The sequence below is a fragment of the Meriones unguiculatus genome, chromosome 1 (assembly GCF_030254825.1).
Source record: "Meriones unguiculatus strain TT.TT164.6M chromosome 1, Bangor_MerUng_6.1, whole genome shotgun sequence".
NCBI lineage: Eukaryota > Metazoa > Chordata > Mammalia > Rodentia > Muridae > Meriones > Meriones unguiculatus.
In genome coordinates, this window is record NC_083349.1 from 72,993,593 (window position 1) to 73,128,062 (window position 134,470).

General features: G+C 51.4%; 3 protein-coding genes across 8 annotated transcripts in view; 1 reads left to right on the plus strand and 2 right to left on the minus strand.

The window, feature by feature from the left end:
- Window positions 1-21,341, minus strand: part of Hspa12a (heat shock protein family A (Hsp70) member 12A) — a 134,807-nt gene extending 113,466 nt beyond the window's left edge. The window contains exons 1-3 of one of the 2 annotated variants that reach the window (XM_060391749.1): window positions 21,202-21,330; window positions 10,758-10,828; window positions 10,533-10,620 (exon numbers count right to left, since the gene is read on the minus strand). In XM_060391749.1, coding sequence (XP_060247732.1) covers window positions 10,533-10,620 — 88 coding nt within the window. In that variant the 5' untranslated portion in view covers window positions 10,758-10,828; window positions 21,202-21,330. Of the gene's footprint in view, window positions 1-10,532; window positions 10,621-10,757; window positions 10,829-21,201 lie in introns of both variants that reach the window. The other variant, XM_060391747.1, reaches the window with a different exon arrangement.
- Window positions 20,309-43,378, plus strand: Eno4 (enolase 4). Of its 3 annotated transcripts, none has more exons than XM_021643404.2 (14): window positions 20,309-21,367; window positions 23,079-23,207; window positions 24,129-24,319; window positions 28,825-28,967; window positions 30,856-31,025; window positions 31,103-31,234; window positions 32,260-32,313; window positions 33,588-33,641; window positions 34,460-34,627; window positions 36,788-36,913; window positions 38,187-38,379; window positions 40,657-40,724; window positions 41,196-41,313; window positions 42,724-43,378. In XM_021643404.2, the coding sequence occupies exons 1-14, from the start codon at window positions 21,203-21,205 to the stop codon at window positions 42,849-42,851; spliced, it is 1,839 nt and encodes a 612-aa protein (XP_021499079.1). In that variant the 5' UTR covers window positions 20,309-21,202; the 3' UTR covers window positions 42,852-43,378. The 3 variants fall into 3 exon arrangements, with proteins under 3 accessions (XP_021499079.1, XP_060247734.1, XP_021499081.1); XM_021643406.2 differs by lacking the exon at window positions 20,309-21,367 and adding an exon at window positions 21,441-22,000; XM_060391751.1 differs by lacking the exons at window positions 40,657-40,724; window positions 41,196-41,313.
- A 1,931-nt stretch (window positions 43,379-45,309) lies between these two features.
- Window positions 45,310-121,409, minus strand: Shtn1 (shootin 1). 3 transcript variants are annotated; one of them, XR_009594381.1, is made up of 18 exons: window positions 120,800-121,409; window positions 111,044-111,096; window positions 101,559-101,619; window positions 93,455-93,549; window positions 89,913-90,081; window positions 87,041-87,138; window positions 85,770-85,851; window positions 82,685-82,779; window positions 80,307-80,453; window positions 79,032-79,185; window positions 76,456-76,555; window positions 72,761-72,837; window positions 70,927-71,027; window positions 69,809-69,862; window positions 65,857-65,977; window positions 61,304-61,490; window positions 49,237-49,366; window positions 46,847-46,983 (listed from the first exon to the last, which is right to left on the minus strand). XR_009594381.1 is itself a non-coding variant. In XM_021643411.2 (17 exons), the coding sequence occupies exons 1-17, from the start codon at window positions 120,855-120,857 to the stop codon at window positions 46,761-46,763; spliced, it is 1,875 nt and encodes a 624-aa protein (XP_021499086.1). In that variant the 5' UTR covers window positions 120,858-121,363; the 3' UTR covers window positions 45,310-46,760. The 3 variants fall into 3 exon arrangements, 2 of the variants coding, with proteins under 2 accessions (XP_021499086.1, XP_060247737.1); XM_021643411.2 differs by lacking the exon at window positions 49,237-49,366 and having other exon boundaries at window positions 45,310-46,983; window positions 120,800-121,363; XM_060391754.1 differs by lacking the exons at window positions 49,237-49,366; window positions 101,559-101,619; window positions 111,044-111,096; window positions 120,800-121,409 and adding an exon at window positions 100,456-100,474 and having other exon boundaries at window positions 45,310-46,983.
- Between the last annotated feature and the right edge of the window lie 13,061 nt (window positions 121,410-134,470).

Here is a 134,470-nt window from a genome sequence, read left to right on the forward strand (position 1 = left end):
GTCTGCCTCTCTCCAGGGAGCTGGCAGGAACTGCTGTGGGGTCAGCGGTCTGTCTAGCCAAGGCCTCCTGGTGAAGCCGATGCCATGCCATCAAGCTTGGGGGTCCCACAGCAACCAAAGCTCCATTACATGTGTGCCCCACTTAACAGACAAGAAAACTGAGACCATGGCAAGGTGGCCAAGGTTAAGGTCATCCACACAGACAGTCAACAAGAATGTAACAGGGGGTACGAACCAAGGATGTATCACTGCAAGAGGAACAAAGAAAACAGCCACAGGATGCTATTGGTGACACTAAGGGAGAAAGCATGGGGACAAGTTGGAGGGCTTGGACTGGTGAGGGAGAGCTTCCTGGAACGGGCGTCAGTTCACCTAGAGCTACAGGATGACGGGTGCTGGCCTTGGGGGCAGGAGGAGGCACAACAGGCTGGACTCTGGGTAAAGGCCTTGGTGTCTATGGTTGAAAACACTGTTAAGTAAAAGCAAGAAGCCGACAGAGGGTTTTGGTGCCAGTTAGACACAGCAGAAGAGAGGATTAGTGAATGTGAGAACATAACAGGCCAGCAGGAAATATCCACACCGGAAGAAGAAAGCCAGAGAAGAGAGCACGATATCGGGAGCCTACGGAAAGACCTGAAGTGTGCAAATTCCCGAAAAAGGAAGTCGATGCGGAGGATCTTTATGGGGATCAAGCTTTGGCTTCTCACTTTTCCTTTATCTCATGACATGCATTAGCCAAAACCACAGCCGCTTGTTCCGCTGGACAGCAGTGAATGAGGTGCAGCCCGTGTTGGGCACACCCCAGCACGCCGCAGGGCCTCGCACTCAGCTGTGTGAGCTCGGTGACACCACACCGGCAGGGCACTCCTGGGGCCTTCTCAGACACCACTGCGCACGTGAGGAGACCAGCACAACACTGCCTTTGAGCCTGTTCCCACTAACGCCTGCTTGCTGATATCTAGGAGCGTTCTTCTCCTCCAGCAAGAGTGCGGCGGACTGTAAGTTTGTTTAGGAGGGCAGAGTCTTGGGGTGTGGGGGAGAAGTTCTGTGCAGCCAAAGCTGAGACATCATTTCCTAAAACCCATCACACGGGAAATGCCCACAAGTCACACTCTTTTCTCTTCCGCCTACTGAAGAGAAACCTTAAAAGCAGCTTTGCACATGGCCGCCCATTCCATTTATACAATCTGTCCAGACGTGTGTTCAAGTGTGCGCTTGTGTGTAGCCTGTGCACATCTGTGCGGGTGCTTTACACACATTCTAGAGGAAGCCAGTGTGGTCATCTATCACGCTCCACCTTATTACTGTGGGGTAGCACTTTTCACCTGGATGGTAGCCACCAAGTCCTGGCAAACCCCAGTGTCAGGGGGGTAGGAGGTACACGAGGCCTGCTCCCTGCCCACACCTGGGGGCCTGCGTGCGGCACACATTCTCACCTAGGAGTCGCCTCCTCAGCCCTGCAGCTGGCAGAGGAACCGGAGCCCCGGAAGTTTGCCCACACCCAGGCTGCTGCGGCTTTGCATGTCGCCATGCAGTTCAGGCTGACCTCGGGCTCACTGTAACCCAGGCTGGCCTCAGTACTTCCATCCTCCTGCTCCAGCGCTTCGAGCGGTGTGATCGCAGGTGTGCCCCACCACACCCGCCCAACACACTTTCTATTAGTGTCAGGTCTTTGTAGTCAGTCAGCAACAGCCACAACTAAGAATAAAGTAAATGTGGCCCAGATTGGTGGATTTCCCCTGCACGAGTCCAATATATGGGAATAAACAACATGGAGGGAGAGAAGCAGGTGACTGGTGCCCTCTTACACAAGTTGTGTGGACTGTCTGAGGTAATCTGGGTGTGTCAAGGCTCACTTTTCTTTGGAATATTCTACTCCCACCTAAACTGCCAGGTGGTGGTGCACACATTTAATCCCAGTGCTTAGGAGGCAGAGACAGGAAAATCTCTGAGTTCCAGGCCAGCCTGGTCTAGAGAGTGAATACAGGACAGCCAGGGCCACACAGAGAGACCCTGTATCAAAAGCAAACAAATAAACTCTTTTGAGTGTGTGCTACTGGCTGCTTGACACTGGCTGCTACAGAGGTCAGGACCAGAGAGCCACGGACAGGGCCGGGAGAGCTACAGCCCTAAGGCACGTCCGTGGCTCCTGTGTCCACAAAGGTTTTGTCTCTGATCCTTCAAGGGGGAGCCAGCCCCTGAGATGTGCAGGAAGTTGACTGAGCTCCAGAGCTGCCGAGCTCTGACCCTTGAGTGCTCACTGACAGCCGGCTCCCTCCTTGGACACATCTTGAACTCACTCCTTTCCAGCCATGCCCCACCTCGGGGTTCACATGCATCCCAGTGTCTAGTGAGTTTCTGCAGCCTCCACACACAACTAATGTCAGCCAAGTGCCAGGCTGACGGTGCCCCAAACAAGGTCCAATCAGTGTGTTCAAGGCCTTCTCCCGGGGCCTGAACTTTTAAGGGCACCCACGCTGCCGGCCCTCACAGCACCTGAATCGTTCCAGCCACCCATCGTTACTAAGGAAGCTCTCACTCTGGACCGCCTGCACTCCTGCGGCCATCATGTGCAGCTACGTCCAGGCACCACCTCGCTGTGTGAAGCAGCTCTGCCATTGGGTCCCAGCAGCCCTGGTCCCCAGAGGGATTCCTTTCTTTCTTTGGAATGATACTCCTTAAGAAGGAGAAGCCATAATGTTCACCGCTGCCTGGAGTCCTCCGTGCTGTTTGAGGGTGCTGTAGGTACTTTCCTCTTGCTGTGATGAAGAAGAAAGCGTTTAGATGGGCTTATGGCTCCAGGGAGCTTAGAGTTCATGATGGCAGAGGGAAGAGGAGGCAGCAGGGATGGCTGAAAGCACACATCCCAAGCCACAAGCAGCAGGCAGAGAGCATGCTGGGAATGGCATGTGTCTTTGAAACCTCAAAGGTGGCAACAAGTGACCCCTCCTCCAACAGGGCCACCCCTCCTATAATCCTTTCCAAACAGCCAAACCAACTCAGGGCCTCTGGGCGCCATTCTCATTTCAACCACCAGAGGGGACTATGGCTCAAGCTTCCCTTTGCATGGTGTGGGGAGGGGCCACGCCCAGGCACACACCTGCTCAGCGTCTTGGCCTCCTGATGGACTGTTTCTCTGATGGGGGAAGACCCCCGGATGGTGTTAAAACGGTCTGCACACTGGTCAAGGAGGCAGAAACCACCCAGTTACACAATGCCAACAGTTGTGTAAGGAGTGACATCTGTGCTATCTTCTCTTTTCTTTGTGTGTACCAAAGGTACTGGTCCGTGTTACCCTTGCCAGAAAAACCCAGATTATTAACCCTAGACCCCACTCCTCCCGCCGCCGCCGCCACCGCTGCTGCCTCCGCCCATTCCTCCTTTTCACCAAACCAGAGTTAGCTCTCGTTAATTTTCTTTAAATGACTAGAAGGAAAACACGGTCAGCCATTTCCCCACCAGGGACCTGGTAATGGAACTTTAGCCACTGTGCTTTAGGACTTCTTTCCCACTCTCCAGCGTTTCCACAGCTCTCCAACACGTGATCCCTGGAGCTGCTATGAATGTGACGCGATGCAAAGCCGCACGCTCACTCGGAACAGTAAGAGATAGTTTTGTAACTGTTTGTGACTGCGTGGTTCTTGAATGTGAAACTCTGTCGATGACATCATGCTACAATGCCAAGGAAAACACACCTATCCGTGCTCTGACAACCACTGGCTCTGCAGTGGGGTGCTCCAAGGGACGCCAAAGCTTGGGCACCTAAGAGCTTTTGTGTTCAGTGTAGCAGCGCATGCCTTTATTCCAAGCATTTGGGAGGCAGAGGTGGGCAGAGCTCTGAGGTTAAGGACAGGCTGGCCTATATATGAAGTTTCAGGCCTGCCAGGGCTGAGATCCACTTGGCAGAGGGTTTCTCTATGGGGGAGCAAACCCTCCTCACCAAGCCAGCTTGCTTTAGAGTTTCAGAGATAACATAGAGCAAAGTGCCTGCATGTGTAATGCCCAGCCCCAACACAGCTGGGGGTCAAGTTCGGGTCAAGCTACTCCTCACTTCTGCAGTGATCATTTCACCATCAAATGCTGCTCTGATGACCCAGGAATGGGGACCAGCCAGCCCCACAGAGAACCAATGACCTTGTCTCCTCAGACCCTGCTGTCCCACCTGCCCACAGAACAGGTTAATAGATGTTCCCTGAGTGAAGAGCAAAGCTGGAAACTTCAAGCTGACAGTCCACGGGATGTCATCAGTGCACCAGCCTGGGCATTCCTTTCCGCTCGTCCTGTTCAAGAAACAGGATGGGGCAGGGGTGCCCACGAAGCTGAGAAAAGCACCAGAGACGTCAGCTGGGATTACTCTCCCTTCTGTTTTAAAATCTCACAAGTAAGTGGCTTGTACACCCTGGGGGGAGGGTTAATTTGACCAAATCACCTATAGCCTCGCTACCACATGATAGCAGTTAACACAGTGCTTCCTTCTGGGCTTCATTTCACACACAAACGGTGCTGTAGTTAGTTATGTGGGTCATAACCCATATTAGCTAGAAGCTTAACTTGTGCCAGGCCCTGTGGCAGACGCCTCGCAGGCATCTGAACCTCCTAAGACCTCAGGAGTGAGGCACTTAGCCTACTCACATTTCTCAGGACAGAGATGGTGTTGGCAGCTGAGGAATAGTGTGACATCCTCAAGGTCAGAGTGGTGATGGCAGAGCCAGGTTTCAAATCTAGCCATGTGACCCCACAACCTGGTGGGGCTCCCCAGGTGTCTGCTGAACGAGCTGACTGCTCAGCTCCCCCCACCCCAGGGAAAACGAAGCCCTTGTCTGTCAGCTGGCCAGCTCACTGATGTCTTGGAAACACTCTGACTCTTGTCATTTCTGTCTTCATGAATCAAGAATTTTAAACATTAACGGTTGTTTATGTTCTCACAGCTATTGGTGGTATCTTCCTCCTTCCATCACACCTTCTATGCTCTCTTCCTACCCAAGCTTCTGTCTTCCACAGAGACACCCACAGGGCCCTCCCACCATTGGCAGGGGCCACCCTGAGCACCTGATACGACTGAGTCCAGATGAGGATGACAGACACCTCTTATGCTGGTACCAAAGCCACCACACCATTGCCACCAACACTGTCAGTGCTGGGCTCACAGCTGTTGTCGATACTTGGGGAGAAGAAGCAGACAGCTTTTGCGCACTGTATACTCGGGTCCCACTGGGTTGCAGGCAGACCTCTCTCAGTATCTAGGGGGATTAGCCCCAGGAACCCCACAGGCACCAACAAGTCAGGACACTGACATAAAATGGAATAGTCCTTGCACAGAGCTGACACATCTCCTGAATACTTTAAATCATCTCTAGATTCCTCACATTATGAGCACAAACGCCAGCATGCTGGGGCAGCTCCCACACAACTATGCTTAGGGACGATGACAAGAGCAGAGGTTGGGAACTCCTGATTTTCACTGATTTCTCACGCATACTTGGTTAAATCCGGAAGGTGGAATCTGAAGATTCAAAGGGCCAAATGCCCTCAAGATCATCCTCCACTCTAGAGCACCTCAGGGCTTTCCTCAGAGAGATTACTTAGTCCCTCAACCAGAGTCTTGAAAACCTCAGCTTACTTCCCTGAGTATGACATCGTGGCATTCCCTGGGCTGACAGTGGAAGCCATATCCGTACCGTTGGGGCTGGTAGCAGGCACTTTCACCTGTTGAGCCAGTTCACTGATCCCAGACCCATTTCTTAAAAAGCACCCAGTCTCTTCTGCTGCCCGGGGGGGGGAGGGGCTGGGACAGGTGGACACATGTTAAAGTTTTAAGGCTTTCACTCTGTGACTTACAGTCAGAGAGGCCTGAGGAGATCCTACCCAAATGAAGACGCAGGGCTGCTCCTTCAAGACGTCAGGAGTTCCAAGGACAGAGGACCGAGGTCTAGCTCAGTGGCAGAGTGATTGCCTACCATGCACAGGGCTTGAGTAAAACCTGTGTTTGGGGCTGAGGATAAGTTCAAGCTGGAAAGAGCAAAATACTAAGTCTCATACAGAACCTTGAGAGACAGCCTCGCATCCAAGCCATCACTGCAGTAGAGCATTAAAGAGCCATGCTTTGGGAAGCCATCTTTATACGGACATGAATTCTGACTTCTGTGAAAGAATGCCACATATTTGCAAGGGTTCATGAGCCATGACAGGCAGATATGCCATTCTGATAGAAGCACAGTTGACTGAGCTCTGCAGAGTGGTGAAGACGTAGGAGGAGCACCAGTGTGCTTCCATGTTTTTATCTGAGCCGCTGCACCGCTGGATTTCTCATGTCAGAGAGAAGCACAGAAGGGGCTGCAAGTCTTCGCGCACACAGCAGGCAGGTGAGCGGCACACGGAAGTGCTCCTTGCACCAGAGGCATTAGGAGGCAAGAGATAAGCAAGGAGACGTAGAAGGGTTTGCTGCCCCAAACTGGTTGTCGCTCAGCCTTCTCCACACTCCCAATCACTGTTGTCTCAAAGTCCAGCAGAGCCTTGGTGTGAAGGCCATCCTTCACCCAGGCCGTTATCAGCCTGGCCCCTCCCAGCCTGCACCATTTCAGGTTAATCCCTGCTGGTGACAAAACACTCTGACCCAGACACTTGAGGGAAGAAACGGTTTATTTCGTCTTATTGGCCAGCCCATCATTGAGAAAACTCAGGGCAGAAACACAAGCAGGCATTTGAATCCCAAATCCCGGAGAAATGCTGCTTGCTGGCTCAGTCAGGGTCATGCAAAAGGAACAGCAAGTGCCCAGGGAGTGCGGCCCTCCACAGTGGGATGGGCCCTCAGGGTTAGGGTGATACCATGCTCCCTGAGGCCCCACTGCCAGTGGGCCTTGAGGTGTAAACACAGAGGATTACCTGCAGACACTGCAGAGTTTGCAGGCGTGTCAAGGAACACGCAGGCCAGGATGCAGGCGGATGCAGACTTCAAAGGCAGCGAACCACACAGCGTGCTCACATGCTTCCAGACCTCAACGGATCCTCTCTCCCACCGCAAACACTCTTACATAGGTGCAGGGCATGTTGACATACATATGCATGTCTGTATACATATTGGCAGATGGTATATAGAACATGAATATGTGTGCACATATGTATGTGAAATATGCATATATTTACATGCATATATTAATGTGGGCATACACATAGGAGACAAGGAGAAAAATATACACATGCACATACATAAACGTTTAGCATAACTGAACTTTATTAAAGCACCTGCTGGGCCTCAGTCCTAGCTGAGTGTCCCCAGTTCCAAGGAGCTCACCAGTCAGTGAGGGTACAAGCTGAAAACCCCACGCTCCAGCCCATGAGCAGGGGGCAGGATGTCTTCTGGAGGTCTAAACGAGAGCAGCCAATGATGGACTTGACCCATGCTAACTCAGGTCTCAACTTCACTGCCTGGAAACCACGCTACATCCAGCACCCCCTGGAGCTGCAGAGCCTCTTTTACTAAACTAGCTACAACAGCGCCTTCTTCATGGTGTGACGCTTACAGAACACAACACTGGCAGCCCTTACCCTTTGGACTCCAGAAGGCACTCAGTAAAATGAGCTCTCATTATCACTGGTATCAGTGTTAGTTATTGTTATTGAGAAGAACATGGAGCTCAAGCGGGCACAAAGGCAGAAAGGCCAGTCTCACTTGGGAGGCTTCGGGAGGAGCTCTGTGGATGTGGTGTGGAGTTGAATCTTTCCTAGAAACAGATGTTTGTGAGAACAAAAGGCAGGGAGGGCAGGCAGTCCAACCGAGCAGAGTCTGCTCACGGGCATGAAACATCCAAACAGGGCCGGGGAATTGCCACATCCAGAGTCGAGGTTCAAGGTCAAAGAGGAAGGAGGGTCAGATGTGGAGAAGACGGTCAAGGGCTGAAGACTGTAACAGCGCACATTGGGTTTGCCTTTCAGAGAGCAAGTGTAATGAACACGATTCTGGCTCTCCAGGGCCCCACGGGCTGCCCAGGGCGGCAAACGCCACCTCTGCCAACCGCACCGTCCTGTCTCTGTCCATGCACTCCACTCGTTTGTTTTAGTTTTTGTAACTAATTAGCTGATTTTTTCCACTCTGACTTAGATGCTATAGAGGGTTTTCTTTCCCACTAATCCCTCCCGATGATGTGTAAACACCTATCTTCCTAGCACGAGCAGACTCTTAAGTGGCCACTTTTTTCTGCATTTACAAGAGCCACACAACAATCGCTGGGCCTCCGAGGAGGCTGGCTGCGATCAGAGCTGAGGGTGGAGAGTCAATGGAGGTGGGTGTGGGCGGGGAGGGCAGAGGGGCTCAGGACCGTGCTCAGAGAGAAAGTCACAGAAAGCCTGAGACATAAGCAGTCCCCGGAAAACTGAGTGGCACGATGCAGGTCACCTGAGAGGAGGAGAAAGAGACAAGTGTGCCATGACGGGGTGAGAGAGGTGGTGATGGAGGAGCACCCCAACCCTGGGCACGGCAAACAAAGAGAACTGCTGGAATAAGCCCCGGTTGGTTTCCTCACGCTTCGCCCTGAGCATGCCTAGCAGACAATCCTGCCCGCTTTCTTTGTTCACGTGCGCTGAGTACTTTCTGAGCCAGGCTCTGAAGAGGCCCAACTCAGCGAGGTCCAGTCTCTGACTAGAGGCTAGGAATCAGCTTGTCCCACAGAACGACATGTAACCTTCAGCCATGGAGGACTAGGGAAGACACAGGGCCTCAGCCCAGATGTGCTGATGTAAGCCGTCTGTTTAATCTTTGTAACCCTCTTCTGACAACAAACCATCAGGCCTGGAAGTCCGTTCTCCAGGCCCCAGTTCTCACCGTGCAATATGAGAGCGAGCAGGTGCAGCAGCCGGGAAGGAAGAGCTGAGGGACGTTGTAGACACCACCCCTCACACACCCCTTCCCGCCTCAGGCCTGTGGCTCTAGTCTGGACTTTTCATAAAGCATTGATTCTCCAGCTCAGTCTCCCTGTAATGTGGCCCTGCCCCCAAGTGTCCACGCATTATCCTGCCACTGTGCCACAGACCCAGGAATGTGCTTCAAGTGTGCATGTGTGTTCACGTGCCCTCCCGTGCTTCTGTGTTCAATTCATGAGCCGCTAGGGAAGGAGACACAGACTCAGACCTGGGACCCAGATGTCCCGCCCTGCTGAGGGGCCATCCGGAAGGGCAGTGGTTGCTGAAGTCAGGGGCGCTCAGCACCAGCGACAGTTAGCTTGTTTTCTTATGAAAACAAAACAGAACAACCAAGATCATCTTATCGACCCACAAGTTTACTTTAGGAGCAACTGAGAAATTCAGAAAGCATGCCCGGAAAGGTGGGGGCAGCATGGAGAGCAGCAGCTTCCTAATCTCCTCAGTCCCGTGCCTCTCAACCTGGCATTTGCTCTTAAAAAATCACACTGGCAAATAGCTAAGCAGGCACCTGCCATGTGCCAGAACAGTCCAGCCCACGGAAGCCGGCAAGGACTGTTGCCAGACTGTCTTCTTTCCAACATCTAAAGCAGTGCCCACCGCTGTTTCTCTCTAAGCAGTTTTCCTGGTAGCGATTTTTAACACTTGCGGAGCTTTCTGTGACAATTTTTGGTTTTGTTTTCTACTCATTATTGTTTACTATCCAGAGCATTTCTTTTCTTATTCTTTTCTCTGATTTTTAGGGAAGGGGGAAAATCCAGCATCTGGGCTCTGGGACCACTTGAAACCACTGGGCTGGGACTGCTAACGACCTCCCAGAGATAATCCAAATGGCTGAATTAGCAAAGCCCATTCTTGACCTTGACACAAGACAAGACAGGCAAAGGGGAAGGACTCAGGAGGGTAGAGAGAAAGAAAAGGATCATAGAGGCTCACTCAGATCTCGCCAGGCCCTCCCCCATTCAGCAAACACCTGGCCGAGTTGGAAAACATGACCGCCCAACCTTCCTCCCCGCAGCAATTGAAGCTGTCAGCTCCCGCTTGTCACCAGTTGCACTGGAAGCCTGGGGCAGCCACAAGAGCCCTAATTAGGCAGAAATGACACTTCTACAACTGACCTGCCAGGACCTTTGGCGGACCATTTAACATCATTAGTTAACATTTTTTAAAAAGTGTGAATGTAAATGAACAGCCAGTGGCTTTCAATGGAGTCTGTGGTGGCACCCCCTCCCCCTTTCTCCTTTTACATGAATAGCCCACTTGTTTTCTCTGGAATTGGAGGGAGGCATGAGGAAGGAGGGGCTTGAAGACCATCCTCACAAATGAGCCTGGAATGCCAGAGGGGCCATGTCTTCTTGCCTGCATATGGCACCAAATGCAGCCGGTCTCCAGGGCCACCAGCGTGGAGCTTGGAGACAGCACCGGCCCAGCAGGACCCACAGAAACCAGGCCACTCGCAGCTCTGACCAGTGAGCAGGGCCACACTCCCCATGAACACTGTCCTCAACCATCCTCTCTGTGCGATTCCCGGTGTGCCTGCTCCCTCTCAGGAGGGATGGGGTGGGGGAGCCATCCCTTCAGAGGCCAGGTCAATACTCACACAGGAGCTCATTCCCTACCTTCTGCCGTTATTTCCCGCCTCGACTCACACTTCGCTCTGTTCTTTCCTTTGCACCCACAGAATCCGTACACGCCGACACTCTCCATCTGCAGGAGGGGAAGAAAGTTTCACTGTGAACACTTTGTGTGCTGTGGCTCCTCAGCCACACACTCCCGCTGGCGGGCAGTCTGAGGAGAAGCTAGTTGGGAGGAGAGATGGCAGAGGGGCTTGGCTCTGGGCCTACCTTGGCACCCACTACCTCCTTGCTGTGTGGTCTTGCACGAGTGCTTAGTCCAGAGTCTCAGATGTTTTCATCTGTAAGACAGAAAACGCCTCACTGCATCACGGAAGAAACAATAGGATGGAAGGAAGTTCCGTGAACTTGGGGAACTTGTATCTAATGTCAGGGCTTATGGGCAGGATGAGCTGCCCAAGCCAGGAGTCACACCAGCTTCTTGTCCCTCTCTTTTCTTGGTGGACAAAGTCAAAATAAATTTTAAAAAAAGATTTATTATTTATGCAGTGTTCTGCCTGCATGTACACCTGTGTGCCAGAAGAGGCACCAGATTTCACGATAGATGGTGATGAGCCACCGTGTGGTTTCTGGGAATTGAACTCAGGACCTTTGGAAGACCAGCCAGTGCTCTTAACCTCTGAGCCATCTCTCCAGACCCCTACGTCAAAAACTTGTCCTGTTTCCCAAGGCACACTGCCGGCAACCAGTGTACTTCTTGGTCCCCAGGTCCCTTCTTGGCCTCCCCCACCCTGCTCAGTATTCTCAGAAGGGTACCCAGATGGAAAGCGGCTCCCACAGAGCCACGGGTAGCTCCGTCATTTATTCCCTCTTCCAGCCCCCAACACGGTATGGCCAGGAAGCAGACCTCATCTTCTTCTGTGTTCCAAGGAGCTCTGAGAACAGTGGTTCACAGGAGGTGTGTGGGTGATGAATGCGTGGTGGGATGCAGGATCCAGCTCCCTCGGGGAGGGGGGGAGGGGATGGGTGCTGTGTGCAGCGTGGGCAGGAGAGCCTGTCTCTTTGCTAAGGATGAGTAAAGTCAAGCAGGCAGTGTGCGGTAGAAGCAGAAAACGTTAGTGTGGGGGCACAAAGACAGAAGATACTTGGGCTGTTCTTAGTAATGATCGGGGGAGAGGGAGGCAGCAGTTACTGCTTTAAGCTAAATACCTCGGCATATTAAGCTCAGGGAGAAGAGCCAGCGAACAAGCCGCCGTGGCTGACGCCCTCTGAGCTCAGCCTGCAGGAGGGGTGGCTGGCCCTTCCCCATCACACGCCTGGGCCCAGCCCTGCTGCTGCTGTGGCACTCCTCTCCAGCTGTGGGGCTTATTGAAAGCCTCTAGCCCCCACCCCCACCCCAGCTTGGTCTGGCACATTTGCTGGAGGTGCCTCCTACTGTGGCCACAATGGACTGCACGGAGGTTTAGACCCCAACAGCCACAGCAGGGGCAGGGGGGGAGCGGCCATTGTCTTAAAGGGCCAGTGTCGCTGTGTGTCGCTATGGCCGCGTCCATAGCTCTGGGACTGCTAAGGAGATGAACCCCTTCTCTCCACTTCGTCTTTCTCTCTAATGATTTAACTTGATCTCGTTGGTTCCTTTCTGGAAAGGGAATTGCTCCATTGATCATATCAAGTAATTGCCTGTAAAACATTACACTGTAGCAAGCACAGCCGCTTCCCGGTCTGAAAATGTCACAGCAATTGAAAAGCTCTTAGCCCAGTTGAGGAACAATGAGGCCGAGGAGAAGGGCTCTGCATATAACCCAAGAGCCCCTGTGTTTGGAGATGGGACCCATCAGATTTCAGACAGAATTTCCCTCTTGTTGCCTCATGATTTCTGTATCCGAAACAAAACACAAACATCCTTAACCCTAAAATTAACTATAACCAGACAAGTTATTTTCCTAATGAATCAGGATATTCTTAGTCCAGGTGCAGCCCACGGTGGGAGGGAGGAGAGCCAAGAAGGTGGAAGGGGGAGAGCCTCACCCGCCCGTTTTGGGAAGGAAGAATGGCTGTTTCTGGCTTGTCACTTGGCGGCAGCAGTGACACGCTGTGGGCTTGGGACCACACACTTGAATTTTCACAAACAGCTTTATTAAATAAGCTTCACCATGCTGAGAAGCAGGAGTAATTCACCTTGGGGGAGGGGGAGAGCACGAACCTCCCAGCTAAACAGACAGGGAACTTGTTAGTGACCGGTCCCTTTCCTGCACAGGTGAGAGCCCACGCTTGCATGCTGCTGGACAGAAGTGCCCTTGTGAGGCGCCCGCGAACGAAGCATCCCCGGCTAGCCTTTCTCCACCCACCGCGGGCTCCTTTGCAGCCCATGAGCCAAGGCAGTAGGTATGGTCACTGCTGCACCATTGGTAAAAGGCAGAGCACCTGCCGGCGTTCTGACAAGAGTCTGGCACTCCACGCCACGAGAAGACCACTTACAAGTTCAATTCTGAAAAAGGCAGAGGACACTGCACACCAGAGCCCCGTGAAAGGTCACTGCCCGGCGCCTCACTGTAGACAGGGAAACAATCGTCGACCATGGAGAATGAGGTGGGAGGCCACTGGACGAACCTTAGCATTTATTTATATTTATATTTAAAAGGTATTTTAGAGGTGGGCGTGATGGTGCACCCCTTGAATCCCAGTACCAAAGAGGTTTGCAGGTGATCTCTGCGAGTTTGAGGACAGCCTGATTTACACAGCAAGTTCCAGGCCAGCTAGAGCTACATGGTGAGAGTCTATCTCAAAAACTGTTTAAACTGTTGTCAGCAAATGAGACAATTATATACAGATATAACTGATGATCAGCCTGGAACTAGATAAAATATGTTTGTGCTCAAGGTTCTGTCTGACTTGATGACTTTTATCTCTAACTCACCACGACTGAGCACGTTGAGCCTGTAACCTCTGTATCTCAACCTCTGTACTGTGAACCTCGGCCACCGACCGTGACCAGAAACCCGTGGTCAGGCCCTGTCAACTCAGCCAGCCTCCAGCCTCGCCCGGCCCCTGCTGAAGGTCTCGAGTTTTCACCCTGCTTGAGCCTCATTTGCAGCGGCCGGGGCAGGATCACTGGCCAAGGGAAGGAAGGCCGGAAAGGCCTGAAGAGTGCAAGAGGGCACGCTCGCTGGATGAGTGTGTGGGGACATGGATGGGGAAGTCACACATAGCTGCGCCATGCCCATTCCCTCCTCCCAGAAGTCGGGGAGCATGACTGGGCCTGGAGTCCCCTGTTCTGTCCTTTCCCTTTTCGTTTGGTTCAAACCTTGGGCCTTCCTCAGGTCCTGGAGTCACCAGTTATTTTAGAATACCCAACTGCAATGGCCACACTGCGGCAGTCTGGACAGTGTGACCGACTCTCTCGATGCCTTACGAATGCCTCCACAAGCTACAGATGACACAGGTGGCCTGAGGGCAAAGACCCGTGTCTACAGAGAACACACCTATAAATCAGATGTGGCACCTGAACCCTAACCCACACGGTTCAAGAAAGTGGGGCCTGGAGGAGCAGTAGCAAGGCTCTAGCTGGTGCCAGGACACCCACGCTTGTCTTAACATTAAGAAGTGGACAAGAGTGTGAAGAGTTTCAGGCTACCCCCACAGCATCCCTAAGAGAAGGAGAGCATGAACACATACACACATACACGGGGTGTGTGTTCCCCAAACAGAACTCTGCTTTTAAAATTCTCGAGACAGAAAACTTCTTTAGTAGGTGCAGGGTGTGGAGGATGGCTGACAGGGCCCCCCTAAAAACCCCCACCCTGTGAGGCTCATTTCACGTCTCCTTTCCGTGTTCTTCCTGTACTTCAGAGGCCAGACTGAGGCTGAGAACTTGGGAGAAACAACATTTCAGTCTCAGCCTCGCTCAGTTTCTCCTTGGAGGATTAGTGGAAACGGTCTTCCTGAGTCAACAGGCCTCCTACTTCATCATCCCGCAGCCTCGCTGCCACGTGACCCCACCTACTGTACTAAATTTGAAGAGGAAATTTCATCTAGTGCATTACCTCACTGGCAAAGTGCACTGGGCTCCACAATCATTCTCCTATGACTGGCATATTTGAAAAACATGATTAAATCACTACCGAGAAATAGGCCTCAACCAATTCCATTCACTGAAGTCCTAGAGTTCACTTCCCCAGTCACAATTCTGGGAGAAGAACTGTTCCACGTAGGTGGCTGCTAGTCTTTAAAATAATGAAAATACTAGAATTGTTGAGTGTGTGAAGGGGGCAATACAAACACAAGTCCAGCCAGGAAGATAAAGCCCAGCCTGGCACAGTCCCTCAGTGATAAACACAAAATCCCAAACTTGTGACAATTACCCCTCTCCTAGTGCGGGCACTAGCTCCAGGGAAGCGGAAACCCCCTTCAGCCAGGTTCTCAAGTTTAATTACAGAAGTCAAACAACATATTAGTTCTCTCTAGTGCAGTAACAAAACTGACAGGCTAGGAGATCCGGGGCTGGGAGAGAGGGCTCCAATCTCAGGCCCTCCCAACAGCCCTGGAGGAAATGCTCTTGGGTTTTTGCCTCTACTTGATGACACAGCTGGGAGGCCAGACACAGCTCAGGGCCTAAAAGCTCTTCACACCCCTGCCTCAGAGCCAAGTTCAGTTCCTCCCACCCTAGATCACAGCTGGTTACAACACCAGCTCCAGAGGACCTGAGGCCTTTTCCTGGCCTCCTCAGGCACCAGCACACATAACTACAAATAAACACAAAACAACAAAACAAACGCCCACCAACCTGGTTCTCTTAACTGGGAACCTTGCTCTTTCTTCTTTGCTGTCTATGTGAAAGACACACAGGATAACATTTTCATTGCTCAAAATAAAAGCAATTGCCTTATATTGCTACTTGTATCAAGAAAAGAACTGCAGATGAGAAAAATCTAGCTTAGTAGAACACTTTCTCTGTATTACTTGGCTTTATTAGACTTGTGCTTACGCCACAAAGTCCCTTCAGGTTGCATTTATGTCTATAAAGCTTTAAAGTTATAACCTATTTTAAAAATGGCAAAATAGGTTGCTTAAAGAACTTTGGCCTGATCTTTACCTCTTCTCTTTATGTTCTGAATTCGATGGATAATTGCCTTGCTTTTGGCTATACAGAAACTGCACGTCTATTTCCTGAAAAATACCAATTAAGCTGCCATCGCAGCTCCTCCAATGCTATCTGCTGGTCTTCAGTGTCAAAGGCCTGAGAACAAATGGCCGGAAGGCCGAGTCTGAAACAGCCTCTGACAGGGCGCCAACTCTGAGCAGTCACACTTTAGCTTCAGCTTAAGCTTTCTGCTTTGCCAGAAAGCGAGAGAGAAATAACACATCAACTTTATAATGCCACACAAATGCTAAAGGTCACGGCAAAAGTGATGCTTTTCCAGGAGACTAATCACTTTCAAAGGTCACTAACATTGTTTTAAAGGAAGGCCTCCCCTACCAGTCTATTCAGTCTGGATTTCTGTACAGAGCTAAAGAAAGGTTTTCAACAGAACAAACGCTGCACTTTGCCTTTGCGTCATTTCTTGGGCGCTAACATCAGTTTCTGTGTGTGTGGCAGGAGAGAGAGAGTTTGTGTGTGTGTGTGCTTATTCAGCCTCACAGTAACACTACGAAATTAAAAATACTGGTCAATGAGGAAGTGAACTCAAGGGGCATTGTGACGTGCACAAGGCCCCAGCTGAAGCCATGAGTTCCAAGACTCAACACTTCTGGCTTCCTTGGCTGCACGGCTTCCTTCAGTCATCCTGGGGGAGGCCTCAGTCATTCTCTTTCAGCTCTGACTCACCGCAGTGGTTATTAACTTTGGCTGTAATTTAATATTTTAAAAAGACTTCTGCATGAGTGTGATGTAAACATCCCGGGGAAGAACATGATAATTAGCATTTTCCAATAGCGTAGCAGTGACTTAAAGAAACTCCTTGCCTCTTTAGGGTGTCTGAATTCTGATTGTGCTTAGGTAGCTCCTGGGACAGTCACAATAGGAACTGGTCATGAGAGAACCACATGATACATCGTGAGTCTTCAGACACTTCAGTGTGGGCCACTCAACTGTCTGTGTCATGGAGGGGCACCAAGACCAGCCAGAGCCAGCAGGAGGGAACAGAACCTGTGACGATGGCAACGGGGTGTGACAGGGAAGGAAGGGGTTCTGGAGCCAGCACACCTGAGTTCAGGCTGCAGTGCTGCTCTCCAGCAACCCTGTGAACTCTGGCCAGTCACTTATCTTCTGGTTCGCAGACTCGAGAGGTCCAGTCCTGTGAAAGGACAAAGCCAAAGGCAGCTGCTGCTGGGAGTTTTGCTGTTGCTGCTACAGTGACAAGGACCACTGCCAGGGGCATCGGTAGATTAAAACAAACGTAAAAAGCTTTTTTTTTTTTTTTTAATCAATTAGCATTCGACTCTTGGGTATTTATATTTGCCATTAGTTTGGCAACTCTACTTCTCAGCCTCACCAACTAAGAGAGAAGGCAAGAGTTACTCTTTCCATTTCCATCAGGTCCATCCAGAGTTTCTACAAGTCTGTGATGAAAGGCACCTACAATCACGTGCATTAGTTCCCTGTGAAAATGGTTTTCAACACAGATAGCAAGAACAGGAAAGAAGAATTAACAAGCAGCCCCACTAACATCTGAACAATCACTTCTGAACATTAAAGTCCTGACAAATCTAAATAAATTCCAATCTAAATAAAAGTGTTGGATAGGGCTGAGAACAAAAAGGAACAAATGTCTTCACCCTCATCCATTTATGAAATGACTGACATGGGTTAGAGATGTCTTTTAGAAATGTGAACTGAAGACTATTTGATCGCTTCCACAATGGCTTTCACGCTGAAACAATTGGATGTGCCCTGGGTATGTTTCTCTTGAATCACAACTACAGAGTAGAAGGGGTCACGGAGGGAAACAGAGTCACTGGTTCCCAACCAAAATTGCCAGGAGGACCCTGAACTCTATGCAAGGAGCTCCCAATTCTAAGCATGCATCGAGCACACACAAGAGAGTAAAGGTGTGGCTGTTGTATATGCGGAGAATCTGGGTGAACCACAAAGGGCCATGGAAGCACCCAGGGTTCACAGCTACTGTGGCCTGCGGGCTGATGGGGCACACCACTGCTCTCGTTATCATTAAAAGGGTTAGAGGAGACCATCAGTCCAGACGCTGGAGGCAACTCCATCCCAGGGTGGGTGTTTTCCTTTCCACACTACCCCACCTCACACTCGGCATGCAGACCTCTGGCGTGAGCACTCTAGCACTGCAGCTCCCTTCTAAAGGGTGGGCACAGAGCCCCTCTCGCCATGTGTGCGCCAGGCCTGAGCCTCCCCTGCCCCCGTGCCTGCTCTCCTCCCCTGCTCCCGTGCCTGCTCTCCCCCCCACCCCAGCTCTCCTCCCCTGCCCCCGTGCCTGCTCTCCCCCCCCTGCTCCCGTGCCTGCTCTCCTCCCCCACCCCGTGCCTGCTCCCCTCCCCCACCCCGTGCCTGCTCTCCTCCCCTCCCCCGCCCCAGCCTCACACGCTCCTTTCATGCTCAGATGTTGGCATCCTGGACATTTAGTCTCAGTAGAAATGGAAACAGAATCATCAAGGTATAAAGACAAAGAGCACGTGAAGCTTGTGTACAATTTTCATGTCTGGGTATATTTTGCAGTAAAATCCTCAGTGTTCCTAAAATTGAGGAAAGTCAAATTGGGGCATTCAGGAAGTCTTTTAACTGGGCCACTCTGGTGGGCTGTAATGGCCTAGAGCACAGGGACTTTCCAGTGAGTTTCCCAGCTCTGATCCCACTGTTCCGATGACTCGTGTTCGGGGTGAAGCTGAGATGTCGTCTAACTTCAGTGCTCTGGAGTAGTTTCCAGAACAAGGCAAACAGTGAAGAAATGTTTGTCGAATGAATGGCAGAAGTTGGAAAGGGGCCACTTAGGCTTCTTTGCCCTCAAAGTTTCACTTTGGAGAAGATGAAGAGTCAAGAAAACACCTTAGTTGCTAATGACCCTTCTCTCTAACATACTCTAATTTTCAGTCATAAAGGTGACTCACCTAAAGAAAATGAGATGCTACTAATCTATGAAGAGAAAAGCTTGCTGTGACCCCCCTCCCCCACTGGAACAGCAGGATTCAATGCTGGAGCCCGCCCCGTCAGACCATCCTGCACTCAGGCACACACCTGACATGGCGCCAAGTTTCTAGCCTAGCCTTTTGGGACCTGGAGTTTCTGCTTGCTGCTCTAAGCTCATTTTGTGTGTTTCCTGTTATAGCTCCTGCCCTCCTCCTGTGTCCTCAATCTCTCCCTCTGTGGAGCTCAGCTCCTATTTCAAGAAGACTCTGTCCCCAATTCCCTCCGCCAACCCCTCCATTCTTTACATCGCTACACTGTGAAGACACCGTCTGTCTTCATCCTCCCCTTTTCTCTGGGAAACACGAACTTGAGCTAGTGCACACGATCCGCCAAGCCAGGCCCTAGATGTCTCCTTTACAACTCTAGAACACTACACTAACTAACCCCAAGTCTTCTCAGCCCTCCAGCCTCCATCCTATCACCTAGGCCTATCTAGCTTTCTTTACATTCTTTCTCCTCTATCTTTTCCCAGAGGCAAGTTTACCGTTCAACCTTTCTACATCATTCTCTACCTGGATTTACTGCTTTCTGTAGAACCAAACACACTTCAGCCCTGCCATGGAGCCAGCCAGCCACTTCTTTCTTGCCCATCCTATACTTTGAGAAACACCCCACTCTTGCACAATGGTATTCTGATCCTCTAACAATTTCTCTACAGGCTAAATATCCATCCCTGTTTCTCATTTCTGAGGCAGAGGACTTACTATTCACCTAACCCCAAAACAAGTGTCAGGTACGTGTTTACTTGTGGTGTATTATGTGCAGAATCCATTCACTCGTTCAATAACTATTTACTGTACATCTGATCTATTAGGGAGGATAGTGACGCTGCGGACGCAGTATTGAGTAAGACACACATGCTCTGTCCACATGCAACACAGAAGCCAGTGGGATAGCAAGGGAAGAAGCCATTGCACAGTGGTCCAGTCTCCCCTTAAAATAGTAAATGAGGGCTGAGGACACAGCTCCACTGGCAGAGGGCTTGCCTGGCATGCCTGAAGACCAAGGCTTTCTCCTTGGCATGAGGTCCCATGCCTGTAATCCCAGAACTCAGGAGGCAGAGGCAGAAGGACTGGGAGTTCAAGGTCATCCTCCATCACACAGCCAGTGTGAGGCCATCCTAGGGTATATAAAACCAAGTCTCACATTTAAAAAGGAAAAAAAAAAATTAAATGAGGTCTGGAGATAGAGCTCAGTGGCTGCACCCAGGTGTCAGCCCCAGAGACCCAAGCTGGGCACAGGAAGAATGAAAAGAGTCAAATGGGCCAGCCCAAGGGCTGAGATCTGTGGTTCAGGGTTCAATCAGGCAAGAAGTTCAGAAAAAAAGAACAGGCTGCAGGTGGTGAGAATGTAAAGCAAAGCTTTCCCTAACACACAGGACTCAAGCTACACATGCCAGAAGGGGAGAGGGAGGTGCCTTCCATGGGAGGTGGGTGGGCACGAGGAAGGGCACGGAAGAAAGAAAGCAATGGAACACTGTGGGCTCTTCTCACCCAAAGGTCCCTTAAAAACCCACTGTCAGCGGCTAGCTCTGCAGTGGACAGCAGGATGGGCGACTCTGCTCTACTTCCAACCCTGAGGACTTACAGCCAGGCGGGGGGGCGGGGGGGGGGGAGCGCCTGGGGAGTCCAGAGCGGCCAGGAGTGGATCTGGGTTACATAACAGTACTTACAGAATCAGGTATTTTATTCACCCACATCCACAGTACATCTACGGAAAACAACTGTTCCCAAATGTTTCTCTCTCTGGGGTATTTTAAGTCTGTCTGTTGGGCAGACTGAGCAGAGACACAGATGTCTCAAGCAACCGTTTTCGGGAAACATAAACAGGCCACAGAGAAACGAGAACACCCGGACCGTCTTGGCCCTCTACTGCCCCACCGAAGGATCTCGAGCGCAGTGAGTTCTGCCGCTGCTTTGACACCTGACTGTCACGCCACACAGGGCACCCTCTGCGAGACCAAGGCCTCAGCACCTTAGGTGCTGCTTCTGCGTCGTCCTACACCCGTCCTGGGTCTCTCTAAAACATCGGCATCCCTGCTGCCTCCTCTGGGTTTCCTCGCAGACGTCCCCGTCAGTAATCCCCGCCCCCGCCCGAGGGCGTGCAAAGCTGTTCCTGAGAGCATCAGCAGGCCAGCAGCAAGCGTGGGTTGGAATGGATGCGTTCTAGGGCCAGCGCGGCTCAGGAAGGGCACCCTGGGCTCTCGCATCCCTCTCCTCGTGACTGGAAGAGTCGGGGAGCGCCTGGTCACAGCTGGAAGTAGCGGGTACCGCGCCCCAACTTCTGCAAAATGAACTCAAACAATCGTTAAATGTTTCCCCGTCCGGAACACCGTCGGAGGAGCAGTGGCCATCGGAGCTGAGAGAGGAGGCCCAGGAAGCACCGAGGGAGGACGGAATGCGGACGGGACGAGGGTGGGACTCTAACGGAGAGCAGAGGTTCCTGCCAGTGAGGGCAGGAAGCCTCGCGAGATCTAGGGGTCCGGATCTCGTTGCGTTGCCTAGCGACACGAGGACGCTGGCGGGCCCCCTGGAGAAAGCCCGCTGCAGCCCTGAGTCTCACCATGGGGGAAGAAGGCGGCGGCCGCAGCTGTGGGATCCCCAGGGACCTGAAGAGGCTGAAGCAGCAGGCGATGGCGTACTACCAGGAGAACGACGTGCCGCGCAGGCTGGAAGAGCTGCTCAACACCACCTTCTACCTCCAGCCTGCAGACGTCTACGGGCACCTGGTAGGGACCTGCGCCGAGCGCCCTCCCCGTCCCGGCCCACGCTGCGGCAGCGCACTGCGTCTGCGCCGCGGTCGCGCCTGCGCGCTGTGGGATGGGAGGGTACCGCTCAGCCGGGCGCCTAGCGACGGCGCGGAGAGGATGCGGGCGGATACCAGTGGGGATGCTGGAGGGCCGCGGCGGACCGGGGCCGGGGGGACCGCTGAGGGGGCCCGGAGGAGGCGAAGCTTGAGGCCCTGGAGCTCGGGAGCCTGTCGCGGGTCTATACTATCCGAGGAGCCTGCCTGCCTTTGGTTTTCTAAAGCCTGACGCCCGCCGAGCTCACCTCGGCCGTGGGCAGGGACCCAGGTTGGACCGCGGAATGAACGCCGCCGGGGCTGTGACTTGGCCGCAGCCCAGCCCGGGGTCTCGTTCCACCGGCCTCCCCTGCCTCCAGAGTGCTCGGATTCCAAGCCTGAACGCCTGCGTTTGCAAACCTTACACCTTGCTTTGGCTAGGCCCTCAACTTCGCCAGCCTAAGCTGCCCACGTGACTAGACTAAGTGTCCTTGAGCTCTCCCAGGGCCAGGGCTGCCCGTCTGTTACCCGTTGGTTGATGAGCTACTGCTGTGTGTCAGAGTTGGCTTGGGGGAAGAAGGTACTTGGGGAACCACTCTTTGCTAGCGCAGTCTCTAGACACTCTACCAAGGTTAAAACGAAGCAAGAAACCACTTCCCCTTCTCTAACGGATTGAAGTGATTTACCCCAGGGGATACTTTGCACTATCTGTGGAATGGGTGACTGAAGGCTTAATAGGGGTTTCAGTCACCACCCTCTCCTGCTAAGGGAGCTGTTGTCTGGTCTCAATTTTAAAAGGACACCCAGCCCGAGCTCCGGGTACTTAGCGTTTCTCCCAGTCTGTGAGGCCCTGGGGCACTTGTTGGCGCAGCTCCCTGGGAACTCGCACACCTTAGTTAGGGACCGCCCTAGTTTGCTTTCTGTTGCTCTTTGACACCCTTCTGACCCAAAGCAACTTAGGGAGGAAAGGGTTTCCTTGGGTTAGGTTTCCGTGCCACAGTCCACCACTGAGGCAGAGCCTCCGGCAGAAGCCACGGAGAAATGCTGCTTACTGGTTTGCTCCCCGTGGCTGGCTCAGCCTGCTTCTTAATCCACCCTGGTCAACCCGCCTAGGGGTGGCGCCACCCATAGTGGGTTGTGCCCTCAGACATCCGTCTTGGATCCCTTCCAAATGATTTCTCTGCTACTTAAAGGAATTGTGATTACTAAGACTCCCAAGAGGATGCTTGGAGTTAGGTAGCACTGCATCGGCTGACGAAGGGTGTGACTGTCGATGTCCTTTGCTGTCACTGGGGAAAAGGCAGGTGCCTGCCTGGGGGTGGGATGAAAAAAACATCGCCCTACAGATCTCTTAAGTCTGAACGCATCACAGTGTTGTAGACACCAGTGGCTTCCATAACTTGGGCAGACGCATCAGGGAGTTGACTTGCCACAGGCCTGCTAAAGAGTGACGGCAGGCCTGGGGGTGAGGTGGTCTGTGCGTTCCCGATGACTGGTAAGAATCGAGCACTTGGCTCCTCATGCCAAGACTCGGCATGGCTGGCGTGTGGGGCTAACCAGATCCAGGTAGGACACGTGGGAGAGCTTTTTGTTGGACGTGCCTGGCCTTGTAGAGTCAATGTGATTCACTGCTTTTTGTTTCTGTGTATTCATTAAAGGCAAACTACTTTTCCAAGCTTGCAAAGCCTCCCTCCATCTGCAGAGTTGTGGGGAAAATCGTGCTGGATGGGCTGGGCTTCCCTACGCTGCAGGTGGATGTCTCCTGCACAGTTCAGAACTTTCCCAAGGTATGAGGCGCAGGGACCCTGTCCCTTAGTATGCCCTGCCCAGCTTTGTACATTAGCAAGAATCATCTAAATTGCAGACACAATGTTTTGAAATTCAGTATTTATGACATGTATATATACACACTGCTGTTTAGTCATAGGTATTCATAAAAGCTTGACTCAGACAATCAGCAAGGCTGCGTGCATGGCTTTGGTCAAAGACATGATGTGCCGACCGGAAAACAATCCCGGGGGAGAAAGGAGATGAGGCAAAAACACCTTTAATATTCTGATACTATGATGCAATGCAGTCTACAGACCTACGTTTGGGTTTACGTGTTTGAGATATGTAGAGTAACAATTTAAGTAAAGAAAAGTATTTAGATAATTCTGAAAGCTGGGTGTGATGGCATACTCCTGTAACTGCAACACTCTGAAGATGGAGGCCAGGAGGGTCAGTACCTCAAGGCTTTCTTCTGTTATCCATAGTGAGTTCAAGGCCAGCCTGGACTACATGAGACTGTAGCTCAGAAAAACAAAAGTTTTTAAAAGTTTAAATTTATTAAAAAATTAAAGTTAAAAATTGAAAATATTTAACAGTTTAATTTATGTTGTTAACTACTTGTTACAAGTAAAATTGTCACAGTCTCTGAGAGGAGAATAATTCTGATTAAATCTGTAGCTAATTTTTTGGAGAAGTAGTAATAGGGAAAGCTCTATGTGGGAATTGTTTTACCAGTGTTTTAACAAGAGAGTAACTTGAAATGTTTCATGAAGTCAGCTTTCTTCAGTGTTTCAACAGATATGCAAACATAGTGGGGAAATGTGTACTGTTTCCCCTTGAGGTTGGAGATAAATTTCCACTAATGTGAATTGCTCAAGTCAACACTCTGTCTTCCGGGAGAGGGGAGAAAGTGTGGGACATGTTTGTGTCTTTGCCAGTACATCTGCTCCGTGGTGATGCCTGTGCACTTTGAAGTCCCCGAGAATGCTTTGCCAGATGTGGCGGACGCAGAGGAGATGGAGAGGGCGCTGGCCGTGAGCACAGCTCTGCAGTGGGTCAATGAGTCTCTCACAGAGGAGCTGTGGGGTCTGGTCCCCTCCCACCAGGAAGAGGTGGACCACAGGCTCAGGTACAGCTTCACAACTGCTAGGTATCAATGCCGGCATGCTCTTTCAGCTGCCGTGGCCCCTGGGAGCAGCACTTCTTAGCCCCATTCTACCCGAGGTACTTAAGACTGCACACACATGAGCACGATTAGTAAAGCCAGGGCTCAGCACAGCTCTCCTCCTTAGTCACCCTACTTCGTATTCTGAGACAAGGATTCTGCCTTAAGCTGGAGCTCTCTGGTTCAGCTGGGCTGGCCAGTGAGCCCCTTCGTCTCTGCCTGCCCAGTGCTAAGGTTACAGGCGTGCACCACCATGCCTGGCCTTCCACGTGGGTGCTGGAGGCTGACCTTGGGCTCTGCATGCTTGCACGGCCAACCATGGCTATGCTATCTCCCCAACCCCGAGCTTTCTATCCACAGACATGAAATCGTTATACAGGTCAAACATTACTAAGAACAATCACTCTTTGGTACATAGTTCTACGGTTCATTAAAGACTAAAGCAGATTTACACACTGGGATGTGTTTTTTTATATTTAGAATTGAATCTTGGCTGAATACTTGATACTGCAAGACACAGACAACCTTTAACTTTTTTCAGAGTTGATCAACATTTTTATTTATACATTCATTTTGTGTGCATGAGTAGGTGTGTGTGTGTGTGTGTGTGTGTGTGTGTGTGACTGCACCACATGCTGCAGCTGCTCTTGTGGTCAGAAGACAGCTTGCTGGAGTGAGTTCTTTCCTTCCTCCGTGCTGAGTTCCAGGCTGACACCGGCTGTCAGGCTTGGAGCAGGCTTTTCCTGCTGGGCCAGGTTGCCATCCCCAGGGTCAATCAATATTTGCTTTTATGATAGTCACAGCCGAGAGTGCTGCTCCGCAGAAGTGCACAGAATACTCTGCTCAAACACCGGAACCCTGTTTGTAACAGTATCAGAAATTGTTGGAAATTCTGTCCTAATCCTAAACCAAAATTCATTTAACTACATTTTTTTTACCTTTAAAATCTTTTAAAGATTTACTTATTTCCGTTTATGTGTATGAGCTTTCTGCCTGCATGTATGTGTGTGTGCATATATGTGTGTGTGCATGTATGTGTGTGTGCATATATGTGTGTGTGCTGCGTGTGTGTGTGGTGCTAAAGGAACCTGAAAAGGGCATAGGCTTTCCTGGGGTTGGAGCTCCCTGCTGCTGCTATGGTTCCTATGTGCGGTGACCCCAACCACAAAATTATTTTCAGTGCTATGTCATAACTGTGACTTTGCTGCTGTTACGGATCACGCCTGTTTTCCAACAGTCGCACGTGACCTCTGTGAAAGTGTTGTCCGACCCTCTGCGGTTCTTCACGAGAGCGGCACCCTCTCTCAGCTGCTGGATCGTCTCCTCAGCCCCCTCATCTGGCAACTTTTTATTAAACTCAAGTCAACAACTCAAGTAGTAATTTTAAAAATCAAACGTTCTAATGGTGCAACCCAGAGACACTAATTCACTATTTATCTGCTGGGGAAGATGATAGAAGTTTTTGTTTTACCTAATTAAACCATGATGTTTCTGTCAGATCAAGAATCTTTTAAATGCAATAAAACAGTACAATTTCAAACACACCGCAGTCTGAAATTGGAGATGCTTCAGGCTGCAGTCCTTGGTGGTGTGTGGCAGTGCAGAGTACACATATGTGTTCAGACTGCAGCCCATGGTGCGGCACAGGGAGCCGGCAGTGCTTTGCACACTTCCCCTTCACCATGTGTGTGACGTGGGATTGGTTCTCAGCCGCGGCCTGTTCAGAAACTGCTGTTAGCAAATCGCTTGCAGTCTTTGGCATTCGTTTACACAACCCTGCACTGTTGTGGCCCACAAGTTCGGAGGCTGCGCTGGACTCTATAGAGTTGGGGGGACAGTTTAAGCAGGAAATTAAAGCCATCGGAAAGAGTTTTTCTCCTGAAGGTCCTGGTCCTGCCCTCCTCCAGTGTGAGGTCCTGAGGGCCACACGTCTCTTCTATACAGAGCTCCCTCGATTCATCAAAGAACTTTGTCAGGGTAAAGATTGGTTCACAAGTCCAGAGACTCCTTTCCCCAATGTGAGGCCATCTCTGAGCTCTTCAGACCTGTCCCAGGGACACGGTGGCCGTTGCTTTCATCTTGCCCTCCAGCTACAACCAAGTCTTAGACTGTTAGGCCAGATTACACTTTTTTTTTTTTTTTCCCCAGATTACACTTTTTTAACTCTTAAAATCAGAGAGCCAAGTAGGGCTGAGGAAGTGTCCTTCACTGCCACGCTAAGTAAAGGGGTCAGAACCACCTCTCTGTGCAGTGTAAGCCTCCACCCCCAGACAGGCAACGGCAGCTGCAGCCTCTCACGCTTAATTGCTCAGCCATGAGCGAAGCCATGGGTTTTTTGCTCCAGAGTTGGATAATGAACTTGGGGCAGCTGGCCATTGAAAAGCATTTTTTTTTCTTTTGGTCTTCTTGAATTTAAGTGAGACATCCTTACTTTTGATTTTTTGGTCACAGCTTCTACTTTATTGCATCCTTTCTTCTCCTGGACTTTCCCCCCTTAAACCTCCTGTCTGGACTGATTCATGTTCTTCTGTTGTGTACTTGAGCATATTTTGGATATATGCCTAGGAGTGGTATAGCTGGATCCTGAGGAAGCGCTATTCCTAATTGTCTGAGAAAGCGCCAGATTGATTTCCAAAGTGGCTATACAAGTTTACATTCCCACCAGCAATGGAGAAGGGTTCCCCTTTCTCCACATCCTCTCCAGCATGTGTTGTCACTTGAGTTCTTGATCTTAGCCATTCTGATAGGTATAGGGTGAAATCTCAGGGTCATTTTGATTTGCATTTAGTTGATGACTAAGGACATTGAGCATATCTTTAAGTGTTTCTCTGCCATTTGATATTCCTCTATTGAGAATTCTCTGTTTAGCTCTGTACCCCATTTTTAAATTGGATTACTTGATTTGCTGCTGTTTAACTTCTTGAGTTCTTTATATAGTCAGGATATTAGCCCTCTGTTACATATAGGGTTGGTGAAGATCCTTTCCCAATCCGCAGACTATCATTTTGTTCTGACGACAGTGTTCTTTGTCTTACAGAAGCTTTTCAGTTTCATGGGGTCCCATTTGTTGTTGATCTTAGAGCCTGTGCTGTTGGTGTTCTGTTCAGGAAGTTGTCTCCTGTGCCAATGAGATCAAGGCTCTTCCCCACTTTCTCTTGTAACAGGTTTAGTGTGTCTGGTTTTATATTGAGGTCTTTGATCCACTTGGACTTTAGTTTTGTCCTGGTCCAGCCTCACAGACTACACCTGTCTAGTCCCAAATGGTTCTGCAGAACCCGGACAGTGACCGACACAACTGCTCCTCCCAGCCTCCTTGGTTCACCTAACAATGACACCCCAAAGTCAGCAGGAAACAGCCAGAGAGAACAACACCACTTACCCAGCACTCAGCAATCCAATAAGACAGGACGGTGGGAATGAAGGGACTCTGAGCCGCTCTGTCTCCTGTCTGTCCCTTAGCCCTGCCCTCTGTCTCTCTGGTACAAATAAATCTCTGTGCTGAGAATTTGCTCATTGGCATCCAGAGCTAATAGCAATCTTATTGATTAGATTAACTAACAGAATTATTAATAAGTGTAATATAAATCTCTTCTGACTCCCATAGAAGTCTTTATGGTTTTTTTTTTTTTTATTTTTATGTTTTTGGAGGCTATTATCATTTTATTCGATAGGGAGAGGTCATAAAATGTTGTGAGGTTGTTTCTGTTGGGACTTTCCCCAATGTTTTTTTAATTTTTTAATTTTTAATCACGCTTATATCATGTCACACGCACGCACCTGCCTCTCATCCAAAGGAAAAGGGAACATGTTGGGTTCTCAGCCACCATCAGGCACCTCACAGTCACCTGTAAGCCCAGATTCTGGGGAGTTCAGACACCTCTGGCCTTCAGGGTACCTGCACACCCACAGGGCACACGTGTGTGTGCACACACACATATTTCAAAAGAAATCTCCTGACAAGGGGAAAAGGAAAAGATATCTTTTTTTAACTTTTTTTATTTTTTATTAATTACACTTTATTCATTTTGTATCCCCCATAAGCCCCTCCTTCCTCCCCTCCCGATCCCACCCTCCCTCCCCTTTCTGCATGCATGCCCCTCCCCAAATCCACTGATAGGGGAGGTTCTCCTCTCAGCACTGTTTTCACTAAGGCTTCTTGAATGGTTTGGCTTCTGAATGTCATTGATATAAAAAGAAAATCCAGTCACCGTAATCATATTATGTCTTCAACTTTTATTTTGAGAGTATAAAAAGTAACTTAAGTGATGAGCAACTCAAAAGCACCGCTTTTCATGAAAAATGAATTTGATTCTTGAAAAAAAAAGTTTTAACACCATTTACTTTTATTAACTGTGGAAATTAAAGGTAATTTGTTCTTTATTAGCATAAAAATCCTATTATTGAAACATATCAGGGTCAGCTATAAAACATGACAGTGCATTGTAAAGTCCTGTGTTTCCTGCCTTCAGGATCTTCTTTGAAAATAAAGTACAAGAAGATAAAAAGAGAAAAGAACTGGAGAGGAGTCAAGAGGAGCCTGTGCAAGCACCCCAAACTGTAATTCCACCACCCCCTCCTCCACCTCCCTCTAAGAAAAAGGTGCAGAAGTCAGGTGAGTGGCTCGCTGCCTCCTGACACCTTTGGTTGCACAGACATGAGGAGGAAAGTGCCCGGGCTCTTTTCACAGGTGAACACTTACTGAATAAAATGCATTTGACGGTGTCAGTGGGGAGGGGCAGAAGGAGATGGGGGGAGGGCAGAATTTGCACCTCCTTGAAAGTTTCCATGGGACAATCAAAAAAGCCATCTCATAATAAGAAGTCTACTTTGACAAAAGCAAGTTCTGTTGGCGTCTCTACCTGTTAATCCTGAGAATCACAAGGAGAAAAGGTCCAGGTAAAGGAAGCTGTGCACCCAGGACTCATCAGTCTAAGCTGGGATCCGGGAGAGCAGCCCCTGCTGGCCTCTGAAAGGGCCTTTTACAGCAGAGACAAGGTGTTAAAAGGGGCAAGAGAGTCAGCTGTTACACACTGTTAAAAGAGACAGGCAACGGAAGGGACAGCACGTATGTATACATGACTGGGATGGCTGAAAATTGTGTTTGCAGTTTACATCAGATCTAAGAAACAGGAACTTTTTTTTTTTTTTTTTTTGAGACAGGGTTTCTCTGTGTGGCCTTGGCTGTCCTGAACTCACTTTGAAGACCAAGCTAGCCTCAAACTCAGAGCTCTCTGCCTCCTGAGTGCTGGGATTACAGGTGTGCACCACTATGCCCAGCCAATAACTCATTCTTAATTCCAAATATAAACCTTAACTTGCAAGGAACTAACACAAGACAACCAGGAACTTATTGTTTTGACTGCAAGCAGAAACCTTAACCTGCAAGGTATGTTTTTTCCTGTTTTGGTCTCACATATCAACTAACATTTGTTTTATAACCCTTTGCTTCAGTCTGTCCTCTGCTGCACATTCTCAGCACTCCTAAGGGCCCCTCCCGTTTGTAGTACTAGAACTGGCCCTAGCAGCATGAACATTTTTTTATCTACTGAATCAGAGCATGCTCTGAAGGACTCGTTGCCAGGAGCTAACATGACCCTAAGCACATCTGGACACCCAGTTAAAACATGGATTTCAGTAAACAAGAAAACATGGACCAGGAGAGAATGGAGGCCATGGAGACAAGATCCTTTATCTCATGGTTTGTGCTGCTGAGGTTCAGAGGGGAACAGAAGTGAGCAAAGGAAAAGGGTTGTTTAAGTGCAGCCAGATGGTGCCATGGACACTTTTGAGCTGTACCTAGGGTCCACCGATGAATGTCCATTTGCCGTTGCTTTTGGCTTACAGAACTGAGAGCTTAAGGGGAGAGAAAGATGGAGACAGGGTTCACCCAGCACCAAGCTGTGCTGGGTGTGCATGCACCTCATCCGTGCTGAGGTCACCGTGGGGAAGGACGGGAGACTAGAGGTTTAGGAGGGTCGCTGGTGTGAACTGACAGGCCGCCCATGAACTGGAAGTGTGAGCACTGGCGAGGAGTCTGGGTAGACTGTTGGGCTTGGGGCTTTATCAGACAGTAGACACAACAAAACGAAGCATGGCTTTGGGTTTAGAGAGAAAGACAGCAAGTTTGGTAAACTCACAGAGACGTGCTGACTAGACATGCAGAAGAGCAAGGTTTGAAGTTCAGACCCCGGGTCAGCATCTGCTTCCTGTGTCCTACTGGCCGTCCGCATCTTACGGGCTCTCAGCCGCAGCAAACCCCGGGTTCCTTCCGTGGGAATGTGGGGGTGGCAGCATGTGCCACATGTGACTTTGGACCAAGTTTATGGTGAATGGTTTAAAAATCATTAGGCAGAATCCATGGCCCAGGGTGACTGTGTCCTGCTAAGTGTGTAAGTCCCTGGAGCCTTGGCCTCTGCTGGGCTGCGTGTGATTTCAGCATTAAGATGTGGTTTTATTCTAGTGATACTTCTAGGAAAGATCCTTCTGTGCTTTCCCTGCAGGACGGAAGGAGAGTAATTTGGAGAAGCCTATCGTCCCTCCAGAGCCCCCTGAACTGGTGCTCCCTGGTAGCATGGCCATAGGAGCTGTGTCACTAGCAGTTGCCAAAGCCAGTGCCAGCCTGGGCAACATTCCTCTGTACCTCAGCATCGCACTACTGAAGCATGGTCAGGTGAGGCTGCATCCCGGTGTGGAGCTGGTGTGTGCCTGGGCTATGTCTTCATTCTCCCCTGCTTTCCTGGCCTTCAGGAGCAGCGACCGACTCTCACCATGCCTCTGCTGATGGGATCTGTACTCAGCTGCGGGAAGTCATCACCCGGGAAGCTGAATCTCCTGAAGGAAGTGCTATGTATCCCCAGTCCGGGACTAACGACCAAACAGGTCCCTGCTAGCAGCTAAGGCGCACCCTACCCACAATCCTCCCCATTGTGAACTTTAGCGTAGATCAGGGAAGACGGTCCTGTTCGTCACTTCCAGGAATCACACGGTCTTACTTGTGTGGAAAGCCAGCATCTGGGAGGCCCAGGAGCACTTTTCCTCACTGGCTGTAGCAGGCAGGAACAGCAGGCAGCAGGCAGCCCGGACCTGCCGGTGCTTGCTGTACACACGTGATGCCTTCAGTGCCCCGAGGGCCGGTATGGCCAGGTGTACGTGTCTCTGCTCAAGGTTCACAGTGAGGGGATGCTTTCAGAAAGCAGAGGGATCCCCTCCTGCAAATAGGGAAATTATCCCAAGTCTGTGGAGGTAAGCTTTATAAGAGCTTCACTCGCTTTCCTTGTGAAGAGTCCCCTTTAAACAAAACCGTTAGTTAGTGCCTCACAATTCACAGATTTCAGGTGACTAGAGTTTCTGTGTGACACTGGCTGCCGGGTTCTGCCACACTCAGACCCACTACAGGACCCCTCTGAGCTACCGTGTGCTGCGAGGGCCCAGGCCCTCCACACGCCTTCATCATCCTCACGTGCCCTACCATCACAGCAGCCTCCTCCTCTTCCACCCTTTAAAGGCCCGTTTTTATTTTATGTGTGTGGGTTGTGTCTGTGCACTGAGTATGCAGTGCCTGAGGTGGCCAGAAGAGGGTGCTGGAGTCCCTGGAACTGGAATTACATATGCTGTGGATGCTGGGAACTGCACCCGTGTCCCCTAGGACACCAAGCCCTCCAGACCAGCCCTTCCTCCACCCCAGCTCCATTTCTCAAGTGACTAGAGAAGTTAGCCAGTTTTCACTGAAGATACCAAGGCCGAGCCTGTCCCTCCCAGTCAGCCCAGCAGGGGCACCACAGCAGCCACTGGCTCCGCTCAGGGGGAAGTCCATGAGTAGCTACAGAAGCTCGGGCCACGGGGCACGAGCTTCATATTCCAAATCCCAGGACTGTGACGGTACACCATGTCTGCTCTTCTTACAGAGTACAGAGCTGCTTCTGGAAATTCAGAAACAAGTCAACAGAGCTATGGACGTGGTAGGTAGAGGCTCATGGTGGTTACTGAACGACAGCTTGCAGGTCATTCTGGGATTCCATCAGCATTGCTGCTGTTGCTGTGGACGTGTGTTCCTTTGCTTTGGGCGTCCCATCCAAACCAAGGTGTCCTAGTTTGCGTTCCTGTTGCTACAGTAAACGCCATGACAAGAACAGGGAGGTTTACTCAGCTTCCACGTCCAGGAAGGAAGCAGCCCACCACTGAGGGAAGCCAGGGCAGAACCTCAGACAGGGACCTGGAGTAGGAACTGTGGGGTGGGCAGGAGAGGGACGCCTCTGCGTAGGTGGCTGGATACCAGGAAGGACGAGGATGAAGAAAATGAGGCTCACAGGTAGGAGGAGACTAGCTGTCCCAACCGGGGGTGCAAAAGGCACAGTATAAAAGGCTTCAGGGAAGCAGCCTAGCGAGGGCACCCCCACTGGAGGCTGGGTCCTTGCACATCAATTGTCAGTTAAGGAACACCTCTGGAGGTGGGAGTACACGCTGAGAGCCCAGCATTCTGGAGTTAGGCAGTGGCATCTGTGAGTTCGAGGCCAGCCTGGATAAGGAGCAAGTTCCAGGACAGCCAGGGCTACATAGTGAAACCCTGAGAGAGAGACAGAGACAAAGAGACGGAGAGAGAGCCTCACAGACATGGCCACAGACCAGTCTAATCTAGGCTGTTGTTCAGTTGAGGGTCCTCCTCCGAGGCAACTGGGTATGAGTTAGGGTGTCAGCTACAGCTGCCTATGTCCACGCACACACAGTGTTCCTCGGCAGGGGACCTATCTTCCGAGGACATAGTGAAAGTCCCATTTTAGTTCCTGAGACAACTGTCTCTTTGCTGAGGTCATCCTTTAGGATTTACAGAGTATTTCATGACATTAGGCTCTCTCTAAAGGTCAATTCCAGCTTGATTTTACTCTGAGAATACTGGGCCTGTGAGAGCAAATCCCATAGCAGCAAGTGTAGTTCCAAAGAGCAAGAGAGGCTTTGGTGCCCTCCCACATGCACCAGGGTTCCTGATGTGACCTGTGTATGCTTTGACCAGAGTGTGCAAGCGAGTGAGGGAGAGGAAGGGGCGAACCAGAGGTGCGCTTGAGCTTGAGACGCTGTGGGGCTTTAAGAACAGCGTTGCTGGACCGGTCCCTGTGTGTGCGTTTGTGGCCCACTTCGTCCACCTGTGACGGGGGTGAAATTCCCACAGCTCAGCTTGCTGCCCGAGGACGTCTAAAAACGCTAAGTAACATGTTGTCCTTTATCTCCCCTTCCATAGATCCCACCTCCAAAACCAGAGACCAAAAAAGGGCACGATGGCAAAAGAGGGCAGGTAGGCGCGTGCTGCCCACCTCTGCTGTGGACAGCAGGGTTTTGCTTCTCTCCTCCTCCATGTTTTCTGCCAACACCAGGATCAAACGGGAAGAGCTGGGGCGGAGCTGGGGCCTCAGTCTCCCCAGGGAGCCATCACCAGCTGAAGTCTTTAGGGCACAAGGCAGCCTTTAGCACTAGCAGGACTGTGTTTGACCCTACAGGAGAAAGACCTGGGACAGAGATTGTCTTTATAAATAACAACGTGGCATAGGGCCGTCTAGATAGTCACTGTGTCACTAGCAGAGGGAGAGAGAAAACTTTCTCCAAGAGAGAGTCGGGTCACTTTGTTCTCTGACCTCACACTCATGGAGGTCAGAGAACAGCTCAGAGGAGGTGGCTCCGTCCTTCCACCGTGCAGCACTTGGGTGCCAGGCTTGGCGGTGTGTGCCACATTACCACTAGCACGAATTTAAAGAAGTGTAACAGTGATGCTCATGCAGAGGAAAACAACATGGGAAAGCAGGGTTTGGGGACGAGGACTGGCTGAGTGAGAGCTCTGTGGCCGCTTACAGGGATAGCCTGGTGGCTGTGGCTCTGGTGAGCCCAGCGCACAGGGGTAGAGCCAGTCAGGTAGAGCAGACGTGGGCCCTGAAGAAAGATGCCAGGTGGATGGTGTTGGGGAGCCACAGGCGCAGACCAGGGAGGGTGAGGGCGAGTGCAGGAGGCACCGAATGTGGAAAGCGGAGGTCTCTGGAGACCCACGTCCAGTCTCTCACAGGGGCTCCAGGGATCTACGTGCTGTGGATGACTTAACATCATTTCCCTTTGATTTTGCAGCCGCCAATCACTGGCAAGATGTCTCACCTTGGCTGTTTAACCATCAACTATGACACCATAGAGCAGCCGCTGCTGCTTCTTAGCGGAATCTGCTCAAACCTGGGGCTGGAGTTGGGCGTGAGCCTGCACGTGGCCATCAACTGCGCCGGGCATGAGCTGATGGACTATGTGAGTTTCCCTCCAGAACAGCCACATATGTGCAGGACATGATTGTTTTTTGTTGTTTTGTTTTTTTGGTTTTTAAGACAGGGTTTCTCTGTGTAGCCTTGGTTGTCCTGGACTCGCTTTGTAGACCAGCCTGTCCTCAAACACAGAGATCTACCTGCCTCTGTAATCTCTGGGATTTCAGGCGTGTGCCACTGTGACTGGCTTCAGGACATGATTTTTAAAATAGAATTTACCTGAATATTTTCTGAATGGTTGCCATCATGTGCATAAATAAAAATGACCTTGAGAAGGCCAAATTAGGTAATAAAAAAAATTCTGCAATTAAAATGGACACACAAAATAAAGATTTTTTAAAAGTGAAAAAAATATCCTATCATTATGGGCTTCTTAGGAACCTGTTTAATTGTATGATTTATCGTGTAACCATGAAAGCTGTGGGGGACTAATTTGACAGTCTGGTATGCTTTATGAGTATAAATCATTTGGTTGAAAATGCTGACTTTGTCAAACATGGAGACTCATACCTGAGGGCTTCACACACACACACACACACACACACACACACACTAGGTGAGCATGACACTGCTGAGCATGTTTACTTCACTAAACATGCCATTGTCCCCAGCCTGGGCCATCACCTGGCAATCATTTCAGCTGCATAGAGAAATGCTTTATTAGGAGATGGGAGCTGCCCCCCTCCACCACCCCCTGCCCCCCTCCACCACCTCCCCCCCCCCCCGGCACAGCACTCACTCATCGCTCCACCTGGGAATCCACTTCAAGAAATCTTGGCAGTTTCCTATTCTACATACTTGCACATACCTCCCATTTTCAGAGGCACCAATGCTGAGTCTCAGTTTTATATTGCTGCTGTCATATTCAGGCACACTGTGCCAACTTGGTAATTAATGTCGGGCTCAGGAGACAGGGCAAATAGGATTTCACTGAACTGTGATTGTATCACTACAAAGAAAATTTTTGAACAGTATAGAAGAACCCTAAGTTTTGGCTGATTTCTAGAAGTTATTTTACTTTCTAAAGAAACTAAGCACATAAAGGGATGTTTAAAGTAATTTCCTATTCTTCATGTAATGATTGGTTCCTAAGCATACCATTAAGAAAAATAATTGCATGTTTTCATCAGCAACATATACCCAGGACTACGAATATACTGGCTGCTAGTGCTAACTAGAAGGGGTATTTATTGCGTATACTCAGTAAAATGTATTAGCTTGATATCAGATAATTCTTACAATAATGCTGGTTCAGTCATTAGCATTTCTTCTCTGACAAGATAGGATTTTTAAGCTTCTCATTTCAGAAGCTAAAACTTACGCTTTTTAATTTGAAAAAGGTAGAAAATCCACTTAACTGTAGACTTGTTAAGACCCTGCTTAGTTCTAGTCTGGCTGTTTGCTGGAGCAGCAGGAGGGCACTGGGAAGCAGACTGCTCCACTTCCTCGCCCACCTCCCTCTCTCCCATCAGCATCCTTGGTGCCACCCCATCACAAACTTGGAAGCTGCTTTGTCTTCCAGGATGGAGCTGGATCCTTCCCCCCCACTTACTCTCACACTTTCTGCCAGGAGTCTTGGCAGGAACCTGACACATAGGCTTGCACCAGAACCCTCCCCTTCAGGGCAGTGTGTGGCTCTCCCTGCAAGTGACTGGCTACTTGGGGAAGGGACACCTTCCTGGGATTGTGGATGCTAGCATGCCGAAGCTCTGCCCTGAATTCAGGCTAATATGTTCACAGAAAGGGAGACACGAGGCTTGCTCCCTGCCGGCTGACCGATGGTGGGTTCTACAGTGGCAGGCTGTGTGGCCGTTTACAGCTCTGTGTCACTGTCCACCTGCCCAGGCGTCGGGGGCCTGCACTGCCTCATCAGAAACCTCCATAGCAAGCCATTCTCCTCCCACTCTGTGCCCGAGGGGTTCTGTGCAGAAGGCCTCAGCCGACATCTGTGGGCGGAGTTGTCAGGGGCATCAGGAGCAACGGTGACTTGACTTACCCACTTGAAGCTTAAAATGCAGTGCATAGATGTGGCAGCAGAGTGCACCTTGACGAGAACTGGCTCACAGCGCCTGGTGCGCGGCGCTGGCCGGGGGTGCGTCTCCTGAGGGCGCACACTTTCTCCTCACTGCCTTCCTTATCTCGCCAGAACAAAGGCAAGTACGAAGTGATGGTCGGCTCATACAAAAGCGCAGCGGAGATGCTGGAACTGTATTTGGATCTGCTCAACAAGTACCCGTACATCGTCGCCCTGATCGATCCCTTCAGGAAGGAGGTGAGCCCAACCTTTTCTGTCTTACAACATATTTCACATGTGGTACAGCATGCAGTCTCACCTTCCCTATTTTATAACAAAGCAGAATAAGGACCCTATTCTTCGGGACCTGTTATTGGGAATGTGCTGTAATTTGGGCTGTGGCCGGGCTACTTTGTTTTGGCCTTTATGAAAAGGCGCTTACTAAGCAAATGAATAGCAGCAACACAATTACCCAGGAGCTCGCCTGTCTGTGCCATGAAGCCAGCCATTCGCCAGCCCTCTAGGAGCACCTGAGTATTCACTAGCAGCCTGACTGATGGGAGCCGGCCCTGCTGTTCCAGCCAGGGCTTCCATAGCTTAATCATATATCATTTTCATGTGCTCGTGGGAACAGGACTTTTATGAAGCCAGCTATTTCTCAGCCCTTTAAGGCCAGTTACCACGTCTGCCTAAAACTAAGCTATAGCTTTAGAAGGCTTGAGATCCTGAGGTTTTGCTGCATATTCAAATGAGTGCATCTATTAAGCGTCCTCTAAAGGCCACATCCAAAATTGGAGCTCTTGGTCTTAGGACTCCGAGGACCATCTAAATAGATATTCTCTCTGAGGCAACTAACTAGATTCCGGACAACAGGAAAGCTAGATCTGATCCAGCTGCTTCCCATCAACCCTTCCCCGGCCCAGAATGCTTGCTTCACTCTGGGCAAACGGCCGAGCGCAGGGCCTCAGGGCCTTGTGACGACCACCTAAGACTGACCATGGCTCTGTCAACGTGACAGGACCCACCCGCATAGTCAGCAGATATGGGATGGCTTGAGATCTGGTCCAGTGGCCAGCAGAGCTCATGTTCGCCTAGGTGTATGCCTGCACACACAGTATTTCATATCATACAGTGACCATCACTGATACCATAGAGACGGCCAAGGCTCTAACAAAGCCCTTTCCAGGTTTTTGTTTGTCTGTTTCCTAACTGAGGAACCTTCTAGCCAGCCAGCATTTAACCGAACTGGGGGCTCACAGGACTCCCACTCAGTGTGGGCTAACACTCAGGCACTGATGCTTTTGGGTTTTGGTTTTGGTTTTGGTTTTTCTCCCCCAGGATCTTAAGGCTCAAATCAAATTACTTAAACTTCTCCCCACGAAGCTTCTAATTTGTCTGAAAGTGGCACAGGATCCCCAGGGCACGGATGTCAAGGAAAGCATTTCAGTGTTTCAGGGTGATTGTGCGACTTGTGTGCGTGCCGTTAACCTGCTACTCCGAGTTGCGGTGACCAGTCCCTGTGTGTTCCCAGGACTCGGAGCAGTGGGACGCCCTGTGCACTGCTGCTACCTCCAGGTGCTACCTGATCACGGGCTCTGCTTCCAGAAGTGTGTCCAAAGTCCTAGAGGACAGGAACGTCTCCCCCAGATCCCACGGGCTGATCATAAGGCATACAAACCAAACCACCATGATGGACTTGGTGGAGATAGTGCGTCTTCTTGACGGTGAGTGAGCCATTGATCCGAGCCCCATGATGGCTGGCTTATGTAAGGAGCCAAGTCCACACAGTCTGCCTACCTTGGTAAAAAGCCAGGATTAAATCTTGGAAGCAAAGGAAGTCCAGCCATTTGTGGGGGTGAGTGCAGCTCAGTGCCTGAAAGGCCCAGGAAACAGCTTGGTATTCACAAAGCCCCACCATGGAGCAGAAGGGCAGGCAGATTGTGAGCCTGCCTCACCTGCTCGCAAACTTTCTCGGCATCCGTGTGTTTGCTCATAGGTATGAGGGCATGAGTTTAATTCCCAGAATCCATGTGAAAAGTCAAGTGCACGCATTATTCCGGGTGATGGAGTGATGGGAAGTGGGGATGGGAGGATCCTGGGCTGCTCAGTGATTTTCTAATGTGAGAACCTGCCTCCATAGATAGATGGATGATAGATAGATGACAGACAGATAGATGAATTGATTGATCGATAGTTAGGTCGAGTGGGGTGCTTCCTGAGGATCAAGACCTGAGTGTACCCTCTGACCTCCAAATGCATGTATGTATGTACGCTCACCCAAATGCACACGTGTGTATGTTTGCCCACACATGCATGTGCACCGCGTGGACAGTTTAATGACAGGGCTGCTCTTCCCTATGCGGGGTGGGGACTGGCCCGCCCTTTGAGGGAGCTGCTCCGTCTCAACAGTTGAGCAAATGTCAGGAAGATCCCACTCAGGGGCAGCAGCTTTGCTGTCAGCACAGAGACCCGGGGAGGGAGGGAGGAAGGCCCATTCCTAGCCTGCATTTTGGCAAAGCCGCCTGGTGTCAGCAAGCATCTGGGTGCAGGCCGGTGCAGGATCCCACAACTGGAGCAGGAGATGCTAAGTCAAGCCAAGGGGTCACTGCGATGGATTTGGGGAGCCGGGGGAGAGCTGCCAGGGCATCCTTAGGGCGAACCCTCACAACAGAAGTCGTACACATCACCCTCTCCATTCTGAGAAACTGTTGCGGCCCGGAGAGGTCAGGTCTCCTGGCCCTCAGTCGCCTTGCCTGCTCATGCCCGCTCATGCCTGCTCATGCCCACTCATTTTGGGTTCCGTGTTTCAAGGTCCAGCCGCGCACTCTGACTTGCCGTTCTTGCAGTCAGCCCCTCCTGCCTCAGATGAGCTGCGTGTGGGTGCTCACACTGTCCCTGCCCTGCTGGTGCCTGTTGATGTGGCTCTGAGCTCTCCTCACAGCCGCCTGTTCTCTCCGTGTGGTGATGTGTGTGGAGACGGTGTGGTTACAGGCTGACACCCGAGTGCAGTGTAAATGCAGGGAGTTGTAGCTGTCCTGCACACTCATGCACAGTTCTGACCAGGGTACCACCATCAGGAGTGTGAGCTAGACATAAGGCCAGTCTCAGACGGAAGCAGGGTTCAGAGCTGGCTTGGGGGCTGGGGGCTGGTGCCAGCGAGCACAACTGGGATGCTTCCTGCCTGGCCTGCTCTCCCAGGCTGGCTGCTCACTGGCTCCGGCCTAGAAAACACAAACACTGTCACTATAGAACTCTGCCTGTGTAGATCTTGGCAAGCCTCAAGGGGGTTGAGACCCCCAAATGTACAAATACCAGCAACTCTGAGTTACCCAGAAAAACATTGCTGTGAGTCCATTTCTCCAGGGGAAGGTGGGACGGTCGCTGTGCCCGTTGCAGGCCCCACACTTGATGCCCTTGTAGCACGTCCGTCACATCAGACAGCAACAGGCCGAACGTTCGTTGTAGCTGTGCTCCTGAAAAGGCGATCTGCCCTGAGCATCCTCTCCTGGCCTTTTAGTAGTGATGACGCTGTACATTGTAATCTTACACGTAATGACACGCACCTCTGTGGTTTTGCATGCACGTTCTCGTGAGTGTAGGAGCACATGTTTGTGTGTGGGTCAGAGGTTGGCCTCGGGCACTGGGTCTCTCCTGTTGCCCTATCTGACACTTATGTTGTGACAGACCCACTGCAGAGGCCGGGCTGGCTATTCTGAGAGCTGCAGGGTGGCCCTGCCTCCTCTCCCTGTGGAAGCTCTGGGGTCACAGGTGTTCGTGGCATCACAGGCAGGGTCCTGGGGGTTCAAGCGAGGTCTTCATGCCTCTGCAGCATCCCCTGCCCCCGATTTTAAAAGCACATATGGTACTGAAAAAGAGCTAAGCAGATAAAGCCAGAGGAATAAGATTGCATGCTTGCATGCTCAGCCGCCGGTGCCCAGCAGCGCCCAGCTCCGAGGAGGCCCTGGTGGGCCACACATGACTGACAGGAGCCGCTCCCACAGGTAAGAAGCATCTCGCTGTCTTCGGAAGCACGGATGCAGAGGCCTCTGATGACAGCCTTGTCGATTTGGTAAGTGCAGAGCGACGGTCAATTGCAGAATTGCCAAAAACACCGCTTTTATGATGAATTGGTATTTCAGGGAAATGCAGTCTTTGGTGGAGAAAGTCGAGTAACCTTTTATGAAATAGACTTGCTTCCTCCCAGACAGCTCCCTTTTGCAAAGCACTAATCTTTGAACTTTTTAAAAGAGGCAAAATTGAAGTCCAGGGAAAATGACGGGCACAATCAAATGACTGGGGTGTACACTTGCAATCTTCCCTCCTAAAACGGGGTGCGAAAGGCCAGGCCGTGCTCCCATGAAACCGGCGCCTGATGGAGGCTGAGCCACGCCATCTGCCTGCCTGCTCAGCCACCAGCAGGCCACTTCACTTCCCTAGAGGCGAAGAGAAGCCCCCTCAGCCCCCTCTGCAGTTCCGTTCTCATTAAAGGACCGCTCCAAACAGAAATGCTCCCGTTTAAAGTAAGCTTTCCCCCACTCAGGCTGTTGGACTCGGTGCCCGGTTTATCAAGTTGGGGGGTCTTTCTCGGGGTGAACGGGTGACCAAATACAACCGCCTTCTCGCCATAGAGGAAGAGCTCATCCAGAGCGGAACTTGGGGTACGTGCTGCTTTCTTGCTTGGTTTTCTCTTAGCCATGAACAAGGGAACCAAGATGGGAAGGGAGGGAATAAAGCCCCTCGGCGGGAGGGCGGGACAGTCCGAAGGCTGGAAATCGGCGCTGACAAGAGCAGGGTGGCGCCTGCCACAGTGTCCATTGTTGGCTTAATGGATTATCTGTTTACCTGAATGCAAGGCTCTCGCCACCTTCTCCCTGAGGGATGGGCTGCCTGGAGCTGCTCAATAGAATTAATTGATTGGAGTCTCCAAGCCTGTCTTTTGTTAGGGCCCAAATTATACTTAAGGTTTCTCTGCACAGCCCCGGAAGTTAACGACAGATGTGCTCCTTCTGGAAATAACTTGGTTTACTTGAAACAACTCGGCAGCGTGTTGGCTGTAACATGTCACCACAGCGGGGCTAAAGCCCCTCAAGAGAGGAACCCACGGCTTATGAAGCTCAAACTTTGTAAATCTACGTGGGAGCTTCTTGTGTGCCCGCTGAAGAGAAGCTTAACTAAATACTCACCTTTACTTTTTAAAATTACCCATTGGCCCAAAGGTGACCATTACAAGCAGGGAGATAAGAAGAGACTAATAAAATTGTGATAAAAAAAAAGGTGTCATAAGGCTACACAGAGAAAACCTATCTCAGAACAACAACAAAAAGCGTCATGTTTAACTAAAAATGGAGACTTCAGATACACAGTAAGATTCCGGAGAAATAAAGGCGTAATTAGAAGATGGTCCCAGAGTTGTGTAAAGGCAGTCCAGAGTTAGGCTGTGTTGTTTACTGTGTGAGGCAATGGCTTGTCCGTGCCCCTTCCCCGCAGGCCAAATCATATTGTTCTAAATATTATCTCCTCTTTTGTCATTCTGACTTGTGGGGCCTTCAAAGACCTCTCTGACTTCCAGTTTCCAAGAAAGTCAGCTGCTTTGGAACAGCCAAAAAAACCCTGGGAGGCCAGAGAGAGCCACCCCTTATTAGGTGCTAGCCCAATGCCTCTGGCATTCTGGAATGGATTAAGCGATTAGTGAAAATTTCTCTAAGGCTCCTAGATAAACACAAAGGGCACCCCAAATTAACAAAACGAATAGCTCCACTCCTACTCTTGAGGAGGCAATGGTGGCAAGATGTCAGCCATTGAAGTATGGCCGTTATCATGCGTGGTTCTGCCTGCCTTTAGTAGTGTATACCAGCTGCCCCCAAATGTCACAGAAGCTGAACCACAAGCAGAACGGGCCAGTGCCAGGCCCTTCTAGGAGATCTGGAACCTGTCTGGATGGGTCTGACAATCTTCAGCACCACTGGTCAAGATGGGAAACTTTACTTTTTGTAAAAGGACCGCTGCAAACAGAAATGGCTCCCGTTTAAAGTAAGCTTTACTTTTTGTTTTGTTTTGTTTTTAAATAGGTTTCAGAGGAGAACACACTTTTTCTTCCTTTCAAGAGGATGCTGAAAAGACAGCAGAGGCTACTGCTGCTGCTGAAGCTCTCGAGCCACTGGACTCCATGTTTCCCACAGGGGTTACGGAGGAATAGTTAAAACATGAGCCTGGAGGGGCTGGGCCCTCAGGGCTTGGCCACAACACAAGTGTTGGCTGGCTGGGTGAGAAGTGTGTCTCCAAGTTGGCACTACTGCTTTTGTTCTTCTCATTTCACTGTCGGGTAAATGCATGTATCTGCTGGTCCTGCCGGGAGTTCTGGGGGCTTTATCTTCTGCAATCCTGTAGGACAGTGGCTCCACTGTCTCCTCCTCAGGGTCCTGGCCTAACGCCCACACTCAGCCACGCACCATGCCCCTCTAGAACCAAGACTGTTCCCCTGAGCAGCTCCCATTGCCATGCAGGCTTCTGTGACTCTTTCTCCTGGACCTCTGTCCAACAACAGATGCTTTCGTAGCTGCCACGGAGCACCACGGGCTGCCCTCGTCTGTAGCAACACCTTCTTTCACTTCCTACACGCACTGACCTTTCAACCATTTTTCCTCTCACGTCATTCTTGTACTATCTTCTCCTTAGATCCCTTATGGAACAAAAATGGGTGCAATAAACACACTTGTGAATGAATACTCTTGCCGTCACTTGGTGCCCTCTTAGCCCACAGCATGAAGATGCATGTGGCTCAGAACGTGACACACCCTGCTCCTCTCCTGTGAGCCAGCGCGGCTTTTAGCAGACAGTAAACACTCAAGGAGGGAGGAAAGGCGAGCCTGGCAGGACCAGGGGCCACCTGTGGGGCGCAGCGGAGAAGCTGCAGTGTGCTGGCCTGCAGCACAAGTATTTTGGTTGGGGCTTAGTCTGTTTGAAGAGAATGACCAAGGGAGACCCTCGCATGGGGAGCTGGTTAGTGTCGCTCCAAGCCTGGGAAAATGTGTCACAGCCTGTGGTATCCATGTCTCCCCAGACAGCAAACAGTGGGGCAGAGGAACTTGAGCAGCAGATCCATTTTAAAGGCAGGACGGCTGAGGCAAGGATGTTCCCCTGGCCTTCGTGGTTTTCTTCTCACACAAGCGATGGGAGCATGCCGGGGGATGGGCTTAAGTTCTAATCAGTGAAACCAGAGCAGAAGAACTGACCAGATCAGCAGCTTGGGCAGCCCAGGATGCACACCAGCCTCAGTGAGGAATGTGTTCACCAATGGCTGAGGGACGTCCTTAAAGGGCTTTGTTATTATTTATTCATCCTCATATTCATGCTCTCTCCCTCCCTCCCCTCCCTTCCCCCTACCTTCCCTTGCTTATAAAACACATAATGTTACCTATAAGGACATGAGAGGAATTAATCATAGCCTACATTAAAATGTCTGTGGGGTGGGAAAACCTGAGGTGGAAATGAGGCCACTCATCCCAGGGCCTGTGGAGCAGGCAAATGGCTCTCTACCCTCCACCACTGCTCAGGGTGTTCTCTGCGGGAAGGGACTCAGCACAGTGGGCCAAAGCAGGGTGAGCGTGACACCAGCTGTCACTAGCCGACAGGCAGCCTGGTCTGGAAATCATGTTTGCCCTCCCTCAAGCAACAATCCTTTTACTGTTCATGACAGTGAGGAAAGAGTCGCCGGGCAGAGCTGTCGAGCCTCCCCGCTCTCACTCAGACCACGCCAGTGTGGGTGCTGGCAGCCCCGGCGGCTCCCGGCGAGTGACACCCTGGAGCTGGAAAATGGCTAAGGACTCTGATGGGAGTGAGAGTGGGACTTGCTGCCACGCAAAAGTGCAGGCGTGCTAGTGACGTTCTCACTCTCCCAGAATTGAGGAGCTACATCTTCCTCAAGGTCCCAAGGGTCTCTGAGGCTCTGTCGGAACTGCACAGAGAGCTGCAGTGGAGAGACCGCATCCATACCTTCCAAACAACAACGTCCTGCTGGAGAAAGGGGAAACATGGCTCCGCAGTCTAAGGCCACGAGAGCTGAGTGCACAGAGGCAGCCTTTTCCGTGCACACCACCAGGACCTCACTTGAAGAGAACATGTCACCTGCTTTGACAACAGTCACCTTTGCAAAGGGCAGAGCCTTAACACTGGGGTAAAAAAAGGAAAAACTGGGGAAAATGTGAGCTAAAGTCTGCATTAGATACCTCTAGATCACAGTCCTTTGCAAAGCTTTGTGGCCACTGGGAAGGAAAGCACATTTTCACATGTCTGTCCAGACCAGCAGGTTCAGACGGATCCTGCTCCAGCCAGCATAGCCCACCTGACGTTAACTTCCGCCTTTAGCCCGCGGTGCTGTCAGTGTGTGTGACGAAATGACATGGGAAGGTGCTACGCCTGTTTTCATAGGTCTAGAAGTGTGTTCTAGCATGGACGAGAGCTGCTCCCACGTGCCCGCTCACACTGCTCTTCTACTGAGGACTGGCTGAGCCTGCGGTGGGAAGGAAGTTCGGGAGGGAAGCTAGCCTGGGGTTTAGGAAGTAGAATTCTGTGCCCATCATTGGAAAAAATAATGAAGAAATAAGGCATCCCTCAAGGCTGGAGAAATTCAACATGGTAGTAACCACAAGCGACCCTTAATAAGAAACTGTTGCGTGTCTCCTTTAATATGTTGTGTTGGGGAGAGTTCAAATCACACCATAAACAGAACCATCCAAATTAATCCACTCGCAGTTAGCATGGCATCGGCAGTATTATTCAGTGAGGGAGACGCACGGTTTAAAAAAATCACGCTTTAATTCCCCGAGAGTAAGCTGACAGGGAACTCTAAAATCAGCACTGAAGGACATGAAAATAGTCAAGCCCGTGAACCCAGAGAACTGTCTCCCAGCCTCAGGAGTGCTCTCGCCTGCCTCCCGCCTCCCCTTGCCCACGCTACAGCACGCGTGCACACATGCACTAGGACACAACTACTGCAATTGTTACTATCATTTTCTTTTGCCTTCAGGTGTGAAGCACCTGACAGCTACATGCTGAGTCATGCTAGCAAAACTAAGCCTTTCACTTCTTTAATAGTAAATTACCATTACCGAGTCATCATCACAGAAAGAGCACTCAAGCACCACTTACTTTAAATAAACACCAATTTTGAAACAATCAACTTTCAAAACCTGCATAAGTTTTTTTTAAATCCCTGATTACATTTCTGTTTATTCACTGTGGGAGTCTGAAACACTGTATTTTTAGAAACTTCCACTTAATTTCCTCTAAAAAACAAAACAAAACAAAACAAAAGGACTCTCGTGATACAGGACGGCAGTGAAGTGAAAGAAAAGGTGTGTGCTTGTCGCTTATCTTCACTATGCATAAGAGCTGGGTAAATGTGGCACTGTGCCAAGCGGATGTGTGGGAAACAGTTACCTCATGGGACAGAAAACGCGGGTTTACCAAGGCGTTCTTGTTAAACTGGGGGTTGGACGTCCTTGTCGGTTCTTTGTTTAGCCACCAGACAGCATCCTCTGCGAGCCTCGGACCCGGGGTCACTTATCCCACTCTAGTCAGCTGTGCTCTGCTTAGACCTGAGCCACTGCCCAAGATGGAGACACTCCGACTTCCTGACTCTGTGGCTCCCCCTCAGAAGACCGGGCCAGACACAGGCTCCTCCTACCTCAGTCTCCCTCTGTGTTACGGCTGCTCGTAGACAGCTTGGGTTAAATGGTGCCTTTAAGAGTGTTTTAGGCTTGGTGGTCTCTGTTGAGGTACCAGCAACCACCTTGAATTTTCTACCTTTCAAATTTCAGCTAAATCTGGTGAGTGGTGTACAGTCCCTGCAAAGACGATCTGAGGCTTCTGCCACCTTCTCAAGGAAGTCATACTTCATTTGGAGCGAGAGAATTCCTACCCTACAGAAATCAAAGACTGCCCAGAAGATGTATTCTGCTAAACAGCTTATGTTTATAATTGCTACTTACAAAGTGAAGCAGCAAAGAAGCGTGTGGCCAGAACACAGGCGTGCCCAACAGCTCCATGGGAACCGGGGAGTGTGCTTACTCAGAAGGCTCGCAGACATGCGGCCTCCAGTTTCGGGTCAGCAGTGAGAACTGTCTGCCTCTCCCGTCCTTCCACTGCTGTCTTCTTTGTATCCTGGTTGCGTTTCGCCTCCATCCTCCGCGCACTGAGTCGGGTCTTTTTCAGCAGCCTGGTCTTTGGTTTGGGGTTCATGTGTGGAAACAGGATCTAAAACTACAACAGGCTCAGCTTGCTTCTCACTGCCCACACATTTTCTCCTGTTTTCGCCTTTACTGGGAGGCCTGTGAGAAGATAGTTAAATAGAAAAGTAACTAAGCAGAAGACAGAAAACACTTGACTCCCAGATTTCTGAATTCAGAAAAATAATAAAATAGTTCTAAGTCTAACCAATATGCACAGCGTAGTCTTTGAGATGGCAGCCATTAAAAAAAAAAAAAAAAAAAAAAGCAGCAGTAGCAGCAATAGGAGCAGAAGGCCCAAAAAGAGATGGCAGAAAGAGTCAAAGCGATTAACTACGGAAGTAGTAAGGAGCCCTGTGCACCTGCCTGTTTAACCGCTTACTCCCCTCAGAAGTCACAGCCCCTGACTCACTGCATTCCCAAATGCTGCCCACGCTGGCCCTTCCCCACCGCCCTCGCTCAGCCAGGAGGGGTGGGCCAGGCCCCCACCCTCTCTTGCCCCCAGTACAGCTGCTTGCAGCTTGGCTCTGAAGGGGCTGCACGGAGAGGGTCGGGGTCACCCTGGGTCGATGGTGACAGAGGAGAGTGGCCACTACCTGTGCCCACCCAGGAGGGAGACCTGACCTCAGGAGGTAGGTGGGGACAAGAGCTGATGGGAGAGCTCAGAGGGTATGTATGCCCCGGCACCAGGTGACAAGAAACTGCCCTCGCCGGGAGAACATGGCTCTTGAGAAGTCTCTCCTAGAATTTTCTTTTCCTCAGAAGTTGGCTCCCTTCTGACGAAAGTAGCTCTGGTGTTTCATGCCAGGCAGACGACAGTTTCCCTGTGGGAGCAGAGGCGTCCCTCAGACATACCCTTCTGCCATGTGTCATGGTTGGCACCTGCCCTGGGAAGGTCCAGCTGCTGAGTCTGCCTAGGGGGCAATGGGCAGGGCCAGGGCTCTCTAGACTCTCCAGGATGAGACCTTTTCAGAGCCGCCAATAGCCATGAGCCAGACACTGCAGGCCCAGCTGGCATGTGACCAAGAGCTGCTCCTCAATCCACTTGCTGCCTGACCGTCAGGCCTTTCCTTGGGCCCATGAGCAGGTCAGATGGCCCAGGCTGCAAGTCTCCTTGACTGCACTTAGCATAGATGAGCAGGTGCTTCTGTCTGTCTCTGGTAGCGTGGGGCAGGGACTTTCAGCACATCTAAGACTGTCCCCAGCACCCACTTCAATCATGTGCAGGGTCATCAAATGGATAGATAAGTAAGAGCAAGCTAGAGAAGGCTCATGTCCAGAGCTTTGGGAGGGCAGAGCTAGAGTCTGTTCTACTCAAGGAAACAGATCAAGCCCTGGTTCTGGAAGGTGGCCTGCTCTCGGGGCACGAAGGCCTGAGCCCCCGAACTGCACTCATTACTGCTAGCTCCACCCAAATGCCTGCAGGTTGTCTCCGCTGTTGGGTCCCGCTGAAACATGATTCGGCCATCACGTGTGACTACACCCAGCATTAGCTCCCTTGGGAGTGGCGGAAGGCAGGCGGTCCTCGGGAATGGAGAGGACATAGACCATGATGGCCAAGGAGCACGTCTCAGACCACCTGCTGTGCCCTACACATGGCGGGCAGTCGTTTCCTTGGTGGCACCTCTCTTGGCTTTCTCCGGTCCTTGCAACATCCTATAGTTTATCGTCACAAATTCAGAGTCGCCTAAGAGAGCCATTTCAGGACTGAGAGAGAGCCTAGGGTGGGGACTCTCGGGCAGGGCGTGGGGTCGGCATCTCTGCATGAAGGTACTCTGGCAGCTGAAAGGTAAGGTGGCGGCCACTGGCAGAGGCCGAGGACAACCCGGAGATGAATCGTCCTCCAAGGCCAGTCAGGCTGATGCACCGGCCCTGCAGGACGGGCCCCACATGGAGCTGTACATGCATCTGAGCCCGGAGGAGGCAAGCAGGAGGAGAAGCGGGGAAACCGCGAGCTGACTGGTAGGAGGCCCGCTGCTGCCCTCCACCCGCCAGGTGGGGCAGTGCACCCTAGACAAGCCGAGCCAGAGCCTGCTCCGCGTGAACCTTCCCGGGGCTCAAACCCTTTCTTTAAAGATTACCATCTCCCTTCCGCCCTGTCTGCCTCATGCACATTTCTCTTGTGGACAGCTGGACACGGGAAACAAACAGGTGGGGAACTCCAGGGGTCAGAGCTGCAGCGTAGCTTAGGTTTAGGCGCCAGCCACACAGAAGCCCACAGGTGAGGTCCAGGCGGCTTCACCAGCTTTCCCTGGGAGCCCACTGCTGTCAGCCAGCCAGTTAGCTAGAAGCATGCAAAGGTGTGGCTCTCCTTCTGCCATGTGGGGTGAGCAACTGCCATCGGTCCATACCAACCTCTGTGGCTCCCGTGAACTACCGTGGGTCTTTCCACCCCCTGTGTATCTGCGAAGGATGGTCAACGCATCCTAGCAAAAGCTGTCTTCATCAGCTGGGAGTTAGATCTCCAGGAACTGCTCTCAGCGCCCTGTGGTAGTGACACGTAGCCTGATGGAGCTGAAAACTTAGATATCCTCGCCTGTTCATCTGTTCTCATGCAAGCTGTGCATCTCTGGAGTAGGCCAGCCCAGGAGTCTCACTGCTGCCTTCCACAGTGGGTGCTAGGCATGGTGGCACTGCCTTGGAACCCCAGGGCAAGGCAGAAGGGGATGGCCATCCATTCAAAGTGCTTTTTACAGATGGAGACAGTGCAGTGTGCAGAGGGGAGAGCCTGGCCTAAGAACACCCTGCCTGTAAGCAGAAGGGCCAGTGCAGGGGCCTGAATGGCCTCCTCAGCACTGCACAACTTTCCATATGACACTGTTGCCATGGGCCAATCTGTGGACAGATTTATTTCCCTTGTCTCCATCCACAGCTTTCAGATCAGCAAGGACAGGGTTCATCCCTCAAGCTTTCAGGTCTGCTATCACTAGGCCCTTCCCCGGCTCCTCTGGGAGCCTCTCACAGCTCCTTCTGGAATGAGAGGCCACCTCAGTCTACTTTCCACCCGCACCCGTGACACCACAGGATCTAGAATCTCCAGAGCCTAGCTTCTGAGCATGCCTGTGAGAAATTATTTAGAGGAGGTAAATTGACTTGGGGGCATGCCCTGAACATGGCACCATCCCTGGCTTGTGTCCTGACTGGAGGAGGAGGACTGACCCGCAGCAGCGTCCTTTGTCTCCTGCCTCCTGCGTGACGCAATGTGCCCACCGCCTCGACTGTGTCTTCCCTGCCACGATGGACTAACTGCACCAGGACACTGTCAGCCAGAATGAACCCTTCCTCCCTTAAGGTGCTTTGGTCGGAGTATTTAACCAGCAACAGAAAAAGCAACCAACACAGTCCCATCCCCTGTCTTTCAGGGACAGGCTGAGAATACAGGCTGCTCCCTTGGCTTCCATGCCTTGGGAGCCATGGGGACACGGGCTGGGGGCTTGAACCCAATGCTCTTCTCCAACAAACCCCAGAGGCTCATGCAGCAGTGCCACAGGGGCTGAGATCTGCTGTGCCTCCGTCCACCTTCTGCTTTGACGCAGCATCTAAGGACAGTGACCACAAATAAGGAAATAAAGTTCAGATTCATGGAGAATTGTGTGAGCCTTTTTCCTGAGGCAGCAGAATCTAAAAAGCAAAACTAATGAACCTCGAAGGGTGAGGACTGCGGGGGTGTGCCCCTCCCTGTCAAATGCAGGCTCCAGGCTAGCAAGAGAAACAAGCCATCTACCAGCTAAGAGCTCATATCAGCGCTCTCGGGGCCCTGCAGAGTCCGACCAGGATTTCTCTTCTTTTCAACATACTTGTAGATGCTCTGTGGTCCCCTCAGGCCTTATACATGGACCATTCCAGATCATGGGCTCAACAGTTGTTTCAGAACCAAACCAAACCAAACCAAACCAAACCAAACCAAACCAAACCAAACCACCACCAACAAAAACCAGCAATCTAATTAAAAGCTGGGATTCAAGATCTTGGTCTGCAATTCTATCATGAGTGACAGCTACTGTCCTCCAAGTGCAGGCGAGCCAGAACAAGGGGCTCTGGCAAGAGGCCCCCTGTGCTGGTGAAAGGAAAGAACCGACTCCAAACTCTGGTAGTGCAAGGGAAATCAGAATGGTTACAAACAGTTTTGCCAAAGCTGAACTCGGTGAAGGGATTCAGTGATTTCTCAGACGGTGTCACAGGAGACAGAAGAGAAGCATTCTGTGAACCCCCCAAAACCTGTCATTGTTTGCATTCAATGAAATTCCTTTCAAAATCAACTTTCCACATCCCAATTATATTCAACAACATTCTAGCTAACATTTCGGCTGCAATTCAAATTAACTAATGCCCCAAAGAGCCCCTAATCGACACGGTTCTCAGCGCAATTGAATACAATCAAAGCTCAGAAAATGAAGGGGGGATGCTTATTTCATGCAAATTCAGAATATCGCTCAAGCTTAATTTTACTGATAATATAAAGGTGGGACATTTTGAACATTACAGTGAATGAAACCTTTAAGCGGCAAGAGTTATTTTATAAAATGCTACCTCTGAAAAGCTGATTGCCAAACAGTATAAAAATGGTTTGAAGCATAAATGCCAAGTTCATTTCTATTTCACTTCTGAGGTAACTATCTTTCAAATCGCAACAGCTGGACTATTTAACACAATCTGGTCTGGTGAATCACAGTGCAGCGCTTCCCTGCTCGCCCAGCGGGACATCTGCATTAGCCCGTGGCAGCCATCCAACAAATGACGTGCAGAGGCCGGCCTGAACTCTGGTTCATTTACAATGAAAACGGAGAAAACCACAATCGTATTTACCACCTTCAAGGATGGAAAATGGAAAGACTAAAATTTGTCTTTATAAAGTAGTTTTCTGGGAAAACTCCAAAGAGGAACTGAGTTTCTATTTCCCTAGTGTAAAAATAAGTCTCGCCTCCCCCTCCCATGCCCGCAGTTAGCAGAGCAGTGAAGGAAGTGCGTTCCTGAGCCAGTGCTCACTGCTCACTGCTTCTTTCAGAAATGCTTGGTTTTTCAGAGCTTTTCATCCACCAGTCCAAAACCTGAAAAACAATACATTCCAAACACAAGCCGAGAAGTTCTCATCACTACCAAGTCTCACGCTTGTGTGAGTGCAGGCAGAACAAGGCTCAGTATTCTGGGCTTTGTAGACTCTTTAAAAACTGTATTTTATCCCAAGGACTATGTCTGTCCGTCAGTCTGACTCTGCTTTTATTTGTAGGAAGACAGACTGAAAGTACAGAAAGTGTTTCGTGTGTCCTGATTTACCAGAGTCCCTTTGTCACAGGTGACAATAGTGGTGGAAAGACTCAGCAAAATTCATTTTATTTGTTAACTGCCCAGACCGGGGTGGTCCCTGCAAGACTGTGCCAGCTTGTTTATGTCAGCTAGACGGAGGGCAATGTATAGATTCTGAACCTTGACGGTCCTCACTGGCAAAGTCATGTAGGCAAAGCATGAACTCTTTGGTTGCTGTTTTGTTTTTTTCTTTTTAATATGTGTGTGTGTGTTTGTGTGTACAGATTTTGTACAGATTTTAATCCCTCTGGAAATTCATTTAGATCCCAGGTATTTAAAAACTGCACGTCATCACGAGAACTACGTTAAAGACAGACAATCCTCCACAGAGGTCACTGTGAACACCAATTCCTTTTAACTCTGTGCACAAAATGCATTTTCATGCACATATATTTTAGTTATTCCTTTGAGTTGACTACAATTTATATATCAAACTTTTAAGACAGGTGTCACAGGGAATTCAGTCTGTCACTTTTTGTATACTTCCATGACAGGATAAAGTATGTTTCAAGTGAAATGTGTTTTATCTAGTGTAAGAAGTTTAGTCCATTCATCCCCAGATTTGAAATTGCTTTTCCAACCTTAGAAGTTACTTTTCTTTCAATTAAAACAGAACAAAACAAAGTAAAACTTCACTCTGCCTGGAGAAGCACAAATAAAAGGAAACAGAAACACTGTTAAGAAATGATTTTTAAAAACCTACAGTGTAGCAAAGGCAATTTGCAGGAATGATACATTTTAGACAAAGTCCTGTAAAACCAGAGCCCTTGAACTGGAAGCAAACATTAAGAGGCAATTAATTCTTCAAGAGGAAGGAGAATTACTCCGTAGCACTTTAACAGTAATTTTGAGATTTACTCAGCGCATTTTACCAGTCATTTCTTCACTAGGTGTAATACATCCTGAACAATTAATCTGGAAGAAGTTGCTGTCTGCATAGCCCTCAGAGCGCGCAGACAATGCCGGCTGCTGAGCTCTCCGGCAGACCACAGGATAACTCCTCATGGGGGAAGAAGAAAAGACCAAGTCGGGGGGGTCTCAGCTTCCAGAGCATCCAGTTGTTCGGCTAATTTTGTTGTTAAAACTTAATTGTCCATGTACCAGCACACACGGCTCCATTGAGGCCCGGCTCTGTGGAACGGAGCCGCTTCCTGCAGTGTCTGCACACAATTCAGCAGCACTAAGATTACAGCCGAGCGCCCAGCAAATCCCTTAATTGTGTAAGAGCATCAGATTAAGCAGGAAGGTCTATGTGGCTCATTCTGCTAGTGGACTCTTCTCAGAAATAAATGTTTACTAAGTAGAGGGAGGGTGCCTTCTCCTCCTCTCCTGCAATGCAGAGCCTATACACACACACACACACACACACACACACACACACACACACACCAGAAAGAAAATGAGGAAAAGAAATGATGAGGAAACAGGCTGAGAGTAACCGGAAGAAAGCACACTTCTTTCACCACAGAGACCGTAAACTTCCATAGCCTCCATTTGGATAACAGATTGGCACAAGCCTTTCCGAAGAAATGGTTCACGGCCAACAGAACAAATGCACGTCCATCTGAGACCAGTGCTAGACGGAAAGGTTTTATGCAAAGTTGCTCTTGAAGTAAGTTTAAGAATAAAAATTTCTGTCAACACATTTCAAAAGCTCAGCCTCCCCGTCTCCAATTGCGAAAACCAGTACTTTCCCATCTCATTTTTAACATTAGATTCACAGGAGAAATAAATAAAACTGAAGAAATGAGTTAGAGGTCAAACAAAGATTTAAAAAAATTAAACCTATTTTTAATTAAAAACTTAAAAGGCATTTAGATTTTTTTTTCTGTCATGGAAAGGTTTGACTGATCACACCAACCAAGAGACATCTACATTTTTTCTTTTGCCAGCCACCCTCTGCTATTCAGAAAACAGCTCAGACAAGATGAACTCTCAATAGAATAAATCTGTATGGGGGCCAAGAGTCACAAGTATTTAGAGCTACCACAGATCTGGAAATTAAATGTAAATTAAAATAAAAATGGCTTCAATAGAAAGGGACACTTTTCTACTGAAAGCGAAGTCCTATAATTGCTATGTGGGTTTTGTGTTTTAATTCTCCAAGGGCACCAAGTGACCTGGGTTGAACCTCACAAACAAAAAAGCAAGCTGCCTGCCTGCCCGGTGGCTCAAAGGGATATTTAAAAGAACCGGAAGCTTCCAGACCAGAGATTAGGAGAGCTGGTTGCTGGCTGGAAGTCTCCAGGTACTGTGCTTAAAATGACTTCGGCCTTTGAGGACGACCAGGAGAAGAAGGGCATTCTGGGAAGGGGCTGCCTGGAAGGCGCTGCAGTGGGGTTATCTGAGCCCCCTTCCACAAGGCCCTCCTTTCCAGTGCAAAGTTTCAAATGTGCCATTAGGTTGGGGCTGACTGCCTCGTTTACTTGTGACTCCTGGAGGACGTTCATCTGGAGAGTGACTAATGAAGGCTGTAAACAAGGATGACAGAGCCCACTCAGACCAGCAGAGCCACTTGCAGGTGAGTATGTGTCAGGGAGAGAGACAATGGTGACGGAGAGCATTAGCCCACCACAGTCCATCACCATTTCCAAAGGCCCCTTTCTGTGCCCTGCCCAGAGCCACACACAGCCAACCTGTAAAGTATTTGACCTAAAAGTACTACCGGCACATTTGAAGCATCTGGGAGAGTTTGAAAAGAATGTATAGAGGACAGCTGGAGAAACGCTCAGTGGGTGCGAGCACCGGCCGTGGAAGCATGAGGACCCGGTTCTCCCGCTGGGGTCGGGTGCTGAGCTGCAGATGGCTACCCAGGCCCACGATGCAGCACTGGACCCACTGGACAGCTGGGGAAAGCAGGAGGAGCTGCTGGCTCAGGGAGAAACGCTGTCTCAGAGTAACAAGGTGGACAGTGACTGAAGACACTCAGCATCCTTCTCTGGCCTTGACAGGTGCATGTGCTCTCTCGCTCTGTCACACACACACACACACACAAACACAGACACACACACACACAAACACACACAAGTTTATTTTAAAGGATGTCTTTCCACTAGAGGAATGGAAAGCTTTAAAACAACCTCTTCCCAATTACTCATTAAGATTGCTTGCTGATCAGATCAGCTCTTTCTGATTGCTTCCTGCTCCACTAACAGCAGGACTGTCCCAGGAGACACTGACAGACACGAGGGCCGATGCAAGCTGAGCGTGGACAGTCAGAGGGACAGGGAGTGCACAGAACATGCCCAAAGAGCATGCAACTGTAGTGGCTGCTCCCCTGCAGGAGAGCCGCAAGCCACGCCCTCCCGCCTTCCTTTAGCCCTTAGTGAACCAAGCGCAGCGAGCGCCGGAGAAAGAACTTGAAGAGTTCAAGTTCTGAGCCGACTATCCATCAGAAGCCTAATTGCGGGCAAACTGTTTACTTCACGCACAGAATGGGAACAGGGTCTCATCTATAGATCTGGTTTGGCTAAAAGAGCTGGCCAGTGACCTCGGAAGCAAATCCCGGCACCCTCAGCCCCTCTCCATTGACACACACATCCTGCCTACTAAGGTTTAGGCACATTCATCTCAATGTATGTAGTTTTAGTGTGAACACCTACCATGAAGAGGAAATAGTAACTAAGGTGCACACGTGATGGAAAGGTGTGGGCTTTCCCCCAAACAATGCTTTCCCAGTTCAATGCACGAGGACTTCAGGGAACAGTGGACTCACACACTGTGTTGTAACACAGAGTTACAAATGTCTGGGCACCCTGCCCTGGGGCTAAGATGGAGGACACGGCCGATCAAACAGGTGTTTTGGGGTCTTATATTTACTGTTCAACTTCTGCTTCTGAAATGCTGCTCCGTTTCACCCGTCTGTTGTTAATCCATGGCCCACGGATTGAACTGGAAAAACTGCAGCCTAACTGTGGAGAGCAGTGCTCTCCTGGACACGTGGTTGGGAGTGTAAAAATATGTGGGTCAGCACTAGTGTGAGCTGACGACCATTTAAAAAGTCTGACCCAACTTCCAGAGTTAAAGTTTTGTAAACACATGTTAAACGTATGAGGGTAAAAACATATAATGGTGATTAGAGCAGACATCATTTTTGCTGACGCAGCTGACTTGATTTCCCTTGCTGAACCAGCAGAGGACTCTAAGACTGTGCAGCCTCGACCTCCTTGCCCCAGCCTGAAGAAATAGAGAGGACTCCAGCTCCTTCTGCTGTGCCCAGGGATCTCCACACCAACGGGATCCGAAAGCATTTGAGGCAACAGTGACAGCTGAATTGAGCAGATGGAACCCCAAAAGTATTAGCAGTGAAAGACAGAACACTTTCATTTGGACATCTAAGTTCTGGTGAGGTATTTAAAAACCCATTATTTTACATCCTGGGGCTTGTGTTTTAAGATAAATCTGTAATGAGTAGTAAAGCAAGTCATGGCTACAAAACAGGTACCTGTTTGTTCCTTTTCTTAAAGGCGAGCATGTGCCAAGTGACACGGATTGCTGAGGTCTTAGAGGTGGAAAGAGTCGTGTCTGACCTCCTGGCTTCAAGCTTAATTTAGAAGAAACAAAAAGGAAACCAACCATGGAGAAGTCATGTGACCTGACCAACACTACCCGCCCAGCCAAGGACAAAGCTACAAACCTAACCTCCAGCTTCACTGTTGTCCTTAATTATTGTTATCCCGCAACAGAACTGAAATGTAAGCTAGGGAAGGAATGAAGTCAAACTCATTCCATAAACTACCTAATCGACAGGAGAACCCTACTAAGTGGGCGTGGCTACACTCAGTCAGGTCTTGGAAATGACAGACCGTTCTTTGCCGCCACAGACAAGCCAGGAAAGGACTGGGTTAGAAACTAAACACTGTCAATCTTCTCTGCTGCTCGCTGGTTTAAACAGAAAACAAAAGTGGAAACACACCCCGAAGTTTGGGTTTTCTGACCTTGTGATACTTGGTTAACCTTTTTTTAGGAATTGTGTATATGGCTGTCTGGAAGGGAGAAAATAGAATTTTTCCCTTTAATACTGAGCGCCCACCTGCTGATTAGCTTGAGTCAAGGAAACTCCCTCCATCTTGGTTGTGTGAGTCTCGAGGCCCAGAAAAAAGCATGGAAGCAGCGGCCAGGCGGACAGTTCGCCATCAGCCCTTACCTTCTTACCGAAGGGGCAGTCCTTCGTGTGCCCCAGTGACAGACAGTCAACACTGACAGACACAGCCACCGTGAGAGTCAAGACAGCAGAGCAGAAAGACAGTGCCCACCGGAAACACAGAACAGACTTTCACAGCTACCACTAAAACAGAAGCAGAGTAAATGAGGACCACCACCACCACAAGCTGGTGCCTTCTCTGCCTCCTTTGGCCCATACTTTGTATGTGCTACTGTCATTCACTTTAATGAATCCTTGGAATTAAAGATTGGGACTAACTCTTCCTTTCTTCATAGGGTCCCAGGACATAAACTAATGGATGACTGGTTTTATAATTTTTAGACAAGAGCTATTTAATTCCCTAAAATCCACACATGCTGATTTGTGCTTTTCAGGGGTGGTTTGAAGGGTTTTCATCTTCTTAGGCAAAACCCCTGTGGCTCCCACGTTGCTCTCTAGCTGTTGGTAAAGAAGCCAGCACAGCTTTGCTGAACTGGTCAGGGGAGCATGGCTGGACCTCCCTGCCTCACTGGCTCTTGGGGGGTTTGGAGACTCCCTCCTGAGCAGGAACAATGTGGGGTACAGAGCTGAATGCTAACAACTTCCCAGACTTTAACAAATGTTTTCTTAAACCATAGAATCCAACCAAACAACCAGACACGTCTGAAGCTCGGGCTACGTGTCTGAACGCCGTGTGCCTGTGTGCTACCTGATCAGCCGGGACCCGCTGGCACTGAGAACAGGCCTGTCCGTGCCCCGTTTACTAAGAGCCTCCCGCCTGGCAGGTGCCGATCCTGGCGTGTGAAACACCACAGATATGTAAGATGGTCAAAAATAAACACCCTACCCTCGTAAGGTTTCCGTTTCCACAGAGGGAGAGAGAGAACCCACACGGCAAAGCAGACGGCGGCCGCTGCAGGCAAGATGGACGTGGGGAATCAGGGCTTCCGAGAATTCGGAGCTACAGCCTTGACTGAAGTGGTCGGGAATCTACCTGAGGGAAAACTGAGGGTGTGAGGGGCTCCACTTGTAGCCATTTGGGGAGTGTGAGGGCCAAGCAAGCCTTGGGGGATGTTCACAGAACAAGGAAGTCCTGAGCGAATTTACCTGTTACCATGGGCACAGCGCGTCAAGGACTAGGCCTCAGACGCCTGGGAAGCTGCACAGCCTTTCCTGTGGGGTGAGGCTCAAGAAATAGTCAGCTCCCCCTCACGCTGCAGTCTACAGAGTCCTCCCACTGACACTACCCCACCCAGAGCGGCATACGATAAACAGTAAACCAGCTGAGTTCCAGGCTGTGGGTGACCGGAGCCAGCCGGGCTCCTTTGTCCCTGTGTCTTTCCTTTCTTCATTGCGTCAGCTCCTCTAGTCAGGTTTCCTGGACCTTTCCCTCCAGGGAAGAACATTCTTGGCAAAGCAGGCATTGCAGACACCAGGCCGTGTGAGCAAAAGGACTGACGTGGGAGGAGGAGAGGTGAGGACAGCAGGGCTACCGTAAGGGGGGGGGGGGCGAGCTGGGACAGTCGTCTGAATCATAGGCCACTGGGATTGACAGCCTCCCTTGACCTTGCTCCCTGCCAAGAGCTGATAGTGCCACTCATGGTGCTGCTGCCATGAAAGGACAGCTGCTGGAGGGTAAAAATGTGTTAATTTACGGGACGTACAGTAACACGTGCAGGAGAACGGACGCGACAGAGGGAAAGCCAGCACTCTGAAGTCTAACCCAAAAACTCAAGTTAAACGCCGCGAAGGGCTGGGCAGATGGGCCAGTAGGTAGAGTGCTTGTTCATGAGTGTGAGAGCCAAGTCTGGCTCCCCAGAACCTGCAGAAGGCGAGACTCTGTAGTGTGCACCCGTAATCCCCCACCTCAAGCCTGGTGCACACAGCAGCCAGCAAGAGTGCCAGCAAGCAAGGCGGAAGAGGGAGAGTGCTCTGAGCTGTCTCCTGACCTCTGCACACAGTGAAGCATATGTACCCCCCCTTGACCTCTCCCACGGTGGTTAGTGTAACTGAATGAACTTGTCAGTCAACAGCCCTGAAAATTGCCCCTCTCCTTCCTGGAAGTGTCTGGTTCCTGGCTAACATGGATTTTCACTCATAGAAGCTGCAGCTAAGTCTGCCAGTTACCCCAGATTGAAGCTTACATGTACGTTGGCGTGTACACAGAACTCTCAGATTCGCTTGGCCTAGCTGTACTGAGGCAAGATGTGAGGAAAGGAAACACTTATTTTCTAAATGACTGTTAACGTGAAAACACATGGTTACAACCCAGACAACCAAGAACGGAAGACACACGCATTTCGTGACAAAGTTTAAAAGTTAATACACCACACCTGATACTTAGATTAGTGCTTTAAGTAGCTAAATTAAGTTGCAACGCGTCTCTTAAGCAGTCATTGAACGAGCAAGATGAGAAATAAATTGAGTTCCTCATCGGCCTTTCTGGCATCTAGCAACTCTGTCAACACACGGATCCTTTTCACTGTCAATTCAACACACATTTCGCAGACCTTGGGCCTGCAATTATTTCATTTCCTTTCTTGGAAATGTAATTTCCACTTACTTTTGGAGAATAAAAGGCAGACAAAAGGAGAAAGGAGTAGCAGTATTTTCTGATTAAGATTATCTGTGTAAAACGGTGAAGGGGAAAAAATCTATACACTTGTACTGGAACGTGCCTCAGAAACTAACTTGTCTCGGCCAAATTGCTTTTGTGTCTGGATATTGGTTCAAATGCTGCCAGATTGCTGATGTTGAATTAGTGCTGAGCAAATTTAATAGCAAAGTCAAAGAATGAATATGGATCATCTTTCTGGGAGATGCAAACAGCTCCCAGCAAAGAAAGGGAACAGGACTGCAAGAATACATGCTTTAAAAAAAAACAGTGAAATTAGATAAGACTGTAAATCAGCAAAGAGGGCCATTCATTCCAAAGGAGATGGGGTCTCAAAAGTCCCAGTGAGGAGAAGCATGAGAGGAAGAAAATACCAGTTGGCAAAAATAGATCCAAATTGAATTTCAACTTCATTTGTCCAGGTTTCGCCTTTTAAGCTAAGACAGCAAAGACTACAAAGAAGGGGTCTCTCCCTGACAGAACAGGAAATCAGAGGTTTAATTAACTGTGATTACAAGATTCGGCTGATCTGATTGGCCTCACCTCTTCCTTTTCATTAAGTGACAATCTAGCTGACATCCTGGCAAGAGAATTAGAGAGCAACTGTGGACTAATTTCAGACGAGCTTGCTATTGTCACACACAGGCTGTCCTCCACCACGCTGGTCTGCAGCGCCTTCAGCGGCAGGATCAGACCTAACAAAGGGTCACTTGAAGCTGGTGTCCATAGATAACCCTGCATGCGGCACAGTCAGTCTCTGCAAAGAACAGGATGAAGGAACATCTTTCAGGGGCCAGAAAATGATGCTGAACAAACAGGGGCTCCAAAGGAGTATAAAAGATCTAGAACCTGGGCTGGAGAGATGGCTCAGTGGTTAAGAGCACTGTCTGCTCTTCCAAAGGTCATGAGTTCAGTTCCCAGCGACCACATGATGGCTCACAACCATCTATAATGTGAACTGATTCCCTCTTCTGGCAGATGTAAATGCAGATAGAATACTCATATACATAAAAAAATAAATTAAAAAAAAAGATCTAGAACCTTCTTCAGGGGTAGGGGACTGTTGAGCACGACAGCATTTCACTTGAAAAACACAGATGTCTTCTGGTGCAGAGATACCAGCCAGGTCAATTCTTTGTGTAGGAGAAGAACCCAGTGACTAGACCAGTTTGGAGGTGTGGTCTTTACTTTGGAGATAAGGAAATCACCAATCTGAGAGCTCAGAAGCAGAAGCTTAAAGGAGGAAAAGGGGATTGGCAGGCCATATCCAGGTCTTTCTGAAGAGCAACAGATCAAAGAAATGCATGTCAGTCATTACAGATTCGTCTACATTCTGCGTAACAAAGAGCGTCGTTACTTACTGGGCAGTAACCTTGGAATTCGTGCATCCTTCCAGTTTACGGGGCCCTTCACCTGGCTCAGGTGTTGGGGGGCTGTTGAATTCTGCCTCCAGAGTTTTCTTGGTCAAGGCTGTTTTTGTTACACTGGATACAGAACCCAACACAGGCATGGATTTGGACTCTGAGGTGGCTAATATCCCGGGAGGACCTTAAAACCAAACACATACCTCAAGTTTAATAATTCTGTTTGATGTTTAGTAATGGAGTGAAAGATTAGCTGAAAAGCCCACAGGAAGAAAAAGACCAACTTGGTTAAAAAAGTTTAAGTACATGCTAAAAGAAAAAAACAAGTCCCTACTAGAGGTCTGCTTGGCTCTGCGGGTAACTCGACCTTTCAGTGCAACTGGGGCATGCTGGGAAATTGTGTGCAGACCTTTGAGAGGCCACAAAACGACAGGCCACACTCCCTTCACTGACCCGTGCTTAGCAATACTGCAATTGCGGGAACTCTTTTCTTCTTTCCGAATATGGCTTTCTGACTGCCCTGCTTGAATTTTGCCTCTTAAGAGTTAATTCTTCCGAAAACTCAGCTCTGCATTTTAAACAGAAAATGGACCGATGTCAAAAGGTTCTTTCTAAAAGGCTCATGAAGACTTCTTGAGCATTAAACAGCTTTTATGAACATTTTCATTTTAATGTGAATGAGCAGTAAGTGGATTTATTGCCTCTTTAAAAATACAGACACAAGATTATAAAAATTAAGTGGCCAAGAATTTGGGCTGTTTACCTTCTGGACTCTGCTGCTCTTTGGGACAGGATTTAAGGGCTACAATAGGGCTTGCTACTGAAATGATTGGCACAGTGCTCAAGAGCTCCTGGGCTGAAGCTAAGCTCACCTGAGCTTCCAGTAGGCAGCATGCCTCAGAGCACAGCTGCCTCACGACTTCAGAGGAGGCTTTTAACAGAGAGGATGGCCAGACAATTCACAAATATGCAAATTAAATAACATCAAAATGAAGTTAGAACAGAGCCTTGGAGGCACCACTGGGAGACTGCCCTGGGGCCAGGCTGTGGCTCACTCAAAGAGGGGCTTGCAGAGCAGGCGGCACCCTGGGCCCAGCGCTGCGTGCGCTGCTGGTGCTCACCCATAAGCCTGGAAGGTGGAAGCGGGAAGATCAAGAGCTCAAGGTTACTCCTGACTACATGCCAAGTTCAACAAGAAAGAAGCAAAAGGAACCATCTCCTGAATTGGTATTATACAACCCAAAATGCTAGCGGACCCTTCCTAGTAAAAGCTCGGTAGTTATGCTCCTCATGTGGCTGTGACTGTGGCCGAAACCCATCCAGAGGGGCTGAAAATGTGCTCAGCAACTCTGCTCTCCCTTAGCCTGACTACAAGATGCACAGCCATCTGGTCTGGTGGCATGTGTGACATTCTCACCTCCTGTCTGGGCAGACAGGTGGTGCCACGAGTCTCCCCTTAGAAGGCCTTTCTTTTCCTACAGCTACGATGTGCCTTGAGCTGCAAGGGTACAGGACACAGACAAGGGCAGAACAATCGAGCATGAAGCTTCTGGAGAACAGTGATCTGAAGTCGAGCTCAAGATTGGCCTCAGCTCAGTCCTGCTTGGTCCTCGTAACTTGACGGCATAGTAGCCAGCGTTAATAGTCTGTCCTCGCCAGAAGACCCCGGTGGCTTCCATCTAGGCTGAAGCCACTGAAACAGGAGGCAGCAAGCTGAGCCAGGCCTACATCTTCCTTACAGACAAGAAGAAATGTAGAAGGCGCAGGTGTGTGGTGGCTACCACATCCTAGTGTCCCCAGCCGATTGCTGCTTGCTGACTGGTCAGTTTGACGGGCCGCCAGGTTGGCAGACACAGGGAGCAGCAGCTAGACCCAGAAGGAAAGGCGGGAAAATGGGGCCTCCTCGGGCGCTAGCCAGGGGTTGGGTCTACAAGGCCCGACTGCTTCCCGAAATCTCAGTGCAAGAGCAATGTTACAGGTCCCTGTGCCACAGACCTGAGCTCATGCTCGCTCATCTGTCACTTCTATCTGCCATGGCTGAACATAGCTGGGGCTGGCCTCAGACTCAATATGTAGCTGAATAGGACCTTGGATTCCTGGCCCTCCGCCTCCGCAGAGCTGGGGTGCAGGTGTGCACCTCCGTGCTGTGACGTGGCCCCTGGGGTAGGACCTAGGCCTCAGCACTCTTCCCAGCTCCGTCCCCCAAGCCCACTGGATTTTATCTTTTATTCTAACTTCCCTTGAATGGGACTGAAGCACTCCCGGTCTCACAGTGACGAAAACCAGTGTCCTTGCTCCCACTGGAAAAAACTGAAGCAGTGAGCACCGTGTACTTGACTAAACCTATGAACTGAGAACGTTTCTGGAGAAAAGAGAAGGTGAAAGGAAACACGATGGAACTGACAGTAGTGAAAGTGCCACCGAGCACAGCCGAGAGCGAGGGGCCTGTAGGAGTGCCTTCAGGGGGCTCCTGGGAAGGCTGGCAGGCACCAAGCCTCCAGATGGCTGGACGGAGGGGGCTGGCCTTGTCACTGCAATAAAAAACTGCCCCCGACTCCCTTCTCGGTCGTTTGCTGGGTGGGAAAAGTCTCATGGGGGGTCCCGCCAGTAGAATTTGCACATGCTGAAGAGTGAGTGTTTATGTCTGTGTCTTTTCCTCTCTCACTATCCTATCGCTCGCTCTGCAGGCTCAGCTGGCTGTCTACTATGGTGCCCACTCGTCTCCCATCACATCATGGATTTAAAAGTGTGGGCTCGCTAGCCATGGTGGCATACGCCTATAACCCCAGCACTTGGGGAGGCAGAGGCAGGTGGGCCTCTGGGAGTTCAAGGCCAGCCTGGTCTATAAAGAGAGTCCAGGACATCCATGGCTACACAGAGAAACCTTGTCTTGAAAAACCAAACCAAACCAAAACAAGAACAAAAGTGTGGGCTTTAGGGACCGAGTTCAGGGAGTAATTAATTAAATCTCCTCAGACTACTCACGAGTTTATTATAAAGGTTTGGCTGCTTAGCTGGCCAGTTTTGATTTGAGGAACAAGTTTAGCAAAACGTCCTGTAAGCAGACCTTGGCCACCATAGTTCCATCACACATGTTCCAGCAAGTTCAGCCACGGGTGTACCATGCCGAGAATGCCAGCTCTCAAGGCTGGAGTGGGCAGGCTGCTCCAGTTCAAGGCTGGCCTGGGCCACACAACAAAACCCCGTCTCTAAAATAAGCCAAATTCTAGCAACCTAAAGCTGGTCAGCATTTCAACAGATGGTGCTGACCAAGGTCAGTCTTAAAAACTAGGCCCAGTATCTCTAGCTTCTGATTACTGGTCTCCTTTGCTGTACATTTTCAGAGTTAGATTCCTGGCTGGCTCCAAGAGGAAACTTTCAGAAAGGTTTCAGCTAACTGCCAGGACCAAATTCACAGAGATGTCAGTATCTGCCCCAGGTCTGGAAGAGATACTGTGTTGCAGTACGTGGATAACGATGTGACGATCAGCTCACAAGAGGGGCAGAGCTGGAGTCACCGGCAGATTCACAAGTGGGTATGGAGAGTGAAGATGATTTCTCTGTGTGTTTAACTAGTGTGTAATTCCCACTAAAACTGCCAGCTGTGCTAGGGCGGGGCTCCTCTCAGGTCCTGGCTGACGTCGTCCTGAGGATACTGCTATAGCTGAACACCTGACATCACAGGAAGGCCGAAGCTAAGGGCAAGCAGCGGGCAGTGGCAGGCTGGGACCCCTGCTGCTGGATCCCCCTGCTGCTGGATTCCCCTGCTGCTGGATTCCCCCTGCTGCTGGATTCCCCTGCTGCTGGATTCCCCCTGCTGCTGGATTCCCCCTGCTGCTGGATCCCCCTACTGCTGGATTCCCCTGCTACTGGATTCCACCTGCTGCTGGATTCCCCCTGCTGCTGGATCCCCCTGCTGCTGGATCCCCCTGCTGCTGGATTCCCCCTGCTGCTGGATTCCCCCTACTGCTGGATTCCCCTGCTGCTGGATTCCACCTGCTGCTGGATTCCACCTGCTGCTGGATTCCACCTGCTGCTGTGTCCTGACAACATCATCTTGGCGGGGTTAGGTTGGAGGTCCACCCTTTCCTACAGGAGCTGCTGGCGGCTAAAGGCTCCTGGGAAAGAGACATCTGGATCCATGGCACAGCGCCGTGAGCCACTCACGTGCCTGTAAACAACCATCGCTGTGCACACAGAAACCAAACATAGGCACCAAAACAACCAAACCACAAAACCAAACAAAACTCCACAGAAACAGAAGGGTGACTAGCTGGAAGACTGGTGGGGGCAGGAGCGGGTAGTACACGGGGCTTCGTCCTGGGGTGCCCCGTGCTGAACAGGTCAGACCTACGATGCCTGAACACCTACGAATGAAGATGCTGGCTCTGTGAGCGCCTCAGGAGGAACCACAGACTGTCCTCACCAGCCAGGACTTCTTACTCACATTAAAAAAGCTAATCATTTAATGCTAATGTTTGAAAGATGATTTGATGTTAAAGGGGCTTAAAGGAAGAAGAGAAGACAGTGGAGAGTTCAAATCGGCTTACTACTGCTATCTGCTTCAGCTGTCACCTTCCTGCGACGTAAAATCCTCTCTAACTCAGTTTCACTGTTCTCAGGGCCAAGGGATTTTAAGCTTCTCGAGCTAGTGGATTTGTTAAGTGTCCCCTAAAACAAAAACAAAAAGGTTAATATAATATGCAAAAGAACATAAAACACAAACCAATAAGGCATTGTCAAAATCTGAACAGAATCAAGAAACAAAACAAATGCGTACATGGAATTCTCAGAGGTACACAGACATTCTCAATGACACAGTACTGGGTTTTTCAAAAGGACGCCGCTGATGGTGAGGATGCTAGCTTCCTCTCAGGAGAGCAAGTAGCCCAAGGACAGTTCTCAGGGAGCTGACCACGGACACAAGGAGCCAACCACAACCATAGGGAGCCTACCACTGCTAAAGGGAGCCGAGCACGGCCTCAGGAAGCCGAGCACGGTCATAGGGAGCCGAGCACTGCCTCAGGAGCTGACCATGGTCATAGGGAGCCGAGCACTGCCTCAGGAGCTGACCAAGGCCTCAGGGAGCCGAGCTCAGCCTCAGGAGCTGACCATGGTCATAGGGAGCCGAGCACTGCCTCAGGAGCTGACCAAGGCCTCAGGGAGCCGAGCTCAGCCTCAGGAGCTGACCATGGTCATAGGGAGCCGAGCACTGCCTCAGGAGCTGACCAAGGCCTCAGGGAGCCGAGCTCGGCCTCAGGAGCTGACCATGGTCATCGGGAGCCGAGCACTGCCTCAGGAGCTGACCAAGGCCTCAGGGAGCCTACCACTGCAGGGAGCTGACCATGGCCTCAGGGAGCCGAGCATGGCCTCAGGAGCTGACCAGGGTCATAGGGAGCTAGTTGCCCACGTATGCAGGAAGGAGGGGGGAGCGTTCCACTCACCTTGGAAGGGCATCTTCACACAGCAGCCAGGAGCTGCTGAGCACAAATCCTGAGAGGCTGAACAGCTGCGAGGCCTGTTACAGAGTGGGCGCGTGGCCCAGGCCGCACACCACATGGCCATGCTGGCTGACACATGGAAGGCCCCGTGTCCCCCTAAGGGGCAGGCCCAGCTCCCTGAGCATGTGTGTGGAGGGGAAGGCTGTGTCCTACAGGTGGGCTGACCCTGTCCTTCTGTCCTATGGTGGACTGACCCGCCCTCCTGTCTTATGGCCCGTGGGCACAGAGCCATCAGCTTCAGTAACTGAGGGCGGGGGCGCCGTCAGCCAGGCTGCCCTGGAACTGGCCTCTAAGATGAGGCCCAGCCATTGCCTTCCTTCCAGGCCCTTCCTGACGTCCCTGCCAGGAGAGCTGCTGCCCTCCTCCCCCTCCATGAGTGACTGGACACAGGTGAGAGACCCGAGCGGGGCAGTGAGGCCTGGCCTGCTGGCCTGAGGCAGCTTCCTCCAGCCAGGCCTAGAGCCACCCAGCCTGCGAGTGCAAACTAGCTAAGGGCTCTTCCCCCTCCTCCCACCTTTCCCAGCTTCCGGAAGTGCACTCGGGCCCTGCTGTCTAGGAATGGTGACTTTCCAGAGCACAGGACAAGAGACAAGCTCCTTGCGAAAGTCAGGAGGTTGCAAACCTCACCCAGGCAAAGCTAAACTCATGTTCTCACCGTCCGCAGGCCAGGCCAGGGACGGGACGACACTCCTACAGGAGGTGCAGAAAAGACGTGTGAGGACACGGTGAGGGGGCTGTGCCCTGCTGGCTTCCCGCCCAGCTGACACTCTTGAAGACCGGACTCCATTCCAGCAGGTAACCCTTCCCCTGGAATGGTTTTGCCTTTTGCTGTTGCAAAGACTTGTGAACTACCTGGAAGGAGCCAGTGACGGGAGCTTATTTACACGTGGAGGCGAGCGCCGGGCTCAGGAGCAGGCCTGTCGGTGTCCTGGGAAGAGGGGTGAGGCCCGGTGGCCCGGAAGCTAGAGGACCGTCCGCACACAGGGAAGAGTGCAACGATGGCGTGCTCTGCTCACGGTGCTTCTGCTGAAGCTCCGGGACTCACGTGGGAGGCCAGTGGGAGGCGCTATTTGAACACTGCGCTCTCACCTCCGACAGCTGACGGCGCAGTCACGCCAGACCCTCGAGGGGCGAGTCCGGGTGGACACGGCGGAGGGGACCTGCAGCCGCCGCTGTGGACACTCCCCACGCTCTCAGCGCTCAGGGGAAACGGTTCACCCCAAAGCGGAGAGGAGCCGCCCCAGCCACAGGAGCCCACGCCCAAGCTCCGACAGGGGAGACACACACACACACACACACACACACACACACACACACACACCCTCGAGGACGTGTCCCCAGGACTCCCATGACAGGAGCTTGGCTCTCTGCCCCCGGCCGCCACCCCTGCAGCTCGCCTCCCCTTGGTGACCCGGGCCAGGCACTGTCCAAGTGTGTCACACGGTCATGCCAGGCCACCTCTGTGCCTCTGTGGGACCTGCGGGCTCCTGCCTCAGCCGCTCAGGGAATGTTCAGCTTGAAATGTTAGTGACATGAGTCAGAAAAACGTGTCAGTCCGAGTTTATGCTTTAAAATCTGCCTTCAAAAGTGTGCCCCTCAGAGAAGGAGCAAAACCATGCCCGTGCCGCCCGACGGACGTGTGTGCCTGTGCCCGCCATGTGCATGCCTGTGCCTGTGCGGGCTCCGTCAGGGTGCCGGAGTGGGAGGCTCCCTGCGGGCCTCGAGCATGCCTGACCCGGCGGCAACACGTGCCCTCTGGAGTGTGACCACCTTCCCCTGCAAACTCCAGCGGGAAGCCCCGCTTTTGCTCACCCCGATGGGCGTGGTTTCCTGCCACAGACCCGGGCCACCATTCATATAAGATGATTTCCGGAGCTGCTGTCCTAATGCCACACGAATGTCAGGGGCAAGGATGAAAGAACTTCCTGGAACAGTCTTCACAAACCGTGAGTGAGCTCACGAGTTGAGTCTACCTATGTGCACACTACAGAATCCTAGAGAGCATCATCCTGACCAGGAAGACTTGAGCTGTGACACAGACTGGCCATAAAGCACAAGCTTAGCATGTGTGCAGCACACACGCGCACACACACACAAACACACGAGATTGTTAAATTCATTAAACTTGCTACTGTCCAGCACTACCTGTCACTGACACACTTTTTGCACAATCACGTATTAGCCACATCCTCTGCCAGGGTGGTCAAATCCCTGGACCTGTGGGGGCTGCCAGGTTAGCTGGTGATAGCCCATGTCCAGGTCCGCCAACCACAGCAACCACCCAAGGGCGTCTGAGGGGCGGCTGTTGGAAGCCATTCTTGGTGAACAGCGCTGGTCACTGCCATCACGGGGTGTGCTCCTGTGATGGCACACTGTGACAGCTCGCTTCGCTGGAGCGCTTCCTGCGCGAGGCCTAGAGGTGGGCAGCGGCCAGGCCCGGCCACGGCGCCCGGGGGGTGCACACGCGGCCAGAGGTGTGCTGCACGCAGCCTCAGAGAGTGCTGTGACTGACACGCCAACTCCAGCGCCGGAGACCCGGCCCAGCTCACCGGACCTCCTCCTGAGCAGGTGTGCTGCACGCCCCTGACCCCACGCCTGGGGCCAGAGCCAGGAGGAGCACTTCAAGTTCCGTGAGGAAAGCACATGCCCCCCCCCCCATGCACGCTCCTGCGCACGCACGCACACGCACACACACTGTTTGGCCGTGAGCTCAGCAATTCCACGCTCCTCCTGCTCGGGCAGAGACCTGCACTTCCCACTGCACCGTTGGTACAAGAACACAGACAAGGGCTTGCTGAGCGTGTGGTTGCCTTCCAAAGCTCAGTCCACAACCAAGCATTTGACACACGTGCCGGAGGTGGCCAGAGGTGCCATCCTGCAACCGGCCTGAAGAAAGGAGCCTCACAACCCATGGTAGAAAACAGGACACACCAGTTCCACACCCAGTCACCCACAAGCCGGCCTAGAAGACACCTTTGCCCGTGGCTCGCGCGGCGCTTACCAGGATGCCCTTCAGCTCGTCCACGGCGCTCTCGGGGCCCCGAGCTGGGTCAGGCTGCAGGAGAGGGAGAGAGGTTAGGACACACTGAACTTGTGTTTTTGCTAGCTACGTGTGCATGTGGCCGGGAGGACGGCCTGTGGGCGGCTCTTCTGTTAGGCTTCAACCCGCCGAGCGTCAGGCTGGCCCAGGAGGGATTTTCACACGCTAAGCTGTGATCCTTGTGGTGTGTGTGTGTTCGCGTTCATGCACATGCACCCCTGGCACAGAGGAAGATGCCGCGTCCCTTCTTGCTCCTCGAGTCTCCCGGGGGCCTGCTGGTGTCCGGAGGCTCACGGCCGGTCCAGCTCCAGCAGACCTGCGCGTGTGCTGCCGTGCTCAGTGGCTGCGGGCTGGAGCAGCACCCTTACACACGCAGCCGTCTCTCTGGCACCCGCTCTGTGCTCTGTTTCCTTTCCCCTGAGTGTTGGGTAGAGTGAGCCTTTTCAACTTCCAGAAGAGAGCTCACGGCCCGGCCGCCTCCCCGTGCTGCCTGTGTGTGCATCGTGAGTGCACAACGGTGGACTGAAGCCTGGACTGTGGACATTTGACCCCGAGTGTCAGAAGTGCTAGCAGCAGGCTGTCCTCAGCCCGTGACACACACCAGGAGGGCATGGCCCACAGAAGGGGCCAGCGCCTGGCTGCGGGGCCCAAAGCCTGGTAACCCGAGTGCAGTTCTGCACCCATGAAAAGGAAAAAATGGACTCCCCCGACACTCATACGCACACATACTCAGAAGCATGCATGTGCACACACAGGCATATGTAATAATAATGTGTGTTTTTAAAAAATGATCCATTTTCCCTTTTAAAAAAGCTGAAGAAAAATCGGGCTGAGACATTCAAGCTTCTCAGCCAGGCTTTCTTGGAAACGAGCATTCCCAAGTGTCACACACTTAACCAGGCCACTTCTGCCCGCCCAACATCAAGAGACTGGAAACTGGATAATTGTCCTCGTATAGGGAAACTGACACGCACACACTCGCAGTGCAGGTGGCATATACCTTGGGTCTCTCTCTCTCTCTCACACACACACACACACACACACACACGTGCGCACGTGAGCACACAGGCACCACGTACCTTGGGCCTGGCCTGGTTAACCGGCCTGAGGTGCACGCCCCTCTTGATCCTGTCCATCATCTCCTCCACCGCCTGTCGCTTCAGGTCGGTGACCTCCTCGGCTGTGAACAACACACAAACGTCACTGGGGCACACACAGCCGAGTCCTCCCACTGGTGGTGTAAGAACACCTGTCGTTTTCACGCAGCGGCGGGCCACAGGCTCCCGTGAATAAGGAAATACGTGAGCAGAACACACACGTGCAGTCAGTGAGCGGTGTGGAAGCCACTACCGTCCCACCTGCGAGAAACAAACAGACCTGCCTCACTCTTCCACACAAGGATAAACCTGGAGATCCGGAGAGCGGCAGCTCCAGGCTTCACACAAGCATACACTCTCACACACACCTCTCCTTCTCCTGTGTGCGTGAGTGGGTGTCTATCTGTGCGTAGCCAGTCCGTGTGTGTTGGGCTGTGCTTCGGATGTGAGCTTGGTGTCCCTGTCACCCCCCAGCCCTCCCTTCTCTTCTGTCCCCCAGCCCTCTCTCCTGTCCCCAGCCCTCCCTTCTCTCCTGTCCCCAGCCCTCTCTCCTGTCCCCCAGCCCTCTCTCCTGTCCCCAGCCCTCTCTCCTGTCCCCCAGCCCTCTCTCCTGTCCCCAGCCCTCCCTTCTCTCCTGTCCCCCAGCCCTCTCTCCTGTCCCCAGCCCTCCCTTCTCTCCTGTCCCCCAGCCCTCCCTTCTCTCCTGTCCCCAGCCCTCTCCTCTCTCCTGTCACCTCCAGCCCTCCCCTCTCTCCTGTCCCCCAGCCCTCTCTCCTGTCCCCTAGCCCTCTCTCCTGTCCCCTAGCCCTCCCTTCTCTCCTGTCCCCAGCCCTCTCCTCTCTCCTGTCACCTCCAGCCCTCCCCTCTCTCCTGTCCCCCAGCCCTCTCTCCTGTCCCCAGCCCTCTCTCCTGTCCCCAGCCCTCTTTCTCCTGTCACCTCCAGCCCTCCCCTCTCCTGTCCCCCAGCCCTCTCTCCTGTCCCCCAGCCCTCTCTCCTGTCCCCCAGCCCTCTCTCCTGTCCCCCAGCCCTCTCTCCTGTCCCCCAGCCCTCTCTCCTGTCCCCTAGCCCTCTCTCCTGTCCCCAGTCCTCCCCTCTCTCCTGTCCCCCAGCCCTCCCCTCTCTCCTGTCACCTCCAGCCCTCCCCTCTCTCCTGTCCCCCAGCCCTCCCCTCTCTCCTGTCCCCAAGCCCTCTCCTCTCTCCTGTCACCCAGCCCTCTACTCTTTCCTGTCACCTCCAGCCCTTCCCTCTCTCCTGTCACCCAGCCCTCTCTCCTGGCTCCTGAGTCAAAGCTGAGGCTCCCGGCACATGGCCCCCCTTCCCTGCTTCAGACCTCTGAGCCTGTCACTCCACTGCCGGGGACTGTCACCCCAACGCTCTGACACTGGTGTCTCACTGTCCCCTCCTGACCCCTGCTGCTCACCACAGTGGCTCAGAGTCCTGCGCTTCTTCCCACAGTATTTCTCTGCATGAGTTCACATTTACACGGGAGGTCACGTGTTTGCACCATGTCTAGTTACACCGGAGTGTGACCTGAGAGTGCCCTGCGCTCAGCATGCGACACTGTGGCTGGGCAAGGCCTGGACTCCCCAGTCTTTCTCCGGATCTCCTCTGGGGTCACCCCCTGCCCACCCGCCCCAGATGACCTGTGCCCAGCGACACTCCACGCAGTGACAGCCAAGTGTGTCACTCATCTCCACGGACAATGTGGAGTTCTCCCACCCTGTGGCTGTTCTCCCAACAGTCTGTTCAAGGAGCTCAACAAACACGCGGCTTCCAACAAGCCGCCACCAGAGGGGCCGACTGCGCACACTTACCAGCTTCTGGCTGCGCCGTCTTCTCCTTCTTGGCGCCGCCAGGGTGGGAGCGCTTCCGGATCATGGACATGAGGGAGCTGCGGGGACAAAGCACCCCAAGAGGTGAGTGTGAGCTGAAGGGGGGTCGGCATCCAGGTCAGCACCCGATTTCTGCTGCCGTTCAGACCACAGGTTTCACCAGTTTACAGGAAAATGTCCTCGAGTCCTGTGTAAAACTCACATGACATCAGCGCCTGACGGCCAGCATCAGTGAGCACAGCCTTACACAAGGGAGCGGATGCACAAAGTTCCCACTTCATGTGTTCAAGACAGAGTGAGTCACCCAGGAGGGCTGGTGCCCCAGGAAGGATGGAGAGTGAGTGCGGCGCGGGCTGTGCCAGAGGCGGGGTCGGCAGAGCAGCCGGGTCAGAAAACACCTGCTCACGAACAGGCATGCAAAGTAACCGGCTGTCATGGCAGGCACCTGGAGACAGTCCTCCTGTACCACGTGTCTCTAGCCCTTAAAAGCGCAGTAAGATCCACGATATGACACTCTCCAAGGCCCACGTGCCACTACAATGCACCGTGAGCGGTGAAAGGCCGTCAGCACACAGAAGAAAAACGGATAAAAACTTTGAAAACCCAGGGAAACATAAGCCAGCTCCTGCTGTGGGAAACTGGCGGGCATTATCTCTTTGAGCTGGAGATCTATGCACGAGCCAGTGACTGACCCACAAGGTCGGGTGTGTGTGCATGTGTGTACCTGTGTGTGCCTGTGTGTGAGTGTGTGTGCCTCTGTACCTGGGTGTGTGCCTGTGTGTGTACCGGGTATGCGCACAAGGAATTTCACACAGACTCTCCAGCTTCCACAGCCCGCAGATGGCAAAGCCCCGGCCAGCAGCCAGCTGGACACACATCCTGAGGGGTGCAGGAGAGCAGTGTATTCATTTCACCCCTTAGCAGAGCAGAGAGAACCTTCCAGAGTGAACAGAGCCAGAAGGACCAAGCGCAGAAGACAGAGGGAAAAGCCGGGAAGTTTAAAGACGAGGCTTCCTGGTTTGCGGAATGACTGTGGCTGTAGCCCTGGCCTCACTCGTGCCACACCCATCTGCCACTGATGAGCCGCAGCTCCAGGGCCTTTTATTCCATTTTTGGATTTTTTTTTAATTACTTCTTACATCTGGGCTTGGCTGAGTTAGTGACTCCCCTCGGGGCGCCCTCCCTTACACTGGCCAGGCCCCCTGGGTGAACCCCACAAAGCACAGAAGCCCACACCCGCCCTGACAGTCTCTCCGTCTTCTCCTGGAACGCTGGCTTTCTCTGCTTCCAAGCTAGTCACCTCATGACGGCGCCCTAGCCTCGAGGCTGCCAACCTATAGAATGGTGCCGCAGCACGGGCTCTCAATTGGGCTCCACCTCCAGCAGGGGGGTGTCCTGGGCACTCAGCCCTTGCCCCACAGATCTGGGGACTTGATAGCCCCTAGAACCACACAAGTCAATCCCTGTGAACCTGGAGTCATGTGTCACCACCTCAGCCAATGACAGGCCGTGTGTGACGGTGGCGTGGGCGTCATCTCCGTTTGTCTAATACTCACTCGGCACACCCACTGCTTAGGCTCGTCTCCACAGGCACACGGTAACCGTGTTCGGACGCACCTTCACCCACATGCACATCCTCGGGCTGCCGCCGATCCCTCCACGCCAGCCTCAATCCCTCCACGCCAGCCTTTCCCCGGGAGGCATCCTGTCCAGGACCTGCCCGTCTTTCTCTTTCCATCACAACACGACCCAGGCCACTTCCCTCCTATTTCCTCTCTGGGGTATCTGTCCTCTCAGTCAAAAGAGCAGGAGAGTGAGAGAAGCCACATTTCTGAGGAAGTGAGGGCAGAGGCCTTCCCCACCCCGGCCATGCTCATCCTGTCCACTGTCTATATTAGGATAAAAGTGACGGCTCAAGAACAAAGTTCGAAACCACAGGTGGGCTCAGTGCCTATGAAAGGTCAAAGTGTGTGCAAAACTATCTCTGACAAGAAAGTATTCTGTACAATTTTCTTCTGAAAAGTTATATCCCATACTATTTAAATCTACCTTAAAATTATTCATATTATTCAATGAAAATTTTCCTTTAAGAATCTTAGAAAAGAGTCCGTGGTTGAGGCATATATAGTCTTGATTCTTGTATTCATTCCTCGGTGTAGCTGTAAAGAGTTCTTTGGAGGAAATTCTATTTAGATTACACTAAATTCTAGGGGCTCTCAGCATTTCTAAGGCTAAAAATCAAAGGCCGACAGCAAGACTGTAATTGCTTTTTAATAGTTCTCATAGAAGTGACCTTTCTTATCAGCTCAAAATTCTAGACCCGAGAGAAAGATCAAAGTGACGCATTTCCCATTTTAAATGTCACCTTTGCAATATCTCCTACAGCTTTAGCTACCCAGGAGAGAAAATTTAAAATACCTGAAATTCTTTCAATTGACTCTTGGGCCTGATCACATGTAAAGATTATTTAACCTCGGCTACTTCAGGGGCTTAAAGTGGATTATGTCATAGCCAGCTCGGCAAGGCAAAGTAATGAGACTCTTTCTGAAAAGCAAAGTCCTGTTTCCACAGTCGCGTGGGAGGAACACGCCCCACATTCTATTCGGCTGCATCAGCTAAGGTGCAAAGCGGAAATAAAGGGCTGCTCTGTGTGAAAGGATTAAACAAATCACATGAGTTAATGAAAGCTAAAACATCCAGCAAAAGTTTAAATGCCATTTGTTCAAGAATAAATTACCCGAAGGCGGTAACTAACATGAAGCAGAGGTGGGCAGTCCTCAGAATAAGTGGCCTGACTCCTCCAATTCTGGATGGTGGTGGAGAGAACCACAAAGAAGGCAAGAGGTCTCCAGAACCTGCGTCAGGTGGAGGCCATGGTGACAAAGCTGGCGGACAAGGATTCCTGCCTGAAACAGGCTTCCTTCTCCAGGGCCTCAGCCAAAGTTCTTGCTCTGTAAGGCTCTCCTCTCAGAATTACTAACGGCTAACTATTAACACTGACGTAAAACATAGTACTTTTAGATCAATTACTAGTTTATAACAATTAGTAGGTCTAAGTTTTAACTTATGACTTTTAAAAATTGAATAAGCCAGAGCCTTCGAATTCAAGCTAGTGAGGGAAGAGAGTAAAACACTCTGGACACTCAAAATTCTTTGGCCCTGTGAAGGAAATCCTAGTGCTAGGGGTGGAATTTTACACGAGAAGTGTCTGAGTTGAAAGACAAACTGCCTCTTCTCGGTTGGAACCCTGCCGAGGACTGCAGGTTCTGTAAGGTGGCAAGTGGGCCTTGGGGATTTCCTTGAATGATGGTTTTAAAGCCCAAGTACACACAGAAAGCAGGAACACACCTGTGTTCGGGAAATGCTTTGTTCTGCCCTTTACTGTCCCTAATCATGCCACCTAAGCTGGCATCAAAGGAAAAGACAGGCTGAGGCTCTGACTGGGTGGGCGAAGCAGCTGCTTGACGGCTTGGGTTTGAGCCCTGCATTGCAGAAGCTGGGCCTGGCGGCACCTGTCTATGACCCCACCGCTAAGAAGTTCATCCTCAGCTACAGAGGGAGGTCACGGCCAGCCTGGGATACAGAGACCACCTCAGAAAGCAAACAAAACAAGAAACCCTTACAGGGTCAAGGGCAGGGAATGATGGAGGGAGCAGCGAGGCCCTCGTGGTACTTACCGGATTGGGTTGGGAGGTGGGGGCGGCAGAGGTGGCGGAGGAGGAGGTGGGGGCGGCACCGAATTCTCTGACTGGTTCACTCGCTTCTGGAGTTCATCCACTGTACAGGGAAGAAGCGGACTGAGAGCTGAGAGCAAGGACCACACAAAGCTCACTGTGTGCTGTTCATGCAAGCAACAGAGAGCGGCCCTCTCAGGCCCAGGACGGGGTGCAGACATTTCCGGGGAACCCTGTCATCCGGCCCATCCCAGTTCCATCTGGTAAAGCACACAACGGCTGTTTCCCTGAGCAGACAGCAAGGGCCAGGGCCTGCAGAGTAAGACTTGAACAGGCTGAGGGCCTCTGGCTACAGCAGAGGTCACGTCCCTGGACTTCAAAAGTGCTCCTTTTAAAGACGAAGCTTGTGAAACACTTGAGCAGTGGCATCTTCCCTCTTGTAACTTAATTCCCCTCAAACCTGGCAAATGCTAGAATTTCAGCCACACTCATTTCCTAGATGCCGGTTATGTAGGAACTTTTCCGTCTGGGGGAATGTCATTTACTCACTCACGTTCCCGAGAGACAGGCAGCAGCACTGTCAAAGGACCCATGAGCCAGCTGCAGCCCAGCACACTCCCCACTTCACGGCTCAAACGTAAGCTTGCGGCAGGGGCTGGAGGTGCGGCAGGGGCTGGAGGAGGAGCCCTGCACTGGAGCACTTGCCCAGCGGGCACAAAGCTGGACCGAACCCTGGGGCCCCACCACAAAGGAGTGAAGCCCACACCCCGGCCTGGCGGCTGAGGTCCCGCACGCTGTCAGGCCACTCTGCTCATCATGCTTACGCTTTCTCCGTCCTTCGACAGGCAGTGTGGGATAGCAGCTACACTCTCGCTGCCAAGCCCCAATCCAGACCTGTGCATCTGTCTCTCCAAAAGGGTCTAGGATCTTCCAGGACAGGGGCATGGGTGTGAGTGAGTGTGGTGTGTGTGTGAGTGTGGTGTGTGTGAGTGTGGTGTGTGTGTGTGTGTGTGTGTGTGTGTGGTGTGTGTGTGTATGTGTGAGTGTGGTGTGTGTGTGGTGTGTGTGTGTGTGGTGTGTGTGTGAGTGTGAATGTGGTGTGTGTGTGTGCGTGTGTGTGGTGTGTGTGTGCATGAATGTGGTGTGTGTGTGTGAGTGTGGTGTGTGTGTGCATGAGTATGAATGTGGTGTGTGTGTGTGCGTGTGTGTGGTGTGTGTGTGTGCATGAGTGTGGTTTGTGTGTGCGTGAGTGTGGTATGTGTGTGTGTGTCAGTTTGTGTGTGTGTGGTGTAGGGCAATGGTCAACATCAAGACCATCTGACATAGTAATATCCATCCTAAGCCGGCCCACACCTTCTGGGACCACGTGCGAGGACAGGGAAGAAGGAAGCTCTGGCTTTTTGCCTGTCCGCCTCACTCTCACCGGCCAGCCCCTCTACCCTGGTGCTGGGCACCCCGTCCCTGGTGTCAGAACACTTCCCCGAGTCTCTCACAAAGCCTGAAGACCGGCAGCTCAGCAGGAACCCACTCCAGCAGCAGACTAGGACAGCCAAGACCCAAGTGAGAGACCGGGCCGCGCGGACTGAACTAACCCGACCCAAGGCCTGAGGTTCCCACTTAACACTGTGTTCACTGTTAGGTGTGGCCTGGAAGGTAATATTCCATGTGTGTAACTAAACCTCGGAGATGAAGGGCACAAGCACCAGAGACGAGGGGTTCGTTTTAATAGGAAAAGAGGGAAGAGTGGAATTCTTTCTCGACACTGAGCTGAGCCGAGGGCTCAACCAACTTTGTCCCCTCCCAGGCCAGGATGGGGCAGCCCGGTCCCCGGCCTGGTTCTCACAGGGGCTGAGGGGGGACTGCGGTGTTTGTGACTCAGTGACACCCTCGGTGACACACTCAGTGACAGGACGTCTCTGCCAGGCCGGGATAGCTGGGAAGGCTGTGGACTGGGGACAGCTCAGCCAGTGTGACACTCAGGAGCCCGGGACTTGCACCTGGCTCCCCAGAGCCCCTGAAAGGAGCAGCTGTGGTGGTGGTCACTGCAACCCCAGCGCTGGGAAAGTGTGTGATCACGGGCCGCCCTGGTCACAGGCCAAGCTTGCTGCTGAGCCTCAGACACTAGTGAGAGGTTCCCTGTCCCTTCAAAACAACAGACAAGGTAGCGGGCGCCATGGCCTGGGGACAACGGGCCCCCACAGATGCCCGGGGAGCCTTCCCAGCTTCCCGCAGACTCGGGGCATGCTTCCCAGCACCCCACAGATGCCCGGGGAGGCTTCCCAGGGCCTGCACGGTAACTCCCACTTCCGCTGGCCTCCATAGGCACGAGGCGTAAGCATGGTGCTTAGACACATGCAGGAAAAACACGCACACACACAAAATAAAAATAAGTGTTTAAAAAGAGAAACTACGGTGGAGAGTTCCTGAAGTGGACCTCTAGTGTCCACTTCGCGCGCGCGAGCACACACACACACACACGCACGCACACACGCATGCACGCACGCACGCACACCCCTGCACTGTTTCTCCCGGTGGCTTTCCTAGTGTGACAGGCTCCGTCGTGGGCAGAGCGGCCTTACCCGAGTGCTTCAGGTTCCGCGCCCTCTCCTCCGCGCTCTGGCAGCGCTGCTCCAGCTCACGTTTGTCCTCCTCCAGGAGTGCCAGCTGCTGCCTCAGGTGGTGCATCTCCTTGTGCAAGGCCTCGCTCTCCAGCTGCTCCTGCAGCTCCTTGACCTGGGGGGTTACACACGTGAGTGGCTGACGGCCGCCTGTCAGTGACGGGAGGGTGAGTGTTCCTCCAGAACTCTTCCAGCAGAGAGATTGCAGTGTGCAGAACCTCACACGAGCTCTGGGTGTGCCCGTGCCGGAACCCACCACCAGCTGCTTCATTTTACTGAGCCGCTGGCTACAAGCTAGAAACACCGACATTTCAGAGAGTGAGCCCAGATAAGCAGCACCCTAAACTCTCCTCAGCGCACACACGTGTTCCTTCTTTCTGAAAAGGTGATTCCTGCATGTGGGAGCAGAAAGACATTCTTCACCTTTGGTCTCGGGGAGCAGAGGCCTCCGGTCCGTGTGCCAACGCTTCCCACTGACGAAACAGACACCTGGCCTGACCTCACAGCTAAGTGTGAACAAAAGTTAGAAGTGGAGAGGATTGTGCACCAGAACCTGTGCTCAAGATGCTGAAGGAAAGGCAGGCCCAGCGGAGGCCTGGTGTGAGGATCTGCGCACACTGACAGCGGATGTGAGGATGTGTCGGGAGCCGCATTCGCCATTACAAGATGGCGCTGGCTTCCTGTTTCCTGGTTCTTCTTGTCAGTGCTGTATCTTGCAGCAGCGCATGCGCCACAGGATGCTAATATGGATTTGAGTGCTCTCCCTATCAGAGAACACATGCTAATTGGGTATTGTGCGGAGCACCAATTACAGACGAGCACGTAGACCTGCGGGCTATTTAAGCAGAGCACTCACAAGGCTTGAGGTCCTTCCCCATCTACTTTCAAGAGCTTCATAATAAAGATTCTGCTGGACAAATCTTCGGTTGCCGCGTCATCCTTATCGGCGAAGGCTGCGCGCGACAAGGATGTTAGCCTAGTGTGAGAACCTACAAACACTGACATCAGCCTGGTGTGAGGACGTCAGCCTGCTGTGAGAACCTACAAACACTGACACCAGCCTGGTGTGAGAACCTACAAACACTGACAGCGGATGTGAGGATGTCAGCCTAGTGTGAGAACCTACAAACACTGACATCAGCCTGCTGTGAGGCCGTCAGCCTGCTGTGAGGGCATCGCCCTCGTGTGAGCACCTGTGCACACTGAGGTGTGAGTGTAAGCCTGGTGTGAGCTTACCTTCTGCTGATGCTGGATCCGCTCCTCCTCCAGCTGCTGGCTGAGGGTCGCATTCTCGTGCAAGGCTTTCCCCAGCTGCTGGTCCGGCGTGGCGCTCTGCAGCAGGAGCTGGCTTTGTCTCTTCAGCTTGCTCTGTTCAATGAACATCTGCGGAAGTTAAGCACAAGAGCGTGAACACCTGCGCAGCCCCTACATCTACCGTGCTCGTGAGCGGCAGTGCGTGGAGCTCCAAAGACCCCAGGAAACGTGGGAGACATGCGCTCCGGGAGCCACTCGGCAGGAGGCCACTCCTGATCTCATACTCTCCAGACCTCCTCTGTCATGCCACTGCTGTGCACACAATCAGCTGCCAATGTCCTCCTGCCGCTTTAAGGTGCACTCACACCTGGGGCAGCAAGTGTGCGTCGGCGATGTTCCGTGTGCCAGGCACTTTCTTGCCTAACTTTCACCCAGCTTTTATACACTGACTAGGATGCCTTCACTAACCACTGTGCAGCCCGGGAGATGCACTCCACACCCAGATAACACTGCCAGACACAACCGTGACTCACATTTTCCCAGGACCAGGAATGGGGTTCAGAGAGAAAGTGATTTCCCCAGAGACTTGTAAGTGTCAAGACCGGCGCTCACACTCAGGGCATGCCTCCTGCCCACCCGGCTCACACCCTCCGCTGTGAGGAGCCAGTTCATGAGCGGAGTACAGAGCCTAGAAGGAGGCAGGGTAAGTTAAAGTCTACTGAGGTGCTTGTGATGGGGGTGGAGTGGAGGAAGAACACACACATACATACAACAACTAAGACAGTCACACACACACAGCAAACACAATCACACACACACAACAACTAAGACAGTCACACACACACACAACAACTAAGACAGTCACACACACACAACTAAGACAGTCATACACATACAACTAAGACAGTCACACACACACAGCAAATACAGTCACACACACAACAAACACAGTCACACACACAACTAAGACAGTCACACACACACAGCAAACACAGTCACACACACACAACTAAGACAGCCACACACACACAGCAAATACAGTCACACACACACAACTAAGACAGTCACACACACACAGCAAACAGTTACACACACACAACTAAGACAGTCACACACACAGCAAACACAGTCACATACATACAACAACTAAGACAGTCACACACACACAGCAAACAGTCTCACACACACACACAACAACTAAGACAGTCACACACAGCAAACATAGTCACACACACAGCAAACACAGTCACACACACACAACTAAGACAGTCACACACACACAACTAAGACAGTCATACACATACAACTAAGACAGTCACACACACACAGCAAACACAGTCACATACATACAACAACTAAGACAGTCACACACACACAGCAAACACAGTCACACACACACAACAACTAAGACAGTCACACACACACAGCAAACACAGTCACATACACAACAACTAAGACAGTCACACACACACAGCAAACACAGTCACACACACACAACAACTAAGACAGTCACACACACACAGCAAACACAGTTACACACAGCTTTTGTTCTAGAGGGCATGACACACTCTAGGCCTATTCTCCTCCTTACAGGTCAAGAGAGAACAACATTTATCTGCCCTTCATCAAACTCTCTGAATAAAATAAATCATGAAATCATGATTTGTCACACCAGATGAGCCTAGAGCAAACCTTCTGAGGAGGTCGATGTTGGCCCAGCTCTGCTGAGGGGTGAACACACAACACAAACAAAACCTTTCCCTGGAAACATGGTCCAGTTTTCAGGTGTCACTGGTGTAATACTCCGTCCCCTCTGCCTCGGGCACCCTGTCTAGGGCAGCTTTCACTGCCCGAGCAGCCTCTGAGGGCATGGGAGAGTAGCCTGGAGCCGTGGGTGCCCAAAGCCCTGGAGCCAACATGGTCAGGCCGACCCAGAGACGCTCATCCCACCTGAGAGGGAGATCGCTGCCCCGTGAGAGCCAGAGATAACGGGGGTGCAACATGGCACCGGTCCATCCAATGAGCCAACCAGCTCAGGCAGTGAGCGCACCACCAATGCCAGAACGGAAAGGTGGGCCCGCCACGTCGCATCCGGGATGGTAGTGGGCGCTGCCCCAACTCCCAAGGCCCCTGAGTGTGGGCGTTTCGCACACAAGCTGGCCACCGCCACACACTGGGGTCACTCGGTGGCAGTCCTCCCGCCCAGCTCTCTCCCACCCACAAAATGCTCTGAGGACTCAGCCATTCCTGCCAGGAGGGCAGCTCGGTGGGGAGGGCCTTCGCTGTGCAGGTCCGGGGAGCTGGGCTGCAGGCCCCGGGAGCCCTGGAAACAAAGTCCCCTGCCATGGCAACATACCCACCTCCTGTGCAAAGGACTCTGCTTTCTTGCGGAGGTCCTTCTCGAGCTCCAGGTTCTCCTGCAGCTCCTCGTACTCCTCAGCGGCTAGCATGGACACTTAAACAGAGCAGAGACAAGGGCTGTGCACCTCACAGTAGCTCGTGCGCAGCCAATTCTTCACAAGGCACATGGGTGCCCTCGCCTGTCCTGGCTGGTGCAATGCTGACCTGATGGGCAGTTTGCTGATGTGGACAGAAAATCTAAAACTATTCACACCCTAGTCTCAACGGTCAGTGCGCACCCTGAAAGAGCAAATCAGGAGAACAGACAGAGACACGGTTGCAAGCATGCTCTTGGTGCCCCTGGGGGAAACGCCTCGGGAGCGGCGAATCAGCAGGAGAAAGGCTGCGCTGCGGTGAAATCCCGCTGTGCGGTCTATGGAAAGACATGTCTTCAGAATCACGCCCTGTGAAAGTCAGTGAAAAGGGATGCATTTCTGGCCTTTGGGTCTTCTTTAATGTGTGGAAGTGTGTTGTCTGTGTGTTTGTTTGTGTGCCGCAGGCGTGCAGGGGGCCAATGAGGTCAGAAGGTTTAGGGTCCCCTGGGACTGGAGCTATGGGTGGTCGTGAGCCACCGTGAGGGCACTGGGAACTGAGAACTGGGAGTTGCCAGAGAACAAGATGCTTCTGGACACTGAGTCATCTCCCCAGCTCCCTCAGGTCTGTCTTTTAAAGACACAGACAAAAGGCACATCACAGGAATTTCACAGGGCAGGGCACGCATGACAGGCCAACAGCTACGTGCGAGATGCCAGTCAGGGCTACCCGGTGAGGACCCCCAAAAGTCAGGCCCCCAAGAACTGCTGCAGGAAAGGTCCTGCCGGAGAAAAGCCCAGGCACCATGCTGCTGACACGCTGCTGCGGCCCGCTTTGTTAATAATGGTGAGCGGGACGCAGGAGCCAGCCGCGCGGGAGGCGGCACGACGCAGGCCTCGCCACTGAAGAGCTGAGTCACGGCAATAAACTCCCACCGGGACGCTCCTAATGGCTGCTTTCACGCCCTGTTCCAGTGGGCACTTCAGTCCTAACTGACTAAGGACGGGTTTGCTGGGTAATGACATAGAATTTCAAACTCTGTTCTTCATAACTACGGCCTCCTCACACACAAGCAGAATAGTCTAACTCAAGCAAAGTAGTGTAAGTGGCGGTTTGTGCTGGGAATTACAGGTCCCTGAGGACTGAGCGGCTTTCAGAGCTATTTAAAAAAAGAAATTCACGACAAGAACAATGAGGACATGAGTATCTGGAGCCCTGGGCAGGCCGGCAGGCTGCCTTTCTCTCTCTAGAACACTATAATAAAAAGTGAGTTTTTCCATGTCTAGGCCCCTTGCACTTGGATTCTGAAAGGAGCCGCCCTGGTCCTGGTGTGTTCACATATCCCCACTTTCTAGACAGGGGACTTCCTGAAGACAAGACCCCACACACGCTCCACACAGCACACACAGAGGGCCATGTACACGCCGAGGTGGGACCTGAGGAAAAGCCTCATCTGTCTCCCAGCTCGTTTTCCAGGCCTGTCCCTTCCACACGCCAGGCCTAAGCAAGCAGAAGCTGAGGCCTCCACAGGGACAGCTGCAGCCCTGGGCCCCAGCCTCTGAGTGAGGACACTGAGCGGCTGGGAACCTGTTAACCCTGCTGTGCTCTGGATGCTGTGTGGCCTCTACCTGCTGCAAGTGTGTTCCCAGCGTGTCAGTGTGAAGAAGTGCAGGGGCCTTCGGAGAGTGGCTTCCGGCCAGCCACTAGGCCTGTGCCCCAGAAGCAGTAAAGCTGATCTCATGAGGAATGAAAGAGCAGAGCAGCCCCTCTCTCGTCATGTGACCCCCCCATCATGTGACCTCTGTCATCGCTGTGGTGGTCCATCAAGGCCTTCCAGAGCCAAGCAGATAATGATGTCATACTCCGGTGGTATCTGAAGCCAGAAACCTGTGTTCATTTTACAGTGCCCAGCCTTGGGTAGCGATGATAGCAACAGAGCGTGGACTGAGCGGTCCTTTCCGCCAGCACACTCATGTGGAGACTTCGGTCTTGCTCCCTGCACTAAACTGTAAGCGCCCCAGACACTCTCACACTGACACTCACGCCATATTCAGCAGTAAGAACGACATGCTGGCCAAACGACACGGCGTGTTCTTGTGTTGGGTCCCTTTCTCTCACTAGATCTGGAAGGGCGCAGAGCACCAGAGCAGAGGCGCTTGGCACGCCTGACTTTTTAACAACAGAGTTCTGGTGTGCCCGCCTGGTGGGCTGGAACGCACTGTGTGGACAAGACCGAGAAGTCACGGGGCCCAGTGCCCCCACTGAGGGGGTGGACAGTGCAGGCTCTCTCTCTCTCTCTCTCTCTCTCTCTCTCTCTCTCATAGATTCAGATCCAAGCATGTAAGTGCCAAGGGGGCAAAAGTAGTCCCACAAAACACGGAGGGCAGAAGTGTAAATGTTTCAAGTTTCAAAATAAATTCGTTCCAAGTCCCTGCATGGAAATAGCTTTGACTGAATTTTTTTAGAGTGATGTGTGCAGTGGGCACACTTGAAGTGTGAGTACTGTGCCCACTTGTGTGTGCACGGAAACGTGAGGTCACCTTTGGGCATCCTCTCGCTTGCTGCTGCCTTCCTGTCTCCCCCGGCTCTCTGTGGGTTGTATTTATTTATTTTGGGGGCGAGGTCTCTCACAGAATTTGAACCGTCGTCCAGCAAGGCTTCGGACAAGAAGCTCAGCGTCTCCTGTTCTCTGCTCCCCTAGTTAGGATCTCAGGGACACTCACACTCCCTCTGTGTGCATGCGTGTAACAGGGTCTCACTGTGCAGCCCGGGCCAGACTGACACTCACTGTGCAGACGGGGCTGCTCCAACATCACAGGTGCTGGGATGGCGTGTGCCACCAGGCCGGGGTTGAAATCCTTTCAAACTCCTCAGTGGTGAAAGAAACAGACATTGAGACCTAACTGCTAACAGAACGCCCTCGGAAGGAGACCACCTCTGGACACACGCAGCAACAAGCGGCCCAGACGTGTAGGCAAGGGTGCGCGGGAGCACGGGCCTGCAGACACTCACCTCTGTTGCACTTCTCTAAGACTCTTCTCTGCTCCAGAACTTCCGTGTTTAAAGTGGCTTTTTCTTGCTTAACTTTATTGACCTACAAGCGTAAAACGTGGAGGAGAAAGAAACGCCCAAATGAGACCGAAGGTAACCGGGGACCCCCCACAGGGACCCCCGCCGGCTGCTTGACACCGCGCAGTCGCGTGTGCAGTGGCCTGTAGGCGCTCCTGCGGAACTGAGCTGACCCGGGCCTTCGGGCGGAGCCCGGATCATTCACAGGTTCCCGACGGACCCTCCCCACACAGAGAACTCTAGCCGTTCAGGGCCGCCCGCCTGTGCTTTGATGCAAAAGTCCAAGTTGTGCACGGCGCTCCTATCGGGAAGCAGGGCAGCCAGCACTCAGCTCAGGCTCCAGCCTGGACGTCCGTCTTGTTAAAAGCAGGAAGAGAATAGAAAAGAGTCCCATACTGCAGCTCCTTAATCACGCATAGCTACCCGATCCGGGTGGGTAACTGTCAAATGCATTTCGCTGAATTTTAAAACACAGTTGTGGTTATGGGCCTGAAGACTTTCCAAACACCCTGTGCTGCTCCAGGCGTGTAAGGACACACACAGGAACGGTAAAGACCAGGTCAGAACAGCAGCTGCCGGGGAGCTGGGCGTGGAAGGAGGCAGGGCAGGGCAGTACCCACGCTTCCCGGGTCTGTGCTGGCTGGGTGTGACCCCAGCAGAGGGCTGCACACTCACTCTTCCTGCTTGATTCCCTGCTAGCCGTCTGCATAACCCCTGACTGGGTTCCAGCACCACCTCTAAGAGGCGGGGCATACAAGCGCGCCCTTCCCCTCTCCTGCTGTTTCCTGAAGAAGCAAAGTGCAAGAATGGATCTGACACAGCCCGGGACCCACCAGCCTCCCGCTTCTTGTCAGAGACATCTTGTTCTTTGCCTTGGATCACATTAGTAAGCTGTGAACAAAATCCAGCAGCCACCCCTTCCCCCAAGGCTGCCCCCTTGTGTTATGTTGTCTGAGACGGGAGACACCCGTGTTACAGCCTCATATCAGCCCAGGCGGGAGCCGGCACGGCCTCACACCAGGCTGCCCTGAGTCTGAGCGGCTGAGCTAGGGTTGTGTGCTCACGTCTGTACTTCTGAGTGACTGGAATGGGGCAGTAAACCAAAGCTGACACATGGTGCTAATGTCAAAAGTCAGTTTTTAACAGCAAGTGTGTGACTCAGCCAACCTCACACCAGTCTTCGAGGTGTGGCCTTCCAGGCCTGAGACACCCACCTCCTCCATCACCTCCATGAGCGTGCTCTTGACACTTTCCAGCTCAATGGCCAATACCTTCTTCTCTTCCTGAACAGACACAATTTGATCCCGTAGCTCTGCAATGTGAAAGGAAGTGAATCAAAATAAACTTTATTTTACTTTTTAATTAGCAAACAAAACAACAGGTTTTCTCACAGCATTTCCATTCTTTTTTCTGGTTGATTCTCCAACCCCTCACTCCTATTCCCCACTTGAACTCTTCGTCCCCAGGGTCCCCTGAGCCTACTTTAAAACCTCATTCCCCTCACGGACCTCTTTGTAATTTTATGCCTGTCTACTTAAAACCATTTCTCTACAAACACACAAAGATAACATGAGATGCTAGGATCTGCAAAAGAGACAGAGTACGTGGCATTTGCCTTCCCAAGCCTTGGTTACTTCACTTAAAGGAATATTTCCAGTTCCATTACTTTTCCTACAAATTCCATAACTTCCTTTTCCCTTCTGTTGTTGTGCATACATGTGCACATGTTCAGGCATGTGACTGCAAGTATACACCTGACAGCACACATGTGGAAGTCAGATACAACTTTGGTTCAGCGCTGCTGACTGAGGACACAGGCCAGCCGGCCCTCAAGCTTCTGGTTCAGCCGTCTCTCACTGCAGGAGGGCTGGCGTTGTGGACACAGGCTCCCTGCCCATCTCGACACCTCCAGGGCCCCCACCCTGCACAGTGAGCACTTTACAAGAGCGTGTCCCCAGCCGGTAACTTCCTTTCTGCTTCCAGACGAACACAACCCCCCTGTGCACGGGTGCACACTGCCCCTCAGCTGCTGACTGACAACTCATCCCATTTCCGTGCTGCTGTGAATACAGCCACAGTAGGTGTGACATGCCACCCTCTGACAGAAGCAGGGCCCTCTGGGTATGTGCAGCTGGGCCAACTGGAGCTCTTTTCTATTGTTCTTTTGTTTTGAGAAAGTTCTATACTGAGTTCCATAAAGACTGCACCTGAAATAAATTTATTTTTAGAAGGCATGAATCTGATCAAAAGCATAAAATTCTGTTTGTGGTCAGTGTTATCTGACAATCAAAAGGACAGAAAAAGCCAGAGGCTTTTCTGGAAAGGTCACATGGAGGCCCATCCTAGCACACAGTAACTTAGGCTCAGCAGCGTCACTGTGTTAAAAGGATCGTACTGAGATTGCTTCACAATCTGTCAGGAACCCGTATTCTCAAACACTATCTGGCATTTTGGAAGTAGAAAACATTTCAGGCTTTCAGCAGAGAGAAATAAGGCACTGTACCAATTTCTCTCATGGTTCACGATGGCCACAGCTCTCAGCACAGCACAGCACATGCCGGAGAGTGAATAACCTGGAAGGCCAGTGTTTAAGAAAACAGGAATCTTGACGTGAAAATGTGAAGGAGCATTTCCTCTTCCGAGTTTCAGTTGTTCTGTTTATTCACTTGTTTATATTGTGTATTATGACTGAATGAAAGTGTGTGGCAAGCTGACAATGTTAGCCTTAGAACCACAAGGCTCAGAGCAAAGGGACCCCCCCCCAGCTGACCTAAAGTCCCCACTGCCTAGCACAGGCCTCCTAGGCTTCTGCTGGGCCTCCTGCTCCACCAAGTTTGTTTTTGATGGCTTCTCAACTTTCATCCTTCACCAAGGGCAATCAGACACCCACTACATCGTTATTTATAAACTAAAAAAGCTTTTTTTTTTTTTTTTTTGCATGAACTCAGCTTGATGAAGCAGTGAGATCTGGCTCTGAGTCACCTTCTCCACCAGCTGACCAGTTCCAGAAGCAAGAACATGAGACCATATTGTTCAAGGCCTCACAGGAGGGAGAACAATGAACAGAAGGAGGCCTTGATGCCCTCTCCCTCCCAACCAGCACCCACTATCTGTCTCAACATAAGGGGTTGACGAGCCTAGTGAGGCCAAGAATCACCTTCCCTATCCACACTTCCACCTGAAGTTTATCTCCCAGGCAAAGCAATAAGCATGACATTGGCAATGTACGGTCACACATGTTACTGACCCTGTAACAGAGACCCAAATAAACCTGGGGTATCGGCCACACACACACCTTGGCGGTGGGGACTGGCTTCTGGGCTTTACACATGAAAAGCTCTCTGTCCTCCTGGCTACTCCACCAGCCACAGGAGAGGCTGTGTGAAGTACTCTTTCAGCAAGAGTGTCTGAACACTGCATGCATGCCACGTGGCACACACACACAATAAAGCAACCTCAAAATAAGAATAAATCATGATCCAAACTTAAGGTTCTCTAACTTCCCATTTCTCGACAGACCACACCTCTGAAGGTGCCTAACTCCAAACAAGGACGCAGTGCACCGAGCAGGAAGGAGGAAGGCCACTGGTTCTCGCTCAGGCCTCCCTGACTGCCCTGGCTAGCAAGTCAGAAATGCTGCCAGTGTGACCCAGGTATCAGTATCCTCAAAAACTCTTCCCGTGTGTGTGCATGGTGTATGTGTGCACGCGTGTTTGGGTCCTGTGCCTACACACTCCTGTGTAAAGGCCCAAGGAAGAAGTCAGTCATGCTCTCTGTCATTCCAGGCCTTTCCCCTAGACACACGGTCCCGGGTTAAACTTGAACTTTGCTGCTGGTCTATCCAGATAGCTCTTCCCTTGGCTACCTCCCTGGTCTGATTTTACAGGCATGCACATCCATGCAGGCTTCTATGTGGGTGCTGGGGATTTGAACTCAGGGCCTCCTGAATGCTCAGCATGCTTGATTCACTACCATCTCCCCAGCCCCACATGTTTTCAAAACTCCTCGTGAGTTCTGGTGTGCTAGCAGAGATGGGAAGCCACGCCCTGGCAGAAGCCACACTCGGCTGCAGCACCGGTATCCCACCTTTGATTTGCTTTTGACACTGAACGGACAGACAGGTCTCCGAGGCGCTGTCGGTGTCGGTGCCCGGATCATCGTCATCGATGTTAATCTCCTCCGTTATTACATCCGGTCCCAGTTTGGCCATGTATAACATGCTGATTCTTTTCAGTGTTTTGTTTTCTTTATTTAGCTGAAAATAAAAGTCATTTTATCAAGCAGTCAAATCACAGTAGGATGTGAAAGGTAGATTCATTCAACAAATGAAGTGCTCACAAGCCTTAATATTAACGTTATTTCTGTGAGGCCTCATCCTGAATTACAGCAGCAGCAAGTGGAAATACTGGTTATAAATGTTAAGAAATACAAGAAATTCGGGGGCAGATGATATAAACCTAAGGACCCGAGCATCCCAGAACTCACCATGGAAAAAGAACCAATTTCCGGAAGTTGTCTTCTGAAACCTACAGTGTAGGCTATGGTCTGTGTGCACCCTCATTCATCTCTCTCTTTCTCTCTCTCTCTCTCTCTCTCTCTCTCTCTTTCTCTCTGTCTCTCTCTCTCTCACAAACACACACATACACAGAAGAAAGAAACACAAGGAATTTAGGTAAAATACCAGCATTTCTAGTCATTAATGGTCTTAATAAGTCATTTTATTTCAAGCAAATTTTCTATCTGATGCTGAGAACATGAAGAAGAAATCTATTCTCCTAGTGTCCCTTCTTTTCTTTTCTTCTGGCTACTGTGGAAATCAGTGCCATTGCATGGCTAAGCAGCCAGAGTTGGTCACGTGACTTCCATTCAGCCAATCGGACCTCCTCTCTAGAAATGTGGGCGCTGGAAGAGTTTCTGCATGGGCAGCTGTGTGAGGGAGGACAGTGCCCTTCCACCTCAGGACTGAGAGGAGGAGTCAGTCCTGCAGTAAAACCCCAAGCAAGAAAGAGGCAGAAGCAACAGAGCCCAGACCAGTCTCTTCTGCTGATGGAAGAAAACACGATTTACTGAAATGGAGTCTTGGCACATTGCATGGGGACGTTTTTGAAGACCTACAATTCGTGAATCTTAAGGAAGGGATCTCACCACCATCGTCCGTCTTGTTACGGAGGTGAACCTGTGCTACTCATCCGAGACGTGGCCATAGCAAAGGCAAAGCAACCTGCCTCCCCCTGCGCTAGCTGAACTCATCACCGCAGGCAAAGTTACATCGTGGTCACACTGGGCGCAGCAGTGAAGAAAGGAGTAACCCCAACAGCTCGGAGCATATGGCTCTGCGTACCTGGCCATTTCAGCTCGACCTGCACATTTCAGCAAAATAGAGTTGCTGGACCTCTGAGAAAATGATGAGGCCAAACTGTAGCCCAAGACTGTCCCATTTGAAGTTCTATGACAAAGATATAGAAAAAGATCTTTTTACACAATCCTTGCTACTCAGAAAAACGCAGCCTGCTCGCCGATCTGAGAAGTGGATGTTCTTTCACATCTATAACATGCTCCGAATGCTGTACTGAAGCTACAGTCTCATTGACATATGTAGCATATATGTCACACATAACAAGCCCGCATATGGAGCTTCATTAATTCCATTTAAAGATTTACTTTATTTTTTTTAATTTTGTATGTATGTACATGTGTAAGTATGTACACTGAACACGTGTTCCCAAAGGCCGGAAGAGGGTAGATCCACTTCACAAAGCCTCTAGGGGACAAATGATGTGCACTAGGGGCCCGTTACAAGAATCAGTTGGGAGATGGGGAGCAAACCAAGTCCAGGGCTCACCCAGAGCTAAGGCCTGCACCGCACTGTGGCCACGGGACAGGGTTCCAGCACGATTACAGCTTCGAGGCGCAAACTCTCCTACCAAAGTCACATTAAACCAGGAAGGCTGGGGAGAGGTACCGATGGGCAAAGTGTTCACAGAATAACGGCCTGAGTGCACAACCTCACCAGCTATGCAAGCACCAGGCGTAGTGGAACACGACTGTGACCCCAGTGCCGGGGGTGGGGGAGAGACAAGTGGATCCCAGGGACTTGGTGGCCAGCCTGGCTGAAGTACCGTGCTGCAGGGTCAATGACAGAGGAAGACGCCCAAAGTCGAGGTGAGCCCGGGCCACACACACATTCCTGTACAGTGCGCGCGCACGCGCGCACACACACACACACACACACACACACACACACACCACACTTATATATACACATACTCTCAATACATCCAAACACATAAAATACAAAATAGGAGATAAACTAATTTTAAAAAAGGTTATGTTTGGAGCGACAGCCACAGAGCACACGGAGAGCCACCGCACTCTCTCACACACACAAACCCTTGTCACCTGAGGCGGCCAGAGAGCACAACTAGAAACAGTGTACCGGCCCTGAGGCCTTGCCTTCCACAAACTCTGAAGATCTAAGAGGTAGGTGTGTGTTCCTCCGAGTGGATGGAGCGGAGAGACACTCTTGGGCACTAGATTCCGTGAAGCCAGCTGCTCTAGGCAGAGAGCAACCTAAGCGTGCCCGTCCTGTCAGCGCCCGCCAGAGAGCAACCTAAGTGTGCCCGTCCTGTCAGCGCCCTCAAAGCACCGACCCACATGCAGGCTGTGCATCAGATGTGTAACAGGAAGAAGTTCCAAGGAAACCATCTTCCTGGACAGGCTCTGACTCGGTGTCTCAGGAACTCAGTGTCCTTGTGCCAATAGCTGAGCAGATGCCCTCAGCAAGCACACGCCTAACACACACAAGTGAAGTGCATTTATTTATCTCTTTATTGACAGGAGAAGTTCAGCCACCTCCAAAGAAATACTTTGGAGGCGGTTGTGTGAGAGGTAGGAGTGTATCAACAGGATTACTAACGAAATTTGGTTGGAAATTGCTGCAATCCATTTTCTGATGGACACTTTTTACCCAAAACACAGAAGACGGAGACAAAAACATTCTTTAATAATAATGTAATTCTGATGAGACAGAATATAGAAAATTACACACTTGGTAAAATCATCAGCTAGAGGCAATCAGCAGTGCGATGGAGGTCACCTTCCGAGTGCCCCCCTCTGCTTGCACAAATAACCACCTGAAACGCAAGCTTCGAGCTGACTCGTTCATCACACCCACGGCCAGTATTCTTGGGCACAACAGAAGCTCCATCCCAGCAGTGGGACTAAAGCGGGATGGCGGGACAGTCTGCTCCAACAGTCCACGCCAGGGATTACTTCTCCGGGCCAAATGGGCACAAATGTTGAGAAAACACACATGCGCGCGCACACGCACACACCCACACACACACAGACACAGACACAGACACGCACACACCCACACACACACACAGACAAAGACACAGACACACACACACCCACACACACACACAGACAAAGACACAGACACACACACACAGAACATTTATAATCAGAAATGGGCTTTGCACACAGGCAGATGCCTCCAGAATCACAGTGCAGGATTTGGGACCTTACGCCTCCTTCTCAGAGCAGACAAGCAGACAGAGAGTTAGACACAGAGCAGGAACCCCCTGCGAAGCCCCCCCCTCCCCCCCAGGCTTGCAGAGACTCACCTTTGTCGCCAAGGCCTCAGCACTCTCCCGGCACGTCTTCTCTATCTCAAGATGGTTCTGCATGAAATTCACTTCCTCGATAACCATGTGAGAAACTGTGAGTGAAGAGGAAAAAGCGGCTCAGCATTCACGGAGCAGCCAACGATTCCAGACACCCACGCACTGCCCCGTGACCAAGAATGCCTCAGTCCTTCCTACAGCTAGACCTTTGCCATGAATAAACGCTCCTCAGAAGCTGCCTTTGATGAAATCCCCGCTAGTGTAAGGATGTAGGAAGAAAAAGGCACACACATAAATTACAAACCTTCTCAACTATCGCATGTGAAACAGACTTTGTGTCTGCGTGTGCATGTGCGTGTGTACATGCATGAGAGTGCGTCTGCACGCACGCCTGTATCCATGTGTGGCAGCCACAGGTCACCTTGGGATTCACTCCTCAAGAACGTCCTGCCTTGTTCTCATGAAGCGTCTCCCACTGCTTCGTCCTCAGAAGCTACACACTCTGTCTTGGAGGGTGGGCTCTCCCACTGGCCCCGGGCTCTCTGATCAGTTCTGGGCTCGTGGAGCAGGAATGCCCGCCTCTGCCTCCAGGTGCAAGGCGGGCTGGCACACACCCCCACCCTTGGCTCCTGTGTGTGCTGGGTCCTTACTCCGCAAGCACCTGAGCGAGCTCCCGGCCCTGAAGAGTCTGTTTTTATGTGACTATTTCCATGGCAATAGACACATCTACTCGAGGAAACAAAAGAAGCTTCCATAAAGTCACAAAATGGTAGCTTTTGATTAGCCTAGATGTGGCTAGTGGATCTAATATGAAAAATGAGCTCACAAGAAATGAAGGAAAAGTAAGCCCTGAGTTGATCCTGCAGCTGCTCAGCTAGCTAAGTGTCGTGGTTTTCATCCTCAACAGTGACAAAGCAGCTCGTTACCTCACCAAGACCAGGCCAGGAAGTGGCGGCACCAAGACCTACGAGCTGTGTGGAGAAAACAGGGCTCACAGACTGTTATTGCAACATAAAGTATCGCTGAGGGGAGGGAAGCAAATCAAAATTTACTTGCTATGTTACCAACACTCAAAAAATTGTTTAATCTTTAGATTCTTTAAGTAGCTGCTTTATGTAAATTGAGATTTAAAGACATGCTAATTCAGACCTATAATGATATTTTAAAGATTAAACAAGAAAAAAATGTGATGTTTTCCCACCCACATTTCTAATCAGAAGAAAAAAAAACAATCTCAGAATCTCAGCCTAAACTCTACATATGGCGACTGACTTCAATTTTTTTGGCATAAGGGGAAAAAAATTAAAGGGCCCCCAAATGCTAAACCAACAAAGTTAGCGAAAAGCACCAGGCTCACAGAGCACAAAGACAGATTACTTTTGCTTCATTTAAGCTTAATTAACCTGCAATTATGATTAAACTCAGGGAAATTTTTTTTCTTTCTAAATTAAATACCAAAAAAAAATGTATTACTTCCTAAGTCTGTCCAAAGTTCTTATTATGTTAATATTCAAATTCATAAAGCGGAACTAAATGGCCAGAAACATCTCTAACCTTGACATTTTTTCAGGGTGATAATCTGCTGCAAATGCGGGCCAACCAAAACCACTTAACTAATTAGCAGTTGCAGCCACCGAGAAAAACAGGAATCAACACTGTTATTACAAGTGGCACATTTGAGTGGCATCTAATTATGACTTGATGAGCGCGATCCTTGCATTACGCGCTCCTACCGCACCCCATCAGGGCCTAAAAGCTGCTGATGGCATTGACTTCGAGAAACTCCCACTCCAGGGTACAGAAGCCCCCGACAATCGCTTGGCAGGGGCCCCCCTCACTAAATGACACGTTAAGCGTAATTACTGGTAGACATTGTAAATAAACAGGATTGGAAGTGAAAATTGTACCAAGAGCATAAGACACAATCTGACACATTGGAAGCAGCAGCCTTAATTGAGAGTTTCTTTGACTGCTCAAGATCATTTCAACTGCATTTCTCAGAGGACAGTGATTACAACCGCGGAGACAGGCGACATAATGGTGTCAGCGCTGCTGACGGAGCAGTGAATTAAATTGTATCTGCCGCGGAGTGAAAGCTGTGATGAGAGGTGCAGGGGCCTTAGTGGTCTTATCATTATAACACAATGGTCGTGTTGTCATCAACCTTTCTGGCTCCAATTGAAAAGAAATGATTGTGTGCCGAAGCCCCCCCTCCCCGTCCTCTTCTATCTCCCGTTCTGAATAGAACCAATTTTCAGAGAGCTATGAAATCACGCAATAGGTCCTAAAATGCAGCTGCTTGGCATACAAACGGGTCCCCATTAAACTGGAATCACACACAATATGTGTTTATACCAGAGAAACAAATAGAAGCTGAACACGGGCCAAGTTTATTCACACACACAAAGCCGGTGTAGCTCTTCATCAATGTAATTGCCTTTTATATTGTAGTTTAAATAATAGGCTCTATTATTTCCTTAAAATCCTAATATTCCTGGCATTTTATCACTATGTTTACAAGGTAGGTTCTTCAAAAATGTGAAGGAAAGAGAAAAGAAACCTATACAATTTTTACAACATCAAATATTACTTTGAATTTTTTAGCCTTAACTACTTGACATTTTCTGCCACAATCTGGCGTTTCTACTCTCATAACAAAAACATAAACACTCTGCATTTTTCATAGGAATTTGACTTTTATTCAATAACATTCTTCCTCACCAAAGTAAGGGGAAAAAAATCATTCCGCAGTCGAGAGGCTTAGGCCTAGCGAAAAATAATAAGGGAGAGGAGCCCTTCTTCTCTGAACATTTTGTAAAAGCTGTCCTGTGGTTTAACTTCCTTCTTCGGGAGCGGGGCATGCTCCATCTGATGGGGGAGGGGTTTAGAAAGGGAATCAGCAGAAGATTTTAAGCTGTGTTGTGATTTTCACTTTCAGAAACTCACTGGAGGCCAACGATAGCATGGAGACCTGCCTGTCAACTCCCGGCGCAGAAGACCACACCACAGGGGTCCTTCCTGTCACCCAAGGTCACAGGAGGGAGAGCAAAGCTCATTCTCAATTATGAATTTCTTTCTCCTTCCGATTTAATTTAACTGTACTCATATATGAGTGTGTGTGTATGTGTGTGTTTGTGTGTGTGTGTATAAGATTAAAAATATTTTAAAAACCTTTATTTATTCATTTAATGATTGGGATTTACTCCTATCTAGTACCCCTGGACACTTTGCCTATGAAATTCCATTTTTGTATGCTACAATGTTTAATTGAAAAAACAAAAACAAACAAACGGTCCAGCAGGGTACAGTGATACATACAGGCCTGTAGCCCCAGGCACTCAGAAGGCAGAGGCAGGCAGATCTCCATGAGTTTGAGGCCAGCCTGGTCTACCCAATGAGTTTTAGTCCAGCTAGGGCTACACAGAGAGAACCTGTCTCAGAAAATAAAAATGAATAAATAGAGAGGAGGAGGAAGAAAAGAAAAGAATATACCTACACTTTAAGAAAAGGGTCCCTGAGACTGTAGCTACGTCTTTGGAATAAACAAAATCCATAGGAAAGGCCATGTTGTCAGTGACGTTGCCAGCAGGGGCCTCCCTGCGGCCTGGTCAGTCGGGGCAGCGTGGGAGAGGCCTTGACCCGATGCCTGCTGGCCTCAGCTGCAGGAGGGGCTCACTGTACCGACTTCCACCTTCCGTCACTCTGAGCGCCAGCATCCCTGGCCCCGCCCAGCACCGGTCACGCCAGCAGAGCGAACATGGCAAACCTAACACGCATGAGGTAGGGCAGCAAGACCAGGAGTGCAGCATCATTCTCAGCCTAAGAAGTTCAAGGACGACTGAGGTAAGTTAAACCCCCCCCCTCAAAAATAAAAAGAAATGAGATTAAGGGGGGGGGGGCTTTGAGAACTCACAGGTACAAGCACCGTCTGGTATTTCTATCAGTCTGGATGAATTAGCAAAGTTCCTCTCTTCATCTGCGACTTCAAACTTCTGCTCTCCTGCACACAGACCTCGAGAACATACACCCGGGGTGGGGTTCTCCTAACAGGTTTTCCCCACCTGCAGACTGTGCACACATGAAGCCCTAGCACTTGTTCTGTAGACCAGGCTGGCCTGGCTCCTGTGGCTGTCGCCAAGTGCTGGAATTACAGGCGCGGCCACCACACCCGGCTGTAAAACATGGTTGTGTTGTGTGCGGCTGGTTCCCTTGCACCTACAACAGCGCCGCCTACAAAGCAAGCCCTTTGAGAAGCTGAAGATGGGTCCAGGTCTGAGTTGTGAGCCTCTTCTAGAACGTTCGCTGCAGTGCAGAACTGCTCGTTGCTTTCTGAGCTCAGCCTGGGTGTTTCTTTGTCCTAGGATTGTGAATTCTCAGATTTGCTCCTACGATGTAGACATTGTCCAGGCATTTTATGAGCCCACCGTGGCCCTGAAATTTAGAGTAACTCACCCTGACGGCCCAGCTTTCCACGCCTTTTTAAACTAACAGTGGAGGCTTGTCCTTGCTGCTGCAGCCCTTTCCCAGTCCTCCGCCCACGGCATCTTTGGAGCACAGGCCCTGAGCACAGCACAAACTCTCTGCCTTAGCAGCAGGCTGTTTACAAAGGTCTCTGCTGTGCCCTTAGCAGTTGACCATAGTGCTTCATGTGGCTTTGTTTTGAGATGGGGTCTCAAGCGCACTTTGCAGCCGAACGTGAACTTCTGAGGAAGCTGCCTCCACCTTCTGGATGCTGAGATTGCACACCTGCACACCGCACCCAGTTCCAGCCAGGGAGTCCTAAGAGCCCCACTCCTAGCTCCCAGAAAGGCACAAAAAGAGCCCAGGGGGACAGCAAGCACTGTGGGAACACGGTACCCTTAACATAAGGCAGGGTCTACCGCAGAGCCTCAGACAGGATGGGACCTTGTGGGCGATGGCTTCCCTCTGGGAGGTGTTCTTTGTGTGGGGACAATCAGGGACAGACTGAGGGAGAGCTGGCAGAGGGCCAACACTGGCACAGAATGGAGCCAAGGCCAGGGAAGGAAGGCCAAGCTGGGCTGAGCGGGACCCGGGCAGAGACCTCGCCTGGGCCTCGCTCTTCCTGAACTTTGAGAGGTTGGCCTAAGCATGACAGCGACTTCAGGGCAGCCGGGAGTTCCGCAGGGCATTCGAGTGCCAGTTCCCGGGCAGCCACTGTCTTGGCTCACGACACGGACTGTGCCCGCCAAACCTCGGTGCTAAGGCAAGATGGCCACAGCAGCAGGTGCCTCACGGCACCCCAGCTACAGAGAGAGCCGGAACAGACCTGGACAGCAGAGGACAGCAGCACCACTGCCGACAAAGCTGGCTCAGCGCTTGGGCGCTCGCCCCATAGAGCTCACGCTGATGAAGCCAGCCACATTATCTCCCACATCTGAATTCCTCCCACGGTTCAAAGCCATGGACTCTCCACTTCAAGCACAGTCCTTAGAGAAATGAACTTTCCCTTTGCTTTGTTTTGTTTTGGGATGGGATCTTAAAATTGGATGCTATCGCACTTAGCCACCCACACGTGACCTTGAACCTACGCTCTTTCTGCCTCCCTGAGTGCTGGCATCACAGGTGTACACCACGCCTAGTCTGACGTGGCACGAGGGCACCAAACCCACATCTTTTTGCATCCTGGGTGAGCACTCTGCTGCCTGAGACTCTTCCCTCCCCCTGAGAGATGAAACCGCCCTTCCACAGTCTTTTTCGGACTGAATAGAGAGCCATCGGGGCAGCAGGGTGGCGCGGTGGGCAGGGGAGCCTGCTACCACTCCTGCCGATTTTGATCCCTAAACTGTCACACTTGACAGAAGTGATCCCACAGCTTGCCCTCTGACCTGTACATGCGTACACACTCACAACTAATGTACAAAAATACTCTTTAAAGAAGTCTTCTGACTTCCTGCATCTGGACTTTAACCGGGCTCCATAAAAGTAAAAATTAAACATTTCTAACAATAGATACTGTGTTTGCATTTCAGTGAGCTCTTCCAGGCCTCATCTGAGCTGCTCGGAGAAGGTTCAGCACGTTCAGAGGAAAAGCCACTTTTGAAGGGGAAGGGGCGTGAGAGACGAAAGCAACGTGGCAAAGTTGTTTCCATGCTGAATACAGGAGGTAGTCCCTTCCTAAGAGCTGTGCCAGAACCTGCTGTGGAAAACGGAAGCGTGAGGAGCCCGAGCCGCCCAGGCACAGGGCGCCACACTGCCGCCAATAAAGGAGCCCGAGCCGCCCGGGCACAGGGCGCCACACTGCCGCCAATAATCGTGCGCCGTGACTGGCAGCAGCAAGGAGGCCTGCTCCTCCCGAGGTGCTCACAGGATGCTAGCTGGCTGTGCTAGAGAATGAGAAGGTGCAGAGCAACCGCCGTCCACCTACTCACTAGTCGGTGGCATTTCCGGCCCGTCTCCGACCTCCTCAGACAGCAAGACCACCAGAGTTATCCTGTGGCGTTCTTGGCTGTGGCCAGAGGGTGATGGATTTTAACAGGTAGGCTTTACAGGTGTTTCATTTTTCAGAAGGGTAGAATGCTCTGCCGTGCAGGACTGTGGGATGTCCCAGCTCTGCAGAATGATCTAGAGGGGTCCAGCTTGTAAGGGAGAGGGTTACTTTCCTACAGCATCTGGTTCTCTAGAACCAGGACATAGTCCCGTATGACGCTCTTGGATCTGATCATCTATGCTCTGATCTTGAGAATAAATAACAGATTTATGTCACATGAAAAACAACCTAGTAAAAAATGTCAAAATTATTATTGCTTTTCTGAGGATGTATCGCAGTGAGAGCGATTTCAAATGCTCAGTTCCAGAAAGCAGCAGCTGCTCTCTGCTCTCTCCTCAGCCATGGCACTGAGGCCTGAGTGACGTGTCAGAAGCTTACGTGGTGAGTAGACTTGGCTTGGTAAGGGACACACAGTCCCTCGTTAATCCACACCACCATGGAGGCCACAGACACACTCATTGCCCCTACAGCCTCTTTCCACAGACTGACTGACCAGTGCGGGCTGAAGTGCGAGGGCTCAGCCCAGGGCCTCCTCATGCGTGCCAGCAGGGGCTGCACCACCATTCTGTCCACACAACCCCTGGAATCAGATCTCTCCTGTTAGAAGAACAAGCATAAATATGCAATGAAGTTTCAGTACCTATATGCCCAAATCTGCACAAAATTCTGGCATAATTCCTTTTTCTCGAACTAATCTAGGAAACTAATCAGATTTTACAAAGACGTGAGTACCTGCCAGAGATTACTGATACTTTAAAAAACAGAGACGATGAAGGGACAAAGTTATAGCACCATATTAGTATATAGATGACACATGGCCGTATGCTGTCAATGGGAGTGTGTGCAAATGTGCTATACAGAAACGTGCAGTCTCCAATAACAAGTCCCGGCACTCTACACACCACAGTGCGACGGCAACGAGTGCTAGATATGCATCTCGATGTAACTACATGACAAATGATACCTCAAACACCGGAAATGTTTCAGAGAGTTACATTACACACAGGTTTCATGATCCATACGGTGTAAGCAAAAATGTAAGGCCAAGAAAGGACAGATCACCCGCACAGGGGGTTGAAGGCTAGGTCAGTAACTGCAGTCTTACAGTCTGTGTTCCATCACCATTATGTGTGCACGTGGATTATATACCATCGGCTAAAAGGGGCAGCAACTGGAACCGATTCTGTTTCAGATGCAAACACACACGCAGTGTTTACTGACAGACAGCTATAAAGTGGAATCTGATACACTTGTTATCGAAACACATATTTCATAAATGAAGGACCATACAGGATAGGATATAAAATACTAATTTTGGCTTTTCTTGAGGAGTCTGGGTAACAAATTGATTTTGTTTTTCTTTGATTTTTTTACATAGTAAACTTTTCTTATTATAAGCTTAAAGTTTTATAAGACATTTATAGAATTTAATGCTTATTTCATTTCTGTCAAAATCACAGTGATGCCAGGGCAATTTTTTTTCAAATGGGACTTTTTTGGTCTCTTGATAATCCGATCAGTTCACCTGCAATCAACAGCTCCGTTCACACAATCCCCAAACCACGTGATTATTACCGCACTGAAACGCTTACGTACTTTTCTGAAACTCTTCCAGTTTTTTAACAGCTTCATCTCGTTCTTGCCTAATTTTGTCACACTGAAATGAAAAAGAAAAAGCAATGTTAGATTCATGTGGTAAGATTTAACTTTGACAAGGTGAGAAGAAAGAATCAACTTACAAACAGCAGCAGCAATTTTTTCTTTCTTTCCGGTTTTTTTTTTTTTCCCAGACATGTTATCCCTCAGGGACTGGAGAGAGAGCTCAGCAGCTGAAAGTGTGCCTTCCATGCTTACAGAAGTTCAGTGCCCAGCAGCCACACCATGCAACCCCCAGGGCCTAACTCCAGTCCCTGGGAACCTGGCCCCTCTTCTGGCCTCCACCGGTACTGCACCGGCGTGCACACGCCCTCACACAGACACACGCAGATACATGACTGAGATAAACTGAACTAATAAATTCTTGCCACAGACCCACAGTGCCAGGTGCCCGCACTGCTCACCCAGCGTGGGTGTGTCACTGTAGCCAGCTGCGGGGCTAGGCCTTCCTAAGCAGCCATTCCTGCTCCCTCTCTCCTTGGTGACACTGACTATCCTTGAGTTAATGTGTCCCTTCTTTAAGAAAATACGTACGGCTGCTACACTACAGAACCACTGAGCTCCCAAAGCCCATCTAAGGGATGCGTGCTGGCTGAGTGTTACGTCATCATGCCCACTGGCATGCATGAGGATCCGAGTTCAGATTCTCAACATCCACATGAAAGCTCGGCACGGCCACATGTGCTTTCATTCTAGCTTTGTGAGGGTAGGGAGAGAAAGATCGTGAGAGCTGGTGGAGAGTGACAGAGCACGACACTTGAGAATTCTCCCCTGGCTTCCATGAGTATGTGGGTACCTGCACACGCACATGCATGACACACACGAATGCACACGCACGCACACACGCCTCTGTTCACGGGGCACATCCACAGGGTCTCAGTGGGTGATAAAGCCGACCATGGAATTCTAGCTTAGCCCCTCCCCGTCCATGAGTCAGGGGACCAGGCATTCTCCTCAGAGGCTTGCGGGTTCCTGTGCGAATCCATCCTCTGTGAAAATACAGGCAACCGTCTCGCAGAGCTCCTGGCCTTGGTTTAGCGCATGAACTGCACTTTTCTCCTCAGAGCTCTGGCGTCCCCAGGCAGCATCTCACACCTAGCTGAGCAGTACAGCCTGACTGTGACAGGCTGGCCAGCAGCTTCTGAACGTTCCTCTTACGCTCTGTAACCGGCCTCGGTTCGCTTTGGGCCTCCCCCAGCCTTCTGCTGGGCTGTTCACCCCACTCCAACAATGCACAACAGAGATGAAGGCGCAAACAGAATCCACATTCCTGAGACCAGAAGACCAAGATGGCCTCGAGCCAAGCTCTGGGGCTCTGCTTTCTGGATAATTCCACCCAGCATTTCTGGGGTGGAAGGTGTCCTCTGTGGACAAACCTTCACAAGGCGTCGCTAAGGGAAGAGGCCATGGCCTCAGTCACTTAGGTCTCACTATGGCTCTCACGACTCCATTGAAAGGAATTAACGGTGTATCCAGTTCCCACTTAGGTACCCGGCTTTCACAGAAAGTTTGCGTATGAGCGTGTGAACAGGGCAGGGCTCAGCACTCTACCTAGTCATCCTGGAAAGTGCACCCACACAGCAACCGCTGCCATGACTCCACTTCCTGGTCGGGAGCAGCGCCTGGCCGTCACGGCCGGGAGGAGGGCTGGGTGCTGGGCTCTGCTGTGAAGACCAAGGGGCGCAGGGAGCGGTTCTGCAGAGTCCAGCTCGCACTGAGTTGCCGACATGGCCACCAGCTGCTCCCAAGCCCAGCTGTGCTCACAGGGGTCTCTGCGTTGCGTTGCTTTCTATTTTCTGCACCCACGTTAGGGCAGAACTGGCAGCCGCTAAGCTTGCCATCTGCTCTGCTAAAAGGCTGAGAGGCTGGGAGGGGGCGCACGCGCCGCAGACGCTCTCAGCGATTCCACGCCAGGACTGCTCACGCGAGGGACGCACCCACTCACCCCGCAGAAGCGCAAACACCCATCTACAACCTCAGACGAAGGTCACCCTTCTCCCGGTCTACCAACACAGGCCGGTCCAGGGAACACAGGCCCTGCGGCACGGCCGCTCCAGGCACCGCAGAGAAGCATGCACCCTTCCTGCTCCCTCCTCTCCCCTGCCCAGGCAGCTGCACCATCTGTAAAGACCGTCTCTTTTGTGTTGAGAATTGCTGGTGGAAACTTTGTGAAAGCAACAGATGTTCTCTGGACTGCATCGTTTAATCTGGAAAACCAACAATTCTCTACAGCTCCAGGCTGGAGTCGAACCCAGTAGGCTGAGCGCTGGCTGCTCTGAGCCTGCAGACTCGCTCCGCTGTTTAGAAGTGGCAGTTTGAAAATGGTGGTTTTGAAAGCCTTTGAATGAGAAGCAGGTTATTTCCTAACTCGTCATTAATGCTCATCTAGGCCTGTGAAAGCTCGCCTGGCTTGAGAAGCCAGAGCCCAGGAAGCTGCTGGGCTGGCAGAGACACGCCCTTGTAGCACGAGTGTGCTCCTCCCTGGGACACAAGCTACCCACCAGCCAGTGCTATCAGCAGAAACATGCCTGTCTGCGTTCACTGGAAGCACCAAATGGATAAGGAAGAGACTGGAAATCTGTGTGTGATTGACGCTACAAAACCCGAACATTTCAATTGTGCCTGACTTCTGCCGGTGTTTTATATGCAGACGCAAACATGCAAAAGAGAACAACTAATAGAAAGGACCGTTGCAAGCCTAAAAGATGCTCTGGTGCACCACCTCCACACACTGACAGGATAAGAGACACAGGTGGGACTGGAGAGATGGCTCATCGTTTAGGATCGCTGACTGCTCTTCCCGAGGCCCCGGGTTCAATTCCCAGCCCCCACACGGCAGCTCACAACTGTCTGTAACCCGAGATCTGGCACCCTCACACAGATAGCATGCAGGCAAAAACCCAACCACATAAAAAGAACAAATAAATAACTTTTAAAAGGAGAGAGAGAAAATAGGAGTAGGCAAACAGCTTACAGTTGACTGAAGTGGGATTCTGACTATCTCTTGAAACCGTTGGGGGTCTCCATCGCCTTCCCTTGTGCATGATCTAGCTCTAAAGCAGCAGTCTGAGGCTCCTGACTCGGGGACCCTTTACTTCAGCTCCTCTAGTTGCTGCTCCATAATTGTAATTTTGCTACTGTTATGAATCACAAATGTATATATCCGTGTTTTCAGATGGTCTTAGGCCACTCCCCCAAAGGGTCATGACCCACACATTGAAAAGCACTGCTCTAGCGCCAGGCGCTGTGTTCAGGACTGATGGGGCCCGGTGGGGACCGTCCTGGATCCTGCAGCCTCACAATTTTGATTCGGATCTCAGCGACAAAAGTCAACAAGGAGAAGCGCAGGGGCGAGGCCCAGGAGGGGTGAGGGGGTGGAGGAGTGAGGGCCACAGGACTATAGGGACGATCAGGCAATTGTGCCGCTGAGGAAGGTTCAGCCCCACACCCTTCTTCTTGAAGTCCATTCCTTCTCTAGCCCAGCTACACGGTTCTGAAACAAAAGCACTCACAGCCCAGAGCTGGACTCGGAGCCCGCTTTGGAGCCTTTTGTGCTGCGGTGTGAGGACATCTAGGCTGCCACTCCACCCAGGCCCTGCAGCTCTGCCGCCCGTGCTCTCCGGACAAGTGCAGGCCTCCTTCAGGACAGTCCTGCTGCGCAGCCTTCCTTCTGCTCCCTTTCTCTTCTGGAGCTTTTCTTTCTCCCAATTCAAAGTTCTTTCCCTCCAGTTTTTGCAGGCAATAAGGAGGAGCCACCCCCACCCAGACTGCCGAGCAGCGGCCTCCAGACTCTAGGTATTGTGTGTGACAGGGAAACATGTCATCAGAGCCGAGATCCTCGTCCTTTGTTTCTGGATAGATTGCTGTTAATGAGAGACTCATTTTCACTTTCAAACTGCTAAGTAATTACTTTTTCTCTGGCACAACCACTTGCCACTCCATCTCAAAGAAGCCTCGTGCATGCGGGCGTATTATGCATGAACAGTTGCATAATGGGCACACATCTCGCTCTTCAGAGTGGCTTACTTATTGAGTTTTTAAAAATAATATCCTTGGGACCTTCACCTCTGAATATTACAGGAGAGGATGAAATTCTAACAATAGACAACCGAGCCAGGATGCAAACCCTATCATGTGTCTTGCTCCTTGAAACAAGTCTTGGGAGTGTCTGTCTCCTCCTTCCGTTCGTTGTTCCTGGCAGGCTGACAGAGCCCTGACACACTGTGACAGCGACTCACCCAAACGACTTCTAATCAGCCACTTAAACGTTTATGCATCTCAAAACTCAGTCTCTGGACGGATATTAAACATGAATACTATTTAATGGTAGGTGTTCTTCTATTATACAGATTTCCTTCTTCTACACGCACACACACACTCTGCCAACCCCGAGAAATGTGAATGCCGTTCCATTCAAAGCTCAAGGAGGCTTCCCCCAATATAGGAAAGAAGAAGAAAAAAACCCAACGCTGACCAGTTATGACAAAGATTTCGAGCAAGTCATTAGAGAAGGCCTTCAACTGTGGGAGGGCGACTAACATTTGACCTGGTCATGGAAACACGGCAAGGAAGCCCGCTTTGTTCGGCTGGCTCTGAAACACACAGCCATACCCTTTTTGCATGCCCCCAAATACAGATTTAGAACAGGGTGTTAACATCACTGTGTCAGTTCTCTGCCCTTTACACATGCTGCTCACAGTGGCATTTGGAAAATGATGCCAACAAGAAGCCTTTCCTGGTCCTTGCTCATCTCATACTGAAAAGAGCAGAAGACACACAGGAAGCTCCAGTTTTGTAGGCTTCCCTAGATCCTGAAGCGTGTGCTTCTTCCTGTTCGACATTGAAATGATAATAAATTCTCTTGGTTGATGTGACAGACACAGAAGGAGTATACAGATGGTTTTATTACCAAAAAAAAAAAAAAAAGACTTGTAAGAGAACTGGAGAAGATTTGAGACAAGCGACATGTGAGCCTGTCAGTAAAAGGACTACGAGTTTGCACAGAGGAAAGGGCCAGGGTCCTGTCACTTTGTCTTTCCTTGTCCCGCCTGAACTACAGAGACCCACACAACAATGGCACTGGCACAGACATTTGTCAGCTCATCCCTCATTAGTGGATTTCCTGAGAGGTAAACTATCCTAAATTTCCTCTATGCTTTGGTGGTCAGAAGGCAGTCAGCAAAGGTTTTTTCCTTCAACCACTTTCCTTAGAAATTCAAACAGATTCTGATTCCGTCTTCAAAGACTTCCACAGTTGCAGTCCACGTAGGGATACAGGAAGGACTGGAGAGGAGCAGCTCAGCTAAACACTAGCCCATGGTCTGGAGAGAGGGCTGAGCAGCGTGGGGACACGACTGCCTTCCAGTCCGAGGGCTGAGTTAGATCCCTGGACCCAGATGGTAGAAAAAGAGCCCTGACCGACTCCAGCAGCTTATCACCTGACTCTACACATGCGCTGTGCTGTGCACACTCACGGGCTCATACTCACGTGCTCACACACACACACCAGGTAAATAAAACCCACTGGTCCACCCCTAAATTTATAGATGTATACATACATGCATAATTTTTTCTAATAAGAGATTAGTTTGATAATTCAATTTCAATTTTTCAGTACAGTCCTGACCCAGGATTTGGTCTGAGCATGGCTGTGAAAGTTCACACATTGATGCTGGGATGCTCAGCCCATCAGGTGCTTGCTGCTCGAACGTGAGGAGCTAACCTTCATCCCACAGAAGCAGCCCGGGCGTGGCGGCACATCTTTGTGGTCACAGACCTGAGGGGGCAGAGCCGGCTGGGTCCCCAGGGCCTGCCGGTCAGCCGGCCCAGCATTCTTGGTAAAGCCTAGGCCAGGGAGAGATCACGTCTCAAACAATACATGGACAGCCCTGAAGAGCAAGAGATACCTGAGGGATATCTTGACCTTGTCCCCCGCACACACGCATGTACAAAGGCCTGCTTGCACATCCACACAGACTTAGGAAGACAAAAGGGCCATCATGGAAGGAACTGATATCCTTTTTTAAGTTGGCTTGTTTGTAAGCGAGCACAGAGGCCATGAGAGCCAGGTGTGAATCCAACCTGTCACTAATCACCTGCAGGGTCTCAGGGGACCACTGCACCACTGAGATTTATGGTTGTGGGCCAGCCCTTAATGTGTCTCATGTCCTTATTTTCCCTTGTATAGAATGAGGCTAAAACAGTCCTGAGCCATTCTGTCACAGAGGTCAGAGGGCACAGATGTCCAAAGTGTGCACTAAGTAAACAGCCGCCCTGTGCAGAACCTGTGTCAGCGAGGGGACTGGCCGAAGCTGGCACCGAAGTCCAGTGTGGAGGAGCCAGATCTGCTCCTGCTTCTCGTGAACAAGGTTCCCGGCCTGGCAACAGGAAAACCAGGCACAGTTGCCATTTCTTTCCCTTCCTCTGGTTTGTGACATTTCCCCACACTGAGTCAACAATGACAAAAGGGAACCCTTCCGATGACTGCCCACAACGGATTTTCTTTACCTCTGGGCTGGGATCCCACAGAGATAAGATGGCCGCCTGTGCTTGTCGGTGTAGACCAGATAAAGATCATGCGGCCAGGCACAAGAAAGTGCTTTCCCGGAGAAAACAGTGTCCTCCATTTATGCCTCCGGAAATAAAGCTGCTTTATTCATCCCATGTCGTACAAAAAGGCTTTTATCACACGCTTCCCTCCTCTGTAACACCCCACCCTTGGGGAAATCTGCGGTAATAAGCAATCCGGTCTTTTAATAGCAGGTAAACAGAGCAGGATGGACTAAAACACTCACTCTTCTTTGTTTTACCCAACACACAGTGCTCCACATTGCCTTCCTTTCTTTCCTTCTCATTTCTGTTAATAGTTATTTTTAAAGAATTAGGACAGAAACAGGTCAATAATGCCGACAGATGCTTCGGGCGCATCCAGCTGTCCTCTGCTCAAAGAGGCAAGGAAACAGTCTACTGGGCCGAGGTCACTTCAGTCCTTCTTTCAACCAACCTGTAATCCAGTGTGCCCAACAGACAGGTCACTGCAAACCTCCCTGCAGAAGGTGGCTCTGGGCTAAACAGTGATGGCCATGCCAACAGGGAGCGCAGGCAGGCGTTCACAGAGCCACTGTTTTGGGGACATTTCAGGGCCTGTAGACAGTCAGAGGTTAAGAAAGAGAAAAGAGCAAACAAACAGGCATTCCCTTCCTTTCTCTGCCCCATGAAGACACGCCAGCTTGCTCTCCTCCTATTTATTTAAATGTAGTTTTCATTTATTATCACAGTGTTGTGTGATGCCTGTGTATGTGACAGGTACATGTGTGGACCCATATATGTGAGCGTGTGTGTGGCACAGTGGAGTTCAGAAGATCATCTTGGGAGTTGGTCCTTGCCTTCTACCACGGGTTCCAGGGATCAAATCTGAGGCCTTTGGTCTTTTGCAGTGAGGGCTCTTAACCTGCCATATTGCCCCTCCGCACGGCTTGGCTCTCCCACTCTGTGTTAGCCCAGAAGCAGGTGCAAAGCAGACTCCTCCCAGAGCTGGAGGCTGCTCAGGTGTCCAAACAAAGGCCAGTGAAACCCCTACCCTGAGCACCCCCAGGAAGTTCACTGTAAAGTTAGGAGAAGCCAGAGGCCCAGTGCAGCCTCCTGATTACCTAGCACCCCTGGGAGATGTGGTGACAGAACTGAAATCTTCTTTTCAAACTATTCTCTGTGTTCCCTTGCCTTAGAGAGATGTATCGGATTCCTTTCCATGTGGAAACAAACAAACAAAGATTTCAAAGACAACCAAGATGAATTTACAAAGGCACAATGCAGGGGCCAGAGAGACAGCCAAGGCTTGAAGGCACTTGCTGCTCTTGCAGAGGACCAGGGTTCAGGTCCCAGCACTCACCAGGGACTCTGCTGGCCCCCCAGGCACCCGTGACAGCTGCCAGGGACCCTGCTGGCCTCTCAGGCACCCGTGACAGCCACCAGGGACTCTGCTGGCCCCTCAGGCACCCATGACAGCCACCAGGGACTCTGCTGGCCCCTCAGGCACCCATGACAGCCACCAGGGACTCTGCTGGCCTCTCAGGCACCCGTGACAGCCACCAGGGACTCTGCTGGCCCCTCAGGCACCCGTTCTCATGTGCACAGACCTACATCAAGTACACCCATACATGTAACCAAGACAGTGTGAAAGGGAAGGGAGCCTTAACAACTAGGTTTAAAATAATGATCTAAAAATCAAATATCACCGCATCGGAGCTAAAGCACTTCCCAGTACCACCACCAGCCAAACTAGACCTCGGCAGCTGGTAAATTAAAGGTTGAAAAGGTCTAATATGATTCCTAGGAGCCAAATAAATTAAGCTGAATAAGCTACAGATTTTATAACTATTCAGCTGACAAGTTGTAGTTATAACCCTTGCTCTGAAATTTGAAAGTTGAGGCATCACAAGGAGAACAATCATAATCTTATTTAAAAACTAGTGTGGACTGCTTCATCCATTATCTACCAGGGATTCAGTTTTAAAATATTTTGCCTATCTTATTTGATAAAATCAGTTTATTTAATGATTTTAAGTAAAAAAAAAAATAAATTTATATATAACTCTCATTTATATTTAAAAACAAATCCATAGTCCTTGTTCTTGTGTTCTCTTTTTAGTTTTCCATTTAGTCCTCTTAGTTTCTATTTCCCCTAAATTGACAGAAGGAAGAAAGTGCATACTGTGTGCACTGGCACACAGAAATTCACAAACCTGTTTGCTTTCTGATACAAAAGCTCAGTCTGTAGCCCAGACTAGCCTCCAACTCATGGCAATCCCCCTGCCGTAGCTTCTCAAATGCCTGGATTATAGTCATGGAGCTCTCATACACAGCAAACACTCACAAATCTTAAGTAAACATTTTTAGAGACAAAAAGGACAGTATACAAAAAAAAAAAAAATAGAATTAATTTATTTAATAGTTCAAAACAAAACTTTCAGACCCCATGAAAATATTCATCTTACTTCCCTAAGCTCACACTGGCACTTTTTCAACTTTGGTTTATTATTCACACATATAGTAGACGCAAAACTTGAAGTGGTGTATGGAGATGGCTTAGCTAACAATACCTAGTTCCCTCCAGGATCAAACAAGTCTGTGTCCTAGAAGCAAATGTCTCACTCTGAGTTCATCACCAGCACCCCAAATCTGAGAACCGAGACACAAGTCCAATTCTTGCGGGCCTGCACGGCTTGGCCTGGCACCTTGCTACACATCTAGCCGCCTGCTCAATCTCCGGGGCCTGCTCCCACTGCAGCTCCCATTCGTTACCGTCTGGAGCCTGGAGCTGGTATTAGCTTGAACCACACATGCAAGAGAAGTGGGGGGGCTCATTCACACTGAACTGCATTGGTGGCCTTCACCCTTGTAAGAAAAGGGAGGGGCATGGCACAAACCTTCTCCTTTGTTTTCTGGTTCTCCGCTCGGAGGTCTTCATATTCTCCTATTGCTAAAAGAAAAAAAAAAAGGCAACATTAAAACTTTCAAAATGTCACTGCAGGAAAGCTTGCATCCTCAGCTGGCCCCAGTAACTGTTCCCTAAGTTTGGCGCAGTGAAGAGGCTGTCAAAGGGCTTTTGCTTTCAAGTTCAGATGTGAGGCCACCACACCGGGTCATGAGGAAGACCCACGGGCACAGTCAGCCCTGCAGTCCTCTGCAATGCTCGGCTCTTCCTGTGGAGCTCCCAGGCTCAGCCCCTCCCGGACTCCATTCCCCGTGACATGAACAGCCACGCCAGGACCCCACAACCTCCACTTCACTGAAGTGGAAATGTAAATCTGTCAGCCTCCATCAGCCTCCTTGAGCTGAGACCTCGAGGTGTGAAACAGTGACAATGCATGACCCTGAGGCAGAGCCTCTGAGGCCAAGTTCCCCAGCCACTGGGCAGGACTCCCTGAGAGCTGGGTTAGCACAGCTGCACGTGCACCACTGTAAACACTTTTTTAGATATTTAAAACAGTGTTTGGGGTTTTTCGGTAATTTTTTAAAGTTTGTTCACTTTGTATCCCCAATAAAGACCTCTTCCTCATCTCCTCCCAATCCCACCTTCCCTCTTCTCCTCCCATGCCCCTTCCCCAATCCACTGATAGGGGAGGTCGTCTTCCCCTTCCATCTGACCCTAGTCTATCAGGTCTCATCAAGACTGGCTGCATTGTCTTCTTCTATGGCCTGGTAAGGCTGCTTTCCACTCAGGGGGAGGTGATTAAAGAGCCAGGCACTGAGTTCATGTCAGAGACAGTTCCTATTCCCCTTCCTAGGGAAACCACTTGGATATGAGCTGCCATGGGCTACATCTGTGCAGGGGTTCTAGGTTATCTTCATGCACAGTCCTTGGTTGGAGAATCAGTCTCAAGAAAAGACCCCTGTGCCCAGATTTTTTTTTCTCCTTGTGGAGCTCCTGTCCCCTCCAGGTCTTTCTATTGCCCCCTTCTTTCATGGGATTCTCTGCACTCTGCCCAAAGTTTGGCTATGAGCCTTATCATCTGCTTTGCTACCCTGCTGGGTAGTCTTTCAGAGGCCCTCTGTGGTAGACTCCTGAAATTTGCAGGCAAATGGTAGGAACTAGAAAATATCATCCTGAGTGAGGTATCCCAGAAGTGAAAAGACACACTTATAAGTGGTATATACTCACTTATAAGTGGATATGAGACGTATAATATCGGATAATCATACTAAAATCTGTACACCTAAAGAAGGTAAGCAAGAAGGAGGACCCTGGGTAAGATACTCAATCCCCATTCAGAAAGGCAAATGGGACAGACACTAAACATTTTAATAGAGATTTATTTTTTAAATGCAGCTCAGTTTTCTTTCTTTTAAAAGGGTTTCCTATTTCTATTAATAATCTGAAGACAGAAATAAAACCCGAGGCCAACAACTTCATGGTATCCCAGGCATGGTGACACATGCCTGTAATTCCAGTGTTAGGAAGACTGAGGCAGGAGGGTCCACCCTGGCCTACCACAACCCTGCCTCAACCTCCCCTCCCACCTAAAACAGAGCATCCCAGACAACCTGGTCATCAACTCTAGAACCGTTTGTCTACCGAAAGGGCAGAGATGCCCCAGAAAGGAACAAATAACAGGGCAAGGGACAGCTTCTTCCCCTCTAGCAGGGACGCCAGGGCCTAAGACACCTGCTGGGACAGCAGTGCTAAAAGTGCAAATGAGCACTAAGGAACAAACCACGGAAGCCACGTACCCACATGTGTCTCCAGGCATTAGACCACTCACGGAACAGCTCTGAACACATACGTAAGATAGAGCCCTTCAGCGAACAACTTCTCCAGCGGGAAAACTTGACAAAGCACAGAATGAGGTCCTCTCAACCTGGGCTCCTCAGCAGCACTCACTCACATCCCAACAAGTGGGTCTGAGCTAAATTGCCCTCAGATCTCGACAGTGTCCCCTTTAAAAGAAACGAAAACTAAGAGAGAGAGCCCTAACTATGCACTGTTGCTAATGGCTCGTGGACCTCGGCCCCACCCCAGGGACCATTATTCTAATTCTGCTTTAAACACACACAGATAAAAACGTTTTATTGAGAGGTTTTGACTTAGTGTAGCCACAGGATGAGGTGGATGGCTCTGCTTGCCGCACAAGTGTGAGGAGTTAAGTGGCCTCCAAGGACACACAGAGACGTGCACAGCACCAGCACACACCTGTAACCCCAGCGTCCCTCTGCAGAGCTGGGAGGTGGAGGCAGGAGAATGCCTGGCAGCCTGAGCAACAGAAAGTGCGGTCTGTGCAGTGGTAAGCGACAAAAAGAAGCCCTGTCTCAAACAAGGTGGACGGTGGGAAGTGACAGCCAGGGCTGCTCCACCGTGCCACTCACTGCCATATGTGCCCATGTCCACACACACATCGAACTCACGCATAGTTGTTTTTACTTAAAAAGTTCTAAAGTATCTACAGATGGAATTGAAAAATCGACAGTGGGGCCAGGGAGATGGCCCATCGGCTAAAAGCACTTGCCACCAGGCCTGATGAGCTGTGTCCTAGCACAGTGCCCACATGAAGGAGAGGACCACTCCTCAGGGGCTCTTCACACATGCGCCATGTATGTGCACACTGCTTTAACACTGCATTATTAGTGACCTGCTTTACAGACACTAAATAAACAGTAACGCAATAAAGCTACCATCTTGTATTGATATTAAGAAATGATTTTTTTTCTTCTTACAACATGAAATAATGTCTTAGGAAGCCTTTCTAGATAGTCACACTATGCTTCCATTATACCGCCAATGACTCAGACAAAACAGTAAACTCCTGATTGCTGGCTCTTTATTAAAAGCGTTAATTAAGAACTTTTACCTATCACATTTTAATAGAAACCACAGAAAACATGCTTTTTTTTTTTTTTTATGACTACATGACACTAACAAAAGATAAAAAGCAGGTACCTAAGTAAGGGTAAATACAGAAAGAGCTTAGTGACCCTGGTCACAGTTGGGGAAAATGGGGATGAGGCACAGATGGGAAGAAAATGTTCATTTCTTGGAAGTTAAAAAACAGCTCATTCCCGGAGCAGCATTCGTGCATGCCCACATGCACACACACGAATGTCTGCCCCCATCATCATCAACGAGGTGGCTCCTACTGCTTAGGTACTTCACTGTTTAAAGTGATGTGCCTGTGTGTCTGTGCAAATGAGTGCAGCTTCCTGCAAATGCCACAAGGGGGCACTGGGTCAGCTAGAGCCAGAGTTAGGGTGGTTGTGAGCCCCCTGCTGTGGGAGATGGAAACTACTCTCAGGTTCTCTGTGACAGCAGCAAGAGCTCTTAGCCTCCAAGCCATCTCTCCCCAGCATCAGCTCCTTTTGCAATGGATGTTAGGGAATATCACAGAAAGCTTTCTTTCATTGCTTCAGAACTGGCTAGCACCTTGACACACTTAAAATAAGTGCACAACTAATGTGGCAGAGTGATCCTTTGAAGCAATGCCTCAAACAAAGGTGGCGAGTCCCTTCCTGTGGGAAGGCACACACGCACACCTCAGCTTTCCAGCTTCTAGGATGCCACTGTGTCAGACAGAACAGAAATCCAGTGAGCATATAATGGCCGGGGGTCCTTCGGCAAGCCAGTCACCGACACGGTGAGGCACAGCGGAGTGAGTGAATTAACACAGGCTAGTGTGCTCCAGTGCCCTCCGGGGTGACTGCAAAGCTTGACAGGTCCTGAGTGTATACCACAAGAATGTCCTAGGTGTCAAGCTTACTTTTACTCCCCAGTTCCCCCACCCCAAAAACTGGCTGGGAAAAATCCCTGAAGGGAGGAGACTGGCATCCTCCCCTGTGTGAGCGTGAGGGAGCGTGAGGGAGCGTGAGGGAGCGTGAGGGAGTGTGAGGGAGTGTGAGGGAGCAAGCTAACGCAGTAATGCAAACGCTGTCGTAACTTCCGCTGGCAGAGTGTGGACGCACGCGTGAAAAGCGGCCTTTCCCCCCTTTTCAACCCTGAGCACACGAGCCAGCGGGGCAGGGCAAGCACGGGCCTGGCATGGGCGCCCTCCCGCCCCAGGTGGACTGACCAAGCCCGGGTGGAGCCGGGTGATTCGAAAGAAGTGAGTTCTTTAACGGGCCGTCGGTGTGCGCCACAGCGCTGACAGTGGGAAGCGGACGGAAGGGAGGCCCGGAGAAAGGAGGGCCGGACAGGGCGCGTGTTCTGAGAATCACGCGGTGTCCATTTCCTCCCCGGAGCTGGAGGAGGCCGTGCCTTCCAGACCGCGCAGCCAGCCCAGCAGGGGCCGGCAGCCACACTCAGACAGGAGTGTGAGTCAGGAGCACGCCAGCGCAGCTCCTACCGAGGGGCCGTCCACACACCTGGAGACCGCCACCAGCCCTCAGAGCTGCCCCTGTGTGCAGACCCAGCGAACCCCTGGGGAGCGGCCCGCTTGACCTCCCGGTCCAGCATCATCCCTGGACCTGCGTGTTCCACAGCCTTTCGGTAGCTGCGAAGCCCGACATGGCCGCCTTGGCCCCACCAGTGCTTGAATCCTAATCAGTTGTTACAGGGTAAATTTGCGAGTTCGTCGCCTCTCACAGGTAGCTAATGGGTACCGCATTACACACGGAGCCTCACCAACACAGCATCGGCCTCCACAGGCCCCTGCCGTTCTCCGCTTCTCTGCTGGCTGCCCTCTGAGCAATTCTCCCTGCTCACCTCCCTTCTCCCCCATCAGCAGCCTCCTGTGTCCGGCCTCTAGTGCCCTTCAGCTCCCAGGTCATTCTTCATCTTTCTCTTTCTCTCTTGAAGTTTCATCTTTTTACTTAAAAATCTCCAAAGAATTTTTCCTCACTTCCTTAAGCCCTACCTTTCTCCCTGTGACTCGGCCCTTCCCTGCATCTAGGAAGGGATGACCTCTGCCCTAGCTCCCCTGGGAACACGGCTCAGCTGCCACTCCTCTGGGAGGCTGTCCCTGCAGTCTAGGCAAAACCAGCTCTTGTGTCTCAACGTGCAACCAGAGCGGCTCCCGCAGCAGAAGCTGCACGTCCTGGGCACCGAGGCCCGGGCTGGGAAAGGCTCCAAAGCTGTTTGCACAGCTCCAGATTTTAGAGCACAGCACGTCATATTTTCACATCGGGGTGCTTAAGATGTGAAGTCTATACGAGTTTTCCAAAGAGCCCGAAGAGCCAAGATGAGAAATCTAAGCCTGTCTCACTGCTCGACTCCCTGTGCACAACATCACAAGTTACTTGCACGCGTCTCTCTGCTTGCAGATTTTCCCCAAATCAACTGACTCTGCACTACTTTGTGCCATCAGAGCACCAAGGGAAGTGTCCACGCCCACAGAGGAACGCAAGGGGCACACAAATAAACTTTGTAAAGTAATGGAACCAAATATTACGATCTCCATTTTAGAAAGGAAGGCCTGGATGCAAAGGGAGGTCCATCCGCGGAAGGACTGAAGGCAGAACCTGGGCGCTGAGTCCCAGAGTGCCTCACTGTGTAACACAGCCCCCCACTAGACAGGCCACAGGGCAGTCAGTGCTTATCTGCCACAGGCTAAGTGGAGCCCTGAGGAGGAAGATGAGTGTGCTTTCCTACAGCTCACCACCAAATGCCCAGCAGGACCCTCAGGACCCGGGTCTCGGTCACACCTTTACACAGAGACACAGAGGAAGTGATGCCTTAAACCAGCACCAAGCATGTCTAGAAAACACTCTCCACCACCGGTGCCAATGCTCCAACACACATTCTTGACCCGACAGGCTTGGGAGCCCGGAGAAATCATAAGGGGAAGGGGAGGACTGCAGTCATGGAGGGGAGGGCTGGAGTCATGGAGGGGAGGGCTGGAGTCATGGAGGGGAGGGCTGGAGTCATGGAGGAGAGGACTGGAGTCATGGAGGAGAGAACTGGAGTCATGGAGGAGAGGACTGGAGTCATGGAGGGGAGGACTTGGTTCATGGAGGGGAGGACTGGAGTCATGGAGGGGAGGACTGGAGTCATGGAGGGGAGGACTGGAGTCATGGAAGGGAGGACTGGAGTCATGGAGGGGAGGACTGGAGTCATGGAGGGGAGGACTACAGTCATGAAGGGGAGGACAGTTTGCACATGATCCCCTCCTGCTCACGCTGCTGAGGACCACCCCCTCCATGATCTGAGAGTGAAGCGGCTTTTACATTACTTGATATTTAAATCACTGTGAACCCTGTGTGGGGATGCCTGGGAAACTGATGGAGAAACAGCTGTGCCTCACAGTTGTTTTCTGAGGCGGGGTCTCTCCCTGCCTACAAAGGCTCACACCATCCACAGGCTCACACCACCAACCAGACTCACACCCACCCACAAGGACTCACACCATCCACCACGTTCACACCCATCCACGAGGACTCACACCTGTCCCTGCCTCCCAGTCCAGGCCTTAGAGCTCACCCCAGGTCTTCCTGCTTCCCTGAGTGGCAGCGGTATATACATGACACAAAAATCAAACATGGAACTTGTGAGCTCAGAGTCAGGGCACATCCACTAAGTCGATCCCAGGAGAGAACACTGAAACACCTGTGCCTCACCACACACACACGAGACCACGCACACATGACTTCAGTGCCAGTGTCTGTGCAGAGCACAATGGGATCCGGTGGTCATGGCCGTGGAGTAGGGAGCAGCATGTGTGCGGGCACGAGGGGCATCCCCTGTGGACAACGGCAGGAGGCCATGGTTGTTTGTTGCTGTGTTTTGTTGTTTTGTTTGTTTGTTTCGGGAGGAAGCTGCTCAGGCCGATCCCTGACCCCAACACCAGAAGCCAGGAGCTGGCGAGCTGGCCGGACCCCACGTGCACACCTAGCACTCCAGGAGCCAGGCTTTCCTCACACCTCTGCGGCCCAGCGCCTGGCCGCAAATTCGGTGTGTGCGCGTGGAGGGAATCACACAGAAAGCTGTGCACCTTCAGCAGATGCCCAGGAACGTCTGGCACTTTCCAAAAGCATTCTCCAGAGAGAAAATTGCATGAGGTTTTGTAAGGGAAACGTCCATTTTGACAGCGAGGAAATGTGCATCGGAAGTAGTGTCCTGAGTTGCCATTTCTCCACGCATTAACCATGTCAATCACCCCAATAAATAAAGCCCGAGGGGGAGACAAAAGGAGAATTACTCATTACCTCAGCATCTGCTCAACACAGGAAAGCTCACACACTGGCTGATTGTTCTGAGGGACATAATCTAACTTTCTGGAAAGACACAAGACACCTAATTACAGACTCAGGGCTCGGGAGCACACTGCAGAGGGATTCAGAAGTGGGTGTGACTTACACAGAAATGAGAGATGGCTCATATTGTGACAGACCCCATCACCGCATTTCACAACTTCTGTCATGCACAGCTCATGCTTACCATGCGAGGCTCCCCTAGACAAGGCCGGTGTCAGCATGCATGCGAGCGCGCGCGCGAACACACACACACATGCCCAGGCCCCCCTCCTGGGAAGCGGGTTCAAGTTCTAGACCAGGGAAGACCAAAATGGCCTACAAATAGGTGAAGACTCAAACTTCCCCAACAGCCCCAACAGTGGGCACTTTGAAGGAGGCGAAGGCCCAAACGTCAAGCTGCCCAGCGACCGGTCCATGTGACCAGGGCGTGCCAGGGCGTGCAAACAGGCCCAGCTCTGACAGGGGCGGCACGGAATGTCACACTTGGTACAGCCTGCCATCGGGTGCAGCGGCCCTCAGGGCCTGTCTGGGAGGGATAATCATCCACCGTCTCCCAGCCAGTGAGCGGCCGTCCACAGCAAAGCTCCGCGCCGGGGCCCACACCATCACACCTGCCCACTACAGAACTCGGGCCTCGAATGGGATAAGGACCTGGCAGTTGTCAGAGAAACAACACGTGCTCACTCAGCAGTGAACCAAGAAGCAGCAGCGGGTGAGGCCTGCTCGGTTCACGGTGGAGTCACAGTCAGCCCGGTGCCGCCACCATCCACCGGGAAGCCTGCCGCACTGTCGCTGTGCCCAAATACCACTGCCACGTTTGCAGCCCAGCCCCTGCCTTCAGGGCGGTCCCCAGGAAAAAGTCAGAGCCTCAGAAATAAGCCAGACATACCCTGCTCTATCGGCTGAGACGCTCACCATGTGCTGAACAACCAAGACCCATGTGACCAGTTCACCGAGTAAAGAGAAAGAGAGCATGCTCTCAGAGACACAGCCCAACTTCTGCAGCTTCTGGTGCGCCCTTCACCAGGAACGAAGCCTGCAGGCACCAGGGCCAGAGGGCGGTTTCCAGGCCAACACAAGGACGAGCTAGCCACTTAGCTCCAACAGGCGAGCGAAGGGCCAGAGAAGGGGTTTCTGGGTGTCAGCATTGCTAGTGTCCCCTGAGAATTACAAACAGAAGGGAAATAAAGCGCTTCATTCCGTTCTACAAGCAGCTGCAAACGGCCCAGCCGCAAGAGACCTGAATTAATCGAAAGTCTCCCAAGTCCAGAACAAGGAGCCAGAAGTCTTTGTGCTGAAGTGTTCGTAAAAACAGACACTAGTGAACCCAGTTCTCAAGTTACGAGGAGGCTCCTGACCATCTTCCGAGCCGCAGGTGCAGGGCGGGTAGACTCCGGGCTAATTGACAGGGGGCAGGGAGAGCCATCAGCACCCCCCACCCGGGAGTTCTAGACAGTAAGTGCCTCCCCCCGCCCCCCAGAGGCCGGGCAGCTCAGGCCACACAGTGGCCAGGAGTGTGGATGCTGAGGCCAGGAGTGGGGACGCTGAGGCCGGGAGTGTGGACTCTGCAGTGGCCGGGAGTGTGGACACTGAGGCCAGGAGTGTGGACACTGAGGCCGGGAGTGGGGACGCTGAGGCCACACAGTGCAGTGTCATGCCGGGAGTGGGGACTCTGCAGTGGCCGGGAGCATGGCCGCTGAGGCCACACAGCCTGGTGGCCGCAGTGTGGACGCTGGGGCTTGAGGAGCTCAGGCCCCCGGCAGCACCCCTTTCGCTCCCTGGCTTAGCTCCAAGACCCTAGGGAGTGAAGACAGATGTCACAGTGCCGGTGAGCTGACCCAGAGAAGTGAAAGTTTCCTGGGGAAGCCGAGGGCCTTCCAGGGGCAGCGGGTCTCGGCCGGAGCACACCTGCGCGGTTCCTCTTTCCACACTCCACCTGCGCGGTTCCTCTTTCCACACTCCACCTGCGCGGTTCCTCTTTCCACACACCCTGCAGCAGGGCAAGCAACTGTGATTTTCAAGTGTGGCAGGTTAGCTGGCTCCAGGATCAGGCTTTGTTCACCAGTGTGCTGGTGACAGCCCTCAGCTCCCAAGCGGTGGAGAAAGGCCTGCGCGCGGCCTGGCCCCCACGGCCCCACAGCAGGGGGTCTTGTCCCCACCGACTAATCATGTGCTAAAAATGGGAAGTGCTGAGGCCGCGGCCCTGCAAATCCCAGCTGCGGACGCGAAGGAACCAGACCGACGCGCGAGTGCGCAAGGGTGGGGCTCGGCGAGGAGCCAGGCCGGCGGAGCTGCCACGCCGCGGCCCAGGCCTGCCCGCGTGTCCCGCGTGGACTGGCCTGCGTGCCGTGACCCTGTCCACGCCCGGGGAGCGTGCCTCCGCCCGCCCATCCCGCGGGGAGACGCTGCAGCCGTGCACGGCCGCGGGGGGCGGGGCGCCCCACTGTCCCCGCGTCCCCACTGTCCCCGCGCCCCCGGCCCCCGCACCTGCCCGCGGGCACACCTACCTTGCTCCTTCAGGCTGGTGAGGAGCTGCAGCTGCTTCTCCTCGTCCGAGCTGTTCATGGTGGCGGGTGGGGCTGCGGATCAAAGGCGGAGGGAGACGCCGGGGCCGGGGGAGGGGAACGGGCGCGGGCTGCCCGTGGCGCGGCGTGCGCGGCCCTACCCGGAAGTCGGGATCGCTCCCGCTCCTCCCCTCCTCCCGCTCCTCCCTCTCCTCCTCTCCACCTATTGCTCCTCCCCCACCTGCTGCTCCTCCTCCCCTTCTGATCCTTCTGATCCTCCTCTCCACCTACTGCTCCTGCCCCACCTGCTGCTTCTCCTCCTCTCCTTCTCCCGTGCCTGCTGCTCCTCCCTACCTGCTCTCCTCCCCCTCCTCCCCTGATCCTCCCTCTCCTCCTGATTCTTCTCATCCTAATTCTCCACCCCACCTCCTGATCCTCTCCCTCCTCCCACTACTCCCGCTCCTCCACGCCTCTTGATCCTCCTCCCTATCTACTGTTCCTCCCCCTCCTCCTAATCCTCACCCTGATCCTCCCTCCCTTCCTGGTCCTCCCCCTCCTCCTGGTCCTCCTCCCCACCTCCTCATCCTGAATCCCCTCATCCTCCTCATCCTTCTCATCCTGATCCTCCACCCCACCTCCTGTTCTTCCTCCTCCTCCTCATCACCCTCCTCCCTCTCCTCCTCCCAATTTCCCTTCTCTTCTTCCTCCTCCTCTTCCTCCTCCCCCTCCCCATTCTTTCCTTCTTCCCCTCCTCCCCTCCTCCTGATCCTTCTCCTGATCCTCCTCCTGTTCCCCTCCCCCTTTCTTTTCCTTCCTTTTCCCCTTCCCCTCTTTCCCGCCCTCCCACCCCCCGCGCAGCACGCTCTGAGGTCATCCCGCGCACCTCCTCCCCGGCTGCTCCAGGGAGGGCGGACCTGGGCACGGAGCCCGAGAGGGGCGGGGCCGCGGAAGGCGGGCGCCTGCCACCCCTGGGGTGCCAGTGGCACTCTGCTCACCCTGGAGACACGCCCTGCTTCGCCCCCGAGGGCTGGGCGGCGGCCCCAGCGACCCACGCCCAGCTCGCGCGCCCAGGCTCGCAGGCGCGGAGCTCGGAGCCCGGGCGGGACGCTGTGCCGCACCCCGGCGCCCGGGGCGGCCCGGCAGGTGCACAGTCTGCTGGGCCAGTCCCCGCCGGGCGGGGGGGGGGGGCAGTGCTGCCACACTTCCTCCGCGTGCCAGCCTGGGCGCCTCCTCACGCGCGTCCCAGACGACCCCCCGGTCCGGCGGAGGCTGGACCCGCGTCCTCGGTGCCCAGGCCGGTTTGTCACCTGGCGGGCAGCCTCGCGCGGAAGGGCGCGCAGCGGGTTCCGGATTCCCGGAGGTCTTCACGCTCACCTTGGGGTGCAGCCTGACAAAGGCTGGCCTCCCCGCCCCGGTGCGGCCACCGCCGCTCCGATCCCCCGCATTCCGGGCGTCTAACCGAGGGAGAATGGTGCATGCCCTGGGGACCGAGCAAGGTGAACCCAGCGGAATTTGACCACAACACCAGAACAAACCTGAGTGGAGCTCAGAGCGAAGAGCACGCGCCTGTGTTCGCGCGCTGAGGCCCTCCGTGCACCCAGCGGGGCGGTGGGCGGGTGCTGGGCTGCGGGCACCGTGCTGAGGGCACCCTGTGCTGAGGGATGCACGGTGCTGGGCTGAGGCACCGCGCGCTGAGGGCACCGTGCTGAGGGCTGCGTTTTCACCAGGTGCTGCGGCTGTTAGTACCCGAGGACAGCTTAGCTCCTTACGCTGACCATTAAGCACCAGGATAAGTCCAGACTCGTGGAGCTTCTGCAAGTTAGTCTCCCTCACCTCTGGGTCCATGGAGACAGGCCAGGACTTCTCCACGGATTGTGCAAATGCCCCAGCTCAGTCGGTAGCGCTGGCATGTGGCTAGAGCCCGCCTGCAGCCTGTGCCTTTCTTGTGCTCTGGCGATTTTTCACTAGCATCTCTCCATGGTCTCTGAAAACTTGGGCAGGGCTCTTTCCCTTGGGTAAACAGCAGGATGATGTTTTGGAATGCACGCTCAGTTGGTAGGCTGGTCTGAGTTAGCCATGTCAGTTTCTGAATAAAAAGTGACGATGACTCTGTGAAACAATTCCCGTGTGGGGCCTTGTTGCTCAGCCTTCGCAGTGTCCCACAGGAGTTCAGAGTATTCCAGTCAGCCACGGCGACCACTGCAGTGGGGACTGGGTCCCCCCATGCTGCCCAAGACCAAGTTCTCAACACCAAGACTTCCTGGCCCCAGAGGACAAAGGGCAGCAGATAAGTGGCAAAGACAGCAGACAGAGGGCGGGGGGCAGGGAGAGGCAGAGCGAGAAGCGGAATTTGTCCAGAGCGCAAAAGGCCCCCTGGACAGAGAGGAGACAGACTGGCCAAGAGGAGCCAGGTAGGTCATAAGGGAGAAAGCTCGAGGTGGAGTGAGGTGTTTCACTTAATTGGGCGTGTTCATCAGGTGAGCCGAAGAGGGCTTCTGACTGCTGGACTTCAAAACTGAGGGCTGGGCCTTGGTGCTCAGCCCCGGGAGGAGGAGGCCAGACTACCGAATGGACTTTGGTGGCCAGCTTTGGAATGCAACCTAAACAGTTTTAGCAAGGTGGAGGGGGTCCAGAGAAGGGCAGGGCATGCAGAGCCACCCTCGCCATGCCCGCTCCCCATGCCCACCATGCCCCCCCACATCCTCCACCCCAGCTAAAGTCCCTTCGCTGATCCCAAAAGACAGCCCCATGAGCTTCGTCCTGGAGGTCCGCCCTCCACTTGGGGCAGTAGGTGGGAGAGCTTTTATGGCCGTGAGAGGGTGGGTGGCCACCCAGTGTTCTGCAGAATGAGTGAAAATGTGTTCCCAGACGGGCAAACACACCAGGAGATGGGAGCAACCGCCGGTGGCTGCCCAGCTTTTGTAGGGCGTCCGGGAAGCCTGTTGCCGGGGGACAGCCGTGACGGCAGCTGAGGAACCATCCACCGCACAGAAGCGGGTGCCCAGCTGGTACTCAGACCGGCTCACAGAACCCCCTCGTCCAAACGGCCGATGGGATTGCCAGCCAGTGTGATGTTCATGGGTTTGAGAGGAATTAGGATCAGCCTCAAATGGAGCATTTCCATGTCACACAGTCTGCAGTCGTTGGAGTGAATCCCACGCAGCTTCTTTGACCTTAAAAACAAGTCACAGTTGCCCTGAGAGCACCCTATGAATTATTAGGGCGGCCTTTCTATGACTCATCGGGGTGCAGGGCTTCGGTTACAGCCTTGTTTAGACGCATGAATAGTGATGGCAAGGAAAGAGTCAGTTTTTGTTCTGCTTAATAATACACACAGGGTTACGTTTCATTGCTTTGAAGCTGTTACCAACAACATCTAATTTAAAGCATCTAGAAATGCGTGTATCTACCTGTGCGTACACACAAACATATACACACATAGAGGAGGCCAGGAGGTACTTCCTAAAGATGAACCAAAAGAGTTATGACAGACAGACCCAGGGTAGTGGCTGACTCCAGGGGCTGAAGGTAGAGACTGAGCGAGGGAGGCGCGGGCGGCATGGTGACGCGGGGCCTCGTAGGTGTTTCTTTGCCTTTTCAGGTAGGTAGAACCGTGTGTGTAATCCCCGGGCTGTGCAAATACAGCTGAGACAGCTGTGAGGCCAGCTCTGTCTGTGCCTTCACTCTGGAAGTCAATCCTTGAGGACGAGCCTGCAGGACACTGACACAGCGTCAACAATGACACAAAAATAGTAACATTTGGATGTTACTGGGCAATGAAAAGAAACAAAGTTGCGATTCACAGCCCACTGTGGGCAAAGACAGCCCACTGTGGGCAAAGGGAAAACCTTATCCTATGTGCAAGAAGCCAGAAAGGCCTAACCGCTGCCAATGGCTCTACAGAAAACACAGCAGGCAGGTAACCGCAGAACACTGGCCCGCGACTGGCCCAGAGCAAGGAGAGGACAGGGAATGGCTCTTGAGAGGCGTGTGCAGTGATAAACTGAAATGTGTTGTATTTCGGTTGCGTAATTGCACACTCGAAAAAGGAGAAATGTGCGTTCTGCCCAGGGAGCCCAGGCTTCGGTTGTTTTCATCAGGACTGACAGCACGTGAAATACAGCTCAGTGAAGCTGTTGTTTTTAAAGATTATTTTTTTGTTTGTGATGGTGTGTAGACTGTGGGGAGCAGGTACCTGTGAGTGCAAGGGCCTCTGACTCATGATGACCTCTGTGTGTGTGTGTGTGTGTGTGTGTGTGGACACACATGTGAGTGCAGGGGCCTCTGACTCATGATGACCTGTGTGTGTGTGTGTGTGGACACACATGTGAATGCAGGGGCCTCTGACTAGTGATGACCTGTGTGTGTGTGTGTGTGTGTGTGTGTACACATATGTGAGTGCAGGGGCCTCTGACTCATGATGACCTGTGTGTGTGTGTGTATGTGTGTGTGTGGACACACATGTGAGTGCAGGGGCCTCTGACTCGTGATGACCTGTGTGTGTGTGTGTGTGTGTGTGTGTGTATGGACACACATGTGAGTGCAGGGGTCACAGACCCAGGATGACGTCAGCTTCCCTAGAACTAGAGTTACAGGCAACTGTGAGCAAGTCAAGTGCATGCTGGGAAACGAACTCAGATCCTCTCAAAGAGCAGCAAGTCCCCTCAACCCCGAGAGCCTCTTAGCTCTGAATGCTGCTCGTGTTTTGTTTGTGTCTTAAGATTGGCAGAGCGGGATGCAGGGACACACTCGTGTGACTCCAGCACTGGGAGGCGGGGCAGCAGGGGCACCCACAAATTCAAGGCCAGCTCGGGCTATGCCTGTTTCAGCCGGCCAGAACTACAGAGCAGCAGCCCGATCTAAAGCAGGCTGGTGTGGCCGTGTGCACTTTGCCCCTCTGCACCTGGGAGGCAGGAACAGGCAGAGCTGCTTGAGTTCAAGGCCAGCCTGCTTTGCACACAGTTTCAGAACAGCCAGAAGTACATGGAGACATGCTGTCTCAAAAAAACAGCAATAGTGCTGGGCGTGGTGGTGCACACCTGTAATCCCGACACTCGGGGAGGCAGAGGCAGGCGGACTGGATCGCTGTGAGTTCAAGGCCAGCCTGGTCTACTGAGTGAGTTTCAGGGCAGCTAAGTCTACACAGAGAAACCCTGTCTCAAAAAACAAACAAACAAACAAAAACAGATATTAAAAAAATAATAAAATAAATCAAACCCAACAATTTCCATAGTAATACGACTTAAATAACTATTAAATTAAAGTTTTTTCATGAATGCTATTAATTTTTCAAATGTTTGGTAAAATGTTTCAACCTTTTACTACACAGTACTTCATATGTACTTAACCTGTCTTGGTTTAATCCGTGTTACAGAGCAGTGCAGCATGTCGGTGAAGAATGAGCAGCTCTTGAGTTCTTAGATGCTTGTGTTGTTGCTCAGATGTATTGTCATGCAGATGGTTGTGTTGTGTCTGTCTGTGAATGACGCTTTCTGATACCACACTAGGCTCATCCTAGTTCAAACACTAAAACTAAATCTAACATTCAAGTCTCCAGAGCAATCAGAGAGGCCCTGTCATGGCGCTGGGCTGGTGTGCACGCCCACCCCTGGTTTGATCCCAGCCCTCCTCTCCCTGCCAGCTGGGGAAAGCAGCTACAGAAGACACTGCATGTGCGTGCAACAGCACTGGAGAATGAAGAGCTTTGGTGTAAATCTAGCAACATATGCGCAAAGCATCGCTGAAAACAAAGATTCGATAAATAGACACACAGTGCTCAGGCCGTGTCTGCTCCTCAAGTAGTTCTGTGGATTCTGCACAGTCACAGCCAAAATCCCAGTGAGTTCACAGAGGTCAATCAGCTAAGTCTAAAATGTTCACTAACATCCAAGAGTCAAAACACTTCTGAAAAAGAACAATGTTTCCAATACTAACGTAAAGCTAGAGAAAGCAGGTCGGGCAGAAGGGAACACTGAGGAGTGACACAGGGACCCTCCAGGAAGTGTGCACTGAGAAAAGCGTTGAGCTGTTTTTAAAAGTTACTCACAAGCAACCTTCGAAGGCTGAGCTGACTCAGTCGGTCAAGTGCCCGCCGTGTGTGAGCGTGAGCCCCTGAGCTCCAGCCCTGAGATAAGCAGGGGCTGAGGCACATGTGTGTGACAGCGTGGGTGTGGGGACACAGGTACATCGACACGGGAGAGGGGTGCAGACAGCAGCTGAGCATCTCTAACAGGGACCACCTGGTTGAGCAGGATGGCCCCGCATCTGTCACAGGGGATCGTGTGTGTTGACCAGGATAGCCCAGCGTCTGGAGCAGGCGGCCCGGGCTCTGGCCGGGGTTCTCTGTCCTCTGTCTCAGCACTCCTTGGGTCCCGGGTCTTTCCTGGAGAGCAGGGATTGGGGGTGAGCTTTCTTTCCTGCACACTCGGGCCATTTTGTCCTTCTCGACGGGGTGGTAGTTTCCTGTAAGCAGTACTGAGGGGTACGGTACTAGCAAGTGTACCCAAGAGACGCCCATGCTCAGGCCTCCCTACCCTCCACTCCACGGAGGGACACGGTGCAGCTCCCGTGAGAGTCTCCACCTCCCTCCTTTGCTGACTCTTTCTCCCTTCTTCACCTGTTGACGAGGCCATCAGGAGCACACACCATGGAAGGCGTGCCTCAGCTCTCAGGGACCTGTGGCACGTGCACACCAGAAGCAGTGAAACTGGCAGGCAGTGTGCAAGCTGATCTGAAGGTCCATGGGTGTAGGCTTGGTGAGGTAAGGAGTGGGTAAAAGCACTTGTCACACAAGCCTGACAACCTGAGTTTGCTCGTGGATGCATGGAGGGAGTGAACCAACTCCCAAGCGTGTCCTCCAACCTCCACACACACTGCTGGCATGTGCGCACCCCTGTTCATGCACACACACATATAGCAATAAGAATAATAATAAAGTATTATACACAGAATAACTACCTGCTCACAGGACAGCAGTTATGGCACGCACTGTATCAGTTTGGGTTATCATTGCTGTGACCAACACCATGACCAACAAGAGCAAACTGGGGAGAAAGAGCTCAGCTTACATTTCACATCACAGTCTGTCACTGAAGGGAGTCAGGGTGAGATCACAAACAGGACAGGAAACTGGAGACAGGAAGTGATGCAGAGACCGAGGAGGGTGATGCTTATAGCCCTGCTCCCCACGCCTTGCTCAGCCTGCTTTTCCTAGAACCCAGGACACCAGGCCAGGGATGGCCCCGCCCACAATAGCTGGCCCTCCCCATCAATCAGTGATTAAGAAAATGCCCTTTAGGACTTGCTATAGCCTGATCTCACTCCATAAATATCTTCTCAACTGAGGTTATCTCTTAATTGAGTTATCTCTTTCAGATAACCCTAGCTAATGTCAAGTTGATGTAAACCAGCCCACATACCCCCAAATAAGGCTGTGGTGGGGATGATTTTTCCTTACGCCCACAGTCAAGAACACCGCTGCAACTGCTGCTTTCGTCCGGCCAGTTCCGGGGGTTAACACTGACCCTGAGCACTGCGGAGCCCAGGTCTCCACGGAGCTCTGAAAGCTTGAGACGGCACCTTAACACCACTCTCATGGTCTTGGATGGTTTTTCAGATCTACTGTACATAATCTTTTGGACGAACTTTTGTCTCCTCGATGGTGGCCTCTTTGTTTGTGGCGTGTGGGAAGACACCCGGTTTAAGTTCAGGAGGAGGGAAAGGTTTGGGATTTGAACAGCGGTGGTGACCTTGCCGTGATGTGAGAATAGGCGATGCCACCGGGCCACGTGCTTCTAAACGATCAGATGGTACATTTTCATATAAATGTTATTACCAACAAAACAAACAAACAAGATGGGTGCGAGCTGCTAAAGCGCTTCTTTACAGGAGAGAAATGGGGAGTGGAAATCGCGGGTCTGAGAAGAGCGTAGAGGGAAGTGTTGTGAGATGTGGTGTTTCTCCGCTGGCGCCGTAGCTCCAGGGTCACCCCGTTAGGCCACTGTCCGCATGCCAGGTTTGAACCACAGGAGTAATGTTCATGTGAGTTCAAAGGGAACTTCCTGCCCTGCCAACCCTCTGCCATCCACGAAGAGTAATTATTGCTGCTGAGGCTGTAAGCCTCTCGGGGAGTTCACACCCACTGCACAGCGGGCACAGGGGCTACAGCGGGCTGGCACTTAGGAGGTGGACGGCAGAGGACCGAAACCCCCAGGTCGGAGTGGGTGCCAGCCAGAGCAATGTGAGACTTTGCCTCAAAAAATAAATAAAATAAAAGCGAAAACTGGAGGAAGGGGCTGGGCAAACTGGCGTTTTAAATTGTTTTTAATTTAGCGTATGTGAGGAGGCAGGTCGTCACACATGAGTTCAGTGGCCTGTGGAAGGTGGAAAGAGGTGTCCGCTACCCCGAAGCCGCAGCTAAAGGAAGTAAACCCCCACCCTCTGGAAAGCAGTGCGCGCTTAACCACCCGGCTCTCTCTAACCCCAGTTCATTCCTGTTACTCCATAACCAGTTCTTTATTACGTATCTTGACGGTTTTCCTTATTGTCATGTTAATTTGCCTTATTTTAATGCACATAGACATGTGTGTGTGTGTGTGTGTGTGTGTATAAACACATTTACTTACCTACTCTCATGCCAACCTTACACATATCTAAGTACTGAAACAGAACGACCTTGAACCAAGCTTCTCTGATAAGGGTCTGAGTCTGGGTAATAGAGTCCACTCCAGATTTCTTTTTCAGCACTGTAGGAAGCAGAGTGCAGAGTGTCTGTTCTTGAAATTGGCGCTGAGTTTTTTCTCTCATTTTGAAAGCAAAGAAGCCATTTATCAGGGAGCCTAGAAGTACATATAACATGGAGAGAGTATTGCAGCTTGCTTTCCTGCCCTATTGGAGTGGGAAACATCCGAATTGTGATGCTCTTTCTAAAAGGCGGAGCAGAGGACTCCAAAACATGTGGGTACAAGTGAGAAGTAAAGTCAGAGCATTTTGTGGTAAAACTGGACAAGGAGCAGGCCATGGTGACACACACCTGTAATCCCAGCACTCAGGAGGCAGAGACAGGCAGATCTCTGTGAGTTTGAGGCCAGCCTGGTCTGCAAATCAAGTCCAGGGCAGCCAGGGCTACACAGAGAAAAACCAAAAGGAATAAATAAATAAATAAATAAACCTGGACCAAGAGAAACAATGAGCTCGTTGTTGGCTCGTAGGATTTTTTATGATTTATTTTATTTTATGTGTGTGAGTCTTTTGCCTACATGTGTGTCCACGAGCCATGAGCATACAGTGCTCACGGAGGCCAGAAGCCTGTCCTAGGCCTGCATGCAGAGCTGTGAGCTGACACATGGGTGCTGGGGACTGAACCGAGTCCTCTGCAGGGGCTGTGCTCATTGCTGCTGAGCCTCACTTTAGCCCCTGAGAAGACTTCTCACCACGGATCTTAGTTTTACCCTCTGGACACAAGAAGAAAAGATGCCTCTGAGGGACTCCAGCCATCCCAAGTCTCAGAATGTCCACTGTGGCGGCTCACGCCTGTCACTTGAGCAACTGGGAGGCTAAAGTGGGACTGTTTCAACAAGTCTGAGGACAGCTTGGGATGCCGAGTGAGTTTAGGCCAGCCTAGACTCCAGATAAGACCTTGTCTCAAGAAAGCAAGCAAACAAGGTAGGTGTGGTGGTTGTTTCTCTAACCCTGGCACTCAGGAGGCAGAGGAGGGAGGTCTCTGAGGCTGAGACCAGCCTGGTGTCTGTGGTGCCCACAGTGGCACCCTGCCTCCAGACCAAGCCAAACCTTGAGCTGTTTCCGAGGACACCTCTGTGTGTGTGTGTGTGTATGTGTGTGTGTTTGTGTGTGTGTGTGTGTGTGTGTGAAGGAAAGAGGGAGGGAGATGGAGGGAGAGGGAGGAGAGGACAAGAGAAAGCAATCAATCTATTGACAAAGATGAGCAGGCACATTGACAACTTCCTAAGCTTACAAAATATATTTCTGATGGACTATTAATTCCAACCCTCCCCGTGGTGGGAGATGGGAGGTGTTAGTCTCGGGCCTGGGACACACCTTGCTGAGGCTGAGAGGCTTATTGGTTTGAGCCCTGTGTGTCTGTCTGTGCAACCATCAGCTGGCCAATGAAGTAATCAGGGAGCAACTCCGTGAGTCACACTACAAAGGCTGAAACCTGCACAGATTAAGAATCAAGGATGAACAACAGCCAGAGCAGCACTATCAATAAACCCGGGAGCAGGGCAGCACTCTATGTCCATGGGTGCTAGTGTGCGACTTCATCTATTCATGTTTATTATTGTGAAGCAAGATCTCATATAGCACAAGGATGCCCTTCTGATCCCCGTGCCATGACCTCCAGACGCTAGGCTTCCAGGTATGTAAGCACTCCTGGTCTTGTGTCCTGGTGGGGTGCACAGGGTCTCACGCATGCCACACAAATGTTCTAGCAGCTCAGCTTCAGCTCCAGCCCTACACACTTCTTTTAAATGGCCATTTTTCAACAAACTACTCCAAGACAGCCAATCGTGACAGTGACATGTAAGGTGCAAAAACACTTGGCCTCCTGTTCCCACAGAAGGTCGTGGTGATTGAAAATTGGCAATTTAGAACATATTCTGAGACCTAACCAGCACAGTGTCTAAAGCACGTGGATCCCAGAATGTGGATGGAGGTAGGGATTATTACAAGAATGAATAGAAAGTCTGGATTGAAAAGCACAATAACAAACCTCTAAAAGTCAGGCTCAAACTGAAGACTCAGGTAACAGAAGAAAGAACTAGACAGCCTGAATACAGATGGGCTGAGCTTGTGTAGTCGTGAAAAGGGATCGAAGAAAAATACTCAAGATTTAAGACTGCTGGAGGGCACCACAGAGTGTGTGCATGTATGTTTGTGTGTTCACGCATGTATGTGTATGTGAGGGTGATAAGAATTCTGAGGGAGCTGGGCATGGCGGTATGTGCCTTCGATCCCAGCACTTGGAAGGCAGAGGCAGGAGGATTGCTGCAAATTCTGGGTCAATCTTGGTTAACCGGTTTGAGGAAAGCCGAAGCTACAGTAGCAAGAAAGACCCTGACTTTAAAGCACACACACACACACACACACACACACACACACACACACACACACAAAGCCAGGCCTGGTGGTGCACACCTTTAAACCCAGCACCCAGGAGGCAGAGGCAGGGGATTTCTGTGAGTTCAAGCCCAGCCTAATGTGCATAGTGAGTTCTAGGCCTACATAGTGAGAGCCAGTCTCAAAAAGTGAAAGAGGAGGAGGATGGGTGGAAGGAAGGAAGAAAGGCAAACACCGCTAAATGTGATGAGATGCATGTCTGTGGAGCCAAGAAGCTCAACAAATTACAGGTGAGATAAACTCATTAGTTTATGCTCAGACTGTCAAAGTCAGACGGCCAAAGTTCAGACACAAAGTGAGAAGCTTAAGCAGCAAAAGAGAAAGCAGTATGTTCCGGGAAAAGATTGCTAGTAAGAGTAACAGTTGATGTCTTCCTGTGAGCCCTAAAGGCCAGGTACCTTAAACTGCTGAGTTAGGTACTGCCATCTAGGGCTGGGATGTAGCTCAGCTGGTAGTGATGCTTTGCCCAGCATACACGAGGGCCTGGGTTCAACCCCCACTACTGCATAAACCAGGTAAGGCATTGCACACCTACAATTCCAGCACTTGGGAGGTGGAGGCAGAAGGATCAGGAATTCAAGATCATCCTTTTGCCATACGGCAAGTACAAGAACAACCAAACTAGAAACCTGTCTCTAAGACAAACCAAAACTAAGAATTTTGTGCCCAACACAACTATCCCTTCAAAATGAAAGAGATGTTGGAATTTACCATGGAAGAAGCTTGGAAGTCACTCATCTATATGAAAAAACTGAAAAAGAAATGTAGACACACCAGAAAACGAGGCCACTAAAGAAAGCCTACCCCTCCTGAATCAGTAAGAAGTGGGTAGAGAACTGCTCATTGGAGCACAAGAGAGGAGCAGAAAAGGCCAGAGAAAACAACCTCAAACTGTATCTGGTGAATTACCAGAGGGCAAGCTTGAGCCTTAAAACTTCGGGCTCTTGTTTAGCTTGTTAGTGGTCTTGTTTAGCTTGTTAGCCATTTTTGATTGATGTCCCCGGGGGCCTGCCCCTTTCTGAGGGGAGGTGGGGCGTCCGGGCGAGAGGGGTGGCAGGATGTCAGGGACGGGGAGGGGACTACAGTAGGAATGTAATACATGAGAAAAGAACAGATTAAAAATACTGAACTTTCAACAGTATAATTTCTTAGGTTTGGATCTAGCAGTATTTCTTTTTCTAGTTCCTTTATGTGCAGACTAAAGACCAAAAACTATTGGCTTAATTACCCAGAATTTAACTTTTTAAAAAACTATTTTTAAAAACCAAGGTATATATGTAGGTAAGCATGTTTTACAATATTATTTTCCTAGAATTCGTGTCCCACAAAAGTCAGTCGTTTACATTAAAGAAAAGATAATTGGACAAGAAAACAAAACAACCCAACAACAAAACAAAAAAAAAAAAAAACAAAGAGCCCAAAACTTCAGGCAGGCGTGAAGACACGGGCAGGGGCGGGAGTCACATGTCTTTACCTCTTTCCAGAGACACCTAGGGGCTCCCACAATGAATACTACACACTGTCACAGTTCTGTTTCAGGAAGCAAAGGGTAGTCGTTTTGAAATTCTCTTCCCCTTCACTGGGCATTCTTCAAGATAGAGCATTTGACCAGGGTTCAGCCCATTCAGGTGCCATCAGAACCCCAGGGACAGGGAATGGACATGCCCAGCTCTGTCCACAAAGAAGAGACTTAGCAGCCTCTGTAGCCTCTGATTTGAGAAAGAGATACACCTAACTCTAGTCCCTTCTATCTGTCTTACCAGAAGAGGTAAAGGAAGCCATGGGTGTAAGCCACGTGTGTAAGGTCACAGGAGCACAGGGGCACCAACACATGGATGCCGCACTCTAGGACCACAGAACCACCCCCCCATGGCACTTTGCTACGAGAGCACAGGACTCATGTGCAGGAAAGGATGGCAGTGGGAGAACCCTGTGATTCCTATCTGGTTAAGAAGCCATTCAAGAGAGCCACGGACACGAGAGGCGGGACAGGGACACAGGAGGAAATCTAGCTGCAGGGTGTTCAGCTCCTAGTCGCACAGACCGCATGCCAGCCACTGCTTATTAATGCAAGCTTCTCAGCCAAGCACATGAAGCCAGCTTTGACAAAAAGAAGTTCAAGTCCAATCCACAGCCTAAGGAAGCAGAGTAAACCTCAACCAGGTCCATGCGTGGCTCCTCAGGCAGAAAACCGGGGTAGCTGTGAGTGGGGTGAGGGTGTGAAAGAGCCAGCTGGGGCTGGGGAGGCAGCTTGGGAGTGGAGCTCTTTCCCAGTGACACGACCCTGAAAGCAAAAGACTTTGAATTCAATCTTCAGCGTGTGTCCACACACACATGCACTCATGCATGCACACACACAAAGAGGAGGAAGAGAAACAAGGAAAAATGAAAAATGGATCAAAGAAAAGACATCGAAAATGTGATTCATGTACCAAGAGAACAAGTGAGGAAAGTGTGAGAACAGATGGTGACGCCGAGAGCTGGAAACGGTGTGGGTGAAAGGAAACAGTGGAAACAAGCCACAGCGCACGCATACCC

Bases quoted from the DNA above. Each gene is read 5' to 3' on its own strand.
- Eno4 (XM_021643404.2), top strand. From the start codon at position 21,203: ATGGGGGAAGAAGGCGGCGGCCGCAGCTGTGGGATCCCCAGGGACCTG. The intron at 24,320-28,824 runs GTACAGCTTCAC...TCCTGCCTTCAG, and splicing joins GAGGTGGACCACAGGCTCAG to GATCTTCTTTGAAAATAAAG. The intron at 41,314-42,723 runs GTACGTGCTGCT...GTTTTTAAATAG, and splicing joins CATCCAGAGCGGAACTTGGG to GTTTCAGAGGAGAACACACT.
- Shtn1 (XM_021643411.2), bottom strand. From the start codon at position 120,857: ATGAACAGCTCGGACGAGGAGAAGCAGCTGCAGCTCCTCACCAGCCTG. The intron at 82,780-85,769 runs GTGAGTGTCTGC...GCTCTGTTTAAG, and splicing joins CTTAGAGAAGTGCAACAGAG to TGTCCATGCTAGCCGCTGAG. The intron at 61,491-65,856 runs GTAAGCCGATTT...TTTGGTTTTAAG, and splicing joins AGCTGAAGCAGATAGCAGTA to GTCCTCCCGGGATATTAGCC.